The following is a 108,846-nucleotide window of genomic DNA, read 5'->3' on the forward strand; positions in this document are numbered from 1 at the left end:
TTACATGTACGGAAGGTTCTGCAGCTTTAAACTTTCTTTTTGTAGATCATTTTATATTCAAGTATAGCCAATATGTAGATGCTGTTTCTGTTGGCCTCATGTGAACAATCATTAAAAAATCATTTAAAAAAAACCCAGCTGGACTAACATAATAAAAAAAAATTTTAAGTTGTTTAGGTGCTATATTGCATTCTTACTTGCTCTGAGGCTGTCTTTCATCTATTAGCACTGCTTTATTCTGGCCACAGGAGTATGTTTCTACACTGTAACTGTAAGAGCAACCTCTAAATCATACAATTTGTTTCAGATCCTCTTAACCAAATGTTAACTATATCAATGCACACCATAATAATTAAAACATCTTTATTATCATCATGGCTCATACAATCTGCTACATGACTTCATAAAATACATATATTGCTTAATGTTTTAAGAAGATATTATAATTTAATTTGTTAATTTTGAGTGGGATAACATTTCTTGTTAAGTGACAATTCTTGCATTCAGTTCTGCAATACAGGTGGGTAAGGGCCATTTTCTATCTCCCTTTTTTCATCTCTTCCCTCAGTCAATAGATTTAATTGGTTTTAGCCAAACAAAACAAAATCTAACCAATAATTCTTAAAGGAGGCCATTGGAGGTGATTCTTTACAAAATGGTCCTTCTATCACAACATGTAACAAGGTGTGAAGTACCTTAGGAATTTCTATTATTCGTTTCTAAATATGCTGTCGTGTAAAATCAATATTATTTTAGCAGTTGACTAAGTAAAGAAGAAAAAATTAAATCAGGATTTTATTCTGCAAACCTAATTAACAAATCTTGGTTCCCAGAAGGTTCTGGGAGGGTTTTTTGGTTCAGGAACTTTTCCCTTAAAGGTTTGTTTTGGTTGTCTTGTGGTTCATCAGGAATGTTTTTTTTTTCTGGCACAAAAAGAATAACAGTTTTTAGAAATATGTTTTTGTTCCCCTAATGATCCTGTCATGTTTAGGGAATGTATTTCTCCTGTATTACCCTGTGCAAACGTTCCCTAAACAGTCATTTATGGTTCTTGTTAATCTAACTACAGGAGAGCCACATGCTTATCTGAATGTTCTATGCTTTCTGGTTATGTTGGGGGTGTGGGTTTATTTTCAGCTGTGGTTTTGTACACATTTGGCGCTTTAATGTGCACTGCATGCACTGTATCTGCATTCAATATGATGAAGGAGCATGTCACACAGTCCAACAGTTTGACACAATGTGTGTTTTTGTATCTTTGGACAGTACTAAAATTAAAATAAAATAAATAAATAAAATGAAAAAAATCCAAAACAAAACACATTCAGTCTTTCATCTTTTCTAATATAAGGATAACTGCAGAGCTATGTTTTAGTTGTTCATTTCCTTCCTTGTTCTGCCCCCACTAAAACCACCAGGAACCCATCAGGAAGAATGACTGAAACATGTAAACCATAATGTGTACCTGTTTTCACAAGTACAAACACACCCTCTGCATTCTCTGCGTGCTCGCAAAGTGTAAACTGGTCACAGAAGTTAATGCTGCACACATAATGCTCCACAATCCATCATAACACCTGTGACATATCTGAGCGGCGTACAGCACGACTCCCAACAAGCAGCAAGCTCCACAATACACCGAAAGTCACAGCATATATCTTCACCCCTGTCACCCTCAATCCTCTGACGACTGGCTTCCCCAGTAGCTATTTTGAGACATGCCTCATTTTCATTTCAATCTTCTGTATGATATAGTGCATGGCTGCCATTAGCTGACTCCTTCACCTAAACGACTGTAACAGTTGAATGGAGCGCAGACAAGACAGGCTTGGAAAAACGTGTCTATTGTGATGATAAGAAGCCAAGTCAATCTATTTGCATTCTAGGTAGAAAGGGAATCTATTTTTGTGCATCATCCTGCTTGAATACAGAGAGAAAAAGGTGGAAAATACACATGACTTGGATCAGTGCATGTTTTCTATCATGCCTGATAAATAGAAAAATACCAGAAGCTACAAGCAAATGACACACTACATGAAGGGTAGAATTTGTACATGGAGAAATGATAATAGTATTCTTTCAATACTGCACCATTTCTGAACAGTTAAAGTGAATTAAAGTCTAAATTAAAAATGGGCAAGATGAGCTCTTTTATAGAACAAAGAGCTGTTGTTGGAAAAGCAGAATATTTTTTAATACTGTTGCAAAATCCTAGCCTTGAAAATCCAAGGTTCACATGACTCCACATATCATGTCTGTAAACATTATCTGCCCTGCCCACGAGTTCCCAGTATTATTCTCCTCATTGACAGTTCTCAAACAAATAAAGCATTATTATTTCCAAAAGGTTGGTTGACTTGCAAATGTGTAAAATGCACACAGAAAACAATGACTTGTAGATCATTTAATATTACAAATTACTAATGGATGACTTTACAAACTGGATGTATGCAGTTTGGGTTGCATCATGAGAATTGCAGGATCCACTGTTTTGCATTGCTTACCCTATAGTAAAGCATTAAATATTCAAAAATTAATATTCAGTACTCAATGGCTTTTCAGCATGCTAAGTAATGAAATAGCACAGGTTGTATTGTAGAAGGAACAGAGTGAACAGCTGTGGAATGACTGGAATTTTAGAGGAGGAAATAAAAAAGAAAAATAATATCTGTATTAAATGGTATATTCTAAAAGCAAGAATATATTGGAACTGACTATAACCATTAAAAAATTAAAAAATAAAGAGAATGTAACAATGGTCAAACCCATTAAACATGTTTTTGCTCAGTGAGACCTTGTCCATTAATGTAACTGTAAATGTGTGAATGGGTTAATGTGGCTTGTCCTGTAAAGCAGTGTGAGTTTAAAGAAAGATTGCATGTTTGCGTGTGTGTTTGTGCTTGTGTGTGCAATTGCTCAAGTTTGTCTTATCATGCTCTACGGATGTTTGCACTTGAACTGTGCAGGAATAACAAGCCAAACACTCTCAATGAGAGTAAACACAAATTTTCAATTTTATTTCAGACTGGAAAAGAGTTTTCCATTTCATGTTAGTTCATCTAAAACTCTTTAATTATTGGAAAAAAATACAAATATAAGATGTTTCTTTAATGTTAATTTATTTCTTCATTTTAATGGGTTAATAATAATGAAAAATCATTTTCTTTTTCCCCCCAAAATGGTTGGAGGGAGGCTTCATGGTAAGGTTTTAAAATTAGTTAAAGTAATGGCATCATATAAATAATTTTTGGCATTATATATGTAAACCAGGCTGATTTATTTCCACAAATTATTTAGTAAGATAAAGTATAGGATCACAAAACATGCTCTACCAAACATCATATTGAAACAGGCTCAGCTGAGGAATAATTTCCCATCTTCACCTCTGAAAGTCAACAATGCTTCTAGATAAATAAGCATAAAATCTAAAATAAATAAATAAACAGTAGTAGTTTTTAGCTCATTTGAAATGTTTTTGTGCAGTCAGCTGCTAATATTTGACCATAATAATCATCACACGTGCTATTGGAGAAGTTTCCCTTTAATATGTATGTGCGTCTTGTACAATCTTGACAATATTTTGGTCACTAAAATAAATTAATAAATATGTGTTCTCACAGAAAATTCATGCCGGGACCTGCAAATGTGGAAAACTGCATAGCAACAACTCATGAAGTCAGTCTATCCCTGTAGTAACACCAAAAACCCAACAGCATTTCAGCATGAATCTACGCTCTCTGTTATCAGACACCCTGATGGATCAGCCTGCTGACTGTACCCCTGAAAGGCCCATTAACACCTCCAGAGGGTAGAGCCCAGCCCCCTCTATAAACAGCCCAGCCGGAGGTCCATCCTAATGGGCTAAGCTCATTCCCAGCCTGGCCTGCTCCAGGTGTGGAAGCCGAGCCCTGTAATTGATAATTAGAGGGTAATAACCCACCGTTCAATGCCGGCCTCGTGACAGGCCCCACACTGTCACTCAGTCAGAGGCATTGGAAACTGGAGAATTGAGGAGGAGGGGAGGAAAAAGCTATAAATCAGCAAAGGATGTGATGGGTGGAAAAAGGAGTGGAAGAAAGAGGTGACTGAAGCAATAGCACATGAAAACACAGGCAGGTTTAAGTGTGATATGTATGCAAAGAGTGATAGAGCAGAGACAGAGTGTTTGAGTACTACTCCAACACAAAGAACCTTCACATGAGAGCTCGTGTGTTTTGCGTAGGTCACAGATAGTGTGTGTGTGGTGCTTGTGATACTGAAGCTAACAATGAGAGGCTGTAACACACAGCAGAGACAACAGGTTGGGCATTTCATTCTACACACACACACACACACATTATGAAATTAAACCACATATCTTTTAAACATAATACAATAAAAATTCTCTAATCTAACACATAAGCAAAAAACCTCCAGCAAGTATTACAGATAGACTTTCTCAGTTTATGATGTTCAGTTTATTCCTCATCGTCCACGTACAGTATGCAGTAATTATATCTTTTCTATAGATTAATAATCTGCAATGACACAAAAGAGGCAAATGATTCAGTTAATCAGATGTGGCATTTTATTCATTTATGTATTTATTTTAATTTTCCCTTTCTCATGTCTTATGTTATAGAAGTGCATTAGCCCTGAGAAAAGCTATTAATCAGAGACTAATGGGTTGTAATTGCAGGCAGGAAGACCCCCACATCAAAAGCAGCAGGTCTCTCAATAGCAGAATAATCACACCTACACTACAGACTTGCCCACAATGAATTAGGTCCCCTGGTGATCCCTGGGTGTGAATTAAAAAAATTTCTGACTCATTTTTCTGTTGAAATCCATCTCATTTATGGTTGGAGCTCATCAAGATGAGGATACCGAAAGGAAAAATAAAAAGGGTAAGAATAACCTGATTAATTAGTCACTGGGTGCTGTAAAAGTGACACATGGCGTGTATTATTCTTCCAAAGAAAATATTTTAAGCGTTTGTTTTCCTAACACCACAAAGTGACTAAACCGGAATAGCTGCACTAGCAGAGTCATTTCCTGAAGACGTCCCATGCCCAACAACATTCTGTCTTTCTCCAGAAACCAGCCACCTGACGGTGAGGTCTGATACCATCTCCTTAGCTACCCTTGACAGGCAGTTAATCGCTGCCACTTGCCTGAGCCATCACACACACACTGTCACACAGCTACAACAAACAGCACAGGCTGATAAGGCTTAGGCTGATTGTTTGAGGTTTAACTCTTCGAAATACACCATCTACCTCTGCTAATTTTCTCATGGGATACCATGCATTGCTTGTCAGAAAGCAGGAATTCAAACTCCCCGAGAGGCTGTGTTTAGTTATCTTTTTCTTCTTTGTTAAATAAATGTTTATTATTATTATTATTAAATGGACATTTAGGGAAACACATAATTAACACATAATTTGGAACAGAAGTGCCAAAGCCGGTCAGCTGTGTAGAAATATTTTTGCACATCATTATTTTCCCAGCTAATGCAATGAGTATAGTAAGATGTGGGATATTGCTGAACATTTTGCTCTCATCATGCCTTAGGTTAAAGTTAACGCTGATGGAAACCAAATCATTTCAGGAAGCAGGTCTAGAACTGGTTGATAGGAAACAAGGAAAAATGCTGGAGGAGGAACTTTTAAGTGTGTTTTGATTACTTTAGTATTCTTTACTACTAAAGTGAGTGTAAGTTAACTTAAAAGAAGAACATTTTCCTTCTTATGACTGAAAACTTTAATTTAAAAGCTGCTTCTCGGCCAAATACATGTTGAGGTTTTGTTGCTACAATCCTACAGCTAGTATGACAGAAGGTCCTCCCTTTAATGTGCTGATCTGCCTTTTCCAAAAGCAACTAAGTCAGATAGGTAAGAATTAGGTCAGGCCTCTATTTAAAAAATCCACTTTTTACTTTTCAGCCATTCTTGTGTTGGATGTGTGCTTCTGGATTGTTGACTAAGGACCCTTACCACATTTAACTTTAAAAATATCACACTGTTGATCCATTCAGTGCTTTTGCAAGAGACGACAAAAGTAGACCCACACTATGACCCAATCTCTACCATGTGTTACTGTAGAAAAACTTTTCATTTTGGACTCTATTTCCTCACTTCACCTCATATGGCATTCAGGTCAAACTGACCTGAAGAAAAACAGAACAAGTACACAAGTACATGTTTCTCACCACTGTGGAAAAGAAACTGGAAAACAGACCATTTTTTGCAAAAAAAAAACAAAAAAAAAAACAAAACAAAACATAGCTAATTGATAAGTTCAGGTCAATTTAACACTTAAATGCAGATGAGTCTTATTTGTTCTTTGTTTAAGGAAACTATTTCAAAATGTCAACAGTACTAATAACTCTTAAATTTCCATAATGTCACCATATGAATGTCTTTTGTTGTTTAATAAACTTGGGCATCTTAAATTATTCAAGGTAAACAAATAATTTTGAGTCTTTCCAGTGGTTTATAAAGCTATCCCAAATTCCATTAATTAGGCCATAACTAAGCAATTTGAGAATAAAGACAAAATGCTAATGGTTTTATTTTGTATGTAATGATCTATTAATATTAATAGTGATATCTGTATTAGTATTTTAAATATTGGTATTAATGGATAATAATGGTGGTGGTGGTGAAGCCCACAATGCCACCACCACTTGTTAAAACAATAAAAAATAATTCTAATAAAAAGCATTTAGAAACTAAGCAGGTGCATTTGTGTTATGAATGAAAATGTGACTGTAGTTTATTACTCGTTTTTATTAATATCAATGATAAGAATAGGCTCGTTTTGCTGTGAAGTTTACAGTAATACATCAACATATTCAACAGCAACATTATACATTCGTGATCACAATTTACAACAACCCCTTTAAAAAGGTGTGACTTGTTTGTGTAAACAATGTGAATTTAATGTTAATAAATCCATGAGATCAAAGTCACTCACATACAATGAATCATTTTCCATCACGTGTTTCTAACTTAGCTCATTTTACTGCAACCTTCATATCACCGGATGCACCTCTTGACTTAACTCACATGGATGTCTTTTGCAGAAACTGCTGGAAAGCAGACCAAAAGAATCAATGTTACATTTTAGCAGCATTTTTTGCAGATGTTACAATCCTGAGGGCGTCATTTAAAAGCTTTCCGGGGTGGAGTCTTGAGTGGAGACCATCTTAACACCTGGGGCAACATCACTTTACAGTATACCCTGCAGCCAACATACAGAGGTATAATGTATGGCTAGTTTCTCTATTTTCCCTCCCAGATTCTTCTTAAGATATCTGCATGTAGCCTTCAAAAGCTTACCAGGTGTTTAGCGACTACTCCAGTTTAAACATTTACACATCCAAGGTTTTCATAGTGTTGATGTTGAGTGAAAAGAGGCAAAAAACAGATACATTCATGTGGACTGATTCTTAGTTTTGAGTGTGTTGTCATCCACTTAAAGTGAAAGTGTAAAGAATAACAAAACTGATGACAAATGCTCACAATCCTGGTTCAACATAGGACAAAATTGAAGGTACAAAAGAGAGCCATTCATTTCTCTGCATTGATGAAACCATGATCTTTGTTGTCTTTGGCAACACTGATGGCACATCCATATGATACCACAGGCATTTCATATTTTACAATACTAATGTGCAAATGGTAACATAATCATGTGTATCAGATTTTTGACAGTTTCATTCCTTCTTCTCATCAGGAAAAAACTCAGGACGTTCCATACCGTCATCCTGTGAGGAAATATGAGCAGCCCTATCACAGAGTGTTTGCACCATAAACACAGTCTTACTTCTGTTTTGGGCTGAAGTACTTTCCAACAACAAATGTGTTGTCCCCACTATATGTAAAGAATTGCTCATGCAAGGCTAGAATATTGCTAAATATTTGTAACTGCTGATACAAACGCAAACATTCACTTGATGAAAACTTAAAAGAAAACCAACCAAAAACTAATTTAATCCAATTCTTCTTTGTTAACACCAAAGATTTGGATTTCATGTCCTGCTCAGACTTGAGATACGCACATATAACTTGATATTCGCACAAATACTCCTTTGTGAGAACACAGGAACATTTAGAAAATTCCTGTGAATGAATCTCCAGTTCCTTTTGACCCTTCAGAGTCTGCAAGAATTTAGCCCAGTTGCCTGAGACCCTGATGTGACCTCCCCTGCTTACAAAGCCCATGGAAGAATGCCAAGCCAGCAGCAGAACCTGAACTAGCTCAAGACCAACACAGCGGCTGGTGATTGTCCATTCTGCTACCAGAAGAAAGCAGCTACTTGACTTCTGATCTGTTTGATAGCCAACTGTCCTCATTGCAGATTCACATGATACTGAACATCAAAAACAACATTTTTGTAAGGCAGTGTTCATCATTGCATCACATGAAAAGATCAAGTGACAAAAATCCTCATTAACAAAAAAAGAAAAAAATAGGAAAGAGGAGAGATGGGTCCAGGGGCAGTTTGGAGATCCAAACATTTGGCAGCTCTTGCATGAGCCAAAACAAGCACAAGCTTCCACCTCAGTAATGCTTCCTGAAGGTGAAAATGTCCCGCTTTTTGGAGCCTCTTTTGCCGTCCAGTGGAGGTGTTGGAGTGGGGTTTGGTGATGACGATGGGGAGGGAGAAGAGGGCTGTGAGGTGGATGTGCCTCCATAGGGGCAGCTCTGGGACTCTGGGTGTTCACCTGAACACTCTACAGTGGGGATGTATCGACTGTCCCACATTCCTGGGCCGCACAATTTACAAAGGTCATGGAGGCTGCATGGGATCCTGGGAAGAAGGCGGAACTGGTAGAGAAGGCTGCGGGCCTGGAAGAGCAGGGCAAACACAGCACACTGAAACATTAAAATAAAATCAATATCTTTTTCTTCTGGCTAAAAGATAACAAAAGACTGTCAAGGTCAGCATTGCACACTGTTACCTAAAGCTCAAAGACTGGTGTGCCTGTTCATAGAACAGAATGCAAAATCTCAGGAAATAACAAACAAAACTACACTCGCAGCATGATAAGAGAAACTAGCTGCAGCATAAACACAGCATACATAAACATGAGGAAGCAAGCATAAGCACAATAGCAGGGATGCAGATCATAAATCCTCTGCATGATGTGGCAGCATCCCATTTAGTACCTCAAGGCCTCTGTGGGCAGTTTACTGTTTGCTGTTTACTGTTGCTTTGCTGCAGCACTGGGCTGGGTCCCATGATGCAAAGAACACTGGGTTTGGATTAAATGAGCAGCACAATGAGTAATTTTAAGAGTACCTAATATATTGGTTTGCAGAGGTACAAAGCCATGAAATAAGAAGATGGAAACATGACATAAAAGGCCCAAAAACCAACAGCGATACCTTGCGTAGCACCAGTTCTCCATTCATGTGCATGGACAGATTGCTGAAATGGAGCAACATTTGGTCAGTAGCGAGCTGCTGCTCTGAAACGTCCTCCCCATAGAGAACAATGATGGCCACGCAGAGAAACAGGTGGAAGTAGTCTGTCTGAAAATGTATCAGAAAAAAACAAAAAAACAAAGGTCAACGGCAGAGGACAAATGCAGGAAGTTGTGCAAATTTCAGTAAGTACATGACTTCAGCTGAACTTCTACATAACTCTCAGTAACTGGATTGAATGTGGAAGTCATCAAACAAAAAGGACAAACAAGCACAAATGAGTGAAACAATAGAGCTTGCTTAACTTTAAGCTTGATGTTGATTTGTTTAAGTTTATCTGAAAAAGAGAACTCACGCAATAACTGGTGGATTAAGACTGTATATTGCATTTTAAGCACAAGATCTGAATACTATTCATCTTTTAGTGATGTGCTGACTTAATGATAAACTTTATTTCATCATGTTGGTTCACATAAAGACTGTCAGTTACAATCTCACATTTCAAATGACAAGAACAGAAAATAATCAGTTGCAACCTAGTATTACAAGATAACGTCCTCTAAACAGTAAAATCTGATATCAATCAGACTTTTTTGCTCATAGCCCATCTGGTATATGACTTTAAACTGTCTAAACCAAGGTTTCACACCATCTCCTCTATCACCACCTGTAGCTGAAGATCTGAACATCTAGCAGAGTCTGAACAGATGGCATGAAGCGAAGACAGAGATATCTGACTCGGCCTCAGCCTAGGGAGGTGTTAAGCTCAGTCAGGAACATGACACAGTTACAAGTTCACTGGATCCTGATTAAGGCAAATATATATATATATATATATATATATATATATATATATATATATATATATATATATATATATATATATATATATATATATATATATATATATATATATATATGCATGCATGCTACAATCTTTATAATTCATGTTAAAAACATAACATGTAGAACAGCCTTTTTTGTTATATAATTATTTTTCCTATAATTAGGCATCACAGTTTCCTTTGGGATCAATTTTAAGTTTCGTATATGCTTTTACTGAAATCTGTCGGAATGTGAGAAATGTGGGACTTTAAGTCAAATCACTACAGAATTAGGTGATTAAATCCCTTCAAGACTAAGAGCACACATTATAGCTATTTAGCAGGATTACAACAGTCTGAAGTGACAGGCTTAAGGAATAACATGAACTCTGTTTTGCATGCCTTCCTGAAAGGCAATACAAACTTTGTTGTTGTTTTTTAAACACCACATGTTTTTTTGTGCACAGAGCCAGCGTTTGCCTAGGTCTTCTTTCTAGCTTGCGTAGGCAAAGAAGCAGTCTGGACTTTGCCCTGACCTGGTAGTGTGCCCAGCAGGCCTCCCACATGCGCAGGGCCTCTGTGTCAGGGAACTCTCTCTTAAAGCAGAGCAGGATCCAGCGGTGGCAGAAGAGGAGCTGGAGGCCATCCTCTCCGAGTCTGGTCAGGTGCTGGTGGAAGCGTGGGAGCATGAGACGCAGAAGCTCCCGCAGGTACATCTGTGGAGTAAAGATTTACTGTCTTGAGCTCTGCTGGAGGCCACCTGTTGCAGTTTCAGCCTAAAGAAATGAGCTCGCCTTGGTGGTCAGATTTGTGCACATGTTGATGAGATTGCTTATCAGATCCTCTGTAGGTCCCTCTGTTACCTCTAACATCTGCAGGTTCATGAAGCCTGTTGTGGTCAATTCATGCTTGACATAACAGCTGACACAATATATTGTCTGACGATGTCAAGAACAGAAAGGGTTTATAACCATTTTTTAAGAGGTCTTATTGTGCTTTTTAAGATCTATTTTTTCAGTCTTTATGTCAATACTAGTTAAAACATATCTTTCTAAAGGTCTCTTAAGAGGAGCTAAAATAGAGTAAAGAAAAAAAGTACTATTACAGCACAGTACAGTTAAGGGTGGGTGGGGGGAAATGAGCTTTTAAAACTTAATTTACATGTCAACTTTTCCTAATAGACCCATAAAATAAAAATATTAACCTGTAAAAGAGTGATCATGGGCTCTTTAACAACACACTTAAAGGGTAAATGATAAACCAGCCATTCTATGTAAAGGAGGCCCAATTTCAAATGTACAGAAACTGCTTTACACATCCCTCAGAGAAGCAGTAACCACAAGATGTGGTCATGTGTTATCTGGTTAACTCCAAGAGGCACAGTAAAACCTCCTACCAGCTGCCTCTCCATGTCTTCATCCCGCGGGGAGCTGATGAAGATGGTGTTCTCCATGAGGCCGACAAAGCACCAGAAGGTGTCACTTTCATCCTGGATCTCGGTGAGCAGAGGGGCCACCAGGTCAGACATGCCCTGGCAGTAACCCATGTCAGGATTAAACACTGCATAGTTGAGCAGAACTCGCCTGGAGCAAAGAACAACCACGGACATCTCATTGCTGCTCTAACTTCTTAGCAGGGGGAAAGAAAAAAAAAACTTCAGCAGAACTTCTGATGCAACAGGGTAATACAGAATCAGAAACATTTCAATTCTTCTGACAGTCTTTACAAGAGCCTCTATACATGTCAGCCAAAACCCCTGAAACCTACAGTCCCACCCAAACACTGAATGAGCCAACATGTGTTTCAGCATTGCTAGTAATGCCCAGAAAAACAGGATAATCTCTGCTTTAGTGGTTGCTATGCCAACTTCTTTTGGTAGCCAGGGAGTTAATTAATGGCTTTTTCTTCTTCCTATGTATATGTATGTGCACTACTTTGAAGAAAACTTTCATTGCAGTCTTTATGCATAAGTATCATATAAACAAAGGGAAACCCTGAGGACATTATATTGTTTTGACACAACAATAAAGTGCAAGTTTGATCATTTTTAGAGACTGCAATATGAGAATCCCTGCTCAAACAACATGAACTGAATAAACCAAGCACACATACTTGTAACATATCAGCAATAGATGTGAGATAACTGTGGGAAGCATGAGATAAGAAGCGTTGTATAGGAACATGGGCAGTTCTGGTATCCCCCACCTCAGACATAATTCCAGGACAAATACCAGGAGCCTCGATGAGAGTCGCTAAACTAATATGCTATTTAAATCCTCTTGCTCCTCGTTTAGAAAGCCATTAGCTGTGAGTATGCATCAAAAGTGCTCAGACGGCTTAGTCAGAGTCAATAAAGCATGAAACTCATTTGCAGCTCCCCCAGGGTTCAGAATATGAAATGAATACTGTAGGTACGGCTGTGTGTGGAGATGAGGAAGAGGGAATAAGAACGGCCCAAGAGGAGAGGACAGAAACAGAGCAAGAATTTACAAGACAGATTGATTGAAAAAAAGAAGTGGGGAGAAGGAACTTGGTCTGACCTCATGATCTCTACATTTGGATTATTCTCTCCTCTAAAGAAGTGGTTGCTGCGATCCGTTCTGACCACATCTTTATCCACTGTGAACTGGACCTTCCTCCAGAATTCACTGTGCTCCTCTGGGCTCATGGACAATCTGAGGAATCACACACACACACACACACACATATCAATTAGAAACTTGAGGAGGAAAAATTTGAAAAAGCTGCAGCGGTTTTCTTGACCAAAATCAGCTGCTAATGTTAATTAACTCTGCGTTTTAATTGATAAGAGGGCAGTAACTAGTGGGTTTAACTTCTTTTTTCCTCTATCGTTATTCTAGACATATATTGTAATTGCTAAAAAATGTTACTCTGGTGTAAAGCTCTAGCTGCAAATGCATGAAAATGTGGGAGTGGGCAAGCTAAGAGCTCCACTGAGGATAATACCACAACCAAAAAGCCCCCACCGTCCCTTTAAATGTTAGGAACTACATTAACAATGTACTCTGTGTGTGGCACTAATGTACTCAAGTCCTAACAAGCAGAGGGGATTTAATTAACACTGTTTGTTTTCCATCTGGCCCCACCAGGAATAATGCACGCACACCTGATGCAACGCCACGCAACTGTTTAGCTTTGGTGCCGTGTGTGTGTTGCTGGATTCTTCCAACCTTTCTATAGTTCTTCTCTGGAGGATGCTGCTCAGCAGTTTTCATCACTTAATATTTCAGTCATTTTTATGGTTCAACAACAGTTAAAATTACAAAGCATGAACCAATTTGACATAATTTATTACTTATCAAAACACATTCACACATCATTCAGGAAATGACACAAAACAACTATACTATAAAAATGTCAGTATCTTAGCAGCAGCTTTTTTCACATGTCCTTAGTTGAAAATGAGCTCAAGTCATTTTGAATTCTGTGGAGAGACGTTCTACGTATTGATCCTCCCAAACAGAGAAAGAGGTCTGTATACAGAACTTTTTTCTTAACGGTGCCTTAAAATTTACCACATCCGTGCCACTTACAGGAAAATCATCTAAAAGCGAGACGGACTTTAAACAAATGAAAATCTTTCCATCCCTGACGGCTGCACCAAATTGAGGCAGAGACAAGTCCATTTGAAACCAAATTAGTTTCCAAAGAGTCCCAAATTTTCACCAAAGGATCATCAGGTAACTTTTACAGCTGTTAAGGAATTACACGTCCGGGCAGATTGAGACTGAACATATTTGAGGGAAAACAAGATCAACTTATTGCTGTTTGAAAAGAACATTGGAGTAAAATTTCGGTTGGAGTAAACAAAAACAAAACAAAAAAAAAAAAACTAGAACCAGACCTTTTGTAATTACTTAATGGCAGATTAATTGACATGCCACATGAATGATTGACATGTTTGGTGCAGACCTAATATTTTCAGGTGCAACCTAAAGAAGCTCAGCAACTACAAAGCATGGCGGTGGAAATGCAATGATACGGGTTGCTTTGCTGCCTTCAGGGACTGTACAGCTTTCTGTCATTGATCAACAACTATAATATCTGCTTTAAATCAAGGAATGATTGAAGACAAGATTATGCCATCTGCCTGAAAGTTGAGATTGAACCTGAAATTGGCATTTTAAGCAGATATGGACTCACAAGACACAAATACTTAAAGAAATAGTTCAAAGACAAGGCAGTTGAGGGTTAACGGATGGCTAAGTCAAAGCTCAGAATTGAGCCCCAGTGAAATTTTTCAGGAATGTAAAGTAGGCAGTACATGTAAGAAAGCTTCAAAACATGTAACCGCTGGAGAAGATTGATGGACAATCATGCAAAATGATATTATCTGCAAAACAACAATATTTACTAGACCCATGGGTTTACTAACTTTATCCACATAAAAGTATTCTATCAACTTATAACTGTAATAATAATGTATTTTTTCAAACAAAGACTAGAGATATTTTCTGGTTGCAGCTTTGGTGTTTGGATTGTTGGTTTGACTCAAGGAGATATTTTAATAATTAAATTGAACTCTGGGAAATTGTGATCGTTGCTCTACGTAATCAGAACATATGTAAGAAAGTATTTATGAACAAAGGGGAACATTACTGACCGAGATAAACTTCCTCTTCCTTTAAGCAAATGTCATGCAAAACTAAGAGTTCTTCTGAATGTCATCTCCCTTAACGAATAGACTTCACCTTCAAGCCAGCTACATCTTCTTATCAACCAGTTGCATTCTATGAAATAACACATGTGTAACATTTGTAATATTTTTATTTAAGAAAAAAAGACAAATAAAGGGATTTTTGGTGCATTATCCGGAAACATCCAACTCTGCATTTTCTGAATACCTAATTCATTATTTATATTTTTATAAATTTAGGGTTTGCGTTATTTATTTATTGTTATTACATGTATATTACTGTCACTTTTATTCATTCGCGTCAGCTTGTATGTGGACATTTAAGCAGATATCCAGTTTGACTGTTAAAAACCATTTTACTCATTAAAGCTGCACCCCTTCCAGTTCCAGCTGCTTAGGAGGTTAGGAGATAAGGAGCAAAAAACCACAGACATGTATCCTTGCTCCTAATGAACAACTTGTGGCCCTGGAGGCTGCTTTAGTCAAAGGGTCTTTAAAGGATTCCACATCGAAGTCAGAACAAGGACACTAATTAAACAACTTCAATAAGACCTTCTGGTATACTCAAAATATTAAGAGGCCATACAGATTAAACCTGTCTGATTATTATATTCATTACAGACAGAGCAGTAGAATGTGTGAAAATATGTCACTTAATATTTTGGTGGTAGAGTGGAGATAATAAAGACTGGAGGGTTCTATGTATATGTGGGATTAGTGTGCATGTGCTTGTCTGTGCATACCAAAGCAGTTTTTTTTCTTTTTACCTCTGACAAGAGACTATGATCTGATAAGCGTTGACATGTTTTTTCTCCAGAGACCTTTTATATCACACCCAGCACCTCCCCTTAACACTTGCCTGATTGTGTCTATTGATTGCTCAGCGCTTGCGATGAGAAGCACCAACAGACTCACATATGGTTTAATGTTTGACTGCCTGAGCATTTGGCAGCTGACGCTGCGGCCGCTTGACAGGTACTCTGCTGCTTGACAGAGTCTGTGTCTTAGACTTTTTAAACAAAAAGATTTCCACCGCATCAACTTAACCTTGCACTGAAAGCCAGGTCTTTCTATAGCCCACCTCCTCTGCTGGATGTCATGATAGTGAGTTCGCTTCTGTAGCCGCCAGGCTTCCCTTTCCTGAGAGGTGGAGTCGTAGCTGTAGTAGTGAAGCAGGAAGGGCCACACCTCACCACGGATGGATGGGTCGATACCGCCAAAAAAGATGGCCTAGCGACGAGTGGGAGGGGAACAGATACGATGAGCACAAAGGGTTCTTTCTCGGACGTTCAGAGGGCAAACAAAGGTCAGAAGTGATAACTGAGATCAGAGCTGTATGCAAACAAGTAGACAACCTGCATTTGACTATCAGATCACTAAACTACAGTGGATGCATAATGTTCATGAGGGCTGCTAAATGCTGCAACAAACAAAAACACAATTTAAATCAGCACATCCAGTAAGAACAGTTGTTTTCTGGTTTTGCATTCGAGCATTTAGAGAGGAAACATCTTGGTCATGGTCTAACTGCCACTGAGTCATTTCTGGAAGATGGTAAGTTATGAGCTGAGTCAATACTGGAGAACTAAAATGACTCACATGGTACATTGGCCAAGACTAAACCTCTCATTATTTATAGAGAGGGATGATGATCAAAACTGAAAGTTTAACACAGCGGAGTTGACTTTCAGTGTGTGTGTAAAGTGTGAAAATGTGACCCTTGAATTTATGGACAATAGCATGTTAGCCAGATGTGTGATCTGATTTATTTTCCTAACCTATCCCATCCCAAGTCTGTAATTACATGAACATGGAAATACACCCTTGCACATACCTTGCGCAGCTTGTATTCCTCCTCCACCTGTCCATTGTGGTTAAGGTGACGTAGCCAGGTGGTGACATCCAGCCGTCGATAGAGCCTTTCCTCTGGGTGGGTCTCGGCTGATGGTAGAGTGGGCCTTTGGATGGAGAACTGCATGCATGACTTTTCATCGGAAACCTTAAGGTAAAGGAGAAAATGAAAAATGGAGGACAAAAAAATGTTGCTAGGGAGCTAAAATTTAAATAAAATCTAAGAAGAGCAGAAACACCTGGAATTTGTAAGCTGACCTGGTCTTTAGGCTGCGTTTCTCTGCAGCATTTCCACTGCTGGAAGACCTCCGCTAGCTTGTCCAAACCAGCATGATGGAAGTGGAGGATCTTATACTGGCTTTCTCTGCTAGCTATCACCAGCTGCCCACTAGTGCACGCCTCATCGCTGCAAACAAACAATGACAAAATAACTCTAAAATTCGCAAACCTGCAGAGTGGCAGGGGAAAGCCACCCCACAAACATGACCTCCCTGTAACTCTCTGCTGACCTGAAGAAAAGTCTCAGTGACCTCATGTGACCCAGGTCCACCCTGAAGACTCCACATAGCTGCTCCAAAGCCAACAACTTTTGCTGCTCCTCCCATCGCATGCCCTGCGAGTGGACGCTGCTGTCAGAGGGGGCGTGGCTGTCCAGACTTGATGCAGAACTGACTGAATGGTTCATGGACTCGTCGCACAGCTCTCTATCAAAATGACAGAAATATTGGGATTTATTTATTTTTTTATTTTCTTAAGCGCTTAATGATTTCTATGACATGAAAGCAGGGAGACTTGTCCCCCACTGTGCAAAAAAATGAATTTTTCATGCCTTTAGATCTAGACAGTTGTTCTTTAATATGGAATATTAATAATAAATAACATGAAGACAGGGGGCTGGTGGTGCTCAGCCCAGTGACAACTGTGCAGCTCAGATCTGCCATGATGTTTTGTCTCTGTGTGGTTCTGCCAAGAGGCTGAAAATATGAGGAATGCATGGAAGCTTCTGAGGACACATAGACACGTACATACACATGGAAATCTACACACACAAATCACACTGTCTGCCGTACAATTTCCCTTGTCATTCCCTTATGGCAAGCATGTTGTTCCCGGCACTGAAACCTGAGCTGAGGGTCTCTGCTGCAGGAGGAGACACACAATAACACAAACACACACATACACTCACTATAACATTTATGTAAAGAGAAGCAAAAGTGTGACAGCATGGAAAATAGACATATGCTAACACAAACATTCACTGTGCAGCAAAGTAAATAGACACCAGTTTGTCAGTTTCAAGAATCTCTCTCTTGCTGATTTACTCCAAGTTTCTCACACACACACACACACACACACACACACAAGTGAATGGACCATAACTAATGACCATAATGCACTCTCAAACACGTCTCTAGACATGCCAAGGCTAGGGAACAGAAATGCGTGAAGCCTGCTGACATCTGAGAAGTAGACTTGCTCATTACTTACTGTAAAACACACATATGATCTATAAAAAAGTAAAACCAGAAGTCATTCAGGATTTATAAAAGATTTATTTTTCCCTTGAGCCTGAATAATTAAGTAAACCCATTTAAAAAAAATCTTTAGTTGTTTTCACCGTTTTCCATTGACACCTAAACAAACAGGAGCTGCATTTTGGTGCATTGATGAGATGAGTGGGCCAGGCCGGTTATTTTTCAGCCTAAATCAGTCACGTTCAGCTGATCGCTTCCCTGTTGGCGAATGGGAACATAACAAGGCCAGATCAATCCAGGCTGTGTGGCTTCCTTATGCTATCTGGTGATTTACTGCTCTCTGTCTCATTTATCACCCCACAAACCAGACAGTGAAGAACCAGTAGGGAAATGGGAGAGAGGCACAGCGGGATCTGGTAAGGAAGTTAAGCTATATGAAATATGGTGGAAGTCTTCCTTTTCATAACTCCAACAACTGTCAAGTGGGGAATGTTTACAAGGCCTATAAGCCCATTTACTTCATTCTTTCCTACATTCTTTAAGTACAGAGTGAGAAAACGCTTAAGCGTGGATCATTCAAGCATGAGTATCTTTTAACATCAACAGACTGATTCTGTTCATTTATAAGCCAGCAGTCACACCACATAAGCTGTACAACTGTAAACAAGCTGTTTTGATGGAGTCAGACTGCTGTTAGTGGCATGTCCCACCAGACCAGGGTGAGATTAAACTGCCCTGAGGCCCTTCATAACACGTCTTTCCACATACATAAGGCTGTACCCCAGAGGAACATGCTGCCAGGTCACACTGAGAACCAGGACCAAGAGCTACAGACCTCCTGGGACTTCAAGTTCCTTCAACTAATCCCTAAAGGGAACAGAGTGATCGGAATGAGAGGGCGGTGTGGGCACTGCAGGCACACGAAGGAAGGTGGTCGGTACACTTTGGACTTTAGAAAAAAGGAGAAAAACACCAGACATTTATAATCAACTGTATATGTCAATAATCCCAAAACGGCACACATGAAAGTCAGACTTTTCTGAGACTTCTGGAAAGCTTTAATCAGTGTCATACAACTCATTTTAACCCAATTTAAACTTTGTAGAAGAATAAATCAAGAAAATATCCAGGATTTGAACAGTGTATTAAAATTCAAAATTCAAAAGCTGAAAAAAATATTGCTGATAAGCTTTTTTCAAACATACCTCATTAAGTCTGAATGTATAATAAATGGCTACAAGCACAGCTTGTTTTCTTTTTAAGGCATGACAAGCCAAAACCATTGGACACCACTGTTCTGAGCTATAATCACATGTTTAAGTTCTACAAAAAAAGCCTCAGGAAGGCAGCACACATTGACAGTTCCGTAAACTACAATTAAATCTTTAAAGAAACTTGTTAAGAAGCCTGACAGACATTGCTGCGGATTTCTCTTTTCTGCTCTCTCCCACCACTCTCCTCTTTCTGCCCCCTTTTCATCCGCTCTCACTCTCCCATACGTGGTTCTTTCTCTTTGAATGATTCCAAGTGACATGTTTCCAGTTCCTGGCCCCTTAACAGTGTCAATTAAAGCAAGCGAGAGAGAAAGAGAGATTGAGTGGGTTCCAGGGTTTTGGCTGCTGCTCTGCTCTCTTCAGTCCTCTAATCCGGAGAGCTGACATTCAGCCCAGCACAACAACCCTGGGAGCACTGGGAATCAAAGGGCTTCACACAGACTTTAGGAAGAGAAGGGGAAAGAGGGGGAGGCAAGATATCTGAGAGGTGGGTAATACTGAAAGAAACAATAAAGAAAGAAAAAAATAAATAAAAATGAAAAAGAGGGAGAGATGGAAAATGAGAGGAAGGAGCTGATGAATATGGGACTGAAGAAAGTTTACAAGAAAAAGGGGGAAAAAACAGGCAAAGGAAAGGATGGATTTGAGTGCCAGAGAGCTAAAAAGAGACACTAAGAGCAAAGAAGAGAAGGTAACAGAGTAAAGGTTAGAAGCTGTGAAGCAGAGTGCTGCCAAGTCGAACTTTTTCTGCACTTACAGTGAGCTGGGGTCTGAGAAGTCCTTAAAAAAAACACTAAAAACATTAAAAACCCACACAGACTCACTGACACTGCCTCACAAATTCTGGGCAACAACTCACGCCAAATAGCTGCATGAGGAAACAACCACGAAGGGAATCATAAAATTAAATGGCTCTGAGGTCCGAACAGCAACACAATCGCTGTGCAGATGGCTCCGCTGATTAAAGAGCAGCCTGTGGAAGTTTTGTGGTTTTTACATTTGTATCATTTGAAGTTTCATTTTTAGTAAATCTAAGGCATTTCAGAAATCTCAGACTGAGAGCTGCTTTAAATGAGTGAACACATTTTCATGCCTCCTGCTGAAGTCATCTACCTGCTTTCACTCTCTGGGGACCTTCAGTTGTAGAGCAGAGAGCCACCATGTGGCTGCAAACAGTACACCATCCCACATGCAATCAATTCTTTTCTTTCTGGCGCCACCTTCTGGTAGCTTAGAAGGAATATGCAAAATTTGACAACAAATAAGTGTCTTTCTGTGTTAGAGTTCATTTCCACAGCAAATCACTCAAGCTTGTAATTACTGACAAGACAAGAAGTAATCAGAAATCTTGTCCTCAGTCATAAAGCTTAGGATACGTTACTCTAAGCTTTACTAATACTAATCCACTGATCAATTCAATATCAAAATAAATGTTACAATCAAATTTGTTTTTGTCTTTTACTAGAATTGCTGGTCAAATACTGATAACCTTAAGAGATTTACTCATGATTAATTAATTCTTAGGGAAAATGGGTTTAAAAGTTTAGGCCTGGTACACACACACAACGATTTTTTATCTGATCGAGACCTAAAACGTGAAGATAAAAAAAAAAAAAAAAAATCAGTTTGGATTGTATTGTGTGTGGTGTGCTCCAAAAATGTAATCACAGAACAAACGTCAAAACATAGAAGAACCATAGCAACAACCGGCAAAAAAAGAAGAAGAAGAAACATAGTAACAATCGGGAAACACAACACACAGCATGGAAGAGGACATACAGGACGAGGGAATGATGGTGGTCTTGGGACTGTTGTTAACAGAAAAAGCCAGAACTGAAAAAAATAAGACTGGAGACGGCATGAACACAGACTTTATTTACTTCCTTGTTCCCCAGCCAGTTCGCTCTCTGATTGGCTACCTTCCGTACCACGTCACCATCCACGCAGTCGCAATGCATGAGTCGGCATTCTTCAGAAATCGGCTCTAAAATGTTGAACATGTTCAATATTCCCAATTGTCGACTACAACCCGCTTCGGAGCGGATTATCTGGACAAATCAGTAAGACACCACAGACCAAATAATGATTGGACAGGGAAATCTCACAATGATCGGACGTTTGCTGTCCGAGGTCGGGAAGAGGCAAAATCGGGACAACAACTGCTCAAAAATCGTTGTGTGTACCAGACCTTAGCAGCTACTTCACCTTTAAAAGGCCCCATAATATACATTTTTTCCACAATTTCATATGGGTTTCAGAGCTCCAGCAACATTGTTTTCAATATTACCCCAAATTCAGCCTTGGTCCTTAATTTCAGCCATTCCAGATGTGGCTCTACTGAGAATGGGCTGTTTCTGTGTCTGAACCCTTTGTTGTGACACAAAGGGAAATTTCTCAAACTCATCCGTTTGAGCACACATTCTCTAAAAAGTGGAGCAAGCAAGTGAGAGCGGAGACAGAATTTTTTCATTTTTTGGGCCTTATACACAGACTACATATAACTGTTAGAAAAAAACTTTAGAAAGTGAATTTTGCATAAAATGTGTCCTTTAAACCATGTTTCAAGGACACTGACCTTCATGAGGTGTTAACGTCTATTCAAAGTGATGCATAATGAATTATTAGATTAATAAATGAGGCCAGTTTCTGTCACTTAAGTCTGTGCTGTATTATGACAATATGTATACTATTCTCCTCATAGTGCCTAATTCACCAGCACTAAGCACTATTATGTCCATAAAATCCTATATGCTGAAGATGGATGCTCCATTCAGTCGGCTTGAATGTTCTTATTCACGAGGCTTTCAAGGATCAGGTCCCCACAGATCTACAGTCTAGGTCTCTGAAAAAGTATTTGCATCCTTATCAATATGGTTATCATGATTTCATTGTGCACTTCTGACTTTCATGTGAATATATTTCTTGTCTGTGAAACCACAAGCCTAAATGCTATTTTAAAAGAGACTTAACTGCAGTCAGACTTTTCCTGGTTTAAAAAAGGGTTAGAAAATAATCAGTAATGTAATTTTTTCAACCCAAAAAAAGAAAGAAAAAATACAAAGAAGCTTTAAAATAAAACAATGATTATCCCGCTTTTTTGCGTTACAGCATGTTGCATGTTAAGAACAGAAATCTTTAATCCCAGATTTAATAACATCCAGGAGGACCAGGTTGTGTGAAGCAGTGACTGATGACAACAACAATTTACATTTAATCAATTTGGTTTTACTCAAAAATCTTTTAATAAGGCCCAGAACTCATGTTGCTTGCATTACAACCAGAAGCCCCTCCATCCACCACATCACCCCCATTCTGCAGCAGCATCACTGGCTTCTGGTTCAACATTTCATCAACTTCCAAATCCTTCTGTATACATCCACCATCTTTCCCCTTATTTGTCTGATTTGGTCCAGATCACCACTAAATCCCCTTCCCTCAGATCCTACTCCTCTCCCTTCCCCTCGCCTTGCCATCATGGAGAACACAGCATTTAATTGGCTCTGCTCCCCAGCTCTGGACTCAAATTTACCTGTTCAAAATTGTCCACTGCACAAAATTTCCTTCACTCCGCCATGCTTTATCTATTGATTTATTTTCTTTTATCTTGCCCTTTTGCACCTGTTCTAATAATATTCTGTCTATAATGCACAGTTTCCTTGTGAGTTTTGAAAATAAAATGTCATTATTAAATTAAATGTTTTTGAAAAACCCAGTCATCAACTATGGTGCACAGATGATGAAAACTTGTAAATGAGCTACAACTATGTGCAAAGATTAAGAAAAAAGATATATAAATATATAATATTTAAATTATTAAAATATGTTTAACTAAAATAATATTTACACTAGTTTGTTTTTCCAGAAGAGTGTTCACTCAGACCACTCAGATGGTTTGTTCCCCCTTCAAGTTAAGAACCTATACAACCACTGAATTAACTACATAGGATGTTGTGGAGCAATTTTTACTAAATGTTTCATCCTGACATGTTCTGTGTATCAATAAATATAATCGCAGTAATTATTTTTAAATCAATTATCCTTAAAATTATAAAATAAATAGAATATAAGGCTTTAGTTGTCTTTTTCCAAGTCTGATAGTCACTGACTTGTAGAACAGCTTCTCTGATCTATCCATCAGGCTTACAGCTTTTATAGCTGTTTGCAGTCCTAGTTACAAAGGAAGACACAACTGAGCCAAATTAGAAGCAGCAGCATGTGAGAGCTTTAACAAAAAAAGGTATAAAGGTGACTTGTTTTATTTCTTTTGAAGACAATTAAATGACATGAAAACACAAACATAAGAGCAGTCGTTGCTTTTATGTCTAACAGTACAGGATGTGCTCCTAAAGATGTTCCTGAATCAACGTCCCAGCAGAATCAGTAGCTACTGCAGTTTATTTTATTTTTTTTATCTCAAGCTGAGAGTGAAGACGGAGACATGCAGGGGGCACTTTATCAATTAATCCGCCAATTAAGTCTATCAAAGCCACATTTCCTGGGTAGGACGAGCTAGATCTCTGAGAAGCTACAAAAACAGCCATAATGCTATCGGTAATATCTAAATATTACCTCATGTCAGCCCTCTCACTCACCTGCTTTCGCTGTCCAGGAAGACAGAGCCGCTGCTCTCACACAGCGCCTCACTAACAGGAGACAAGCAGAAAGGGGAGGAGAAGGTGTCCGAGTCTGAGCCCATGGTGCTGTCCCGGCTCACTTCATCCGACAGCTCGCAGGAACCCTCGTCGCCCTCCTCTCCAGCTGAGGGCAGCTGTTGCTGATGTGAGGAGGGGTCTGTCCCGGCCTCGACCACCAAGCTGTGGCTGTCTGCAGAGGTGCTACTAGTAATGTTAGTTTCATCATCCTCATCTTCCTCTTGAGCTGCTGGGGGACGGGAGTGTGTTCTGGAGAGGAGAAATGGTTATCAATATTACCAACATGTTAAAATCTGGTTTTAAAAAGGAAAATGCTGAAATTATGCTTGGCTTTATACTTGCATTAGAATTAGCTAGCTTCTCAACACACGTTATGAATTCTGGCTGAGTCTTTTCCTGTTTTGCAATTAAATCAAAGTTAAGATAACTATCAATACATAGCCTTTTTTTTAATATATCTTTTTATAATAGGGACGAATCATCTGCCCTGTGGTGTTTCTCAGACATGTTTCACTAATGAAACAGTGCAGGAAAATCAAGGTTAACTGGATAGACGAGAACTTCTCCACCAGCTCTCTAACTTCACCAAACCACACAGCACATGGTCAAAAATTGATTGGATGCACAAGGTTTGGCCTGCTAAGTAGCATTTCTATTTGTCCTGTTTATAGGACATACGTTTTGATTCGTTCAGATTTTGATGACCACCACTTTTTTACTTTAGGACCTGGTTCATGTTTTCGGGCTTACAAAACACCATGTGAATGAAACATCCAAATGAGAAAAAACTTCAGCAGATACACCTCAACTCATCTGTGAGTACATGACCTTAATTTTATCACACAGGCTCTGTACAATCAAAGCCTCGCAGACCCCCTGAGCTCCTTGAAGACCTCAGGTTGGAAACAACTGCTTTAAACATATACTCATCCTCTTTATTTATACTATTTTACAAAATCAAAATATTACAAATCCAGCTTTTTTCATAACCTTCAGATTTTTTTAATACTTCAATTTTTCCAAGTTGCTTATTTAGTTTTCTAAATATGATCAAGTTCAAAACTCTATTACATTAGGATTTAGATATATTTTAAGACATGGCATTTCGTACCGTCGGCCTCTGCGGCGGGCGTTCCTGCGTACAGGGGAGCTTTCCGGAGTGATGTATCGCAATGCCTCCTCATCCTGCCTCTGGATGCGGGAATTAGGGACCCAGGTTAAAATCAGAGTAGTACCCAGGCTCTCATCCTTCTCCACATGCACACATAGGTAACCTGCAGAGGGCAACAAAACCCTGCCTGTGTTACAAGTTATTAGTTTTGAAAAATTGGTAATATAAAAGGTTCTGTGATTTCTTCTTATAAGTAGAGGGTAGATGCAACTTTAAGACAAACAAGTAATCTGAGAAGAAACAAGAGCTAGACATGGAGGAAAATCTGAAAGGTGAGTTATGACCCTGAAATGAACTCAAACAAAAAGGAGAATGACAGAAGATAAGAGATGAAATATTAAGTTTCAGACCAGCAACAGCATAAATCTTCATACAGCCCTCACATGAACAATATAGCAAGCACACAAAAGATAAAATTATTTTAATTCCAGCCTTTTTCCAAACTAAAACTGAACTTATTATCTTCTATATTCACACTAAAAAGGTTTTAAACCAAACCAAGTTCTATTAATAAATGAAGTTAGACAATTTCATCTTCTGATATTTTTCCTGTTATATTTTATCTGAACAACTTTTACTTTTTCTTCATTTTCTACAAATCTGTTCAATTATTTATTTGTTTTTGTATTTTTGCTTTATTGTGTCTAAATGTTTTTTTTTTTTTTCTTTTTGTGGTGATGAAAGGCAAATCAACGTGTAATAGAGCCATGGGGGCACCATTTAATCACTTTTGCAGATGGTGAGTCAGATTTACTGCTTCAAACTGGATTATTGAGCAAATTTGGGGGTTCAAAGTGCTGCTTTGGAAGGTTCAAGGTTCAGAGAGTCTTTATTATTCCCATGGGGTATTTTGCTATGTAGCAAGCAGTAAAGCATTTGGTGCAACAATCACACAGAAAGAACAATAAATAGCATAAATAAATAAATACATAAATAGATAAATAAATAAAGAGCTACTTGTTCAGCAGAGCGATGGCAGCAGGGACAAAATAATACCTGTATCTGTTAGTCCTGCTTTATGGCAGGATGTCTCTGCACCCCGACAGAAGCAGTAAGAACCCATGAGCCAAATTGTGGCTCTGATCCGTAAAGCCTGTAAGGATTGAACGGGCCTTGCTTAGGAATCTGATTTGATACGGGGCTGAGAGGTCCGTCAGGTTAATCTCTGCATTGGAATGTTAGATATTTAGCATTTTGCTACAGGGGATCAAACTATAGCTGGCCTACAAAGCCCTGAATAATGTGGCAAATCTAATCAGGATTTTTATGAGGCACAAGATCCTTAAATCTGAAAGCTGCAATTTCAGCCATTTTTTTTTAAATCTACAGTTCAAAATGTATTGAATATACACAGCTAATATTTGTTATTTCGCTTTATAAGAACATTTCGAAGGCATATGCTTAGTTTCAAGGTTACGATGATTTAAAAGTGGGCAAAAACTTGGTAAAAGCAAAAAAAAAAAAAAAAAAAAAAAAAAAAAAAAATCTGTTTTATGAAATAAATAAATGTAGTTTTTTTTGCACCTAAATGCACATCTCTACAGGCAGTAAAATATTTTTTTTATTACTTCAGAATAGAATAAAAATCTGAAATTTGAGGTGTACACAGAAGAGCGCAAATGTCTTTTTGATACAAATGAAATAGCTTGAATGATCCGTAGACACTTGCTTGGTAACCACAAGATCCACATCACAAACACGGACAGGGTCTACTGCCGTTGTCTACATGGTAGCAACTTGTGCAAATATAACCAGATAATTTTCTTACATTGGTAATAGTCTCAGTAAAAACTAAGCTAACGGGTAAGCTGTTCCTGCTGGCCTGAATAATCTACTTTGAAACTGTGTTAGTGCAGCCAAACCTGGATGGTGCTCAGCCAGGCCAGGCAGGGGCTCTGCAGGGTGGACACAGACGTTATTTTTGGAGAAGATGATCTCGCCGTCCAGGCCTGAGCGTAAAGATGAGCCCCCTGCCCCGGGATTAAAGGTCAGGAGGTCGGACGCCTTGGAGGAAGCACGCCGTAGGAGCCGACCCAGAGACATCTCCTCAGGCGCTGGGACACTGAGCCCATCCTCTGATTATCAAGAGTGAAAAAACAACATGATTTATTAGGCAGATATCGTATGACAACATTAAGAAGTAGGAAAGAAAATAGAAGAGAAAAAAACTGACCATTAATAAAATATTTTAAGGACAAATGAGACAACATAGCTTTAAAGCCGCATAGATCCACACTTCATTCTCTCTGTTACATTAATGCTAATATTTACTGCAGAATCCTTACTGCAGCACTCCAACCTGGAATTCCCTGTCCTCTCTGTACTTGTTCAGCATTTCTCTGAGCCATGCACCTGCACCAGCTCACACAGTTACGGCTCCTGTGTCCCACCTTTTGCAAACAGCACACTGACACACTGATGTGTGCACACACACAGAAAAAAAAAAAACACTACACAAACACTCCCCTCCATCCGTGTGAAATTCCAAGTGGTTATCTGGAGTCAACAAATGTCATTAACATCACTGCTGAACAGGGATCAGCGTGTCACACCACCAGTGTTTAAACTGTCTGTTTCAGCAAGAGAGCTTTGTGTGATGAAACAAACTTCACATGGAACTAACAATGAAGCTCTTTTGATGCTGCCGCATGTTGAAGACTTTCTTCTCTGCAAAGGCTCTCCAGGCTTGAAAAAGATCTTAAAGCAATTAAAATCTTACATCTTCTTTGGCTCATCTACTCTACAGTCTAACTCACTGACCTCTTGTCTGAGAGTTCCCCATGTTGTTTACATCTGTACCTTTGGATCCGCTTCATGTCTCTAACCTTGTTTTCTTGCTGGCTGAACACTGACACATACTCCCTGCTCTATCTCAGGAATGTTCCCTCCTTTTTCCTCAAGGGTTATGTTTACCGCTGCTTGATTAAGCTGGCACCCCACTTCCTTCTTCCAGGCTTCACACAGGAAGTGTGCTGGCACAAAGTCTGGGCACAGTCGTACAGAGGAGTGCTGTGGGCCATCGTGTGACTTACTTTGTTTTAAGCTGAATTTGGCTTTTTTTTTTTTTTTTTTGGCACAGAACATCTTGCAGAAAAGTGGCTTGCTGTTTTTTGCAGATGTCAGTCATCTTGAAAAGCAGGAGAATGGTTGCAATTGCAAGATTTTTTCACAGTCCAAAATGGAAAATAAATAAATAAATGAAAAAGTTGATATACCATGATTTATGCACCTGATAAAGTAAGCAAATTGTCTCAAACAAGACGCTTGAGTTAGAATATCTATGGCAGTTTTACTACATTAAAAAATACAAAACAATTTATCCTCCATCAAAACTCAATAACTATCAATAATTCAATGACCACTTAACTGTCACATCTTTTACAGCAATCAATTTAAAACAAAGTTTTGATTGTTTTAAAAGATTTTTCTAGTCTGAACACATCTGATTTAATTAAGCCAAGAAAAAAAGTACCCTTTGTAAAGTTTGCTTGCCCACAGTTCTGCTATACAGCAAGTCATCACACAACACTGAATATTTGTGTTTATTATTAGAATATTAGTAGTAGTTTAGTATTAGAATATTATTGACCGACACCGGAGCTATTTACTATCCAAGCTAACTTCTGCTTTAAATGACAACAAACCAGTCCCCCCCCCCCCCAAAAAAAAGAAAAGTGAAAGCAGCATCTGCAGAAGATGTCCAAACAAACATGGCAGTTTATTGTAAACATGATGACAAGCTTGGTTCTCAGATATATCACACTGCTGTTTTCAGTTGTTTCATTACAGTAAAAACACACTGCTGTGCTTCTATGCTGTAGTTATTTTGGTCTGTATGGTGACCCATGGCAGTCTCGTGTTCAGACTGATAAGGGAAAGTGTCCTGTCCCTCCTTTCTTTTCACTCCATCCATAATGGTGTCAACACCTCCATGTGCTCACACTCTGCTTCTCCTCTTTGACCTTTCAATGTTTTTCCAAATGACTCATGCAACACCCTTCTGGACTCACTCTATTCCCACTGTGACCTACAGAATGTGTGACATTTTATAACTTTTAACAGACTCTCTGACATTAAAAAAAGGAGAAGAGTATAAAACCTAAGCTGCAAAAGTGTAACGGCCAAAACCTTTTAGGGTCTCAGTTTCTCACCTCAGGGCAACATTAATTAAGTTGTCACACTGACATTTGAATAGAGGAGCCAATGGTGAACCCCCTTTCCTTTTATCTAGGCTGCACACCAACATGCCTGGGGCAGCTGAAAAGACACCATCCACAAAGAAGGCTGAAAAAGAAGTAGGCTTTCCACAGTCTGAGTGAGTTAAAGGAAACTTTACCGTGGGATTTATTGGAAAACTGTTCAGGCTTTGCTACATCTGGAGACACTTAAAACATGACAAACTATTTCCCATTCAGGAAGAATGTGATACTGTTATATTCACATCATAAAGTCACTCAGTGCTCTAAAATTTTAAGACCTTTCTCAATTTAGTTCAAGCAATGAAAGCCGCATAATCCGTGCAGCCACTTATCTCAACAATAATGAAAAAATGAAATAGTTGCACTGTGATGTAAAATTAGGAAAGGCTTCGGTTTGTGATTAATCTGGCCAAAAAATTTATATTCAACCCTTACGGGTGGTTATGTTGAACTATATAATCAAAATTGCTGCAGCACAAAATACCAAAGATGCACATAGAAATACATAAAAGTAAATTATTAAAAGGGGTTTATAAAGTTTTAATCTGTTGACTGTGAGGCATCAAAGACAAAATTATGTGATTGTGATGTTTATAATATTTGTGATTGAATGGTTTGTAATCTGAAAGAGTTCTTTATCGACATTTTATCCTTGTAAAATATCTTACAAAAACCTGCTTATTAAAAGGCATTTAAACTGCAAGTCAATCCAATTCAAAAACCACAGCAAGTCGCGATGTAGTGGTGGTATTTTGTCTTCTGAAGTGAATTACACTGCAAGATGTTTGTGTTAGTCCTTTAAAACATTTCCTACCGAAACATTAGGTCTCCCTGTCCTGACTGTGGCGGGACAAGTCTTAATAGTAATAGCTTGGACAGCAGAGGCGTGCCGGGTCAGCAGCATCCGCCTGACAGGAGCTGAGGATGGACAGGGCTATTTACACAGGCCTCTGTCATCCCTGAGCAGGGACTCCATCTGTCCCACCTTTAACATAAATATTTTAGTTTAGCTGCCTAGACCATGGCCGAAATCACTTGTATCATTTAGCGATGTCCACGTTCACATTTTTTTAAGTTGATCTAATCCAGCAGTTACACTGCAACCGCATAATTATTGGCTCGTTTAGGATAAAGTGTGTCCTGCTTGACTGCTGGCACTTGTTTCAGCTGGGCGGTTAAAAATGAATGAAAAGACAGCAGCATATGGGGGAAACGGGGCTGAGTCTCACCTTCAGTCCCACCGCAGCAGTCTACAGCCCATGCCGGACAGCCATCTCAACTGAGCAGGCAGAGGCCGAACAGTACGAACCGGGGTAGTTTCAGCTGCTTTCTCGTGGATTTAGCTCGCGTTGTTACGAACTCCTGTCTTGTTTTCATTCCCGTATTTCTTGACAATGACACTACACGTTTATCTGTAGGTTTTTATAGCAGAAAACGCTCACTTCCGGTTTGACTTTCAATGTAAATGCGCTTTTGACTAGTACGTCGCGTGTACGTTTAGACTGGACGCTTTAACTTGAAAGGCGCAAGTGTTTCACTTCTTGATACTTCATGTTTATTTGTGTGACTTGACCTCATAGCTCAAAACCCTTCTTATTTAGCTGCTTCCGGCGCGAATGCTTTTCTATTTTCATTTTTACTCGGGCTAAGAATTGTAATTTCATAATGATAACGCATTGAAAATAAAAAAAATATGTAAAAAAAAAATAAAAAAAAGATATGCATGTTTGATAAAGTCGTCATCCCACCATCCTATCATAAAACCTGACCTTTTTCATCATAAGTGACGTTTTAAAGGTCACTGGCAAAGGCTAGGCTGATGCATCATCAGGACAAGAGCTGGAGTCAGAGAATCGCCTCACACCAACACTGCTGCCGTCGCCTGCCTGTTTAAAACGGGATTTAATCTAGGGAACCCATCGTTTATCTTTTCACAATTGTTGTGTGTGTGTGTGTGTGTGTGTGTGCGTGTGTGTGTGTGTGTGTGTGTGTGTGTGTGTGTGTGTTCTAACAATAAACTAGACATTCAGAGAGAAAAACATCAATTTGATCAATCTTAAGTTGTATGAAGTTTAAGGCAACCAAAAGCATTTATTAGTAATTAGTACACTTAACATCTTGCCACAGGCATTTTTAATAACATATTTTAATAACTTAAAAAAAGCAACAAAAATAGTTATGAACACTATAGCAATTTATTCTTAATCAAAATGTCCAATTTCTTTGTACAAGTAAGCAACAAAATTACAGAGCGGATGAACCAAATACCACAAAATCTTCTGTGGCTTGATGTACCACAGTTTTTAAAAAGCCTGCTGGTTACAGAGCTTGTCACCTTGAAAGAGGAGGCAGAGCGCATACATACGGTGCATAATGCACTCTGGTAAGGTTGCAGTGGCACAAAGAAATCTGTTGGTGTCACTGCAGGAAAATGCAGTGGATCCTTTTGGCAGAAGTGCAGAAGCCAAGGCTCCCTAAGGCCCACAGGAAATAAAGACAGTGCATCAGAGAGCCCACTGGACTGTAAATGGCTTTGGCAAAGGTAAGGCCAGGTTAGTCACTGTCAGAACCTATGAGAAAAGATACAATGATAATACAAAGATCATTTTGTTTTGTTGAAAAGATGGATAGAAAGGCATAGTAAGTGGACATAAATGCAAATGAAGATGGACACAGTGACATCATTATCCTCCTGTGGATCACAAGTATCAAAGAAATCATTGCTGATGGAAAAAAACACTCACCTTAGTGTCAGTACAATATGTGAAATCACTGACTTTCTCCCCGTTTGCTAATACATACAGAGGCGCTGAGGGCACCCCGAATACCTGAAGTCCCCCCAACACCAGACTGTCCAAGTCCCCATTCAGCTTCTGTGGGGCACTTACAATCTGAGACTGAGGCAAAAATATAAAAATGTATGAATAATTTACATATTTGTTTAACTAACTGATCTCAGGGGTTTATTTATGATTCAGATTTTTAAATAAATTAGCAGAACGGTACAATTCAAAACATTGCCTTGGTACCTTACAAAATGCAAACATCTCTCATCTTTCCTACCTGTTCAGCACTGAAGATAACGTAGCAATAATTTTGCATTTCAAAGGTTTTAGGACTGTCTCCGTCATCCCAGAACAAGTCACCCAAAGCCCAGCCACCTGCTGACAGTGCCACCGTCAGGAAGAAAGGCTTTCTGCGTGATGCTGTGGTTGTCAAAGCAGGCTCCTTCATAAGAAAAGGAGGATGAAACAAAACATGGCGTAATGTTTTAAAACTCTTTCTTTCAAATACTGTTTAAAAATCAAACTTCAGGTAGGATTTCCTGATACTTGTAGGTGAAAACAACCCCGTGGTCATTGTGCTGAATATCACTATCAGAAACAATTTTTAAAATTCTGTTATCGGATGCTCTCTCCCAGTGAACCAAAAATAATCCACATTGAAGCTATGTTCTGCAGTGTCCTCCAGCGCAGTCACTCACCTGTTGGGGGATAATGTGTCCCTCCCGCACATGAACGTTTATAGTGTCCAGAGGGGCTTGCAGGAGCAGGTACTGACCCTTACTGTAGAAAGGCTGACCCTGGAGAGGACGCAAATGGCATACTTAACACTAATTTCACGCGTTGCCATACATCTCCACTGTGATAGGTTTCAACAGTTAACAATAAACATTTAGTGAAACTGTGTGGAGACTCACATTGTGCAGGCTGTACCACGTGCCAGCTGGCAGATATGCATTTAATTTCACTGCTCCTTGCTCTAAAACTGGGCTGATGAGAAGTGAGCTTCCCCACAGAAACTGGCGGTCTATGGTCTGACAGTAAGGATCAGTAGGAAACCTGAGAGTGAAAGATACACATGAAGCAGATAAAAAGATGCCTTGTTATATATTCTGCAGCGGAGGATGGGAATGAGAGGAAGGGAGATGAAATGACATACTCCAGGAAGAGAGGCCTAGCCACGGTGTCAGCAGAAGTGTGTGCATGATGAAAGAGTGTGTAGAGGAATGGGAGAAGGGAGTAGCGCAGGTTCAGTGCACTCCGCATGGCCGCCTGGGCCTTCTGCCCAAATACATAGGGTTCTTGAGGCTGATGGAAAATGAAAGCAGAAACACACAGACAATTAGAATAGGCAGTTACCTATATTCATCATACATGAAACAGATGGACTGCTCGGTTCAAGACACTTTGGAAAATAACACACAGACCAGACTCCAAGTTAATCATAAAACCCAATGACAGATATAATAGTAAAAACTTTTCACATGTGTGCATAGAAGTGAACTTAAACACATGCATATCCAAAAAATGACCACACAGCACACACAAAGTCAACCACATAAACAATACATTTGTCTCACAGCATTGGGCTTGTCATTGTGGTTTCTCATAAATGGATAAAAGGCTCCAAGCTGCATCCATCTCACACACAACTCCTCAGTGGTGTTGCCTCCAAAGCCACAGATGTCCGCACCCACCAGAGGCACCCCAAACAGGCTGAACTGCAGCACCACTGGCCAGAGACAAAAAGTAACTCGAAATTTATCTACTCTCTAAACTGTGATGACTTAATAAAGAACAAGAACAAAACTTTGAGGGCTTGATTAGCTCTTTAAATTCTTCAAAACCTAAAGATGAATCCCTCTCAAGCAAACACATCAGCTCTGAATTATCACATTAGTTCAATATGCTTAAACATATTAACAAAAATGCAGCATTTTAAGGTACATTTACCAGGGATGGAGAATCGAAGCTGCTCCCAGTCACTCCTGACGTCTCCTGTCCACACTCCAGAAAAGCGTCCGATACCAGGGAAAGAGGAGCGAGACAATACAAACGGCCTCTTTTTTCGTATCTTCAAGAGCGCACTGAGGATGGCAACACACTGAATGAGATAAATGCACAGTGAACTTCTACAGTAACGTCGTCTAACACTGGGGGAAAGTACTCCCACTTTTAAACAAGATGGCAGAGTTCTGTCATTATAGTTTATCTTTTTAAAAATAATTACAAAAACACATTTTAAAGGTATAACAGTACTTAAACAAGTGTTACACATGGATTTTTTATATATTAACCAAGTAAAAGTATTTATGTACTGTCTGTCAACTGATGTCAAAAGACAGATTTCTTTTTAACTCTAGTTTTACTAGTACCATATTTACTATAGTTTTACTAATTCTGCACATCGCTGCGTGGGCTAACCTGTGTGTTGCATAGGCTTCAGTGAGTCCGTAAAGATTGTGCAGGTTGTAGTGAGTAGACAGCTTCTGCTGAGACGACATACAAAGAGTTCCTGAGTTCAACTGGCCTCCAACCACCCCTGTTTTTGAGAAATACAGAAAATCACACATGTTATATATGAATGTGCTTTTTTACATGTGACACTTAGCAGATCTGTTATTGATTGCAGTGCTGGCCTTTCCTTTTGGATTTAGGTGGTGGCCTAGGGCGCCATCTAGTGGGGACGCCGCTGTAGTAACTCACATTACTTTCAGGTGTAAAGCAGAATTTTAGTTAATTATTATTTATTTATTTGAATTTATTAATCTCAGCTGGGATTTTTTTTCTCTGCTTTTACACTAGGACCAATGGACTGCCAGGGAAGATTCCAAAGCCCAGGGAGCAGTTGGGGATTGAGGACCTTGTTTAGGGGACCACAGTGGTTCACTTCAGTCACAAGTCCGGGGGGCTTGAACCTGGGTCCTCCAGTCCCCAGTCCACCTGTCTAACCACTCCCCAATTTGACACCCCAGGTCAGGACTCTATAATCATAAAAATGAAGAGGTAAATATATCAGATGCAGAGTATGAACATTTTTTTAGGAAAAGAAGAAGTTGGTTAACCATTTATGTTTTTTTCTGTTGGTGAAATGACCTAAATAAGCTTTTAAAGTAGGCTGTGAGCTTACTTTTTGCTTTTGTTTTACATGAAGTTTCTGTCATTTGCAGCTTTTATATAAACTATTAGTGCTGTTCACATCCTAGACAATACATTTAACAGCCAAGAATAAATGAGTAGTTTTAATGTGTTTTGTAGGCAATGTTCATACATATTCTCAAGTTATCCCTTTAATTACTGCACTAATATTAATAACATTAATCCAGTTAATCCAGATTTTATACTGCAGGAAGAAGGAGGTAATAATGTGAAAACAGAACATCTGTCAGTGTATTTCACATACATACAGTACATGGTTAAGCACAAATATATTTTTAAACATTGACGAAGATGCATGTGAACTATTATATTAGAACTTGACAGCAAAAATCATCTAAAATCTATTAAAAGTTTGAATAAAACATGGCACCAAACTAAATTTTAAATTATCAGTTTTCATATAACTTTGAAGTTTGAAGTGAAATTTCTCAAAGAAACTCTCAAAAGCTCAAATTAATCACTAATGTTATGTGTTATGCATTATTAAAATATAATTAAATTATTTGCTGCAACAGTTTCATATAAGGCAGTCCATATTGTATTATTTATTACCATATATTAATACCAATATTTTGGGTGGACGAGATTTGTTTTTTTTTTTTAACTTGTCCTGTCCAGCATGGTAGCAGGCAGAATGATGGTCTGGCTGCTGTGTTGTGCCGAACAAATTTGCTTTGCCAAAGGAAGATTTATGGGTATAAGGTTGCTCTTGATAATCAGATTTCTTTTTTTTTTTTTTATCTTATTTATTTATTTTAAATTGTGGAATTCACATGATCTTGCTGGACCTGACCGGGAGGAGACAGACAAAAAAGGAGAATAATGAGAAGTTAAAAGGAAAATAGAAAAACAGGAAGAGGAGACAAAGATACACAAGATAGAGGCAACGACCTTCAATCCAACCCAACACCAGACAACCAACTGCTACACCTGTACAGAAACAACCGAGAATCTCCTACAACTTTTACAGGTAAGCTGACAGTCATCAGGAGTTTCTAAAAAAATAAAAAATAAACAAGACAGCAACAACAACATGTATCACAGCAACAACCAAAGTACCAGAAACACACACAAAAAAACTCAAAAAAGCTCTTAGTGTATAAACCCACAGGACAACTCAGTGACTGTGTCAGCATGCAGAGTATGAGGAATGAGGAGTGATCAGTGATGAGTGTGATTGTCCAAATGCAACCACGCCTCTCCAGAGGCTAGAGGAAGACTAGAGCGGCGCAGAGACCCGGGCAATCAGGAGCAATCCCGGAGCACGAACCCAAGCCACCCCACCATGATGAGATTTAACAAGAGCTTCACTTGGGCTTTGGTCAGCACTAATTACATGTGTGTTTTTAATTTACATGTTTGTTTTTATTCTTTTAAACACAAATCATGTGTAACTCAAATTAAATATACTTACTGGGTGTGTATGGTGGATTCTCTAGATCGCTGTCAGGACAGCCATCCATTGAGCCCTGGACAAAACTAGCTGGTTCATTCATATCCTGAGTGCAACATGAGGGCAAGAAAAAAAACAGTGCAAGTTATTAATTTAGAGATTTGAAGATGTAAAAAAAAAATATTTAGTTGTGAGTCTGTGTTTACAAGTACATACAATCCACAGACCATCAACAGGAACTTTGGTATGAAAATCCCTTATGCAGTCCTCCCACCATTGTCTGGTCTCTGGATTAGTGAAGTCAGGAAAGGTTGTTGGGCCGGGCCAAACCTGTGTACGCGGGCCGATTATGTTCATGACAACCACACCCAGATTAAATTACATTATGGAGGTACTGCATATGCCTTACAACAGAGCAAAACAATAAACATCCCAGTGTAAAATGCAGGCCTTACCTTCCCTATCAGAATATGTCCTGTAGCATTTTTAATGAAAACATCTCGTTTCAGTCCATCATCAAAGGGAGGGTAAGTCCCAGGAGGGCTGGTGCTGCTGATACCTGGGTCCTGAAGCACAAATCATGAGACAACCCCTCAGCTACCCACCTAGATACTTTTGCATCCATCTAATTTCCCCAACTAATTTACAGACCTACGAAATGCTTTAATCACAATAATTAGCTGATCTTTTGTGTTGTCTGTTTAAATTGAAATGCAAAAATAGGACAATTAAATCAAAATCCATTCTTTCTTAGGTCTTTAAACTCAATGATGACCTACCAGAATAAGGATGTACTTCATGCCTTCCTTATGAAACTCTTCCACCATCTCTGGCAGGTCCCCAAATCTCCAGGGGTCAAAGGTGAAGACCCTCCGCTTGTCTGCATAATCCAAGTCATTCCATTGTACATCCTGGTAATGAAAATAATTGAAAACTGTTTATAACCAAGCATTTAAAGAGGAATCCAACTGCAGCTAGGAATTAACACCAACTATGCAGCAAACCATTAATTTATTTTGGCACAATTACATTTTACATAATTTGTATAGAAGACTGAGAAAATTAAGATTTATATAACTTTTCATGCACTTATACTTGTATTTTTTGTACACTTTGTATTAGAGTTTCATTTTTACATTGATATATTTATTATGGCTGTAATTATTTAGATAATTTTTTTAATCTAGTAAAACACCTATACACACATATACACACACACACACACACACACATACATATATATACATATATATACACACACACACATATCACACACACAACTGCTCAAAAGTTTGGGGTCACTTAGAAATGTGATTTTTTAATAAAAAGCAGAATTTCAATTATTATAACATGAAATTAACCAGAAATACAGTCAATACATTGTTAATGTGGTAAATGACTGTTATTGCTGGAAACAACAGTTTTTTTATTGGAATATCTACAAAGGTGTACAGACACCCATTTTCCATCACTTCTGTGTTCCAATAGCATATTCTGTTAGCTAATCCAATTTTATCATGTTAAAAGGTTAATTGATCATTTGAAAAGCTTTGTGTGATCATGTTAGCACAGCTGAAAACTGTTGTTATGATTAAAAAAGCAATAAAACTGGTCTTCCTTTGGCTAGTTCAATATCTGGAGCTTCAGCATTTGTGTGTTCGATTATAGTCACAAAAGGGCCAGAAAAAAAGAACTTTCTACTGAAATTAGTCAGTCTATTCTTGTTCTGAGAAATGAAGGCTGTTCCATGAGAGAAATAGCCTAGAAACTGAAGATCTCCTACAATGGTATGTACAACTCCCTTCAAAGAACAGCACTAACTAGTTCTAACCACAATAAGAGGAGAAGTGGGAGGCCCTGGTGCACAACTAAGCAAGAGGACAAGAACATCAGTCTTTAGTTTGAGAAACAGACACCTCACAGGTCCTTAACTGGCAGCTTCATTAAACGGTACCCGCAAAACACCAGTCTTAATGTCAACAATGAAGAGGCGACTCCAGCATGCTGGCCTTTTAGGCAGAGTAGCAAAGAAGAAGACATATCTAAGACTAGCCAACATAAGGAAAAGATTAAGACAAAAGGCAGAAGAACAAACACTGGACAGAAGAAGATTGGAAAAAGGTGTTATGGACAGATGAATCTAAGTTTGATGTGTTTGGATCACAAAGAACATCATTTGTGAGACGCAGAGCAAATGAAAAGATGCTGGAGCAGTGCTTAACGCCATCTGTCAAGCATGGTGGAGGAAACGTGGTGGTCTGGGATGCTTTGGTGCTGGTGAAGTGGGAGATTTGTGCAGGGAAAAAGGGATAGTGAATAAGGACGGCTATCACTCCATTTTGCAACGCCACGCCATACCCTGTGGAAAGCGCTCGATTGGAGCCAATTTTGTCCTAAAACAAGGCAATGACCCAAAGCACAGCTCTAAACTATGCAAGAACTATTTAGGGAAGAAGCAGTCACCAGATCTCAACCCTATTGAGCTGTTGTGGGAACAGCTTGACCACATGGTGCGTAGGAAGTGTCCATCAAGCTAGTCCAACCTGTAAGAGGTCCTTCAGGAAGCATGGGGTGAAATTTCCTCAGATTACCTCAACAAATTGACAGCTAGAATGCCAAAAGTCTACAAGGCTTAATTGCTGCAAATGGAGAATTCTTTTATGAAAGCAAAGTTTGAAGGACAAAATTATTATTTCAAGTGCAAATCATTATTTCTAACCTTTTTTGTTTTGACTATATTTTCTATTCATTTTGCATCCCATTCGATTAATGTGAGTTTTCATGGAAAAAACATATTTTTGGGTGACCCCAAATTTTGAGCGGCAGTATATATGTAGTACAGGTGTGCAAACATCAGAGTGGACATTGTTTTGGTATATACTGTATGTATGAGCTACACATACCATGGGAAAATTAGCATTGTGCATGTGTTGTGTAACCCTCCGAGTTGCATTGGTGGTTGTGTAGCCCCAGCGACAGAGATGAAAGCCCAATGACCAATAGGGAGGCATCATGGGAAATCCTAGGAGAAATTAAATTACACAATTAAAATCACTGTTTTCCTCAAGATTTCCCACTTAAAAACTACACGTCACTTTTGGTACTTATAGATGTCCTTTGTGGTGGCTACCTCAAATGTGTGACTGAATGTTACTCACACAGTAAAGACATACCAACAATCTGGAGGTACTGCCGTATGACGCTTTGGGAATCAGGACCCAAAAAAACATACAAATCTAGGATTCCACCAGTAGATACCCAGGTGAGAGCTGGGGTTGGCTGCAATATCACTTCTAGAGACATAATTGAGAAAACAAATATGAATAAATATTGTCCTCATTTGCACAATCATACCAACATCAACATCAAACAACGGATACTTTAAACTATCTTTTTTTGATATATATAAAGAGAAATCCAATATCATCTAGAATTAAAGTGAACATGGCATATTTTACATGTAAATAAAAGGGGCTTTCTTATTGTATATTTATGTGTGAATAAAAACAAACGAACAAACAAAAAACCAAATTTACCAATTGCATTGCTATTAAGAAGGAAAACTCCATGTGCCAAGCCATCTCCTTCTTGTACTATATAAAACGGGTGGGAGCCATAGAGGTTAGCACCAGCCTGCAGAAACAGACATTTACACAGAGCAGAAAAGGTTGTTAAAGACAGTGGTGCAGGCACTGTGTATGTATATGGGTCCAAAGATATCATGAAATAATGTGATTTGCTGTTAATTAAAAGATGAGTAATTTTATTTTACATAAATGGCTTCACTAACATAGTCTTTCGGAGCAGCGCAATAGACTCACATAAGGTGCCATGTCTCTGTTCCAGAAAGTCAGAGAAGTCCAGTTGAGGTCCAGGAGGAGAGAGGTGTAATGCTCCCCAAGGCCAGACACGAGGGAGGAGGCCAGTGTGGTGGACAGCTGCAGATACTGGTCAGCAAACAGTAGGGGAGCAACAGTGGTGTTCATACTGGACACAGAGAGCAAACAAGCATAAAATAATCTTCTCAGTTTACATGTTTCATTGAACCTATCATTGGTAATGAAGGTATAGGTGTAGGTTAATAGACAGACATTTTTATGATAAGGATTTTTTATATATTGAGATTAAAAGTGGGCAAAACCCCTCACATCACTCTTCCATTGGTTTTTCGTCGCACTATGAAACCAAATGGGTTGGACTGGTATTCAGTGGTATAGAGGACGTCCTGCGAATAAACTTTGTTCTGAGGGATGCCAGCTGGGAGGTCAACTTCATACCGCTGACGAGATGGATCCTTTAACTAAGAGGAGACTAATCAATTATATCAGTAAAATAAAAATCACCCAATACACCATCTACTAAAGTAGAGGAAGCATTGTCTTGGTCTGAGATATATGGAATATAAAATACAATTTGTGTTATTATCCCATTTCAACTTAAAATAATTCACAACTTCATGTAAACCAGATTAGACCCCAGTTTGAATGTGTTGTGTGTAAGTTTTCATTTCCTTTATCACATACTTACTTGGTCATGCAGAGGAAAAACAGAGTTTCAAGTACTCACAGTGATGTGCATGCAGCTTGAAGTCTCCTCTATGACTTCTAAGCTCAGAGTGGACATATCTTTAGGAAGGTAGGAGGGGGAGGTTCTAGTCAGGCTGGCAACCTGTCCCTGCGTGCTTGGAGTGAGGGGACCCATCTCATAGCCAGGATAGGAATGGGGGTAGAAACACCAGGGCGGTCCTGTAGAAAATGGCAGAGGGGAGTAGCAGCATCCTCTCTCCTCACACTCCTCCTTGCTCAGAAGTCTGTCCTTGCCACAGTCAAACCGACTCTCTGGGGCCATAGTGCATTCACTTTCTCTGGAAATTCCAAAGTCATGATGGATCTCTGGGTGAATATCGCTCTTTGACATGTTCTTTCTTTTTGCTGGATTATAAACAAGCTGTTTGTGTACTATGTTCCCACTGTACTTGTCACTAACTGACCGAACCAGTCTCTCTTCATAGCTGGACAAGTGGTGGCTGTACAAGCATACTAGCAAAGACAAGGCGAGGAGGAGTACAGTCACAGTCAGTTCACACAACAGAGCCATCCTAAAAAGTAAAACCAAATGACTCCTGTTGCTTTGGGTAAATATTTTAGCTAGTGATGTAGCTAACTAAACATTTTCTGTTGGCGCTGTTAACTTTTAACTAAAACCAAATTATTACCAGGGAAAGTAAGTAGTAAAGCATGGCAGCAAAGCAAGATATATATAAAAAACCTTTATGATAAAATAAACCGTTATAAAGGTACGAACAAGCCTGCCGAAGACGTAACTGACGCGTCCATGATAGCAACATAAAAGCTAATTGTAAACACTACGGCAAGATGATGGGACAAAAATGTTCCAAACTACTACAACACCTCCACATCAGCTCCCCCCGAAAGTTTGAAAGGAAACTACTTCCCAAGTACAGTACTTAAGAATTATTACTGAAGCTTAATTAAGCCATCAGGTTTATACCGTAAATAATTTTTTTTATTCTATGTATCCAAATGAGGAATCGTCATTTAAAAAAGCGTAAGAGATCTTTTTTTTCCCCTGAATGTACAGCAACGAAGATTTGTATATTTTGTAGTTTACATACATTGCAAAGTCCAAAAATGACTAATTCAAAAGCATAATGTGGACTTATCAAAGTAAATAAATATAAATCTAGTTCTAGTTCTTTCCATATTCAATTTTTGTTAAATCTGAGAGGCTAATTTGTTCAAGATATGACACCATAAAATAAGAATAATGGAAAATGTTTATTGTAGTTAGGTACATGTTTAAAAAGTTTATTAAAAAAAACAGGTAAAAATATTAGCATATTTCATTATCAGCAAATGTCATCCAGTTTAAAACAAATGTATGCACAATAAGTGGCTTGCAGTATTTCCTTGAATATAGTACTGTATATTTGCACACTGAAAGCCTTATTTTCCTCATTCACTGACTTGTGTGTGCATAAGATTAGTAAGCTCATGATACCTTATTGAGTGAATTACAATATAGAATTGATTAATAGTTTTCATGTATACAAATACATTTGCAAATAAAGGGAAAAAAAGAAGTGTATATAATGTATGTTGACTGACTTTACAGCTTAGAAAAACACATCAAACTTTGTTCATCAATATTTTAGTTTGTATTATTTTGCCAACTCTGCCTAAATGAATAACATAAGGCTTGTGTGTTTTTTAAAGTGTGTTCATGGGAGTTCTTGTGCTCTTAGTAATAACGTGAATCAAGGCAAACTATCTGTTCACAAGGATGTTGCAAGCAACAGGGCCTCTGAAGGTGAATCCCAGGTAGAAGGTGATGTTTTCATTACTATGGGGCACTGAAGGCACAAAAAGAGGCAGGATATTAAACCTCTTTTTTTGAGGGCCTTCAAGGTACACCACTCCATCCTCTGTCCATCCACAAACACGTTTCAGCATCATGGCAATCTCGGGGCTTTTCCACGCCTCACCCCTGAACCACTTCATGCGTTTCTCAGAGACTGAGAAGCCTTTCGTGATATTGTCAAACTTCCTCTTGTGGACAAATTTATCCAATCCATTGCCATTTCCAAGAAAAAAATGTGTGTATATCCTTCTTTTCCGCTGAGGGATGTCTTTCATTTTGCTCCAGTATTCTTTTTCCAGGTGCTCAACTGCTGATTGCACAATTTCATATTTGCTTTCTCTCTCACGCTCTGTGTCATGATCATCTGGCCAGAATAGCAACGTAAGCAAGAACAGGGCACTTGGCACGCATTTCCTTTTATCGGATGGGAACTGACGACAAAGAGCCTGTAGATCTTTCAGTGAAGCGACCTTTTGAGTTTGTGGGGACAGGCAGTTCAGAGAAATGTGGGCTGTTATGTAATTGACAACATCCCTTTGACCAAATCTGGCCTTTAATGGGTTGCTAGGGTAGAGAGTAAGGATATGCTCCAAACGGCGTACCGCATCCCCTGGATCGGTTAGCTTGGAGAGAATGGATATGATGTTACCTCCACCAAGATGATAAATGATCATGCGTTTTTGGAAAGGAGTTAGTCCTGCTGGGTTTAGCTGCCCTCGTTGCAGAAGTGCAGCAGAATCTGCTTCACTGAAGTACTTCCCATACTCTGAGGATTTTTTGGCCAACCATGTGAGTGGATGGCTAATCTTCTCTTCAGGACTTTCAGTGGTCTCTTCATCTGCACCAATATCTGTCTGGAAGTAACTTAGATCATCTGAAATCCATTCCAAGGAATCTTGCATTGTTTTGTGAAGTTTTTTTAAACGACCATGAAATGGTTCCCATATTTCTTCAAGTTCCTCAGGGATGTAATCTGTTACCAGGTACTTCATACATTCTGAGTGGCCCTTGGTTGTGTTGGCAAACAATTGCAGGGAGGAGATCAGTTTGAGGAGGCTGCATCCGACTTCAACTTCAGAAAAGAACCCTGAACTGTTAACATCTTCCATTTCAGCATCAGTTGCCCTCTCACATTCCTGAAAGCACTCGAGGGCTTTCAGAGCAGTCTCAACAGCATCTGCTGTATTCTGGGCCGTCTTTGGTATATTGTCATTTTCTATTGCTTTGCATTTTGCTTGGAACCATTTCCGGTACACCTGCCCCTTTGTGTCCAGTATGTAAGAGTTGTTGGGCAGCTGTTTAGCTGCTGTCTCTGCCCAGTGCTTTGCTTCTTCAAACTTCTCATATGTATAATGAAGACGAGCAAGCTGCTGTGCAAAGAATGGGTTTTGATGAAAACGCTGGAATGCTTCTTTGAGTAACTCAATTGCTTTGTTGGGGTTCTTCTCATTTTCACACACATGCTCAATCAGAGGCGAGAAGAAACTGTCATATTCGTCCCCCTTACTTATTCTGGATCGTCTTATGAAGAGTTGTCTCAAAAATGACAGGTACTCCTCCCTTCCAAATCTGTGCTCAAAAAGCACATCCTCGCAGAGCAAATTCATCGCTAAACCGCTTTGGGTCTGTTGGTCTCCGAGAAGCTGTTGGAGAATTTCTTTTGCCACAAGTGGGTGGATAATTCTGACTGATTCAATGTGTGTCTTGTCATCTCTGAGATGCAAGAATACTAGTTTAGCCTGATCATTGAGAGATCTTTCAAACTCATGCTGGCGAAACCTCTCCATGTGAATGGTCAAGGCAAGCAAAGCTTCACAATGTGACTGAGAGATGAAAGAGTTCTGAACATATGTGTTCAGCAATGCAGCATAGTGCATGAGGCGAGTGACAACAGAGTGCCGCTCAATGTCTTGGAGCAAATGTTTCACAAAGTCTTGAATGTAATCTTTGGAGAATCCTTCACTCATCAAAACAAACGTGAGAATGAACTGAGGCTCATATCGCTCCTCAAGCACCTGTCGTTTTCCAGCAAACTTCCTCTTCTCTTGATCAGAAAGTTTGTGGGTAACAGACACGTTCTGTAATGGAGACTCCTTGCATTTCCTCTCTGGATTGTGGGAACGTCTGCAGCTCAGCAAAATGAAACACAGAGTTCCGTACTGGATTCGTTTGATGTTGATAGCAACCTCTAGTTCATTCCTGAGATCATCGAGATACTCTTTGTCTGTGTCTTCAATGAGAAGCAGCACAGGGAGGCACTTCTGTGGATCTTTTTCTTCATATTCTCTTAATTGTACTGCATGTTGTACAACATCACAAGTTGGATATGAAGGCCTCACAAGTGCACATCTCAGATCTTTCCTGTTGTTCCACAGCACATGTCTTGCCACAGTGCTTCCACCGCTTCCTGGGTGATGGTAGATGTTTATACTGTTTACTGGGGTTTGATCGACATTACACTTCACAGCATCATTGAGTAGTTTGGAGGTTTCGTGATAGGCATCCCTTTTGATTACCTCTTCAACATACTTGTGCTCAGAAAGCCAGAAATTCAACCATGTGACTTTCCCACCTCGGTAAAACTGTTGTTCAATGTTTGCTTTCTCCTCATTAATGAAATCTTTGGTCGTTTCGTCACAATGGTTGACTGTGAGAATTTCCAGAGAATACATCTGTTCTTCTATCTGTGTTTCAAGAAGACACGTCCCTTTAACATAGACTGGAAGATGCTTGCTGACACGTGCTTTTATAGGTTGGACATGCTGCAGAGTTGCATTAACATGACTCATCTTCATCCCCACAACACTGGAATTGTTCACGGTTTCTTTTCCACATGAACCTTCTGCAAAGCTTTGCCACTTCAGAAAATTCTTCTCAGATTCACAGATGCAGATGATGTCTTCATGGCCTTCCATGTCTGTGAAAAACTCATAGAAGGTGTGCAAGAGGGGTTTCTCAACCAGTGATGTGAGAAGAAAAATGACCTGAAAGGTCCCCTTTGGCAAGATTTGTTTACAGATCAGAGATACAGATTCCCGCAGGAAAGTCATTTTTGTTTTGATCCAGGTCATTTCATCACATGGAGTTTCATTCCCTTTGAAGTCAGTGCGTCCATTACAGAAAATCCAACTAGTTTGCTCAAACAGAAGCAAGCGGCTTGTGAATTCTTTGATGGTTGTGCCTCCGGATATCCTGTAGTTCTGTAGAAAGTGCAGGTTTGCGGCATGGTGCTGAAGATATCTATTGCAAAGGCCTGATATCTTTGAGTCTGGGTCAAAGTCAAACACGCAGAACACATTCATGCTGAGGAGCCAGTCAATGTTGCAAAGATCCTCAGGTTTGAATTTGTTAGTGACAAGTATGAACCATTTTTCCTTTTCAATGAATTTCTTTCCACTAGTCAGCAGCATTGTGAGCTTCCTGCCGAGGTCTAAGCAGCTCTCTGGAGCATTGAGGAACTGATTTTTCTCTGCTTCATCTCTCTGAGTGTCGCGATCTTTGATTCGCTGGTAGAAATCACCTATGTCTTTCTCACTCACTGGCTCAGTTTTCGAGCCCACTCTTCGTAGAATAGTTTCCTTCTCAAATTCTACTTTATTACTCGCCTCTTTGAAGTTTGGCAAACGGACTGCATACACCTTACTCTTTACGATACTTAGTAAAGGCACAATGTCAACCTCTACCACATACCTCTTTTCAGTACTTTCTAGATCTAAAACCTCAATAAACCTTGGAGGTCGTACACACTGGCGTACATGCTCTTTGTCAGAAGAGAAGCTTCTTTCAATGTAGTCCAAAGCATCTACAAAAATGTCCTTCTCCTTTACAGGGATCCCAATGATTTCTCCGTGCACATATCCTGCATCTTCCTTGCTGTCCATCACACCAAAGTGTATAGTCCCATTTGATCTGATATTCATGCAGCCAGTTGCAAATTTAAGTACCTCTTTGGCAAACTTAGTTTGGAGTCTTGTGCGGTCCAGTGTAGCAGCTACAGCAAAAGATTTGTATTCATGGCAAGGAGATGTCAAGTTGAAAGCACCTGATTCAGGTTGCAGCACTCTGTGCTTTACATATATGAAATCGATCCCTTCCTCATCAAATGGTCGTGGTTTGCAGTCTTCCTTTGAAGCAAACATGCATTGCTCCTGAGATGCTCGTTTCTCCTCAACAGCATCTTGATCCCTCTTAGGAACTTGTAGTGAAGGACCTTCATTTGTTACAGACAGAACCTGAGCCGATTTCTGACCAATCTTTTGCTCCAACTCAGTTTTTTTTATATTAGTGGGCTTTTGGTTAACCTGACATTTTTGCTGAGAGCTTAGGAGTTCATCTCTTTTTTGTATAACCAAATGAGCTGGCCCTGATTTCATACCAATCTCATTTTTCAAAAAGTTCACATCCATTAAAAGGAGGTATCGTCCATTTACTTCTGCATCGTGGAGCTTTTTTATGTACTCTTCCTTCAGTCCAATCTCTCTTAGCCAGTCGCTTACTTCAGACTCAGTCCAGGTCTCTGGCGAATGCTGAGGTTTCTCAGCTGAACAACGAAAAGAGACAAAAGATTAAATAAATTTGATTATAAAAAAAATATAATCAATGTTTGGCAGTATACATACTTTGGATAATAGTCCAAATTTGTCCATTTGTTTCATGAAAAAGACATGATGTGCTGGTCTGGATCAAGGTTTCAACTTTTCTAATTTAAGCCTGTCAGTATCATTCAACCACAAGATTCCTAATTGCTACTTAAGACTTTATTTACACATTTTATTTCAACACAAGGTAAATGCAAAGTAATGATAGCATTTAATTGGCGATGGTAGCTTTCAGTAGCATCTAAGGTAAATCTGACCTGTTTTACCAAAGTACAGCCTGTGGTACATAATATATCTTCTATAGTAACACTTAAACATAACATAAATGTCAGAAAAGGACATCTCACTAAAACCAACCTGTTTGTGTAAATTTAACTCACCCATGATTTCTTTTTTATTCTTTTATCACCATTTTATCATCAGTGTTGGCATTTACTGATCATCACCATTTAGCTGAAAGAAAAAACACATCTCAGTTAAATTCAGCCAGTTCTAGTCTTTCAGACCCATCCATCACTCCATCCTTCTTATAATCTGAAGCAGTCTGAGCCAAAGGGCTTTTGGGTCTTGAACACATAAATTCACTCTTAAAGGGCAAATATATCTAAAATTACAAAGCATTTCAAAAACTCCATTGCAACACAGCCCTGTCACTAACCTAGGTCTGAAAATATATTATTCTATGTGCCTTTCAGGTCTACAGCCTGCAGTGAGCTAGGACAGTCATACTACAGACGTTTCAACTAGAGATGGGATTTATGGCTTTTTGAGGAGCCATTCCTTTCAAAGAGACATTCAAAAGACTGGCTCGTTCTCACAATATCTTACAAAATTTCACAATATATAAGAATGACAAACTATCAAAATATGTACCTATATAAAATCTACTAGACAAGATTAAAAAATAATAGGAAAAATATAGATAAAAAAGGATAAACCTGAGCAGTCTGTGCAAATTTTAGTAAATGTTTTGGATAGAACTCACAGTATTTGTTTCCAAACAATACTCTCTACCCATAGATACTTCACATGAATGGAGAGTGTTGGACATCAGACTTCTATGATGTCACAAATGTTATTTATTTCATTTTCATTTTACTCAACTGTACCACTTCTTATTTACTTCTTTATTTATTTATTCATTCAGTCATTTTTAGCTGGAAGGGGGGTGAGGGTGGGGGGGATTGGGCTTGGCGTGTGTATGTATACATGTGTGTGTGTGACTGTGTGAAAGATTTCATTGAGTGTTTTTATTCTTATCTTTTTATCATGTAAAGAACTTTGTGTTGCCTATGGCATGAAAGGTGCTTTATAAATAAAGTTCGATTTGATTTGATGAAGGCAGTGTCAAAAATTTGTATATATAAAGAATGGCTCGCAAATGAACGGCTCACAGCTGTGAATCGGTTCCCATCGTTCATGTATGAGTCGTTCAAAAGAATCGATTCGTTCATGAACGTCACATCTAGTTTCAACCAAAGCATGTCCAGTTATGTAGTGAGTCGTGAGGTTCTTCAGGCTCCTCTGGCTCCAATTCATTGCTCATATAAACTAGAGACTACAACATTTGCATCCTCACAAGAACCTTATGTGCGTCTAACTGAATTAGTCTGCTATAAAAATAAAAAAAATGGATGCCGAGTACAAATTCCTGTATTCGAGAAAAATGGTGCCAATTCCATCTCAATCATCACTTCAACTTATTAGAGGAAATATCAAATCTACGTTTATACGAATACCACGAAACAAGCTGCATATGTGCGTCCCTTTATAACAATGTGGAGCCAGACACAGCTAGTCGAAACTAGGCAAATGTATCTCAACTAGTAGTAAATATGGCGACCAGTCCAAAGTGGCATTCACTCTGACTCTACGATGGGAGGAAAAGAAGTTAAAAGGGGTGACGACCACGTCTCTTACCTTGGAAGTAAAACAAAAAAAAAAAAACATCCATTTTGTCTCCTTTCTGTACCGTGAGCATACCGGGCGACTGCACTTCTTACACACCGGCGCTGCTTTCCGGTCTGTGCTGCCCGCGCGCACTACGCCTGCTCAGTCCTGCAAGTTTCGTTTTATCAAGAAATGCCTGCTCAAGTCATAGCCCAGATACACCCAAACACACCTTAACTCATAACTCTAAGAACTAAAAACAAAAATATCTCACATACGAAACTAATGTTTATAATGAAGTAGTATGCTGTATCCAATAAATAAACAAATATGAACGATGAGTGGAAAATAATAAGGTTGCATGTGTGTTGCTGAACAAGGAACAATAACCTATTAAAAACAAACACTTAAAATCAAAACAAGTCTTATAAGATCAGGCTGAGGGCACATACACTAGGCTCATCTAACCAAAGTATAAGCAGAAACAGTGTCACTGTTGTTTCCCAATTCCCAACCTGAGATGCAGCAAAAACTTCCCACACAAAATATTAGTAGAAAACAAAATAATAGAATTTAATGTGCAATTCATTAACTTCACTTTGACACCTTTAAAAAGTTAATATACATGAGCATTCTGTGGCTTGACTTCTAAACTCATATTTGACCAAAAACATTAAGATTAAATTACTTATTGTATTCAGATGCCACCCTGAACACCCTTTGGAGCGGTCCACCCTCACTGAGTCAGCACAATAGTTTTGATTTACAAAAGAGAAGTAGTCTAGCAGCATTAATTGGAATCAAGCACATTTAGCATAGTCTATTTTAAAGATCTGTACCAAAGAGCACAGTGATGTTTCCATTTAAAAAGGCACATGGGCCACATTAAGTGATTTATGATCCAAATTCTGAATCAGTCTGTACAAAACTATGCTTACAGTATCTGTGCAGCAAATACTCACTGAAAAATACACAACATTGCACAATAAAACTACCCAAATGTTCCACAACATCTGGAAACCTTTCCCACAACGGACACCAGACATTTTTTGGACAAACACTTTTTTGGACAAGGTGTAATAAAATTAAAAGCATTTCTTTGCTCAGTCCAGCTACAAGAAAACATACAAAAGCATCCTGTTGGCTATGCGACTTCTTCTCAGCAGAGACACTTGTGGACAGACTTGTGTTGGGGATCATTTTTAGCCAGGTCAGCAGAAGGCACTTTTATTTAGCTGCTGTGTCTTGCAGTGGATCCCAGGCACTGCAGGCCTGGTCCTCACCAGCTCGGGGCACAGCAACTTACTCCCAAATGTTTTCCACTGTTTAAGGCAATGCTCCCATTTTTGCTGGGTCCACCTAACTGTGATTCAGTTCACACCAGTTTCTTGTCCAGTGTAGGAGTATCAGACAGTGTGGGCACGTCAGGCTGACAGGACTCTCTTTGCCTGAGAGGAACTGTAGGCAATTCTGAGGCAAATGTAGGGTTCAAGTCGATCTGTGTTGGCAGTACGGGCTCTACTGTCTGAACTGGAAACTGTGAAGATACAGGCTCATCTGGTGATGACAGTGCTGATTCAGCAATTGCTGTGCTACAGATCTGAACAGAAGGGAATGAATGTGAAGGTTCCTGCGGCTGTAACGGAGATTGTGATGCATGTGTTGGCAGGTGTTGAGAACATGGTTCATTTAGTCTTTGTGGCCCATGAACACACTGGGTATGCGTTTTGGAAAGCTGCACTGCAGCAGAGTAATAAGGCAGGAATGGCCTCTCAGGAGCACAGGTCCGCATGGCCAGATAGGTGTGCATCAGTAGGTGAGGAAAGCGGGACGTAAAGTAGGAGACAAAGTCATCAGGGATGGAGCCCAGAGTCTCCTGCACCTCAGCAGGCAACTCTCTGTAATGATGTTTCTGTTGAGGGAAGATCAACAATAAATTTGACAGAAGGGAAGAAATTAATTTAATCACAAAGTAGTTTCTTATAGAAAAAACACTCTTACCTTGTTTCTCATCGCACGCAGCAGGTCTCTGACTGACCCACCCTTATACGAACGAAATTTCCGCAGATCTGCCAAAAACAGAGAAAGATAAAACCTGGTGCACATTCACCACAGTGATCAAACTCACATATTAGTATACAGAAGATCTTGAAATAAAGTTGTTTTTTATTTGTCGTTGCTATTTTTTAGCTTTGCTAATCAGGGCAATAATAGAAACAGTTTATAAGAGATTAAAGCATGATTTTTATTCAGTTTAATCCTATTTTTTCCAAGATGATACAACTGTCAAAAAGTTAAATTATTCTAGTTTTAAAAGGCATATTTTGTTTTTTCTAAAAAGATTGAAAAAGCATTAGTATACCTCTAGTCTGTACTATTTAATCCATAAAATAAGATAGCCACACGGTAAGTGCCTAATGATCACAATACTCTGTAATTTTTTGCAGTTGACCCTGATTAAATCGTCTTTGCCATATTGTTCAACTCATTAATTGCACAGCATATTGATCATTAGTGGGATGGCGTAATGTTCAGTGGGTAGTACTGCTAACAGGAAGTAGCAAGCCTTCTCAAACACACACACAAACACACATTGCAATATCTTCCGGTGACAGGATACATCAATTCAGCAATGACTAAACATCAAAGTAACTATGAGATGGAATACAATCAGAACCTGAGAGTAGTTGGTCATTTTTTTTCAACAAAAATAGCATTGATAAAACAAAAATATAGACTGGAGAGTTAAACTCTCCACAGAGACCAGAGGAAGAATAAGTTTAACAAAAATATTAACAAGAAGTCCCTATTTTACCAGTTGTAAACATTTAAATGACTCTGTTACCTGTCTGCAGTGGAACAGTGATGTGCTCTCTCCAGTCGCTCTTGACAACAGCCCTCCCACCTCGCTCTAGCTGTCTTACAATTGGTCCGTCCAAAGGCTCCTTTTCTATTCTGTCACTCACATCCTGCAGGCAAAAAAAATATATACAAAAGTGAGAAACAGTAAGATGCTCTCATTGCCACTCATTAAACATAATTTAAATAATTTGCATGGAAATCTATTATTGCTTGTGAATTTCCTTGTATTTTTACAGAAGATGCCAAGACACTAAAATGCAACCAGCATATGTGATATGCACACGCCTGAAAGAGAATAGCAGTGAAATCACTGACTAACCTGAAAGAACTGCAGCTCTTTCTCCAGACTCCAGAAGAAAGGATGTTTGAGAACACTTTCAGCTGAAGGCCGTCTGTGGGGATCCATGCTCAACATCTGCTCTATTAGATCTCTGGCTACAATATCCCCTAATGAAAACACAAGCATGCTGCTATTGATGAGGTGTTCTTGAACTGTGATTCAAACGTTTCAGACACTGATTGAATAAACAAATCACTTAAGTGATATCAAGCGCTTGAAATTAATTTTGAGTCTCCATGTTTCTCACATTGGTTTGGCCATTTGGCAGCGGAGTGCAAAAAAAGTCTCTGTGATCCACTACATTTATAGGGACTATAATTTATTGTGCACACAATTTCCTTCTGCAAAACTAAAGCCAGTAAATCAGTTTTAAAACTTAATACATTAATTTAAATAAAAAAAAAAAACTCTGCTGCTGTATTAACAGAGCTGAGATCATGACAATGACTACTACACATTACTTTATTGGAAATTAATGGCAGTGATAAGAGAACCACTAAAAACAACCAAAACACCCACAAGCATAACTCTCACCATGTTTGTCACTCTGCAGATAGTCGAGGCTGTAGGTGCCCAGTAGAATATTTGCTTGCCTCTGCAGAGACTTGCCAAAAGGATGGCTTCCCTGCGACACCACGTAGTAGAAGACACAACCAGCAGAGAAGATGTCAACTGCGCAGGTCTAACAAAGGAAAGGACAAAAGCATATGTGAGGTTACAGAATGCACCAAACAATAAACATCAGTATCATCTGGTCTGACAGCACCATTTCAAAAGGGTAATGCTAACATTCCACTGAGTATACAGCCTGACAACCGAGGATATTTACACCCTTACTGAGCTGCCGCTGCATCACTAACTCACCGGATTGTGTTTACAGTCCTCACTGAGAACCTCTGGAGCGATCCAGCCCTCTGTGCCTGGAACTCCAGACCTTCTACTGAAACTGTGGCGACCCACTGCGAGCTTCTTACACAGACCAAAGTCGGAAATCATAGCCCGGACCCGGCCGTGGGCGTTTGGCATGGACACAAGAATGTTGTGGGGTTTCAGGTCTCTGTGGACTGTGGAGCGAGACGATAAGGACAAGAACAGACAGCTTAACAACACACACACAAAAAAAAGTGACAATAAAAATGTGAATGCATTTTGGATTCAGTGACGGATACCAATATTGAGAGAGTGTAGATGGGTCAGTCCTGACATGGTCTGCTGAAGAAGCATCACAGGTTCAAGTCCATGACGATTGAAATCCTTTTTTTCCACATACTAGTGAGATTAAAAGATAGCCATTGTAGTACAAGAACTGTAACAGCCCAACTTTAATTTAACACAGTAGATTTCTATTTTTTGTAAAAATATAACAAAGAAAATGTTGAGAACTTAAACTACATCAAAATAAAGTAATGCATCATTATGGAAACATTGAAATCTGGTTGAGATTTAAAAAAAACACTTAAATTGTGCTGAAGAGCAAAGCAGTATTAACTCAGCTTTTTTTGTCCTTTTGCAAAAAAGTGCAAATAAGCTAATTATCACCTCCTGAAGAGAGGCAGCACACAGCTCGATGGCAATGTACTGGAACTGACGGTCCCTCTCAGTACAGAAGTATCGGATGACATTTGGGTGCTCATCAGACTCCCTCAGCAGCTGAACCTCTCGGTCTGCAAAGCTGAAGCACTCTGGGAGGATTCTCTTCACTGCCACTGGACGGTTGTCAAACTGGCCCCTTGTTTGGAAACAACAAAAATGTAGTATTTCTTTGGCACCTAGGAAAACTTACCAGAAGCAGTCGTGACTTATTTGCTTACTTGTACACAATGGTTCCTTCAGCACCATGCCCCAAGACCTGTTTGGGATGGAAAGTTATGTTGCCCACTCGGACAATACTGGACTCCTCTTCTGAGAAGATGCATTTCAAAACAGACAAAAACCAGGTTACAACAACTCAAATGAGAAACACCACAGATATTAGCAGAAGATTTAATTTCACAGTGCTTACCTCCATCTTCATGCTCATTGGTCAAGCTCCCCAGTTCTGACACAGACATATTGGAGTGGTTGGATGCGCGGGGGGTGACATTGGGGCTGCTGTGGTCTGAGCAATCCGAGCGAGTGCGAGCCACCTCCAGGAAGTCGCTGTCTGAAGCTAAGCCCAGGCCCACATCTGCAGCGGAGAAGGGCTGCTGCCTCTGGAGCAGCTCCAACCTCTCCTCCATCTGTCTCTGGAACTCCTGGTGCTGCAGCTGCTGCTGTTTATGCACACTCTGAGGTGAGACATGACACCACATTAAAAGCTCCAAAAAAATAATAAAACCTTTGTGTTTGGAGTTTTAGTATGCTGTATCATCTATCCTCTATACTGTCCATTCCCCGTGCCTCCCACTTGCTTCCCATAGCTATGAATACAAGGTCATTTTGTATATATTTTTTAAAATTTGTATATGCATCTTTCCCAGACCACCACTGCAGCCTCAAACTTTAAGATTTCCCTGACTTGGTGGAATAAGCTGCTGATCCTGTTACTCTCAGACCGTACTAATGTGTAGTAACTGTACACACACACAAAACCTCATCTGAGACTTACTTTGGGGTAGATAATAACAAAGGCCAGCCAGCCAGCAAGGAGGAAAGTGGAGAAGATAATGGTGGCCATGTCTTTGAGCATCGAATCCACAAGAGCCTCTGGACGCACAATGCGACCACTTGTTCCAGGTTCTTGGATCGATGTTTCAGGCACAGCTGAAGGTGGCCCATCATCCATACCGCTATCATTGACCTTCTACAGCAAGGAGGCACAGGAGCACAAACATGACAATGACAAGAAAGTGGATGAGAAAATCTGCAGAGATGTTTAAACATGTCTGCAAAAACTTGTGATAACTTCAGGCAAACACATTCACACAAACCTCTTCTACTTTCTTGTCAGTAGTAGGTGGGATGACGTTGCCTTGATTGCGAGGGAAGCTGTCAGGAAACTTCTCCAGAATCTTGGTGTGAGCTTCGGGGGGCGTTTCATGATGACCTAAAATGTCAAGAGAAAACTTTTAAAACAGAACAGTTGTTTACATTCATCAAAACACTTGTTTTAATTGTAATAAAGTATTGATAGTTTTGGGGTTAAAACAATAAGACTGTATAATGTTAGAATATCTACAACTTCATTTATCATCCAGCAGATGGCAGTCTCTGTATATTTCACTGAAGGTACATCCAGTGCTGAGCTTCTAATGTGAATGGTGTAAACGATTACATTAAACTGCATTTTTGACAAAATACAATCCTGATGTCAAATCTCAATAAGTAAAAAATAAGGCTTGAAAATTCTTTTCCCTCATAGCATTATCTAAGAATATAAACTAAAAATTGGTCATTTTTCAGACCAAGTTCAGTCTAACATGTTTATGAGCAGGTTTAATACCTATGAGAAGCAGGTAGTTCCTCATATAGTTGATCCGGTTTCGCTCTCGGAGAGCAGCGTTGAATTTCACACTTGTGCTTGGTGTGATGACACACTCCTTGTCCTCTTCTGTCTCTTGGCTATCAGGGCCTTCCAGCAGGGGGAAGGTGCTGCCACGAGGCTAAAGACACACAAACAACCTGCTATCAGACCTCTCATGGTCTTAAATATGAGGCCACTGAAGAAAAAAAAACAGTGAGTCTGTGCTGCAAAATGATCTGAGCCTAGGCAAGCTAAGACACAATCAGAAAAGGATACTAGCAGACTGACTCACTGGGAGACTCTGGAACAATTCTCTTTGAAAAGTAGGACTTCTTTGGAAATCTTTGAACATGGAGGCAATCATCTGAGAAACTGACTCACTAATAATATAAAACAGCACTCACCACAACAGTAACACCATCATGCACCAGAGAGGGAGATGCATACAGGCTTGTGGAGTATTTGCCCACATATAAAGTGGCCCTGAGGGGGAAAAAATGCAATAAACAATCTTTTACTTTATAGTAAAAACATTTTACATCATGCTTAATGCTAAAGAGCACGGCTACAAAAGTATAAACTTGTCAACCCAAATAAGAAGAGGTTAAATTTGCACATGGGAACATGTACTGAAAGTCCTCTTTGTGCTTTTACACAGAAGCAGGTGTGGACACAATATACTGCAAAGAAAGAAAGAAAAAACAACACTGAAACCAGAGCTGAAACCAGCCCTGTTGCAACTACTTGTTTGAAAGTTCATGTCTTGACTCTGCTTGAACATTATATTATCTTAATAAAAATGCATTTCACGTTTACCCTGTCAAAATTTGATTCATGGGTTCAAAATGCTCTAACATGTTAAAGATAGTTCTTGGGCAACATTTTTGTCTCTGAATGATGCTCAGGAGGAAAAACCGAATACAAAAAACAGACCTATAAACAACATATTATCTGCAAATAGAAATTTCTTACACAAAAGGAAATGGAATTAAATATCTCCCTAGAGGTAAGGCATGAAAAAAATTAAATTACATGAATTTGTTCTTGGGCTTCTTCTCCTTTGGAAATGGATATTTCCACTGAGTGATGCGGCCAACCTCTCCAGACATGAAAGTGAGGTACCGCAGGGTTTCCACAGCCACATTAGTATGGGGAACTTTACGGAGACCCTCGCGCTGCCAGATATACATTGCCACCACTGGAGAGTTGTAGTTCTGGACCCACTGAACGTCTCCAGTTTCGCTGTCTACAGTCACCACAAGTCCGTCGCCATTGGACACAAAATGAGCCATCTCTGTGGAGCACCAATAAGCAAACAAATGATGGGCAATGTGTACCGGCAATTAAAGCTACAAAAGAGTCAACTTATTCTAGTAATCTTACTATATTTGGTGTCATCATCAGGAAGGGTGGAGGCGTAGTCTGAGTAGGTGGCATTCCAGCGAAGCTCTCTGCTCTTGGTGTCATACATGGTGATGGTGTACTCTAACAGAGCCACGGACAGCACAAAAGGGAACGTGCATTTGCAAGGGATTACGTATTTAACTAGCACAAAAGCAAGGGTTTGAGTGTCATGTTGGATTATGTTAAATGTTCTTCTTAATAAAGAATTAAAATAACAAAATGCAGCTGATATGTAGTTGAGTGACAAAGTGAACTTCAACTTAACACCATATTTCGGAGTTTTTTTAAATTTACAGGGACAGATTGGGGGTTGGTGATCTTGTTGAGATAAGGTTGGAGATTAGTGGAGGTAGATGAGCAGGAAGTAAATAATGGTTTGCCAACAGTGTGAGGTTAAAGTATACAAGACAAATAAGATCCAGACTAAACAATCAACTGAATGTTATAGGCTGTTATGTCAAGTGTCTACCAAGAGCAAGAAAAAAAAAAAGCAATATAGCTGATATTGTGCTGTTGCAATTCTTTTGTTATTACCTGTGCGTCCCAGATAGAGAAGAGATGAAGAGGGACACAGCATCTCAGCAAAGGAGGAAGTCAGAGTCTGTTGTTTCTCACCAGTCAACAAGTCAACCACATACCACAAGTCCTGCTTCTTACCTGGATACGAGCACACAGACACACAAAGAAAACTGTTTACCAATGCTGCAGCTGAAGATTTATTTAAATCTAAATAAACTTATATTTACATACATTTAATATTTTTTTATAACAACTGCTTCTAGATGTTAATAGCTCAAACACACTTGACACCTATTGCAGGACAATTCATTGCTGATTGCATTATTTATAACAAATGTGTGATGAGAGACAGCAGCAAAATCTCGCTGGAATACTTGTAAGTAATTGTCAAACCAGTATTTAGACCCACTATGTGCAAGTCCAAGTATGTAAAGTGACATGCAGACATTTAACTAACAATACTGGGTTGTAAGCATTCCATAATCAAATGACTTTTACAATTGAAATCCAAGAAGCGAGACAGACAAAAAAAACGTTCACTGATAAGCAGATAAGGACAGTGAGAGGCAAATCTCAACCGCCTTCCCTTTAAACAATGACACATAGTCAGTATTTAAGATTACCTGTCCTGCAATAACAGTAGTAAATTCAAAAGAGCAGTCGTTGAGTGGAACAAAAGGTAACTACATATTCTGTTGAAGCCTGATAAGAGCAGCTATTTATGAATTCCTACCCATGTAAAGGATTCCATCAGAGCTGCGACAGGGGGAGGCCTGGACCAACTCAGGGATAGTGAACGGTAATTTCTGTTAGAGGGAAAAAAAAACATCACAAATAAACATTAGATCATCAAATACAGCATGTATGAACAGCAGCTGTAAGTCTGTTATGATAGTGCATAATTTTCCATTTTCAATGGAAGAAAGAAATGAGAAGTGTGTCTCTCTAATACGGAAGATCACAATTTTTTATAAAAGTTATTTCCTCTTACTGTGAGGCCTTCGTTGTTCTTTCCTCCCAGAGAGTACAGACTGCCATCATTGGGGTCAGGCAGAAATGCAGGCCTGGTGGGAAGAAAAGAGGAGACTTGCAAAACAAGATCATGCAAGCAAATAGTTCAAGTAACGGACACATCAAGTTCAGCAAGTTTTGCATATACTATCTTTTGTTACAGACAAAAGCTATAACTGAAAATATATATGCACCAATAAGAAAAAATAACTCCGGGATACATACTCTGCTACATGTGTGGGGACCTGAAGAACTGGATCTGTGAGGAGGGAGAAAAAAGAAGACAAGATGCTAGTCAGGACTGACAAGATTATCTTCCAACAAATGAAAGCATGGCCGGTAGCTGTTGAGTAAGAGTATGACATGAACGTTGGTGACATTCAACCGTTGAGGACACAAAGTCCAACTGAACTTGGATCCCCCTCACGGCCAACATGAAAGGCAAACATTTATGTTAGCAAACAGCTGTAAGCAAAACAAGCATGCTTGAGATCAGTTAACTTAATTAGCTACAACTGTTAAAATAATACAAGATAGCAATTTATCAAATAATACATATTTGTATGATAATAAAACTAACTTAAAACTTATAGAAGAATCAGTTCTCATATAATCCACTTCTTCTTTGACAAGATCATTTTATTGTTCTGTTAGCTGAGAAAGTTTACTTTAGACTTTTGACAAAAGCCCTTATATTATCTTTTTAGTGGGTGACTAAATCAATTATCCTACTAAAACGGGAGCTTCTGTTGCTACTAGACAAACACACACCTAACAGTGTGAACACAGTAGGTGTGGAGCAGGTGGAGCACATCTCTGGGGTGGTGCCCCAAAGAGGTCAACAATGGAAGCGGTTAAGGTGCGGGATAATCTGAAGGTGTTAAATGTGTGGTGTATCCAATAAACATTAGTATTCAGCATATGTGACTGGAGCAGGTGTTGTGAAAACAATGTTTTTATAGGCTGCATATAAGGATGTTAAACCTGACTGGCTGAAATATAAATACGTGTTTGCAAAACCAACAGAGCGAGACAGGTAAACAGTGGGAGGAGATGCTTGTGGTTACAGTCCTGTTCAACACTGGTCAAGGTAAAAGATTTCAGCTTCACTCTCATTATGTGGGTGTTTGGTTGACTGGCTGAAGCACAACAACAGGTGTGTGCAAAGCCTGGTACAGAACCACTGAAATTTATATTCAGTAGCCGTTCCAGGAAAACAGATGACGCGGGGGAGTCAGCCTCGGCCTCAGACTTAGTGATTTGGGTATTGAGTGGATTCAGACAGGACAATCTAAATCAGTCTAATGATACTTAAATAAGAAATAAGTCAACTGATAACAAAATGTTAGCTTAAACTGTATGTATTAAACAGATGAAGACTTAGAAAGTTCCATTACGTCTTGTCTTCAACTTCACAAAACACCCTCAAATACCTCAAGCTTTCCAAGTCTCCTTTATCTAATGTAATTCCCAAGTGTGTAGTGCGTTAACACAGAAACAAAACAGTACAGTACATGCGGTGTGCAGGTGACATCGGACCCACTCTGGCCCTGATTACAAGCTATATTTGCCCCTCACTCTGTTAATAATTACCCAGTTTCGTGCCTAAGAGAACCTCACTCAGTGCTCTCTTCAAGTATGGTGTGAACACATGCTTTAATCTTAGAAAACGTTTCTTATATATATATAAAAATTCAACAACACTAATAAACATTCTTTAAAATAAATAAATAAAATAAACAAAAACAAGTATAAAAGTCTTGATATTGCATGGCCACTTAAAAACATGGTCTTTGCTTCAGTCATGTAAATTTAACTTAATAGAAAATCTGCTTTTAATGTGTCTAAAATTCTAAAACTTTTAGGTGATTCAGTGCCATGTATGCTAGAGTAGCATATGTGACAGAAAACCACACTGCAAGTAGCAAAAGCTGAATGCACCTCCATGTTACAAACAAACAAATAAGAGAACTTCATTGCTCTCCATGTGGCAGTAAAAAAATTGCAAAATAATAAGAAAGAGCTTTAAGAATAAGGGTGGGGGGGGCATACAAACACTTGACTCTGGTAATCACCTCTTACCTTCTTTCAGAGTCCATTTGATAGAGCCAGATTTCTTGCTGACGGCATGCAAGTTTCCATCCAAGGTAGACACAAACAGCAAGCTTTCAGGAAGGGAAACTGTGCTGGCACTGCAAACCCCCTACAGAAACACCACACACGCAAATGTAATAAAACATAATAACATTAACAGACATCCCTGTTAAAAATCAGCCAATGACAAGCACAGGTGTGTAGACAGGCATTATCCTATTTAAATCCACAGGTATGTGCTTGTGCATTAAAGCAAAGAACAATGACTTAAGTCACTAAACACTCAGCCATTACTATCCTCACAGACTTAGAGCAAACATTATTAAAATGAAGGAATTATCACATAGTAAGATAATACAGCATGTTCCCGCCTGGGTGGGGCACCTGACTGTGTGGAGGAGGAATATGTCACCTTGGAATGCTTTACTTCAGATCAATATAGAAAAAGAACAAGCTATGAATACGGTTGACAGACTTGGTGACTAAGGCAGGGAACTGGATGAGTTTTCAGATGTTATGAATAAAATCCAGAGTCAAAACTTGAACTAAAGAAGGAGAGTGCATGAGGCTGGGCCCTTATGAGCTCAGCTCTATATTGGTCTTACTGCATAAGTGAATGTAATTGCGAAAATATATATATATTATTCATCCACAAAGACAAATATTCCTGGAGTATGAATTATTGAGGCAATATCTATAATCAAAATCTTGGGGTCATGGTTCAGTATGTTTTTATGCTAGAGCATAGGAAAAACACACACCTGTTTATGTCATGTAAATTTGGAACATAAAAAGATTTCTTTGGCATTTTCATTAGGGCATGTACTTCTACTACATGAAACCTATGCAGCTGAAGCTGTCCTCACTGTCCCGGTGATCCACAGCTGTATTGATCAAAGCAGGCTAATCCCACAAAACAAGTCCCTTGTGACGATGTAAATGGCCCCCACATAAAATGTAATTCACACACTCAAAATGACTAACACACTCCCTGAGCATTAAGATGCATTCGAGAAAACACAAATGGAGGTTGGAGAGCTGAAATGCTCTTAAGCCAAACACAAACAAAACAACACAGCTAATAAGTAAAGTCTGTGTGTTCGGTTGGAGAGGAAATGAAACCACCACCATACAGTCCCTGCTGGTCATAATACTTGCATTTTCCTCAGCACAGGTGCAATTTTATTTTTAAACCATAACCAGAATGTTGAAATCTGTCATCTTAGAATAAACAATTACGCTGTATAAGGGTTATACTGGGTTTTTAACAGGAAAACTACCACTGACTGCAATGACTGAAATGCCACATTGTGATTGGTTGATTAGCTGGGAAGTGAGCAAATAACGTTGCAAGGCCAAAACACTTGCAGAAGTAGTCAACACATCATGCATAATACCGTATCGCCACCCATCATAACCTATAAACTTGGTTAGATTAAAAGAAAAATCTATTTTGCGGTGGACCATTTAAAAAATGCACAGATGAATTGTAGGCTGACAGGCCATATGGGCTCCATTCTATCCCAAACCTTTTACTCCTACTCGGATATATAGGGGCCAAGAACAGACGTGGGAACAAAATATTTGGATCAGTTCAGAAAATGAAATAATGTGACAAAGCAAAAGCAAAATGCTGACAGTTTTCTGAGGGAAAGATAAAAACACAGAGAAGTATTATTAAATGAAGATGCAGCAAATCGAGTGAAAACAACTGAACCTACGGCTGCAGCAACGCTATCCGGGCTCATGACTTGGCCTATGCCAGAAAAACAACACTGCGGGTGGTGTGTGCTCTAGTCATCCACTATAGAATGCTACAAACCCATGATAACCAACTCTGGGCATCTTATGGTCTTGGGCAAAAGTGGGAAGGAAGAGGTCCAGAGTGGGTGTTTGAGAGTGCAGACTGCTGACCGAACAAAGAAAACTGCACAATGTCAGTCTGATCAGCTTTACTTTAAAACTAATAATATTATTCTATATTTGTTACTCAACTTGTAGTATTTCAACTGTTTCCTTTTACATTTTATACATTTGCATTTTATGCACTTACTGTAAGCATTACCAAACCATACATTTTCCTAGGCATAATACATTTGTATCCAGACATACACTGTCAGTACCTTTCAATTGTTTGTGAAAAAAGATTTTTAGGCATAGGACATTTAAAACACCTGAACAGCTGGTTTAGGTCTGTTTTACTGAATTAGAGTGATATTATTGATCTGCATCACTTACTTCTCCACTTTAACAGCTCCTTCAGGGTGGTGTAAACAGCCCATACAAGTGCAATTCACCAGTTAAAAATTACTAGTGCATTTTGCTGAGCAGTTAAGACACATTTAAGATGTAAGTGGAAAACACACAAGAGCTAATGAGTCAGGCTTGCGTTTATGGCATGGAGAGAAAATGCACCAGTACCATAGAGTTACTCAGGATGTCCCTCTCAAGTTAGACACTTAGGATTTCCCCTAACACCCATGTCAGTGACCACTGCCAGACGGCCCAACACAGTCATTTTGTAATTCCCACTTCTTTCTCTCTGTGCGTTACAATCTTACAGTTGAGGAAAAATATCAATCTCTTATACCTAACAAAACAGAAACCAAGACAAAACAACCCCCTGAAAGTTTCATCCTATCTGCAGAGAGAAACTAGATCCATCAAAATTTGCCTAAGGATCCCCTGCTGTAATCTCACACATCATATACAGACTTCTGTGTAAATAATGTGCACCTGCAACTGTTCCCACTGGGCTCCAAACTCACAAGCATCACACAACTGTGTTTGGAGAATCATAACTAACCTGGTATTGGGCCCCTCATAACCTCTAGAAGCACACTTGGTTTCACAAACAAATTACTCTCCAAACATCTGTTACCCTCTTAGTTTTGCATGGACACTGACATTCAACAACTAGTGAATATGCTAAAGAACTGTGCTCCAAGGACATCTGTTTTACAGTATTTGGCTGCTCAGAATGAAAAGCTCCATATAGCTAAAGACTAAAATATTGGTGTCTTTTCTACTGTTTCCCCATTCTGTGTTACACAGAAATACTATTGCATAACAGAGTTGCACAACACCACAGAACTGGGTGAAACCAAACCCATTACAATTTCTAAGATCTTAATTCTTCCTTCTGCAATGAGGCCAGATATACCTTAAAGGGACACAGACTACAATACTCATGCTATCACTAACAGAGGTCAATGGAGTGTATCTCTGCCTCACGGCCTGCTGCTTGGCAGAACACCCTCAACACAGACTGGCTGAAATTGGGAGCTTCCCTATCAAGTCTAAACAACTTTTAATTGTACATCGCCAGTGAATAAATTGGGGTAAAAACTAATCCCACATCTCAACATTAGCTCAAACATTTTTCTTCCCACGATGAGCCAGACTGAGGACCATCTAATAGGAAGACTAATGTGATAACAGAGAGAGAAGATATTATATTATTAATTAAAAATGACTTGATGATTGGTATGAAAAGCACTGCAAAAATATCAAAAAATCTCTTAACATGTGGATTTGATGTCAGGCTCAGGCAAACTACTAGCAAAATATATCTTACATACACTAAAACTGGCAATAAATTATAGTTTTCTTTAAAAAAAAGTACAATTTCTAGACCTGCTAATAGCTTGTCTGCAGCAATTTGCAAACGTTTAGCAGCTTACCAGTGTGCAGGCAAAAACCAACACAGGAACCAAGAAAAAAAGCATTATCACACATCTGTTTACTTGACATGGGGAGTGCTGTGAAAGCGTCAAGTCATCAAAATGAACATGATGAAGCACCTGCACTAACAGCCTGAAAGCATGTGAAGTTCATCTTTAGGCACAACTACATACAATGTCACTACAATAGGACATGTGATAAACTATGGCATAGGGAGATGACTGTTCAAAAGCCATATTTCACATTTTAAATTTGAATAAAGCATGCTTGGTAATGCAACTGGCTGAACCAGTGGCATCTGTGCAGAGGCTAAAACCTCCCATTGCAGTTGTCCTGGCTTTAAACCCCAGCAACTAGTGCCAAATAATATTTTTTAAAAATTACATACAACAGTGGAGCTCTATTAACTTTTCAGATGAGTACATCTCTATAAAGTACTCTCTGCATGGTGTTGCCTCAGAGAAAAGATGTCACGTGTTGGCCGTGTTCAGCCACACGCATAGCCAGGCGACTGTTGTGATAAGATACTGTAGGATCACAATCTTTTTAAAATGATGAATCTGAACTACATTTGAGGACAGATCATTTTCTAATTCCAGTTAAAGTATTAAGGTATGAATGTTGGTGTAAACAGCCTGCAGACGCGTGCAGTGAGGTATAAGCATAATTTAAGAAGCAATACCTAAAAAAAAAAATATGAATGGCAGCAGTTAAACATTATCATGCCTTTAGCCAGATAAATCATGCTTTCAAGGGTACATCAAGTGACCTTACAGACAGCTAAACTGTTAAGAAGCCATAGTGAAAATAAACTCACAATGAGCATTTCTTATGAAGATATTCCATTTGTAACCATCACTCACACACTTAAGTTAGAATAGTTAGCCTATCGTTTGTCACCCCCACTACACTCAGACTTTCTAATAGGCTAAGAGAGGAACCTGAGACATGATAGGGGATTATAAAGCCACTTTAATCTGCTTCTTAGCTGCAGTGGCTTACTTATCAAGGAGCAAATAGGTTTCGTCCTCAAGTCTTTCTGCAGTTCTGGCCCACTTTAAAGAAGTGTTTTGCTTAAAATTACCACGATTACAAGGTTGTTAGTGTTTACCTGCACTACGTACAATGCAGCTCTTCTTGCTGCATTTTGATTATGACTATTTGGAAGTGGCCTGCTGCATGATAAGACCAACCTAACCGCAAAGAATCATCATGTGTAACAATGACATTCTTCAATGACGAACATCTGAAATTATTAGGAACATAAAACAAATAGAAGATACAAATAGCTCAGGAGAAAAATATTTAAAATACAAATGCATATGAAATATACTGGTACAAATAATGTTTTTTAGGTTTACCTCAGCATAGAAAGCAGATACATATAATTAAAGGTCTACGCTGGCAGACATGTATAAATGTGTCTAGTGTTTAAAGAGTGTTAACCCACAGAGATGAATACAAACAGAGGCAGACTTCACCAACATTTATCACCATTAGGCAGGGCCACCTTAACCACATGGATAGTTTGTAAACTGTGAAACTTTTTTTAATTATTATTATTACACCAATATGTATGCATTGGACTCTTGCAAATGGTAAGTTTCTAAACATGCCAGTATTTGATGACATGTAGTTATCAAATTATCTGTTAATCACCTTCAGTGAAGTTAAAAATGATATCAAAGACTGCTGACCTAGCACTGTCTATGAAGTTATCACAGTTATCCAGACTAAAATTTACCCTTAAGTTATTTTTATTGCTATCAAAATCCTCTCAATAGTATAGGGTTACACGCTTTCGCTAAGAGTGATTTAAATTTGTGATGTGACCTTATCTAAAGAGACAGTCTATCTATATGGAGCTGAACTTTTGGTAGCAACTATCATAAAGCATGAGAAAAAGTATGATAAAGCATGCATTAGGAAGACAAAATAGCTGCAGTATTGGGGCCATGAAGTCTGCATGGTTACAGTAATTTAGTTAAATAGTCTAATTATGTGGGTTTCCATTATTTCTGAAACTAGACTCATGATAACAAAGCAATACAGAAAGGCGTTTTTGTGTCAGTAAAGTTAAAATCTTGTCAACATGACTGCTTTTAGCCAGCTAGCTAACATTTATGTAGCTAACATTTGTGTTAGCTAGCTGCTGTCAAGTCAACACAACACGCAGCATTAGGAAAAAATCACAGATTCACAAAATGACACATATTGTTGTTTGCGGGACTCGAGGCAGGATTATAAGGTGTTAGGTTAAATGTGTAGTTTTTCGGGTAACTACACGCTAATGTTGTCTAAGCTAGCTTATATTTCAGCACCCTTACCTTAAGTGGGAGACCAGCGTAGCAAAGCAACGTTAAAATGCAGCACACCAGAGTCTGATTGCTCACTGTCCAGTCCATATTCTTAGGTCTCAAACCGGGATAGACGGTTGGTTAGTCCGGGCGGTAACTGACTACATAGACAATGTGATTTGGCTTACGAGCAGATGTTTCGAAATGTTTGATCAATGTTGTAACGTCAGAGACTGAGCCAGCAACTGTGGATGAAACGTTAAAGCTGCTTCTTCCTGAAATGAACACTGTGGGGGTTGGACTTTGGGATTCATAACCACACGAGTGAAGGAGGGGGAACGTGGGGACACTTCGAGCCAATGGCAGGTAAGCTCACTGACAGCGGATGTGGTATAAATTACATCCGGGAGACATTTCCTTCAGCAAGCGCTTACACTGTTGAGAGCATGTGGTTTCCAGCCAATTCAGATAGACTCGAAAATGTTGGTAGCAAGTTATTTGCTTACCAGTTTTTTTTAAGTGATTATGATCTTACATGATACAAAACATTTTTAACTACAAATAAGTAAATCCTTTAAAACTCCACTTAAAATGGCATGTCGCTGCATCTTGGGTAGGCCGCATCGGAAAGCAACGTGAAGGTGAGGTGGTTTAAAAGTTTTTTTTTTATAACGTCAAATGACAAAAAAAATAAAAATAAAAATAAAATAAATAAATCCTATTTATATTTTCTCCACAGATGGTATTTTGAGACTGATGTCTGGTTCTTGGAGTCACAACGTGTTCACGTGGTCGGATTTTGCTCCACATGGTTTACAAAAGGTGCGTTTAAAAAAAAAAAGAAGAAAAAAAAGATCGTGTTTATCTTTGTTCCATGGATGATGATTGTTTTGTGCGTTAGACTTCTGATATAAATATGAAGTCAACAATTAAATCTGACATGATCCGTCAGCACTAGTCTGTAATCTGTTTCAGTGAGCAGAATTCATTTAGACTCTGTTTTCATGCAGCAACTGGACCAGACGTGGCTTAATATCTGGAGTAGCATCATCATAGGTAGGCAGTTTTTAAAAATTTATTTGTTAATTATCATGTTTCATTAGACTTCTAAGACGTATCTGACATGACCCACATAATACATTTTATCACAACTGATCTAATCAAGTGTCTTTAAATTTCCTCAGGTACTGCAATGGGATGCTCAAGAAATGGACAGTGATTCAAAACTTCAATTGATATTGAATCAATCATATCTCTGCTTTTAGTGCCCCCCCCCCCCCCCTTTTTTTTTTTTAATAAATATTAATAAAGCCTTACTTTGTCTTAATATGATTCTTTTACATGTCTTGTGCACTTCATGAGCTGAAATGGCCTTTTCCCTGGCCATTCACACAGGTCTATAAGTGCCAGATTGCATCAAGTCTTGTTATAACTGGAGTTTCTTGGCATTTTCACCAAGTTTCTCTTTTAAAGCAAGACACATGTCTAAATTAGGTTAAAAGTAATTTAAATAGGAATAAGGTCTGCAAATGAAGTTAAATGTAATGATGACAGCTTAGTTATTTCCAAAGACAGCCTAGAACATTTGGGAACTAGAGGACATTAAACATTTTCCAAAAGTAAAAGGCTTAATGGGGAATAGCACCTTTCAATGGGCTTAATGAAGTAGAAACACAAAAACACATTGTTCATCCAAGCAAAACATTTTATTGATCCACAATGATCGGAACCATAACATTCTGCGACATCACTGAACACAACAGCAATGTTTGATATTTTTTAATCACTGTGCAAATGAACAACACCAACATGTGAAAACTAAAGGGCATGTCCTGACAGACGATAATGGCACAAAGACTATTTCTCTCTTCCCTCAACTGACACAACAAATGTGGTGGCTCACTATGAAGGAATGTTTGATTATTTTAAAGGCACTTTCTGCCTCGTACACTAGCCAACACACGTCTGAACAGAAAACAAACTAAAAAGTCACCTGGGAAGCAGATGGGTGTCCTGGCAGAATACAGAGTTCACGTGGTTCGAGCTTACTGGCGGTGTTGCTCTTGCACATGGACAACACAAAACAGCAAATTAATAAATAGTTGAAAATACAAGAAATTGGATTGTTAGCTCAATGCTAACATCATGAAATAGTATGGCTGATATCCACAATGCTGTTTATTGAGATAAAACAGTTGTTTTACCTACACTTCTTAAATTTATCTACTTCTGTTTGAGAGGGTTTTAGTCTGTTACTGCCCAGAAGAAAACTTCTCCCTGCAGAGCATTTTTCTATCCTTCGAATTTACAGCTTTGATTATTAAAAAAGACTGGCTTTACATCACTGAAGTAGCCTCAAGAGCAGAAAATTACAAACTGATTGCTTTATTAGCCACCTAATAACTTCCCTTCAAAATGTGACTGAAAGATTGCTTTGGCAAAAAAGATTTAAAAAGTATTACTTTTACTCAACTTTGAATAAAACATGGAAAGAGCAGTTAAAACATGTTGCTAAAAGCATGTTGTCAGTGACTGAGCTACTTCACGCACAGCCAGGGAGCTGTTGTCTTACTCTATACATTCAACGGGCCTAGGCAACGTTGGACCGCTGTGTTTGCAGATAGATTTTACTAACGCACAGTCAAAAGCACACAGCCTATATGACAGGACTGTGTCCATTGTGAACGTTGTTTATGGACACAGTGCCATTGATCGGTTTGCATAAAAAGTGCCAGGTAGCAGTGAGCAGTTGAGAGGAGGGTGGTGGTATCCCTGTGACATTGCATGGGCTTTTAGCAAAATCATCTTTGAGTTTTAGGATAATTCTGTCAATTGTACTCATTCTTCATCAGTGTCCATTTAGTTTTCAGAATCTTAGCAATGATAAAACTGCCTGGATAGAAATATAACACAGAAAGTTCGAACTGTACAACTATCATGTTTGGTGCAGCTGTACTTCACAGGTATTGTGGTTCCTCTGGTTGAATCAGATGGCTATTTGTCAATCCACCACGCCATCTTTGTGTTAAACAGTCTAATCATGCCACAATTTATTTTCCATCACCTCTGAGAAAAGTTCATTAGGGCTTCTTTTTTTCTGCTTTGAGGGCTTATTTCATGACTGAAAAACATGTTGAAGAGTTGGCCAGGTCCGTTGTTGCACCTTGTTTTCTGAGAGGCAATGGGGGCTTCATATGTTGTCATGGTGATAACATATCAGTCACTGAACAGCTGTCTTCACACATCAGAGACCTCAGAATCCTCCTGTTCTGGATCCTTCAAGGTATCATTTGTTACAGTCATCAAGCTGGCATCTGAACGTGGATCCATGGCAGAGTGCATTATGGGTAGCCATATGTCATCCATGTTTGGCATCACAAAGATTTTCTGTAGGAGAAGAAAGGTATTTTGAGTGACTGCTCTGGAAAACGGACACAAAAATATGGATATTATAAGTCTAAAAAATATAATCAAATAAAAAAACAACTTCTAACAAACTGAACAAATTGCCTTGTTTTGTTAGGTCTAAGATCACAGTGTTTTGCTAACACATAGCGCAGAGGGAGTGTTGCAAAAATTACACCTCCAGAGGAGTCAGGCAGAGATTAATGTAGATGTGTGGTAGATCTGAGGACACCTTGCTGCAGTAGTTTGCAGGGGTGAATAAGGGCCGTTATCTAACAGCAGGCAGGCATATCATTACTGGCTGGGAAATCCACAGGCACACAGATTCTAAGTCCATGTAAATGGGAAGTCATACATTAATAAAGAAGTCTGCTTTCATAACCTAAATTCGCATCCACACTGATCAAAGACTGTAATGCCAATATGAGCTTTAAATACCTGGAACTCCTGATCCAGCTTCTTCTCAATCCACTCCGTTACATGAACCAGAGTGACCTCCCTTTCACCGAGTTTAGGCCGAGCTTTCAGCTCCAGATGAGGAGGACTTCGGAAACCATACCTACACAAGTTCAACATAGATTACAGGTGCATTTGTTATGCAGAGTTGTCTATTATTTCACTTAGATTCAGCTACCAGGCAGATTTTATTTATTTGCTCTTGTACGGTATCATTTCTCCATAATTACCATGATCCAGCATTCCACACAGTACCAATATTTAACTTTAAAATCATCCATTAATCGTCAGTAAACCCCATTTATAATTGAAATGTGTGTGTTAATGATGTGCTTGTGTAAAGTATTATATAACTATATCTTTTAAATAAATTAACTTCATCAAGCATGTCTATCTTTCATGCAGAGAGCTTGACTAGCGATGAGATTGCACGTTACATTTTGTACATGGAGTCTGATCAGAATGCTATCTTATCCTCATTGACAGGTTTAGAGTTGCATCAACTTAATGTTGTTTCCTCTCTCGTTTTGTTAAGGTAATAATGCCACACATCTTCAGTGAGAAGCATGCTTTTGTGCTTTCAGTTCTTAACTCTTAAAATTATTAAACATTTTCAGTCCATCATTGTATGCATGTCTGCATTTGCCCAGCAGAGGGTGCTGTGTCAATTTCTCAAGCCTTGATTACAACACAAGGACTGCTTACAAACAACAGTTTCTGGTGTACTTTTAAACGTACCATATTCTGTCTGTGGGGGGAGGTGGGATGTTGACAGCCAGTGTCCCCCGGCACTCTTGCACCTCAACAGTGAGGAGCAGGGGTGTGTTGGATACCTCCTCCATCTTCTTCTTAATGAACTCAGTCTCTGTGGCCTTCTGGAAATACTTGGACTTGGCTATTTTGTCCACAAAGCGCATGATCTTGCTGGGTCTGTGGCCTCCTACATAGCTAAAGGGGCAGAGGATGTAAGCACAGGAGGAGGGGGGAACGAGGAGTGAGTCAGGTTCATCATTTATTCATAACAGCATCTCTCACTACTCAGCACCCACGATGGAGGAAAGTGACTGTAGGTGATCCATTAAATCAACCGCAAGCCTCTAAATATGCTTTGCTGAGTAGGTAGGTGGACCGAGAAGGTGAAAAAAATTCAGTTTTAACACGTCAGTTCGAATCTTGTACAGGCCATTTTTCTTTTTTGACTGATGCTGACGTCATGGTAACAAGACATTTGCTCACCCCTCAGCTCCAGGCAGAGTAGGCTTATCACTGAGGAGTTCTGGGGGATCCTCTTCATCTGATGAGCCTGCACTGGACGACTCCTCATCGCTGTCTGCCAGACAGTATGTCCGTGGCCTTGGCCTGTTGCACACACGCGCACACACACACACAGAATCATACACTCACTTCTACAAAATCAGGCACTGACTGCTATGCACAGAACAATTATAAATCAATACCATTTCCAATCAAATTAATCCCAACTAAAGTATATTTCACAGGAACATAATCTCAACTGATTAATTCCAGTTAAGATTCAATAATTCAAATGCAAAACAAAATGTATAATTTTAGTGGCAGGCAGTTGTAAACATTCATTCCTAAACTCACCATTCATTGGACAAATCCATAATTGTAGGCATCCAAAAGGGGGGGATTAGTATATAAAGAGAGGGGAGGAAGAGCCAACAAAAAAAAAGGGTAGGATTTGTGAAAAAGACATAACTAACATGGCTCTATAAGCAAATCTGTCCAACTACAATATAGCTCAGAGCTGTTGGTTTAAAAAAAAAAAGAAAAAGTTCTTAATCCTTCAAACATTTTATTTTGGTCCACCACTTAGAATGTCTATAGAAAAAAAAAAACTTGGGAAAAACTGCAGAATATCATGCTCAAAAATCAGTCAAGCCATTCTCAAATCAGACTCTCTTTCAGAAGCAATATTATTAAAATAAGAAATGACTTACCATTCTTTCCCATGCTCTCCAAGCCCCTCGCCTTCTTTACCCAGACGGGCCAGGTTCAGCTTGGTCTCTAGTGTCATGAGGAAGGAGCCCGAGTACGAGAGCTCCAGATCAAACCACAGGCCTGGAACAGACAATGAGAGAAATATATGGATATGTAGTGATGATTGTTTACATCCTTCACAATACCACATCAGCGGCAGGAACAAATCATTCTGATTGCTACTTCTTTTACAGGAACATACATCATTTGCCAGGTGTTTTGTGAGAAATCTCTTGGAGGGTTCTAGAAAGAACACCTGTCCTCTTACAAACACTGAAAGGGTTAGCTTTATGGCTCATTAGTAACTGACTTTACGTGGACACTTTCTTCTGCATCTGATAGCTGTTGTTTTCCATTCCCCATCTTTCTTCCAGTCTCCATCTTTACACATGTTCTTTAATTTGTATGTGTTTCACAAAGGTGCACGTGACCGACAATAGGAGCACAATTCTGAAAAAGTTAATAAAGCTAATGTGAAATGCTATCTGCAAGAAAAAAAAAAGAAAACTTCACCATCTACTGTGATGTCGTTAAAGAATTCATCCAGGCAAATATTTCTTTTTTACATGGGCCAAGTGTGAAAACCAAGACTTGAGTATGGATGATCTTTGCAGCGTCAGGCATCGTTGTATTAAAACCAGACCCAATTCTGCAGAGGGAATTACTGTATGGGTTCATGAAGACTTTGCATCTATAAAGTACAAATAAATACTCCATCAAGAGTAAAAAAAAAAAAAAAGACATCAGACACCGTCTCTGGGCTCAAACCAATTTATATGGAATGAAAGAAAGCGGGAAACTGTGCTCTGGCAAATTAAAACTTTTAATACTTTTTGAAAATAATGGAGGCTGCATCCTAAAGGCTAAAGATAAGATGTACCATCATGCTCATTAACAGCATTAAGTTCAAAAGTCGGCAACTGTGATGATTTATTATCTCATCTTGGATGTGAACATGACAGTGGAAATTATTGTGGATTTTAGGAGGACCAGAAATGAGCCAAACACTATTTCCATCGTGGAAGAGGAGGTGAAAGTGATGGAGGATTACAGATGCCTGGGTTTTCACCTGGACAACTTGAGTAGTGAGAAGGAACAGAGCAGAATCTACTGTCTGAAGATAATTAGGTCCTTTGCTGTTCATAGCAAGATATTGGCTATCTTCTGCAAGTTTGTGGCAGAGAGCACAATCTGCTTTGCAGCAGCACCAAAGCCAGAGACTTTGAGAAACTGAAAAAAAATACTGAAAGAGAAGGCTGGCACTGTCCTGGAAAATATCCAGTGTGCAGGAATTGTCTGAACAAAAATGTCTTGTTGATGTCAGAGGAGAATGGGCAGATTGGTTCGAAATGACAGATAGGCAATAGAATCTCAAATAGCCACTCACTACAACAAAGGTCTGCAGAATACTATCGCTGAAGATTCAGCACACCAGATCTTGAAGCAGATGGGAGCTGAAGACCACACCAGGTGCCACTTCTGTCAACTAAGAAGAGGAAACTAAGGCTACAATTCGCACAGGCTCTCCAAAATTGAACAACAGAAGGTTGAGAAACTTTGTCTGGTCTGGTCTGGTCTGGTGAGTGTCCAGTTAAGCTGCAACATTCAGATGGTAGGGCAGAACAAACAACAACATAAAAATCCACCCTGCTTTGTGTCAATAGTTCAGGTTGTTGTTGGTGTAATGATGTGGGAGATATTTTCCTGGCACACTTTGGGCCCCTCCATACCAACTGACCATTGAGTTTAAAAGCCACAGCCTACCTGAGAATTATTGTTGACCATGTCCATCCCTTAGTGACTACAGTGTACCCATAATGCCCTATATCACAAAGCTCAGGTCGTCTCTAACTGGTTTTTTGAACATGACAATAGGTTCACTGTACTCCAGTAACCTCTACAATCTAACAGAGATCCTTTGGGATGTGATGGAACAGGAGATTTTCCTCATGGGTATGCGGCTGACAAATCTGCAGCAACCATAAAGCTCCCCTTGGCAAAGCAAATTTGTTTAGCACAAAACAGCAGCTGGACCATTATTCTGCCTGCTACGATGCTTGACAGGACAAGTAAAAAAAAGAAAAAATATGGAGCAAAATCTCTGAGGAATGTTTCTGTATCATGAGGAATTAAAGCAGTTCTGAAGGCAAAAGTGGGCTAACCTGGTACTAGCAAGGTGTACCCAATAAAGGGAGGGCATATCTGGGAGAGGTGTACAAGACAAAACACATTTAGCACACTTTCACTATTTTTACAGGAATGTAACAAAACTATAATTACAACTAAACACTGAAATATACTGACAACTCTTCATTGGTTTCTTCTTAAGCTTCTCTTATTTTCTCCCACAACTGGCTGCTTAAGTTGGAATTAATATGCCTCACATCACTGTAAAGTCACTGTGTTAAAGTAGTTCCTTAGCCGGTGCTCAAGGCTGGCGGGATGAATCAGAGTCTCAGTGAAGGATGAGGGGGAACCAAGATGTGAAGTTTAATTACTGTGGATTAATACTGCAAGGCATACAGACTCTAGAGGAGAAGGGGAGAGATGGTTTCAGAATAGATCAGATGTCTTAATCCAGTGAGAGGAGAAACAATGAAGAAGAAGATGGGAACAGGATGAATTGGATGGAGGAGTAAAATAAAAAAATGAGAGCATGTTCTGCTGTTATGTGTCAGAAAGGCAAGGGATAAGTAGTGCTAAGATGACAGATAAAGAACATAAGAAGACGGCTGAAGGATAATAAGTGGCTATTATAGGAGACCGCCCAAAACGGTGATACCCGAAGCAAATCTTACTTAGTTTCTCTTCCTACCTTGGTGGTCCACAGAGGGTTTGGAGGCATGGAGGATCTTAGGAATGGAAAATCCCATGTCTAACTCCGTTAAAGTCAGCTCATTCATCACATATGGCAGCTGAAAGACAAAAACAGTTTACTGGATGGGTAAAAAAAATAAAATAAACAGACATAAATACAGCGAAAAGAAACTAAAAATTCTGCCTTGAAGTGACCTCATTGAAATCTTTCATATTTGATTGAAGTTTTTAATTTATACTTATACTGGTATCACTACTCACCCTGATCTTACTGAGCTTCATTTGGATCTTTTTGGAGACCACATTGGCCCAGTACTTCTCTCCCAGGAAGTCCCAGAATGTCCTTCCTAGAAAAGCATTGACCCAGGCCTCCGGCTCTGCAGTGACCTCTGAACTTCTGTGCAACTGAAGGAGACACAGATATAAATGTGGAGCACTTTTTATTTTCTTGACTTAAGTGAAGTCAATACGTTTAGATCAAGTAAGAATAGTCTACATCAACCTTTGGCTTGATTCATGCCCCATTTATGTTTATGGTTTAAAGTTGAACAAATCTTAAACTCTTCACCTTAGAAATACTTGAGTGTTAAAGAAATTATACTGTCAGTTGAGGAAGTGCCATTTCAGAATGACTTATTAACCTAACATGCATGTCTTTGCACCCCAGCTGTGAGGTGATAGTGTTAATCATCTCAGTATCCTGCTTGTCTCTAATTACAGTATGTTTACACCTGGTTGGGGATGCTCATATAAACAACGGCAGTCATGTAATAACTTTATTTATTCTTATAGTGGCCCCTGCAGGACCTGGTTCAAGTAGATCCTTAAAGTAACATCTTCAAACAAAGGTAATCTATTTTTGAAATTAAGTCTTATGATCATACTCAGTCTTGAACACACCCTTTCATGAGGACCTTACAGAAATCATGTAAACTTACAGATGAGTAAGTAAGGTATGACACCTCTGCAACTTCCTATTACCTTTAATAGGTAAAAGGTAATATTACCTTTATCCTAGCAAAAGCTACCACCAATTTCAGGTGATATACTACTTCTTTCCTTGCAGAAAATAACTCCCATCTAGTAGAGGCCTCTTGGGCCAGACCGAGTCTAATTACATGTCTCTCAGCCCCATTCAACGGTCCAATTGTATGTTGGGACCCAACCACAACACACAAAAAGTCAGGATGAAAAAGATAGTAGTTAGAAACCAGAGAAGGGGCCTGGGGATCTGAGGTCATTATTCAGACTAGATAGCTTGTTTTATGCTACCAACAATCATATAAACAGAACATCAGTATGGATAAGAAGCTCTTGCTCCACTTTTGGCCAAAAACTCCCTAGAGTATTTTTAAGTGGCAATGGAATGATTTAATTAATATTACGCAAATCAGGGGGCATGTCTGGGATCTTTCCAGGTCAGATGCCTACATTTCTTAGCTGCTTTTCAGCTTGATATGCATCCATGCATCTCATACCTTTTTGGTAGTTTTAGGGCTGCTCTCAGGGCTGTTTCCAGGGCTCTCAGCGGGGCTTCTTGGTGGTGCCTGAGGGTTAACATATTTAGCCATGTAGACATTATAGTCCAAAAGCATCTTCTGCTTCATCCCTCCAGTGGAGCCACAGGACAGAGAAGCGGGGGTCTCTCTGTGACGAGGCTGAGACAGCTCCTCCTGGCTTCCCCTGCTGCTGCTCCTGCTGTCAGCCTCCAGGCCGCCAACAGACTGGGTGCTGCCACTGCGACTGTGGGAGGGCAAGAAGGCTACAAGTGGAAAAGGCAAAAGCAGGATGTAGTGAATAAAGGGGAAGGAGCACTGTAATGAAAATTATGCACCATCAACATTTTCAGATATTTTGATCAATACATCATGATATATGCTAGGGATCTTTAGAAGCCTCAGATAATTAGCATCTCCTTTGTATTCCCTTCTCACAATATGCTGCGGTACTGAATTAGCATACTGAATACTGAATTAGCTATGGATAACACACTGCATCCTCTCAATGCATCATATTAAAACAGATGTAGTCATTTTCATAATGGCTCTGTATGTTCACAAAAGAGCTTGATGTTTAAATTGTCATTCCTATAATCCTATCCACCCTGTACTTTTTTTATCACTGGACCTACACAGTGCTAGAGTTTCTCTTTGTATAATAACTTATCCTTACAGGATTATATCTTACTGTGGAAACCAATACTATAATATGCTGCTTCTCTGTGCACGTAATCCTGCTGACCCATTCACACTCAGCTGTTCACTCAATTGAGGGGATTGGCGGTCCCTAAGCTGAGGCTTATGCACAGATCTGATTGCTGTGCAGTTACACACTCAAGAGAATGGTTCTTCTGACTTGAGAAGTGATGTGGGCCCATGTAACTATAATACATGTGTGGTAAAGGGTGAGCAAGCTTGATAACCCTTACTATTCTACTGTGCATGTTTGCACCTTGATCTGTGACAGGGTACACAACTCAACATGAAGCTTACCACTCTTGCAGAAGCCAGAGAGACTGCCACCTCTTCCCCCTGACTTCATTCTGGACGCCAGAAGGAATCTCTGGAACCATTCTTCCTTTTCCCGACCAGTCCTCCCAAATAAGTAGATTGTCAGATCCCCTCCCCCAGAAGTTGGTCTTTTGGGTTCCTCTGTTAATGTTGAGCCTTCAGCTCTCTCAGCTTTGTCTGTTCGTTCTACCGTCTCACCCAGACCTGTTGATTTGTCCTCCCCAGATTCTGATTTCTCTCCCTGAGCCTTAGACATAAAGTCCTCCTGCTTGGCCAGCTCAATGCAGATGGGATACTTCTTGTTCCAAACTCGCTTTCTAGCCAAGCTCTGGGGCATCAGGTAGATCTGTGGAGTATATGTATGGAGTAAATAGATTCAGTAACATGACAGTTATGGGGCAGCATTCGTGTTGTGTTGTGTGTGTTTTGGGTCATTGTATGCACATGTGTGTCCATGTGGGTTTGACTGACTTTCTTTTAGGATGAAGCATATGAACAGATGTCCTCACTTCATTATTTTGAAGTCCCTGATATAATTTAACTATAAAACAACTATGATAAAATTACATATGAGGTTATGTTTGCATGCTGTGTACTTTCTTTCTTCAAACATTCAACATAACAGGTTATAATTTATGCACATCTGTCCAAAAAGCTTATTTTCATGGGATGTTGCCACTTAATCTTTTACCAACAGAACAAACATTAGTCAAGGTTGATATATGTCTGTTTTTTGAGTATAACTAAATGTCCAGGCTCGAGCTAACTTTCAGCTAATCAGCATTCATTTTAGAAGACTATTAGGTGTTTGGTATTGTTTGTTTGTCCATGTGTGCTGAAAGAAATACCCTAAATCCCACACAAACCTACACAACTTGTACCCCATCTTCTACCTGAAGACAGCTTGGACTGGCTCCAGCTTTCCCCCATAGTGTGTATATGAAATAGATTGATGGGATCTTTATCCCCTTTTTGATCATATTCAAGAAATAATATTCAATATTCTAAAAGGTTGTCAAGTATGAATTGGTTTTATGCTTTTTAAAAGTGCACTTTGTTTGCCATTAGACATTGCTTTGCAATATTTTGTCATGTCAGATGCAGTTCTGTTTGTATTTTTCAAGCTTGTGTCAGTCTAACACATCTCTAACACAAATAGTAGCATTGAACACTTTGTATGAGCTAAAGGTTGTAGCCATGTGATGTTTTGGAGGGTAGCACTCATGAAAAACTAGGTATCCACAAAAAGGCAGAGTTGTATACTTGCATCACAAGCACAGTATAATGAAAATTTTCACCAACATAAAAAATATATATATTTTTCACTGTTCTGCTTACAGATATGCAAAACCATTAATTCTGAATTCTAGTTCAAAAGACACAGAGTTGTGTATTCAAGGTCAGTAACCTGCGATACTCACTTTATGTTTATACACAGTGTGCAACTCTGAAAATGAGTAGATTTGTCACTGGACATAGCCTATTAGTAAGCATGCACTCAGGAAAAAGCAGATGTAAGAGGACGTGTGCTCGATGTCACTATCTGTTAAGCTTATCATCAAGCACAGAAATACACCAGGGAACCAGCAGAGACACACATACATACACACATACTTCATACTTTAATACCCTTTAATATCTAATTTCAAATGTAAAGTCAGCTTTCACAAGAATAACAAAAATCTCTCTGTTCTTGACAGGCATACTTCTAAAAGCGCATCACCTTGCTGTCAGTCAGATCGTAGATCTTCTGGCTGATGTAAGTGACGTCAGGTTTGGGCTCGTTGTGTGTGGCACGGCGGGAGATGTTTCGGTTGGGCTTGGACAGACGTAGGACTGAGCCCTCTAACCGGACGTAAACAGAATGGGTCAGGGTGGCGTGGTACATCTCTGGGTCGTAGCTGTGGATTTCATTCATCCAGCCCTGTGAGATTGAGAGGAGCAGAATCACTCACATCAATTACTGACATTAGTGAAGGCCTTCCTGGGTTTTGTTTAGATATGCTCTTTTGTCTCTGTGCAGTAGAGCTCTTTGAGGATTTGTGTTGCTTAGCCCTGCAGTGATTTCCATTACAGACAGTCTGTTTATAATGCAGTGCTGCCTGAGGAGTTCTGCTATTCAGCCCTGATTTTGGCCCTACAAGATGTCAAGATTAACTCTTCTCAGGACTTCCTGAAATGTTACATGTTGTTTGTGTTGCATGTGAATTTTATTCCTTTTAATATTGATCACATACCATTAGTTTCAAAATACAGCTCTTTTCCAGTGTTGCAGTACAGAGTTTGTAGAAGACAATATTTAAAAAAAAAAAAAAAAAAAAAAAGGCAACAGACTCCAATGATTGTCAAAGAAAGACGAGGATGAAGAAAACGATAATGATGGAAGTCAGTCCCCACTGCTGTCTCTCTGCTCCTGTTTGCTGTAGGGTCTATCATCCCACTGCATGCATCACTTTCTGCACAACTGCAGAGTTCTTTTAGAACAGCTGTGCCCTCTAGCCACAGGGCTCCCTGTTTGCAACAGATTGATACCTACATACAAGTACACAAGCTTACATAAGCTTACATAAACTCTGTTAAACCTCTCAACATTTCTTTTCAGTCTCTAACGGAGACTGCCATCTTTGGCGGCTTTCTTCTTAAAGTATTTGTTTAAAAAGAAAAACTGGGCCCATTTCTGGAAAAAAAAGTGTTGTTTAACCTCACAGTGCCTCATGAGGCTGCATGTAACTTAATTCTTATTCTAATACCTGTCTTATCAAGCTCAAAGGACACTGAGTGAATAATGCTTATTTAGTTAAAATAAAGGGGAAAAAATTCAGTGCTGAGAGTGAAAGGATGTTCAAATTACTTATTAGCTTAACTGGAATCCTTCCAATGACAGTTTATGTTGATGCATTAAGCTTCATGTATGATGGTTACCTTGATTTTTGGCTTAAAACTACAGTAGTCTGCAAGTCTTGCATTTCAGTTCTTTATATTATGCCTCCAAGGAGCCAGACTTTCATGGAATATTTTAAGTAGTTTTGAGCGATAGCTCCCCAGGATTTCTGAAGGTCTTTCAAAGATTTTATATATTTTTTTGTATCAATTTTCAGTCCTGTTTTTGTGCCTGACTATTTTTAGAGAAATGTGTTTTTTCTTTAGCTTTAGTTTCATTTGCTAACCACTTAACACAGACCTGTGACTCAATCCAGCATAAATAGACACGTAACTTGGAGAATGAACCAGTGCTGTGTTGACAGATAACAGACAACTTAAGAAAAAAAACATTTTAATTTAAATTTTTAGGCACTTTTGTTAGTAAGTAAGTAAAGTTTGTTTATAAAGCGCTTTTCACAGATACAAATCACAAAGTGCTGTAATGCCTGTTAGAAGCAGACTGCCACTACAATATTTTTGGTTGCATCTACAAAAAGCAGAGTTATGCCAAATTACACAAGAATTGGACTAAACAAATCAGTGACAGCAGGTCTGATGGAGTGATGAATCCTGCCTTGAGCCCAGACCGCAATATTATTGAAGCATTGTGGGACAATCTGGACATAAAATGGAACAAAAAGGAAGCAACATCCACGCAGTGCTGTTTGTCTTGCAAGTTTGCAATCATTTACAAAGTGTGAATCTCTATAAAGTATGTAACATAAAAATAAATAAACAAATAAATAAAGTAAGAATCTTCTTAGTAAGTAATGCTGTGCGTTGTCTCACCTTGAATATTCCTGGTTCTTTAATATCCAGCTGAGCCACATTCCACAGCTCTATCCTCCTCCTCTCAATTCTGGTCCCTGATGAGGAGCGTCGAGGAGAAGATAGCCAAAGAACCAGCAAAGCCAGAATGAACCCAGTTACAATCCCATGCAACACAGCACATACGCATGGAGGCACTGGAAGGACTAAGTACCAATATACCAACTGTGTGAAAAATATGAGGCCAGTCACGGGCACATTCTCCACTTCCTCCTCTGCCTTATCTTCCTCTGTATCAAATTCACTACACAAACCAGTGCTGCCAGTATGGGGCTGCCGGGACACGGACTGATCCCCATCTGGAGTCTCTGTATCAGTACACAACTCAAAGTCTTCACTGTAGAGTTCACAGAAGTCCTCGTCTTCCTGTCGAGCTACCAGGGCGGACATGGAGCAGCGGCCCAGCGTGAGAGAAGGAGATTTGTGGAGACCTGATGATGAGGTCTGGGTGAGAGCTGGAGCTAGTGCCAGTGAAGGGAAAGAGAAAAAATCTGTCAGAAGAGAGTCAGGGGCCTTTCCTGTTGGGGTTTCTTCCTCTTCTTCCACTTCAGCTCCCTCCTCCTTGATACTATAATTGTTGTTAGTTTCTGCATGTCCGTTTACTGCTGTCACTCCACTGAGCTCTGATGCACTGGAAGAGAGCGATTTGGCACGATGGGCGCCACCTCCAGCAGATCCCACACCAGACTCGTCCCCCATAATCTTACTAAAAAGCTGCAGGGGATCTGACATCACCTCTGAAAGTCGTCGCTTGGTGTCCTCAATCTTGGCCTCCACCTCTTGGACTTTAAAGAAGGACCTACCATCTGGAGACATGATGGGGGAGGAGGGGGCTGTTTTGGAGTCGCCTCCTGCTTGAGTGACAGTGACAGGGCAAGAGGATAACCGAGGCTGGGAGAACTGTTTGAAGAGCTGCATGTTACGAGGTGGAGGCCGATGAGAGAGTTGCACTTGCTGATGTTGAGGATAGTGATGAAGGGGCCCTTCCTGGTGTTCTGCTTTAGATGTGTCCGTGGACAGCGACTTAACAAAAGATTTCATTAAGTGTCTATGACGTGCATGTGACGGTGCGGCACTGGAAATCGCAGGGCCGGTTTCTCGAGATTCAATGTCATTAGACAAAGACCGAACAAGGCTGAGAAAAGGCTTGGAGGATGACAATGCTGCAGACTTGCAAGGGGAAGAGGAGCTGGAACTTGTAGATGGAGGATTGGTTGGTCTGTCAGAGGGCCATGAGGAGCTAGCTGGAGGGGTGGAAGTCAACTGGGTGTGGGTGGAGATAGGGATAATAGGCATGGAGGGAGAGGGTGTGTGTAGCTGGGAGTCTAACGGTTGCACAGACAGTGTCGTGGATGAGACAGGCAGTACAGCAGCTCCAGAGGAGGCCTCCACACCAGCTAATTCAAACAGCAGCTCCTCTTTTGCCTCCATGCCTGGGGCAACACAGCCCTCTTCTGCCCCTGTAGCTACACCTCCAAGCCCCCCTGCACCGTCGAGGACAGACTTAGCTGTAGCTGATCCAGTCGGCACCCCATATAGCTCTTCTTCCTCATCTTCTTCCTCCTTCCCCAGAGCAGAGAAGTGTATGGTGATAGTGTCGCGAGAGTGGGAACGCTGAACCTGCAGCTTGGGTCCAGGGGAGGGGCGAAGGGGTGGAGTGTCAGCATGCTGGCCACTTCCCTTACTGCTGCTGCCCTTACTGCTCATCATCACCCTGCACAGGGCTCACAGCCTGGAAGAGACAAGGAGACAGCAGCAACACACTGTGAATATTAAAACAGAAACAATGGGACAGGGAGGTTGAGAATCATATTAATGTGAGGAGGCTGGACAGGTATGTGTATGTTCCTCGACCTATCACCCTTCATTATGTTATGATGATCCTGGCAGTGCGAGTAGCTCTCAGAACAGGCATCTCTCTCTGTCTTACCAGCAACCTTTTCAATCATTCACCTCACCATAGCAACATGATTAATGGATCACTTAAGAACACACAAGCTCTGAGGAGGTTCATCAACATTTCAGCTATAGTTAACTCCATTTTTTTTTTTTTTTTTTTTTTAACCTTTAGCTTACACTCATCCAATCTTTTTCTAGGGGCATAACAGCACTACTTGTTACAGGAAACTTCTGAGAAAGAGCTGGCATAACTCTTAAAGAGGAGCAGTAGATGGGAGCTCAGAAAAGGTGTGTTTTTAGGACCTGTAGGCTTTAGAAAATGGTCTCCTGCAAATTAAGCCCTTAAACAACCCTCATTTCTCAATGATAAAGCTCTCTAAAATGAAACAAGATTTAGAAGTTTTTTGTGCGCATTGTAAGTTGTTCCCTGCTTTTTTTAGGGCATATGTTTAAGATGTGCTCAAAACGTAGACTCTTTAAGAGTACTACTTCAATAACATTTGCTGATGCAGAAACATTCTTTGTGTCCATGGACGCCAGAAAAGCAGCGTTTTTACCTTGATGAAAACTTAACATGCAAAGTTACTGTTTTTGTTCTTCTGTCCATTTCAGTTTTGTACAATTTATATGACTTGTTTACTGTCTTGTGTATTAATTGAATGCCAGTAAACCAATGTTTAAAATGAGCATTGCATTATCACTGACAGACTGGATTTAGGAAAAACTCCAACATGACTCTGAACAGAGTCCTATTTAGAAAGTGTAAAGTCCACTTATGAAATGCTGAGTCAATTAATTCAGGTATTATTATGTCATTGGCCCATTTTCAATAATGTGCTGTGGGTCCTTTTGATTTATTTTATGCTTACATAGAGTCTAGTCCTTAAATCAACATTTTACTGTCAGTTTCAAGTATCTTTCTCCACCTCACCTCATTGTGCAAATAGTGTTGTTTTGGTTGCAAATACCAACGTGACAATGGCAAAATACAGAATTTAAGACTTCAAAATTCACAGACCAATGAGTGACATTGCCATGGACGCATCCAATTCTTATGAGAGGTCTATAAAGAACTTAAAGGAACTGTATAAAATCATTTTCTTGTCGGTATAGTAAAGAGCTACATGGCGTGAGGGAACCAATGATCACCGCCGCCTCTCAGTGGAGCAGGACAGTAACAGAAGCCTCTTGTAGTGGATTGTCCATGACTGATAGGAGCCTACTCAATACCCATCACTATGCTGCAGTTGTCAGGCTGTCCAGCTCTGCACCCACAACAGAGCCTGCCTTCAGACATTAGGCATCCTTTGTCCTGATACCATTACATTTAATAGTATATATATTAAATAAGACATATTAAATTGTGAAAATTATTTATATTTAAAGCTCAAATGTTATTTAGCGACTGCCTATCTGTAATTTAGTCTTTAAATGTAATCTTTTATAAGGCTATGCCATGTCATGTTTCACATTATGTTCGTGTTTTATGGGCTTCTATGGATATAAACAAGTTTAGAAATAAAACAACTCCACCCTAGGATAATGATATGCAAGATATAAAAGTAGCCATTTAGCCCCACTGATTAGAGAAACAAGCTTTCTATTGTCTAAACTCAAGTGGATCAAAGTCATTCGTCATGCAGTGATTTTTACTGCATGAGGCCGCACATTGCTGCAATAAGTTATTGTGCCTGTTTATTCTTCCACATCGTATCGCCCCCATCTTCATTGCTTAACATTGCCAAACAGTCAGAGAGCACACACACAAACACCAATAACTGTGGTGTTTGAACACAGAGCACACAGCCTCTCTGGCTTTCAGACTGTTGATAAAAATGGCCCATAATGGAAGACGTGGGGACAAGAGAAGCAACATAGCAGTTAGCTTGTGTGATTGCCTGCATTTCTGAGAAAGTCTCAGCACCCCTTGGGGCTCTCTGGTAGACACTGCCTCTCCAGAGATTGCATTTGGCCGGGATGGAATAACAGGGCGTTTGACTTTCCCAGCCAACCATTCACTTGTTGTGCCACAATGGGTTTTGTGTGTGTGTCATTTTGAATATAAGTGCATGTTTCTTCAGCTGAGGCTGTGCTAGGGGCAGAGCGGATGGAACAAAAAAAAGGAAAAAGATTCAAGAAAAAGAGCAACAAAAAGCCAAGAGAGGGGGGGGGTGCATTGAGGCACCAGTCGACCTTTCATAAACAAGCTGCTGACAGGAAATCCACTTAAAATACCAACAGAACAGCAGCAACGGAGAGAGAAAATGTGGGCGCGACAAAGATGTGTGAAAGTTAAAAAGAGGAGGGCAGAGGGAGAAGACAAATGAGTGAGGAGGCAAAGCCATGGAGACTGAGGTAAATGTTGTTGTCATTCTCAAAGCCTGGAGGACAAATTAAAACATTGTCAAGGTTGACAGGGTGAGCTGAGTACAACGTCCCGAGCTTTCCTAGAGTCAGGTTTAAGCAGGCTGCAGTCAAAAGACAAATGAGACACAGCATCACACACTGAATCAATGTAAATGAGAGCTTCTCATGAGTAAATCTCAGCAGATTTCAAATGGATGAGGGAATAAATACAATAAAATTTATAGTGCAACCCTAAACATTCAGCATTTTGCTCTACAATGTCTTTGTTTAAAGCTTTTTTTTTTTAAAGCTGTTTGGGCAATTCTGAATAGTTTAGACTTTTATATTAATATTACTTTAATTATATATTGCATCTATGGCTAAAAAACCTGTGCTCTTCAGTGTGACATGCACAATATTTTTACCACACACCCACCCCCACTGTCATGAAAAGCTCTGTGTTTATTTTAGCTCCCTGTGGAAAAGGAGAGGACAGGAGAAAAGAGGAGAGGAGACTGGCACTGAGACAAGACTCATCCAATTAATCAAAGCAAGCAGGGCCACTCTAATCAGCTAAAGCCAGCACCCCAGGAGACGGGAGAGAAAAGGAGGAAGGTTAAAACCAACAAGGTAAAAGAGTGAAATACGACGTTGAGCAGACAGTGGAGCAGCAAGGTAAACAGAAGAGACAATTAGACACTGGATTAAAATTAAGAAAAAGACTTTGAGCAGTTAAAGTTGAATATCCCAACATCTCATCTTGAAAACAAACCTATTAAAATTTACACATCTTTATAATCTGGCTCAGAAGTGGTGGAGAGGAGATACGTACAGAGAGAAAGATGGAAATTTATGGTCAACAGTTTGTGCTGCTTTCAGCATACTGTCTCTGTTCTCTTAGCTGAATGAGCTACTGGACACCAATAAGAGATGTAATCAGTCTTTACTAATGCTCTGCAAGAAATCTAAACAATATATTCCTACTAAAATATTACTGAATATAACTAAAACTTTGATGCTCATATATTTGTAAAATTACTGTGAACCTGAGTGGAAAAACTGGCCCACAGCATCGATCCCTCCATTGAGATCAATACTTTGACTCAATAGCTTTAACGGGTGTTGAAATATCCAGGTTCTGAAAATTAATTACGAACCTGAACTCTAGTTTCTAATGACAGAGCGAATAAAAGTGTAATTATTTATTTTGTACAGTTTTCTCTGTTGGATCTGTGCTGGTTGTGTTTGGTCCATTGTATGAAAGTGAACTTTAGTATTGTTTCCATGTAACAAAGTTAGTGAGTAAATAGCATTTCCTGGTATGTTGCCAGGTTTATTCGGATTATTCTTTCTATTTGAGTACAGCTAATACAAAAGACATGAATTAGTATTAAGGCTTTTAGTTGTTTATTGGTTAAAACTAGGGATGCACCGATATGAAAATTTTGGCCGATACCGATATCCGATATTAATATTGTTGTTATGGCCGATAACCGATATTTACCGATGTCGATATATATATTTTGTTGTAAAAGGTTTAACATTATCAAATTCTGTACAAAGTGAAAATAAGGAAAAACATTTGGGGTGTTAGCTTCCCACCATTGTTTGTGAAGTTCTGGATGGCAGTTTTTCAAATGACATATCAAATTTGTGGAGCTGAACGAGTTCACACGGCATCCTCCTCACATTACTTCAACTTTGCAGATATTGCATACTGCTTTTTGAGTACCTTCTTTTCGACACTGTAAAAATTACCACACAGCTGAAATTGCTTCTTGCTTCAGTTACATCCCACAATGTAGTGCTGCATCGCTGTCACATGTCCAAACATGGCTGCATGGCCAAACCTTCCGACACACGTACACAATCAGCAATTATAGGAAAATAAATATCGGCTGTTAATATCGGCCCAGTTTTGCTTATCGGACCGATACCGATATGTTAAAAAATGACTAACATCGGCAGATACCGATATTAATGCTGATATATCGTGCATCCCTAGTTAAAACAGTTTTTCTTTATTAATAATATTTTAATATATTTTGTGACTCACCATACAGACTTAGCACACAGCACACTTGCTATATTACTCGGGTTTAAGCTCTTTATTAGGGATCAAGAATTTCGAATGGAGGATATTGGTTGTATTGACTTAAAAAAATTAATAGATTTTTCTTTTGTTTAGTTTTGTATGGGGCTAACACTGAAGAAATGATATTTGTTTAGGGTTTATCTATAGAGATTACTGGCTTTAAACTTTCTGGATCAGTGTAAAGAACAGACTTACCTGTCAAAAGGTGAGAGTCTCAGATAGGTTAGTTTAGTTTTTTTTCTTGTCAAGTTTTTATACAAATTGTAACAAGCATTTTGCTGAAAAAAAACACAAGCTACATTGGAAGGCTCTCTACCATTTGCCTTTTTTTAGCCTCTCCAGCCATGCTACCATTTTACAATCCATTTGAAAGACAGATGTATCAGCAGGTGTTGAAAACTGACTGACTTCTGCTGAAGGTCCTAAAGTTAACATGTTTTTTCGCACTTTCCCTTGTATTAGAGAATCAAATATAAGAGTAAATAAAGCAGAAGAAAAGAAATCAAGCAGCCTGAGAAGGGCAATTGAGTTCGGTAAAAACAGAGAGCAAACCGAAGAGGAAGCAAGGGAGCCAGATATAAAGGGGACGGTGATGGGAAGAGATAAATTGGATGAGACAGAGAGATTGGATATGAGAGAGAAGCTGACTGAGGGGTTGATGTCATTGATAACTGAGACAGATACACAATAACTTGAGTTTTCTTACTTGTGCACACACAGCATTTACATTAGAAACGAGTTTCATGAATTTACACCACACAAAGCCATCTATGTGAGTGTTGTGCAATCATAAAGTGAGATAAAGGGAGAATAGTCTGACGGAGTGGGGGCAATAAGCATATAGATCACCTGAAGCAGGTAGTGATAGAGAAATTGCAACTGACAATGACTGGAGGAGCACAGTGTAGGCAAGAAAGTTACATAACAGCAACAAGGAAATAAACACACCACACACTTTTTTCACGCTCTATTTCTTTCTTTACCGGCATCCTGGTCCCATCACACATACGGTTACCTTATATTCTGCAGGATTATATGAAAGAAATCTGGAAGTGAAACGATGGAGTGATTCAACCTGAATCAAAACTGTAAAAAAAAAAAAATATTCCTACTGACTGTTCCCACTATTTCCTCTGAAAAACAAGGAAACAGCCAAACTACCAGGTAACCATTCTCTTATAAATGACAGATCTAGTTTTTGTTTGTTTTTTGTTCCATACACGCAAGGATAGACAGTTGACACAAGCTAATTAATAAGTGCTTAAGGATGGGATGATTCAAAGTAAATCAGGAAAGACAAAATAATAATAATACTAATAAAAAAATAAAAAGAGATACTAAAGCTCCAAGCCGATGGGCCAAACCAAAGTCCAAAATAAGGTTAGAAATGTTGAGTGTGTAAATTTCTGAGTGAATCATCCACACTGAGAATGGTGGCTCGGCCCCTTGAGAACTACATGACTGTATTCACAATACCAAGGAGTGAGTATAATACAACATACAGTTTGAGATAAAAGAGTATAAAGCAGGAACTCTCACCAGCACATGCATTTGCTCACTCAGGAAGATTTTCTGCTACATTTGCACATTGTCTCATCTGCTGATTTAAAGGACATTTTACTAGAAGCCTTCGAGAAAAATGTATGAAAGAAGCTTAGAAAAAACATGCCGGGGACGTTTATATCCACACATGGCATCCATCTGCAACTTCTTTCAATTATGTCAAGACTGGATTGTATGTGTGAAAACAGTTTATGTAAAACATGTTACATAGTTTTACTCCGATTCTGCAAGAAAACTCACACTTGGCACTTGATAAACAAGAACTCAACATGATGGGTTCATTGTCACCAAATCATCTTGACAAGGCAACATGAAAGCTGGACTGCACCTTTACTTGTGACAGTGGTGCAGGAGACTCTGGCCAGACAGACAAGCAGCAGTTCTTAAAATAGCTCAGAGGGAATGCTGAGAAATTGGTCTTCAGACACCAGGTTGGCCATGTGAAACACTCAGTGGTGGATGCATTAATGAAGGAATAAAAGGCTGTACATGGTGGAAGTTATATATATATATATATATATATATACATATATATATATATATACACAATATATACAATATATACACAATATATATATACATATATATGTATGTGTGTGTGTGTGTGTCACAATAAATATATTGATTCTACGAAGACATAACAAAAGAAACTTCGTCATTTTAAGCACTTCAAGTTCTTCGTGCTCAGAATGTCATGATCATGGGCTATGTTTGCGTCATGATCATATATGTCGTTTTTTAGTTATGATTTTGGTTTGTAGTTCTGGTTTTTGTCATGTTTAGTTTCTGTTTTGCGATCATGGTTTGGGTTTTTGGTTTTGTCATGTTAAGTTAGTTTTCCCTCGTGTGCTCTGTTTTCTGTTCCTGGCTCGTTAGATCACCTGGTCTGATTTCTCATTCACTTCGCCGGTTCCTCATTACTCCCTCTGTGTATATATGCCCCTTGGTTTTCAGTTGTCTTTGTCAGGTCCTTGTGTTTACCCCTGTTGCGTCATGGTTCCTGTTTTGAGTGCCGGAATAAACCTCGGTCAACAGCATCATTCTGCCTCCTGCCTTACTGTCTGCATTTGGGACCTCACCTCCGCCGCCGTAACAGTGACATGTATGTTCTTAAAACTACAGGCTCAAACATAAATAAACAAGCAAAATGAGCTTGATACAGATCTGATCCAGGGTCTGTCTGTGCTCCAGCAGGGTTTAATGGTGAGTATCACTGCTCTGAATCAGGGAGCTCTCCTAAAGGAAGGAGGCACGAGAAAAAAAAACAATACAAACAAAGACAGGAGGATTAAAAGCGCTCTCACAACCGGGCAGGATCAAACTGGTTTTTCTTCCTCACTAACCCAGAAGCCACCATCAGAACGTCAAAAATCATGGAGATGATAGGGTGGTTGCCATGCCAACAGTGAAGCTTTCATCTTGCTTTGCACTTATCCCTATATCTTTTTTTTTAAAGCTCCTCCCCACTATGTAACAGTGGTCTCCTAGGAGTGTGTGGAGTGTGTGTTGATACAAGTTCTCCAGTGAAGGGTCTGTGTATATGTGTGTCTATGTGTGTGTGTGAGTATATTTGTGTGTAGGATGTGTGGGTTGCAACGGAATGGCAAAACTTCACTCTCAGATGTGAAAACCTTTTCGGAAAAAAGTGTGTATGTGTATTCTTGACTGTATTTGCGAACAATTTCTGAAATACTCGAGACACCATGATGAATTAAAATGTAATTATGCTTGTCTACATCAATTAACTTACAGCTATTATCTCAAATCCCTCCGAGTACTGAGATAAAAATGAGCTGATTTTCATCATTAGAGGCAGATTATTTGTTCAAGTGGCAACAAGCGGGTTTAACGCTTTACTTTGCTAAATAAGAGATTTGCATTAGATATCAGCGTCTTGTGCCGCCTAACCCAGTTTGACAGTGTAACTATCAAAATGCAAAGGCATCCAAATATATTAAGCAATTTATAATCTGTGTAAAAGCTGTTGGTGGTCCACAAACAGCCATGGGGTTAAGTATTAGCTATAATCCACCAACTACATAAAGAATGGAAGGATGGAAGGAGAGATGGGAAACAACAAACAATATTTTTAAATGAAAGTTTAATCTTTTTTAACAGGTAAGTGATCTATACTAAGAATAAGTGGTGTTCTTTTTATGCAGAGAGCAGAAGATTGAGTGTCTGATTTTTAGGTTTACGTGCAATGTTATATGTGTGACTGAAAGCAATAAAAGCAAAGACAAATTATAAAAAATGAGGGCCAGAGATCTTAAATATGGCAATTAAATGTAGTATTCATGGACCACTGTGTTAAAATGAAGCATTTCTTTAGGGCATGAAAATAAACTTTTTAAATTGTATTTACATTTATGTTTTGTACACCATAATTAATGTATTTTCCATAATATTCCTAATATCGGCACAACCTGATAATAATCATTAGAGTATTATAGGTCACTGGAAACATCTTTAACCCTTTAAACCTGAGGTAGAGATAGTGCCAAACTGTTCTAAAATGGTCATTCTGAAGCTGTCTGCAATAAAACTGCTGTAATTTTGTTCTACTTCATTTTGTCTGTACAGAAACAATATTCGCAGATAATTTTACAGAGCTTTAGAGCTATAGCTGCATCACTCCAAAGGGATCCCCTTGATCCAGAAAAAGTTTTTAGCCAAGCCTGAAACTTTTTTTCATTTGTGCTGTGTGCCATCCTCATGTACTCTTAACCAGTAACACATTAACTAATATTTAGACTTCTTGACAAGTGTTCCCTTTACTTTGACTCCAGGAGTATTCAAGTACACCTTGTGGTTTCAGAGATATTTCTTTTGGGTATGAATTTTTTTAGCAGAGGTGTAAAAAAAATAGGCACAGGTCTCAAAGAGTTACAACAATCCAGTGTTGGCATCACTGGTGAATGAATGTGGATGAATGTTCGGTGATGGTCGGAGAGGCTGTAGGCGCAAACTGGCAGCCACGTCTCCGTCAGCCTGCCCCAGGGCAGCTGTGGATACACACGTAGCTTACCATCACCAGGTATGAGTGAGAATGGATGAATAATGGATACACAACGTAAAGCGCTTTGGGTGCCTTGAAAAGCGCTATATCAAATCCAATTCATTATTATTATTATTATTATTATTACAATAATCCATCCATTTGTTTCTGCCATTTTTACAGCAACACAAAAGGACTTTCTTGCCACACAATAAATACTGATTAGTTACAAGAAGTGCCAAAGAGTGGATTTCTGACAGCAGTTTTTCAGATCTGAACAAGTCACGTTCCCTCATCTAACTTCCTGCCAGTGGAGCCTGTAATATCATCATGACATATCAGCAGAAGAAAAGCTCTTCTTCTCATTCTTCACTGGGACATTCACAATACAGCTATCAGATAATTATGTCTGAGGTGGTTTCTGAAGAGTAGAGAAGATGGTTGTCTTTTTGGCCAAAAGCACCACACTGTTGTATTAAAATATATTTCCAAAGGGAAAAGGGAGAAAAAAGTGGGCCATCATCTTATACACTGCCTACACAAAAAATGCCACCACCTGGATTTAACAAAGCAAACAGGCACAGGCCTCATGTTGGATAATTACTGCATGGGTGATTATCTTTCAGCTGGCAACAAGTTATTTAACCCCTACTGATGCAATGAGAAGCTTCTCATTTCTTAAACAACCATGTGGAAAGACACACCTCAGTGTTGTGGAAAAGATGTTAGTCTGTTTAGGAGGGGTCACGTCATTTGCATGCATCAATCAGAGAAAACATCTAAGGAGACTGAAGAAACTACAAAAATTGAGTTAAAAGCTGTCCAATGCAATTAAAAAAACTGGAAGGATAGTGGGGAACTATCATCTTTCAGGAAGAAATGTGGTCAGAAAAAAATCCTGAATTATGGTGATTGGTGATCACTTAAAATCCAAATGAAGAAAACCAAAAATTGAACTCAGGGCTATGTTTAATAGTGAAAGTAAGAGCAAACGAACAATGTGAGGGGAACTCAAGGAATTGGAAGTGAACAGCTGTGTAGCCATAAGAAAACCACAAATCAGTGAGGCTAACCGGAGAAAAAGACTTCAATTAACTGGGGGCATAAAGATTGGACTCTGAAGCAATGGAAAAAGGTCATGCGGTCTGATGAGTCCAGATTTACCCTGTTCCAGATTGATGGGAACATCAGAGTAAGGAGAGAGGCAGATGATGTGATGCAGCCATCATACCTAGTACCTACTTTACAAGCTTTTGGGGGCAGTCTACGATCTGGATTTCCTGCAGTTGTTTAGGTCTAAGTTCAGGAACATTTTGTGCTCAAAGAATTAGGTCAGCTGACTACCTGATACTCTGAATGGCCAAAATATTAAATTCAATTAATGTTTTTTTCTTGATGGCATGGGCATATTTCAAGATGACAATGTCAAGCATGAGACATCATTTTCTCTCATGGATTGGCCACCACAGAGTCCAAACCTGTACCCCATTAAGAATCTTTGGGAGAAGGCTGTTCGCAGTAGTCGGACTCTTTCATCATCAACGCAAGATCTTGGTGAAAAATTAATGCAACACTGGATGGAAAACAATCTTGTGACATTGCAAAACCTTGTAGAAACAATGCTACAGCAAATGTGTGCCATAATCAAAGTTAAAGGCGGTCCAACGAAATATTAAAGTGTGTTTATTTTTGGTGGCGACTCTTTTAGCGCCATGCAGCGTATTTAAAATAGAATAAAGACAATTAATGTTGAAACTCAAAGATCACATGAAAATGTTTCATCATCATTAAAATATTTAGAGTTCAAATGTCATTATTCATAATGGTATGGGGAAAAGCATGAATGCGTTATACTACTGTGAAGGCATAAGGCCTATGGGGCAACACTTGCTGTCATCAAACTGATGTTTATTTTGCAGAAAAGTCTTTGATTACTTTAACAAGAACTACCCAAACCACTTTATGCATGAATAATTACAATAACATGGTTCTGTGCAACTTCAACCTGCCTGCAGTCATTTAGTGCATCACGAAACAAAAGAAAGAACATTGTTGCCTTGAAAATATGAGAAAAATATACACAATATCCAGAACTAGATTAACTGTAGATATGCTAACAAGCATTTTATAAAGAATTGGTAAGTGAGGTTGAAGGTGTGGATCTATGCTCTAAAGGATCACTCTGGTTACCTTGTATGTACACATATACACAACTTGCATATGAGTGTATATTCTGTATGTAGATCAAATATGTGTGTGTCATCTAGTCAACACATACTTCCTCCTTTCTCTCTAACCACGTAACTTCCTGTTTGCATGATAGCTGCAATAAGAGGGAAGTATGTCTCTGGTGAACAGCAACATAGTGAGTGTATACTATATAAGTACAAACAGCCATGGTGGGAGCTTTGGAGCTTCGTAGCTGCAACACTTGTGGCTGCTCATCACTGTGACAAACAGTGATGGCTACCATGCTGGCTTATCCATCAGAAGTAAGTTGTAAGTTGCGTGTGCAGTACATACATGTGTGTATTCTTCCACACCAAAGTGGCTGTGTGCATCAGTTATCTTGTGCACAAATTCAAAGGAAGGAGTCGCACTGCCTTCAGTGTTTTTCAGCAGAGCTTAGACAACAGATACAGAGGGAAGGGGATGTCTGATATTTTGGGAGCTGGCCTCTGAAGTTTGTTTCCACTCAGCAACAGGTGCAAAAGCAGCAATGAGGCTGCTCTGCAACCACAAATTTAAAACATACACACGTCATTGTTTATTATGGTATAATGATTTCCCAGAATAGTCTGACTAAAACTATGAAAGCATCCCCTGACCAAAGGCACATGAAAATACATGACCATTTGAAGTATTGCTAAAGGAAATCAGATTTTAAAATCAGGTGAGAGATGAGTTGTTGCAGGGAGATAACAGCGTACATCTAAGAGAGGAAGGAAATTTTATTGATACAGCACCTTTCACAGATAAAAACCACAAAGTGCTTCACATCTAAGAGAGGACATAAGCAGCTGCCTTAGGAAGACTGAAGTAAAGTGACACAGTTGTCACTGTGTACACAGACAGCAGTTTATGTTTGCATTTCCCCCAAAGTGCTCCTACAAAATGCCAAATGATACTTAGCAAAGTTTTCCTAAGCTATCTTTGACGGACTAGGACACACTGAGGTCATGGTTATCTTTGCTAGAACTGAACATACACACTTGCAGTAGTAGATTCACAGTCATCCAAGTCATTTACCTGTTCAATAAGTCTTATAACTGAAACAACCATGTAGGCTATTTGTTTAAAACCCCTAAAAAATGACCCCTAACAACATCTACTGAGAATTTCCACATTGGAGAAGACATCGTTCTTAAGTTGGTAAACTTGGTAAACACTTTAGTATGTGCACTGTTTTAATAATTTTTTTATAAGAAATATGCAACAACAAGAAAAACAGACTTGCTGGAAACTGAGTTAAGGTCATTTTAGCATTTAACTTGTTCTTACTATGTTCCTAGGAACTCACCGGGCCCAAATAAATTAGGACTGTCATAAAATTCAAATCCCCTTTTTAAAGAGCTGAAGATTAACTAAATATTAAACCCAGGCATACATGTACTGCTTGCAGTCCTTCTATTTCATTTCCTATGATACCTAAAATGAATGTTCAGGTCTGATTATATTGGGCATGATTTCTCCTTGTGTAAACATCACATAAAATGTCCTCATGCAAAAATAACAGGTGCAGTGACAGACATGCTACAATGGAAACTGGAAGAAGCAAAGTACAAACCTAAAGTTCTGTCTATGCAGGGATGCTTTCAACAATCCCGACAGCTGCAAATACAAGCACTTTTGCTATGCTGCATTTAATTGCCCCATTTTATCACACTGCTGATGTTTGGTTCTTGCTTGTCATAGTATTCCTGCTCAATACACATCTGACTGCAAATATTATTGGGCATATCAATATTAAATGCCCAAATGCAATGGAAATAGAGCCCAAGTAAAATTACTTTAGGTCAAGACAGCCCTTCCTACAATCTGCCCTGCTTCGTCTGATTAAAAAAAAGCATAAGATGTAGATAAAAGAGCCAATTTAAACTGCTGTACATAATATTTATGAAGAGAAGCTGAGGGCTAACAACAAGTAAGCCCCAGTTTACTTCTCAAAACTTGACAGAAGGAACAATAATGTTTAAGTATGTAACCCAACACCCAGCCCTCTATCCTCCAAGTGGCTCTTTGGATTTACATGCAAAAGTTTTTATTATAGTTTTCCATCCCAGCTGAAAAGATAACATGCAGTTAAAGTTTAATCTATCACAAAATAGGTCACACCAGCTGTTGATCCAGGACAGAAATGCAAAAAGTGCATAGAAATCAGCTTTAATACACAATGTACGTTTAAAAAACAAGGAAAAAAAACATGAAGGTCGACTGATGACTAAGAGACAGCTGAATTTATTTCAGCTCTAACAACATATGAACTGCAGTTAAACCTAAAAGTTCATAGCACGTGTGGACACATGGTAACATACTGTAGACACAAATAACCACATCCATTTCTTTAGCTTCACATGCACAGACTAACCAGCTACTAGTTCATGTTAGCATTGTACACTGTTCTGAGAATCTCCATGATTGTGGAGACCAGAATGTACCATAATGCCCAATAACAAAAGCTTATTCAGGTGGTTCAGCTGCCACTGTTTGCTTCTACCATCACTGCAATTTGCCTAATTAAACTTAGGACATACAGTAGTATTCCCTGTTGACTTGCTGACAAATCCTCTTCATCCAGACACACAGCTTACAGTAAAGCACACAAAACTAACTGCAGCATGAGTTCATATAAATACACTTTGCATTCATACATAGCTAAGAGCTCTTAATATGGGTGAGGTTTTAGATGAAGTTAGAGAAGTTCAGATCAAGGAGACACAATTAAGAAGAGGAAAAGTCAGCAGCCATTCAAGGCCCTGGATCAATTCCAACTACCTCCCACATGTACACAAACACACATACACACAAGGTCAAAGGAGGGGAAAGAGGAAGGAGAGGAATGTCATACCTTGAGATTTTAGAGGCATTCAATCTCCTCTTGTAACACAGTCTGCACTAACACACCACAGCCATGGATCTCAATGCAAAAAGGCCTAAGAGAACAGAAAAAGAAATTTGGTACAATCAGCTCAATTTGGTACACAAGGACAGAAAATTACATAATTAAAATCTATCACTGACACAGTTATCCATCTGTCTGAGATCACTGTAATTATTTTCAATCCTCATTTGCCTTCCGGGGGACTGAAAGATGTTTATATCCGTAACAATGACTTCTGTATCTCACAGTTTGCCATTTCCATAATCACACTTCTGAAAAGTCACACATCTCCTTAAGGAAGCAGTTCACATGAGGACGCTGAGCAGAGTCTCTCTCCAGATGATGTGATAAGTGGTCAGACAGGCCTAGAGTAAAAGCATGTGATGCTGTGGCCTGCTGCTAACGGGGAACACAGAGGAGGGAAGCAGCCCATGCAGACCCATGCATTTCACAGCAGGCTACCTGGATAATGAGCAGCTCCCAGGAAGCAGCAGTCACCTGCCACTTCCAGGGATAAGCCCATTCCACTTGGACAGTCAACACAGCTGCAACATGATCCATACACTGCGGGGCTTATGAATGTGAACCAGCAACAGAATTGTGGACAATAATATAATATCCTGACAGCTGTCTTTTGTGTGCTTGCTGAGAAAGGAAGCTGATTTTTCCCTTTCTATTAATCTAATGCAAATAAATGTTGAAGGTGCAGCTCTCCTCGCTCCATCCCTCCCTTTGTCCACCTCTTTTCTTGGCTTTAGCTCTTTACGTGACTGTAATGAATCCGCGGCTTCTGAAAGCGATGACAAGGTAACCAAACGCACCTTTAAATCCTACCGTTGTTATCGCATCTTCGTCCGCAGGCCACTGGGTGTCTTCATCCTGTACCTAAATCTGCGTAAAACGTGATGAGATTCCCCGCGTGGACCGCTTTTTATCAGCAGGAACAAGGGACGGAGGGTGCACGGCAGGCTGCCGAGGGCTGGCCTGCCTGAGCTCCCCCGCCGGAGTCGGAACACACAGACAGCGCTACGCAGATCAAACCTGACCCCTCATCACAACCTCCTGCCACAAATGCACGAGCACCGGGCGTGTATTGTTTTGGGGGAATGAGGAAGAGGGTGGGGGTTGACTTGGCGCCACACCCCCTTTCTAACAATCTATGAGTGATAGCAACACCCCCCCTAAACCAAGCATCCGATCCAGCCGTGGGCTCACTGCTGATTCATATTTTATTGTGTTGCAGCAGGAGAGTGGGACTTGCGTCACGGCTTTGCAGCGTGCCAATCAGGCGCGGATTTCCCTCCACAAACAACATTTACTGCGCTGCACTTCCTAAAGCTATAGCTGAGAAACTGACAAGAGAACAAAACCCTAAAAGTAAAAACAGATTCAACCTATCCTGGACCCATTTTTTTTCCATTCTGCCCTTCTTTTGTAAAAGAACTCTCAAATAAAAACAAAAAAGAGCTCAGCCTACCCCGTCCCTTAGATCAGATACACACCATTACAGCCAGAGAGGAGCTCTAAGTTTGGGTTCGTTTAATCTGATTAGTTTTGCTTGAACAGGCTGCCACCTACTGGGCTGACGTGATTACGTCAAGGAAAATTATCCACGTGAGTACTGGCTCCACAGAGAGCAGAGCGACGTCTGCTTAACCCAACAACAACCTGCTAATAAGCTTTTTAAGATATTTTAACAGCAGACTTGATCTAAAGCTGATGGACGCAGTAGTATTCTGACTCAGCATCAACATGACAGTAGATCTGCCAGCTGAGGGGTGGAGGGGTCCATCTAGTGGACAGGCTGCAAAATTGTTACAGACAAGGTCGGATGCTGCAGTTTTTATCATTCTGAAGCCAAGGTTTGATTCAAAATGTGAACTAATTTCCTTTAAGTACCACAACTCACAAAAGTAGTTGTTAGTGTACATAGTTTTAATAAGATATTTAAGTGTCTATTTTTAATATCTATAATGCCTATTTTTTTCTTTATTTTGCACGTGGTAGTTATGACCATACTCTAGCATGGTCATTTAGTTGTATCTGTTACATCCATCTTATAGTGGTTATCTCAGGTTCAAGGTATCTCATTAAATAGATTCCTCCAGAATTATATTACATAACATTTAATTTGAGTTTATGATGCATTTAATATACTGGTATGTTAAATGTGTAAAATAAAAATTCTCCCCCTGAGTTTAAAATGTAGACATGAAAAAGCAGCACGGAAAGATTAGCAATCCAACAAATTTTCTTATTACTTTTCTTTGCTGTTGCAGAGCTCTTTAAATTTTTTTAATTGTCCCAAAATTACATTTAAAACTCAATATCTTTGGATTTCAGTTATCACCATCAGATTCAGTAATATACTAAATAATAAGTTGCACAGAATGGCTTTTAGTTTTTAAGTTTCATCATTTCATCCATTGTTCTTGTCCTTTGTGCAGCATTACATCAATGACAAGTTGTCTTTTTTATTTTATACACAATACTGAAATACTGAAATTTATTATAAAAATGATAAATTTATTGATGATTATTTTAAAATGATTAAAAAGAGGATTTTCATGCCTGTGTATGTGTTGTAAAAACATTAAATCATCTATATATTTAGTTTTAACATGTTTTTTGCATTTAAAATAAAAATTAAAAATACTGTTTATAGAAGCAAACACCTGTCCTTAAAATTGCTTGTTTGAAATTATTCATGTTTTTTCAAAAGTAAACTGACCTTATTGTGACACTAAGAGGGACAATCTATAAACAACACATTAGATTTATGCACCAAAACCAACATTTTCTTATTTCGGCTTCAGTCAGAAGCACAATGCAACTTTGCAGCTTCTGGACAGACTTGGATAATAGTAAAATATGTTCCTAAGATTTTGTTCACCATCCATTTATCAGGCAGAAAATATTACAAAACAATGTCTTCATGCAACATTCAAAGTTGTAAAATAATATATTTTTCTTTAATCCTCCCATTTTTCTCTTTATTCTTTTTTCTCCATCTATATATTCAATTATGATTTTCATTAGTTTGTGTTTCTCTTTTTCTTCCTCAGCATGTGGTTTAGAGGTAAGATGCTTGTTTATCCCTTTATCCTGTCCTTGTCACCCCCAACCATTCAAAGCAGATGGCCTTGCAGCCAGAGTTTTTTTTTTTTTTTTTTTTCCATTTCCATTCACCTGCCACCCCATGCATGCTCAGGCTGGGGGACTGAATCAAAGAACGGATTCATACAATCTGTTGATTTCCTTTGCTAAGAAATACCAATGATAAATTGGCTTATATGAGCACAGTTATTATACATTGAACTAACCTGGATAATATAGCCCTGTGATGGATGGATGGATGGATGGATGGATGGATGGATGGATGATAAGATGGATGGATGGATGATAAGATGGATGGATGGACGGACGGATGGATGGATGGATGGAGGGATGGATGGACGGATGGATGGATGGATTGATGGATGATAAGATGGATGGCTGGATGGATGGATAGATGGATGGATGGATGGATGGATGGATGGATGGATGGATGGATGGACGGACGGACGGATGGATGGATGGATGGAGTGATGGCTTGAGATGACTTTTTTGGGAAATAGCGCAATACAAATACATTTTATTTAAATAAGTACAAATAAATTATTGTTATTGTAGCAATTTAAGCTATGATAGCTTTAACTGTCTTGCTCATCTAATATAAAATTCAATAGTAATATTAATCCTGTTTTTTATAAAATGTTGTAAAAATATACAATTGCTTAAGAACACAAAATGTACTTCAGGGCACAAGGTGATATTTTTCTTTCTGAGAGTCACCCTGTGTGCGAAGCCCAACCCCTGATCCATGTGCTCACTTCTGCCTTTCTGTTTCCACAGAAACTTGATTTGTTATTTTTTACAGTGGGTTCTGGTGGGTTTCAGTACAAACTCAGAAGAACAGAGCAGTAGGACATCAAGACAAGTCATGTTTAGAACCATATAGTACTTTAGATGCTTAAGTTAAAAAACATAATAGTGAAAATTTGTTCATTGGGAAAATATTTCTTGTGGTTCATCCACTCCATACACCCAGTTTTGGTGTTGTGATGATACTGGTTTTATCTTGGTTTTATTTATAGGACTAAGTGATTAAGTTGTGCTTTTATGTTTTCATAATTGTTATGGACAAAAAAGAAAGAAAGAAAAAAAAATGTTTTTTTAATTTGAATTTTTCTAAATTGAGGAAGGGGAGTATAATTATAAATTTAATGAATACTTGTGTTTATTATTTTAAGCATTTTATACCTACATTCACTTTTGAGACAGAAATTAGAGAGTCATGTTTGTGCAGAATGGGGGAGGGGGCAACAGCTTTGTGTGTGTGTGTGTGTGTGTGTGTGTGTGCATGTGACTGTGTGAAAAAGACTATAATGAGTGGGGTTTTTTGTATTTTTTAATTGCTATGTTATATTTTTTGGTGTGTGAAAGCTTGTTTTATTTTAATATGCATGAATTGCCTTTTTTATCATATGAAGCACTTTGTGTTGCCTTCGGCATGAAAAGCACTTTATCAATAAAGTTTGATTTGATTTGAGTATGCATGTCTACAATTCCAAGCATGTATAAAAGAGCTATTCATCCATGACTAATTCAATTTCACATACACATTTGTTAAATAGCTTAAAAACAGCAGCTGCACACCACCCATGCATATATGAGATGCAATGTTTACCGAAAGACATTAACTTGAACTGCTCCAAAGGTAAATGCATCTCACCCCAGGCCATAATGGGTGGTTGCCCTGGTAATTAATGATTAAAAAACACTGAGCAACAAGCACCTCTTACATCCACTATAACTTTAATGATTACTAATGGGTAATCTGATCATGTAGCATATAAAAGTAAAGAAACTGAGAATTTTGGATTATGTTTTATAATACAGTTATTTAGTAAAGAGACAACAAAATGAAGATAACAAAAACCAAGTGATCAATAAGGATTCAGCTTTGGTTTTATCAAGTTTAGACTTCTATTGAGACTTCTATGCACAGTTTCAAACATTGATTCAAACATGATGTACACCAATATATCCTGATTTCTCTGAACAATAAAATAATGAAGTAATTTATGTCAGGTTTATTACAAAAAAGACCTTGGCTATTCTCATTATTTAACTACAAAATCACAGCCTTGAGTGTTCTGAGTTCTAAATAGATGAAAAGGCTGGAATCTAAGGCAACTTTCCTGTCTTCATCTTTAATAGGAAGGTGTCATTAATTAAAAAAAATTAAACACTAAAGATCCAATTACACTGAGCCTTACGCCATTTGTGCACCATATGGAATGTCAAAGCTTAATCTTTTTATTAACAAAATAGCTACACAATTAGCCATCATTGATATCTCAGTGATGTTTTGTAGAAAAGAGTCAATTATCACTTATATAACAGAGACTTGGCCTTTTGCAGGGTTCTAGTAGCTCCTCTACCTCTCAAAAGTTATTTAACAGTATGTTACACATCAAAGCACTTTGGACCCCTGCTGTTAAACTCAAAGGCCACACGGCAAATCTCTACTCTGACACTCTAATAACCATCCCTTTATGAAGTTCATAAAGCCCTCTCCTCACCAGATCACTGCAGATGGTGGGTCAGGCTAATAGCTGGAAAAGTAACACAGACGGCCACCTTGCTTGGACTCCTTTGAACTGAACCATATGCAGATTGAAAAGGGGGAGCGACCATGTTTGAAAAGAGGAGAACTGAAACTCTCAGTTTATGTGTGTGTGTGTATGTGTGAATTTATGCGTCCTCATCCTTACCCCATCGCAGCAGGGAAGAGACATGAAAGCCTTTCTACAGTGATTGGTAATTGCGCCTGCCTAAACAGCACAAGAGATGGCAACCTCATCAGAGCACAGTGAAATCCAGATATCACCTTTTGCATCAACACAAAGCACCTTCGGGCTAGTTGACTAATCAATAGTCTTGACTGTGTAAAAGTATGTATTAGTGTGGGCAAAGTGCTTTCTCTTCTCTGCACAAGACCTTCCTTTGTTGTGTGTAACCTTTTGATCTAAATGAAAAAAAATGGGGGCTTAGGTAGACCAATGTGTTTGAGAGGGGAGGTTATCCTAAAAAGGGTAGAGGGGGGTGAGTTGCCAGCTTTTCATGTTACCTCTCCTCCTGTTCGGCTTTATAACGAATGTCAGAACAGATAACAAAGCCTCATTTGCATATCATAATCCCCATCTTTCGACCTTCTGATCAGGTGTGCTTGGGAGTGTGGCTGTGTTCTTTCAAAAAGAGACAGATAGCGAGCAAGAGAGGAAAAAACTCTCCACACCGCTGTTTGAAGTTCTGTGCCAGAGTTCAAATAGGACTAAAACATGTGCATGGCATTGAGTGGCTGATTTGTATTAAAAAGAAGAAAGGCTGAGGGATGGAGGGATGAAAGGAGGTCAGGGAGGGGAGACTGAGGGAACTTTCTGGAGCTAGTAAGGCTAAAATCCTTTGGATCTCATGTCACTACATATGTAGAGTAGAGGTCCCTTTCATATTCAACCTTTGAACTTAAACTTTATTTGCAAGGTCCTGAAAGAAAACCAGGTGTTTTTCCTTCAATTTGATCTCTGCTATTACTGATATGCATGGAATACTCCATGTTTTATTAATTTTAAAGATCTCCAAAGCAAGTTATTTATTTTTTCTTCCTTGCTCTACACTTAACAGACAGCTGAGCAAAACTCTTCTGCAAAGCTTCAAAGGAGCTGCTGGGTGATGGCGGGGTGAGAGACAGAGGCTTAGATTTTGTTGTGATGCTTTCTGTTGAGGTCAAGGTGTTTGTCTGAGAGTTGGCGTGAGTGTTATTAGCAACTCTACATGTCATGGCAACAGACCCAAAGGTCATGGACCACCCCAGCTGTGTATTCACATGCTTCATCATCTACCCCCCTCATTGATCAACAGTTCAGTCTTCACATGCGGCAGAATGTTTGGTTGGCTACCAAAACACAAGTTTCTGCCCTTTCTCTCTCTCTCTCTCTCTCTCTCTGTCAGATATCCCCCTCTTGGCTTGGACACACTGTTCTCTACAGTCTTTGGTTTCTGAATCCCGGTTGTGAAGACCAGACGTCCTTTCCCATGTGTGAAGAAGGCCTCCAGCAGAGCTGCTGTTGCTCCTCAACGTTCTCATAGTTCTCCATTTGGCCGGAGTTGTAAAGCCAGGCCCTGGGAGTCACTCACCTCCAATCTGATCCACTCAGATCAGATCTGCATTTGATGCAGTCCTGCCAGCTCCTTTATCCCAGCTACTGCACACTCAGGGCAGGCAAAGCCAGACTGACGGTCCCCCGCTGCCTCCAGAGCCTCCGTCTCATTTCCCTCTGTAGCCGCCCACCAACCCGCTCAGCTTTTCAGCCTGCGACGCAATTAGAAGTAGATCCCTTTCTTTTGTCATATATCTGTGGAAAGAGTGAAAGCAAGAGAATGAGGAAAAAAAGAAGAAGGAGGGCCAAGTTGTTGTTGGTGGTGGAGCTCAGGCCTAGCCAGGAGCCACTTTTGAAGCCCTGGGTATTAGGACTCACGTGGTTTGTTTGGAAAGGCTTCTCCAGGGGCCAAAGTAGGATTACGTTGCAGATTGCAAGTTCCCATGGAAGAGGCCTATACCAGTGAGGGGTTCAGTGGGTGGGTTTCAGGTTGGGGGCCATAGAGGAGGTCTTTATGAGTTTGGGGTTTGAAAGGAGAGGGCCAACTCCCAGCATGCTAGCGCTCCATATTAGATGGACACAGAGAGGCTATTGAAGTTACCCAGACATCCCCCTTTATTTCTTTCCTTTTCTCTCCTTCTCTCTCTACTCTAGAAAGCTTAGCTGTTTGCAAGGCAAGAAAAGAGGAAAAGGCTGTTCTGGGAGTTGAAATGATTCAGTGTTCATTTTTTGATGATAATACAATCTGTGAGTTTGAGCAAACATAATATAATGTCGTCGTTAACGGCTTCAGTAAGGTTTGTATTACAGTGACAGACATAAGCACCCTACAAACTCAAAAAAATGACATTGAATTTACTTTTAATCCATTAAAATAATCTTGAAGCAATCTTTTAAAAATAATTTAAATGAAAAATACCTTGACAGTCTGACAGAAGTCAAAACTATTCTAAAAATGGAAATCTAAATTTAAAAATATTAGTTGTTGCTGACTGCTCAGGTTGATTTTAAAAAACGGTTTTGAAAAGGTTTGTAAAGTGGGATAAAGCATCAAAAACATCACAGTCCCAAGAGTGTTGTAACTAAACTAATTACCATTAAAAAGTAAATGTCTAAACAGAAATTAAACAGAAAATGTTTGGAAAGAGTGAAATTGTTTTAAACACCTCAACAGAGTGCAATTTGGAAAAGTCCAAACACATACCACTGTTGAGGTGCTTGTGTGTGTTGTGTGCTTTCCAGTTACATTTATAGAGAGACTTTTGTTACTTCTACAGTTTTCTTAAGACGTCTGTTACATGCTGGAAACTTGTCCATCTGACTCTGTATGTTGTCTAACACTTATAATTACATTAAGATGTTCAGATTGCAGGAACGTAGAAGGATGGATTAACATAATGCCTGGACTTTATTACGCATTGAATATATGTAGCAGGGAAAATGCAACAAGATTTTGTCATGCTTACTACTAGTCAGCTGGCTGTTATGTCACTCCGACATTCTTATCTGTGTAGCTGATACAAACATAGCAAAGCCTTTGAGTCTCTCCTCAGTGCCCATAAACCTAAGAAAGCGCCTACATCTATGTCTGTCTGGTCCAAGTGCATCTAATCTCAGTCTGTCACTGGAGAAACAGAGACTATCACCTTACCGTTTGCTGCCTTTATTGTATTATAGCTGTTTTGTGGTTGAAGATTACAACATTTTTAGTGAATATTTTCAGTCAATAGTAATTTTTATTGTTCATTTTAACTGTTAGTTGTTATAATTGTTACTTTGGTTGTAACTGATACTTTTTGCTGCCTCTTGGCCAGGACTCCCTCACAAAAGAGGTTTTTAATCTCAATGGGACTTTTCTGGTTAAATAAAGGTTAAATTAAAAAAAAAAATTTAAATATTCGATTGATTTCAAACACTTTTATCTCTGTTAATGTTTCAAACCTCTAAAGTTGAGGTTGACCGTTTCCAGTCGATCTGTACCACTGGCAAAAGATGTGGAAAGAGGTTTTGACAAAACTCTGAGTAGCATTTACTCTCAAAATTCACAAAATGTGGGTTTTATAAAAGATCTGTCTGGATCAGAGTTTGAAGTTGTTAAATTCTAGCCACCAAAGCACCTCAGGGTCTTGTGAGACATTTATGTGAGAGAGACTCTGGGAAAAATGGGCAGGAAATGGGAAGCTAGACCTTCTGTCCTCAGAAGGATCAAGGCTATGATGGGCAAATCTTGCACAAGAAGGTCTATGAACATCAATAATTTAGCATTGAGAGGCCTATGTCCAGGAAGAAACAAGGTCCATGGAGAAAGAGCAAAAGACAGCCAAAACCAACAAAATGATCCTAAGGACCAAAGGGTACCTCCCCAAAAGTCTGTAGAGGGAGTAATTCTGCAGTTGTTACTTAAAAGAAGACCCCTTTGTTGAACTGACTGGCAGACATGAAACAATGGTACACAATGGCAAATTAACTTGGTTCAGCTTTACACTGACAGGTGACGTCTTTACAGAGTTCTAACAAGACAAAAGATGAAAGCAACATCAAGTCAATGAGAAAGCAATGGACCCCATCTGCTTCATCAAGTGGTCATTTACACCATAGGTGGGATGTGGGACCTTCCGCTCTGAATCAGTATGAAGTTTCCTTAAAAGATGAGAAGGAGAGGGTGTGTGAAGCAGCTGCCAGTATGTTCCCAAAAGCAGCAGCAGCAGCAGCAGCAGCAGCAGCAGGAGTCTCATGTTGGCTCCGACATAAAGGGGACAAATTGAGCTAGAAGCCAGGATGGGAGGCACTTAGATGGGATGCTGCCAACCAGCCAGCTGGGGAGTGTTGTATTCAAGGATCAACACGTTCACTGAAGACCAGGCACCACATGATGACCTCTAACCTCACGGGCTAAGGTTGCAAGCAAAAGTTGACTTAGGAAGACAGAGAAACTGAAGCTTTTTCTAACTGTTAGTGCTGAGATTTGGACAGTGTACATTTTTGCTTAAAATGAAAAGCAACAAAAATGATAACTAAAGAAACATTTTCCAACATGTGTTGTTTATGTGCTCTAATATAAAAATGATCACTTGCAACTTGTACTGACCATTTTCAAACTGTTGCATATGAATCAGCATCATCGCTTTCCAGATGTCTCCCACCTCTTACCCTCTGCTCCCTCCTGCCCTTCAATATCTTCTGACACCTCTAAGCTGGCCTCCAACCCCCTCAGTACTCCATCGGCCTCCGTCTGCAGACCACGTGGCCGTGCTCCCCTTCAGCTCCCTCAAGCCTTTGAGCTGTGCCACAGCACTGCATAAATACATAAATCTAATGTCAGT

At 39.3% G+C, this 108,846-nt stretch overlaps 5 protein-coding genes and 1 long non-coding RNA gene across 11 annotated transcripts; 1 reads left to right on the forward strand and 5 right to left on the reverse strand.

Moving 5' to 3' along the window:
- Nucleotides 1–6,750: 6,750 nt before the first annotated feature.
- tbc1d16 (TBC1 domain family, member 16) lies at nt 6,751–30,949 on the reverse strand. The gene is made up of 13 exons (XM_041974524.1): nt 30,747–30,949; nt 27,181–27,393; nt 25,259–25,421; nt 24,088–24,396; nt 17,256–17,450; nt 17,005–17,152; nt 16,730–16,894; nt 15,977–16,125; nt 12,779–12,913; nt 11,635–11,821; nt 10,775–10,954; nt 9,376–9,522; nt 6,751–8,835 (listed from the first exon to the last, which is right to left on the reverse strand). Exons 2-13 carry the CDS (start codon nt 27,359–27,361, stop codon nt 8,548–8,550), a joined length of 2,247 nt encoding a protein of 748 aa, XP_041830458.1. The 5' UTR covers nt 27,362–27,393; nt 30,747–30,949; the 3' UTR covers nt 6,751–8,547.
- Nucleotides 30,950–31,643: 694 nt separating this feature from the next.
- gaa (alpha glucosidase) lies at nt 31,644–42,298 on the reverse strand. Of its 2 annotated transcripts, XM_042006631.1 has the most exons (19): nt 41,419–42,298; nt 41,001–41,152; nt 40,674–40,839; nt 40,389–40,485; nt 40,026–40,145; nt 39,756–39,874; nt 37,632–37,763; nt 37,308–37,418; nt 37,069–37,182; nt 36,874–36,958; nt 34,725–34,842; nt 34,254–34,387; nt 33,881–34,032; nt 33,460–33,608; nt 33,218–33,359; nt 33,002–33,100; nt 32,581–32,745; nt 32,262–32,414; nt 31,644–32,087 (listed from the first exon to the last, which is right to left on the reverse strand). In XM_042006631.1, exons 1-19 carry the CDS (start codon nt 41,947–41,949, stop codon nt 32,022–32,024), a joined length of 2,805 nt encoding a protein of 934 aa, XP_041862565.1. In that variant the 5' UTR covers nt 41,950–42,298; the 3' UTR covers nt 31,644–32,021. The 2 variants fall into 2 exon arrangements, with proteins under 2 accessions (XP_041862565.1, XP_041862575.1); XM_042006641.1 differs by lacking the exon at nt 36,874–36,958 and having other exon boundaries at nt 37,080–37,182; nt 41,419–42,297.
- Nucleotides 42,299–42,633: 335 nt separating this feature from the next.
- Nucleotides 42,634–49,855, reverse strand: samd9l (sterile alpha motif domain containing 9 like). 3 transcript variants are annotated; one of them, XM_042006619.1, is made up of 4 exons: nt 49,752–49,855; nt 48,212–48,284; nt 43,425–47,773; nt 42,634–43,370 (listed from the first exon to the last, which is right to left on the reverse strand). In XM_042006619.1, the coding sequence occupies exons 2-4, from the start codon at nt 48,213–48,215 to the stop codon at nt 43,140–43,142; spliced, it is 4,584 nt and encodes a 1,527-aa protein (XP_041862553.1). In that variant the 5' UTR covers nt 48,216–48,284; nt 49,752–49,855; the 3' UTR covers nt 42,634–43,139. The 3 variants fall into 3 exon arrangements, with proteins under 3 accessions (XP_041862553.1, XP_041862534.1, XP_041862543.1); XM_042006600.1 differs by having other exon boundaries at nt 42,634–47,773; XM_042006609.1 differs by lacking the exon at nt 49,752–49,855 and having other exon boundaries at nt 42,634–47,773; nt 48,212–48,419.
- Nucleotides 49,856–50,269: 414 nt separating this feature from the next.
- Nucleotides 50,270–67,662, reverse strand: LOC121648191 (serine/threonine-protein kinase/endoribonuclease IRE1-like). Its single transcript, XM_041998171.1, has 22 exons — nt 67,405–67,662; nt 61,382–61,502; nt 59,525–59,558; nt 59,280–59,352; nt 59,022–59,094; nt 58,304–58,426; nt 57,749–57,850; nt 57,398–57,659; nt 56,770–56,848; nt 56,345–56,504; nt 55,833–55,948; nt 55,511–55,705; nt 54,926–55,190; nt 54,735–54,825; nt 54,463–54,652; nt 54,093–54,192; nt 53,788–53,987; nt 53,458–53,605; nt 52,903–53,030; nt 52,567–52,690; nt 51,723–51,790; nt 50,270–51,633 (listed from the first exon to the last, which is right to left on the reverse strand). Exons 1-22 carry the CDS (start codon nt 67,480–67,482, stop codon nt 51,097–51,099), a joined length of 3,267 nt encoding a protein of 1,088 aa, XP_041854105.1. The 5' UTR covers nt 67,483–67,662; the 3' UTR covers nt 50,270–51,096.
- A 113-nt stretch (nt 67,663–67,775) lies between these two features.
- Nucleotides 67,776–68,655, forward strand: LOC121648200. Its single transcript, XR_006011925.1, has 4 exons — nt 67,776–68,015; nt 68,114–68,196; nt 68,385–68,430; nt 68,559–68,655. It is a non-coding gene; the product is annotated as an uncharacterized LOC121648200 (long non-coding RNA).
- Nucleotides 68,656–69,138: 483 nt separating this feature from the next.
- tex2 (testis expressed 2) lies at nt 69,139–99,515 on the reverse strand. 3 transcript variants are annotated; one of them, XM_041998152.1, is made up of 13 exons: nt 99,153–99,515; nt 98,286–98,370; nt 82,278–84,048; nt 80,290–80,490; nt 78,549–78,912; nt 77,535–77,818; nt 76,318–76,461; nt 76,055–76,154; nt 73,200–73,320; nt 72,472–72,594; nt 71,974–72,183; nt 71,218–71,338; nt 69,139–70,761 (listed from the first exon to the last, which is right to left on the reverse strand). In XM_041998152.1, the coding sequence occupies exons 3-13, from the start codon at nt 84,024–84,026 to the stop codon at nt 70,612–70,614; spliced, it is 3,567 nt and encodes a 1,188-aa protein (XP_041854086.1). In that variant the 5' UTR covers nt 84,027–84,048; nt 98,286–98,370; nt 99,153–99,515; the 3' UTR covers nt 69,139–70,611. The 3 variants fall into 3 exon arrangements, with proteins under 3 accessions (XP_041854086.1, XP_041854077.1, XP_041854094.1); XM_041998143.1 differs by having other exon boundaries at nt 99,140–99,515; XM_041998160.1 differs by lacking the exon at nt 98,286–98,370.
- Nucleotides 99,516–108,846: the final 9,331 nt, after the last annotated feature.

Source organism: Melanotaenia boesemani, chromosome 2, assembly GCF_017639745.1.
Source record: "Melanotaenia boesemani isolate fMelBoe1 chromosome 2, fMelBoe1.pri, whole genome shotgun sequence".
NCBI classification, from domain to species: Eukaryota; Metazoa; Chordata; class Actinopteri; order Atheriniformes; family Melanotaeniidae; genus Melanotaenia; species Melanotaenia boesemani.

What these genes read in the sequence shown, in the direction of transcription:
- tbc1d16 (XM_041974524.1), bottom strand. Translation starts at nt 27,361, where the DNA reads ATGTCTCTGGGTCGGCTCCTACGGCGTGCTTCCTCCAAGGCGTCCGAC. An exon ending in TCACTGAGACTTTTCTTCAG is followed by an intron (nt 17,153 to 17,255) that starts GTCAGCAGAGAG and finishes GTTTGTTTGCAG; the next exon opens with CGATGAGGCGTGCACTAGTG. An exon ending in AAACGCAGCCTAAAGACCAG is followed by an intron (nt 16,895 to 17,004) that starts GTCAGCTTACAA and finishes CTTTACCTTAAG; the next exon opens with GTTTCCGATGAAAAGTCATG.
- gaa (XM_042006631.1), bottom strand. Translation starts at nt 41,949, where the DNA reads ATGGCTCTGTTGTGTGAACTGACTGTGACTGTACTCCTCCTCGCCTTG. An exon ending in TCTTAATAGCAATGCAATTG is followed by an intron (nt 40,146 to 40,388) that starts GTAAATTTGGTT and finishes TTATGTCTCTAG; the next exon opens with AAGTGATATTGCAGCCAACC. An exon ending in TGAAGTACATCCTTATTCTG is followed by an intron (nt 37,419 to 37,631) that starts GTAGGTCATCAT and finishes TTTGTGCTTCAG; the next exon opens with GACCCAGGTATCAGCAGCAC.
- LOC121648191 (XM_041998171.1), bottom strand. Translation starts at nt 67,482, where the DNA reads ATGGACTGGACAGTGAGCAATCAGACTCTGGTGTGCTGCATTTTAACG. An exon ending in CAAATGGACTCTGAAAGAAG is followed by an intron (nt 59,559 to 61,381) that starts GTAAGAGGTGAT and finishes CCCTCCTCACAG; the next exon opens with ATCCAGTTCTTCAGGTCCCC. An exon ending in ATGATGGTGTTACTGTTGTG is followed by an intron (nt 56,505 to 56,769) that starts GTGAGTGCTGTT and finishes GTGTGTCTTTAG; the next exon opens with CCTCGTGGCAGCACCTTCCC.
- tex2 (XM_041998160.1), bottom strand. Translation starts at nt 84,026, where the DNA reads ATGATGAGCAGTAAGGGCAGCAGCAGTAAGGGAAGTGGCCAGCATGCT. An exon ending in GGAGAGCATGGGAAAGAATG is followed by an intron (nt 72,595 to 73,199) that starts GTAAGTCATTTC and finishes TGTGTGCAACAG; the next exon opens with GCCAAGGCCACGGACATACT. An exon ending in CCCCCCACAGACAGAATATG is followed by an intron (nt 71,339 to 71,973) that starts GTACGTTTAAAA and finishes GAACTTGTGTAG; the next exon opens with GTATGGTTTCCGAAGTCCTC.